Below are 143450 nucleotides of genomic sequence, written 5' to 3'. Positions count from 1 at the left end.
TGTGAGATGATTATCTATAATAATTGTTATATTAGCACTTACTCATAAAAATGTCAGCAGGGCACCTCCAAATAGGGACTCCTGTCATATAATGGCACCTAGGTGCCCCAAGTTATGCAATTGCCCCCATAGTTTTGGTGAAAACTCTAATCCAGTTGTAAGCCTCAGGGCCTGAGTGCTTTTTAATTAAATTTAATCACTTAGGTAGAATCTTCACACTCAAGCTTTTCAAAGATGTGGCATATAACATCTAGACACATAAAGGACCTGTGGTGATTTAAAGCATAGGGCTTAAAGTCAGGGCCATCTTGAGCAACGGGCAGGGCCGGTCTTAGGCAGAGGCGACCAAGGCGACCGCATAGGGCCCCGCACCTAAGGGGGCCCCGCACGGCATGCCTAAGGGGGCCCCGCGCAACGCTTCAACTCTGCCTCGCTCGTGCCTCTGCTCCGACCTCCGCCGCTGCTCGCCTTAGTCGCCTGAGATGATCCCCATTCCTGCGGCTCGGCCACTCTGCTCCCGCCACCACCGGCGCGGCATCCACCCCCGGCTTGGGCCCGCTACTAATTGTAGTGGACTTGAACTGAATAATTTCTGGGGAGGGGAGGTTTCATGATAGCATTGTGCTTATTATTTCGATCAGTTTTTTTTTGTACAAGTTTAGCTTCATTTGTCTTTATTTGAAATTTCGTAATAAAAAAATGTTCTAAAAATGGAATAATCTTATCAATGGGGTGGAGCTAGGGTGGGGGTGGGGCTAGGGTAGGCGGGGCTAGGATGGGGCCCCACCAAATTGGTCTGCATAGGGCCCCGCACTTGCTAAGACCGGCCCTGGCAACGGGCCCATTAGACTGGCACATAAAGTGCTGTGGTGCCCCTCTATTAAAGTGGCATGGTTGTTTTGCATTTTACTTTTTTTTTTTCTTTTTGTTTTCTTTCTTTTCAGGATTGTATAAAACCAATAAAAGTTGAGAAAAAAACAGGCAAAGCAGCAGCAAAGATAAAAATTGACGACGATGGGAGTTATTTTCAAGTTAACCAGGTCAGAACACTCTGTTATCCCTGATTGAAAAATGTCATTCCAGTATTTGGCAAGGAAGGGACTTCAGGGCATAATAAGAAAAAGAGCCCATAATCTTAAATATTCATGTAGTTTCTGGTGGGTTTCAATGCAGGATGGAGGTGCTGAAAAGCTTGAAAAGGCAAAGATCACTCTGAATGACTGTTTAGCTTGCAGCGGCTGCATCACATCTGCAGAAAGCGTCTTAATCACCCAGCAGAGTCACGAGGAGCTCTACAAGGTGTTAAAACACAACCAGGTACTTGCAGGGTCCAGCATGGGTTTAAGAAAACATACAATACCCAAATGTAACTTGCCGTCAGCTTCTGTTGAAGGGGTGTGAGTTAAATAAGTAAGATCCATTGACTTGCTTATTTACCAAGAGATTACACAACTCAAGCTGGTTCAGCAAGGAGGCTGAAAAATGCTCTAATTCAAGCTAACGATTATTTTCTTTTAAATTATATGTCTCTTGTCTAACATCATACACAAAGGGGGAATGTACATAAGTACATAAGTAATGCCACACTGGGAAAAGACCAAGGGTCCAACGAGCCCAGCATCCTGTCCACGACAGCGGCCAATCCAGGCCAAGAGCACCTGGCAAGCTTCCCAAACGTAAAAAACATTCTATACATGTTATTCCTGGAATTGTGGATTTTTCCCAAGTCCATTTAGTAGTGGTTTATGGACTTGTCCTTTAGGAAGCCGTCTAACCCCCTTTTAAACTCTGCCAAGCTAACCGCCTTCACCATGTTCTCCGGCAATGAATTCCAGAGTTTAATTATGCGTTGGGTGAAGAAACATTTTCTCCGATTTGTTTTAAATTTACTACACTGTAGTTTCATCGCATGCCCCCTAGTCCTAGTATTTTTGGAAAGCGTGAACAGACGCTTCACATCCACCTGTTCCATTCCACTCATTATTTTATATACCTCTATCATGTCTCCCCTCAGCCGTCTCTTCTCCAAGCTGAAAAGCCCTAGCCTCCTTAGTCTTTTTTCATAAGGAAGTCGTCCCATCCCCGTTATCATTTTAGTCGCCCTTCGCTGCACCTTTTCCAATTCCACTATATCTTTCTTGAGATGCGGCGATTCCATTAGTGAGAGTGCCAGGATTCCATTATAGAATTACTTTCATACCTCTGCATCGGCTTGCCTACCTGTGTAACTTAAATTTAGTAGACCTATATTTTTCGTGTGGGGACTTTATAACCAATGTCACATATATTTTGTCCCAAACAACAATATATTCTTCCAGTCAACTAAGTTCAATTCCTTTTAACCATTATTCATCTTATCACACTTTAAAATAGTCACTTTGATGTACTATCTACATTCTTCTGGGGATCCTCAAATATTAATGCTGCTCTCACCATACGAACATAGTATTGCAGTGTTCATCCAACAGAATGACTGAGGCGCAAATCCTCATAGATCAACCCAAATATTCTACAGAAAACTTGATTTTTGGTTTTTTAACATTTTTTTCTGTTTTGTTTCGTAATTCACAAAGATATTTCTTAACTGCTTTAAGTAACTCAAAAGCAGCACTTATCTTTAGTAACGGCAACACTTAAGCCACAGGAGAACCTCTGCCAACATGGCCAAGTTTCTATTTCTTCCTCAGGGAAGAGGTTCTAGTTACAAAATCATCCCGTTCCTGCAAAAGCATAGCAGAAATGGCAACCCCGCCCATGCCCCTCTCGTGCCCTTGCATTTACACACCCTGCTACTTCTCACGTACCGTTACAGACTAGCATCTAGTCGTCCTCGTCCCACTACCACTTAACCTGTGAATGTGCTACTGTACATTTACATGCTCAATGTCTATTCCATGTGCTTGTTAAAAGATTTTTGTTACCCCTGTTTTTTACAAGATGTAAACTTAAAAAAAAAAAAACAGCATGTAATACATTTGGTAAAGGATCCTGCTAGATACTTGTGACCTGGACTGGCCACTGTTGGAAATAGGATACTGGGCTTGATGGACCTTCGGTCGGGCCCAGTTTTTATGTTCTAAGGGACTGGTTAATGAAGGACAGAGGTATGAGGAGACATTATGTAAATGAAATGGGTGAAACCGATCTGGTGCAAATCTCAATTGTGAGGCAGCTGTTCTGATTGCAAGGTATATCTCTCTCTTGTTAGACTGCAGAGTCTGAGCAGCAGAAGCTGGTGGTTCTGTCTGTTTCACCCCAGTCCAGAGCGTCCTTGGCAGCAAACTTTCACCTGAGCATTGAAGACACAGCCAAGAAATTAACTGCATTCTTCAAAAAATTAGGTGTGTAACTTTCTAATAATACTTTATATTTAGTAATGTATCTTCAGTGGTTAAGGCAACAGACCGAGGACCAGGGAAGCCAGGGTTTAAATCTCAGTGACGCTCCTTGTGATCTCACCCTCCATCGCCTCAGGTACCAACTTTGGGACAGGCAAATACGCACTGTAGCTGAACTTTGACCTACATCTAAAAAAGGCAAGAGCCGCATTAGCAGCCGCTAGTGCTACTTTGTAAAAGGGGGGAGGGGGTTGTTGTTAAAATTTGTAAACATTAAAATTGCTTAATATTGTAAGACCATTTTATTTGTACACACACACACACATATATATATGTATATCATTCCAGTCATTGAATCTAAAGACTTTGAGGATAATTTTCAGCCAGTGTTTTGTTAAGCACTGGCTAATTTGTGCCCGGCTATTAAGTACTGGTTCCCGTCTGGGTACTGGCACTGAATATCCAGCAAAGCAGTTGCTGGATACCACCGATATTCAGTGGTGGTACCCAGAAAGCTTCCCGATTAACTTAGGACAGCCTAACATTGGTGCTGCGCGGGTAACTGCTTGCTCTGCTCAGATTGTGCCTCAGAACCTCCCCGGCACCATTTGGATAGTTCCTTGGTGATGTGACCAAATTTTCAGCAGCATTATATCTAGTTATGTGCCACTCAAAAAAAAATCCAGGTTTCCATAGCATCCCTCTAGAGAAGCTATGCACTCCGACCAGCAGATGGAGACAAATTGAGCTTCAAGTAAGCTTATAAGTGGGGCTGTGCAGTCCCCAGAAACCCAGTCTGTTTTCAGTCTCAGCAGATGGTAATGTTAGCTTTGGACCCGAGGGGGGGGAGGTTAGTTCCCTTGGGGCTGGTCTTTAGTAACAACTTCTGGCTGCTGGATTGGGGTTGAGACCCATGGGGGTCTCTTGCGCTGTGGGGTTGACACACTCGGGTGGTCCTGAAAATCCAGTATGACCTAGTCAGCGTTATTTAACTGGGAAGGAGTCTCGTCTACTCGTTTAGGTAGCATTGGATTTAGGGTCCTTAATTTTTTTTTTATCCATAACAGAGGCAAATGCTGAATTATCACTCTTGTTGCATATTTTCAGCAATTAATTTGGAGTTAAGTACATCACCGTGACTGGATTGTACAGCTCTGGGTGATGAGAGCTCTTGCTTGTGCAGGAACATATGTTCAAAAGCATGAATCTTGGGGCCTTTTTCCTAGGTTGTTTACCCTAAGGCATGTTGGCGATTGTTTTTTTTTTAGGTGTGCACTATGTCTTTGATACAACCTTTGCAAGAAATTTCAGCCTCCTGGAGAGTCAGCGAGAATTTGTGCAACGCTTTCGGAGACAGAATGAAGAGAAGGAGGCTTGGCCAATGCTGGCCTCTGCCTGTCCAGGTACATTTCTGGAGAGGAGCAAGGCCTGTATACTTCCTTCTAGAGGAATCGCATCAGTAAAGCAGCTGGAAAATTAAGAAAATAAAGGCTGTTATTGTCATACATGTGCACACATTGCATTATACTTCCTAAGTATAATGCAACATGAATCGCTTGTTTACTCTTTCCAAAGATACTAGGACTAGGGGGCATGCAGTGAAGCTACAAAGTAATACATTTAAAATGAATTGGAGAAAATATTTCTTCACTCAATGTGTAATTAAACTGGAATTCGTTGCCAGAGAATGTAGTAAAAGCAGTTAGCTTAGCGGGGTTTAAAAAAAAGGTTTGGATGGCTTCCTAAAGGAAAAGTCTATAGACCATTATTAAAATAGACTTGGGGAAAAATCCACTGCTTATTTCTAGAATAAACAGAATAAAATGTATTGAGCTGTTTTGCGCTTGATGGACCTTCGGTCTGTCCCAGTATGGCAATACTTGTGTGCTTATGTACTTAAGTAGCCAGTGATACAGGATTTTTAAACCAAGCAAATGGGCCTTCTCTGTATATCTTTTGTAAGAGTGTTTGTCAGGCTCCTTTTTAATCTAGGCCCTGGGAGTTTTTCAGAGACCTCCGCTCAGACAGCCGTTTCTGAATTCTGTGTTTTCTGCTGTGCGTGTAGCTCCTGTTAGAGTATTTCTGCTCTGAGGATCCCCTCTCCCTCCTCTTGATGGTTAATTTGGTAGTACATTTCGTCCTTTAGATTGTAAGCTCCTTCGAGCAGGGACTGTCCTTCTTTGTTAAACTGTACAGTGCTGCGTAACCCTAGTAGCGCTCTAGAAACATTAAGTAGTAATAGTACGCTCTATCCTCTTTAGGATTCATTTTCCCCTCTGATTCGTTCTTTCCTATCTTGAATTGTAGTTCCTTTCAAATTTTTCTACTATCTTTTTTTAGTTTATGCACATCTTTGATTCCTGTTGTGAACGGTGGTATAACAAAAGTTTAATAAAACGTAAACATAAGGGGGCAGGATAGAGGGATAACAACACTACGTTTTATGTGTAGAAACTCAAGGTGGGTTTCTTCTTGCGGCAGTAATTCCTGGTTGGGATAAGATTTAGGGCAGTGATTGATTGTGCTCTGCCTGGTGCTTTCTTTCTGATGACAGGTTGGATCTGCTATGCGGAGAAAACGCACGGACAGTTCATTCTTCCACACATCAGTACCACAAGGTCTCCCCAGCAGGTCATGGGTGCCCTGATCAAGGATTACTTTGCAAAACAACAGGTAAAACATACCCAGGTGTACTGAACACAATACTAGTGACCGGCTCCTTGCTGGCTTTCTTAGACCACTTAGAAACTTTGGACTGTATTTAGCTGGTACATGTACCTACTCGTACCCAGTGCGATACCCTGGATTTGATATTTGTGCTGAAGAAGTTGACCCAGAGATGGATTTTGATCAGCGGGTGTCTGGTATTATGGTCTTAAAACTGTAAAATGCAACAGTAAATGCTTTTGGGGTGGGACATGTGAAGAGACATTTATAACCTAGGCACCTACATTTACACGTGTTATGCGTGTAAATGTTTAGAATAATTACGTGTATTTATAAGGGGGATATGCAAGGGACATAGGTGGGATTCCAAATTCAATGCATAATTAACAGAATAGTGGAAGTTACACAGGTACCTGCTGTATTTATTATGCCAGCTTGATGTGTGGTGTGATTCTGGGGGTCTAAATGTTAGACAGATCTATAACGAAGGAAATATTTTTTCACTCAAATAGTTGAGCTCTGGAACTCATTGCTGGAGGATGTGGTAACAGCGGTTAGCATATCTGGGTTTAAAAAAAAATGGGCACGTTCCTGGAGGAAAAGTCCATAGTTTGTTGTTAAGATGAACATGGGGAAAAACACTGCTTGCCCTGGGATTGGAAGCATGGAATGTTGCTACTGTTTTGGTTTCTGCCAGGTAATTGGGACCTGGATTGACCACATTTGGAAACTGGATACTGGGCTGGCTGGACCATCGGTCTGACCCAGTATGGCTGTTCTTATGTTCTAATTTATGCGCCTAGATTCCTTTATATAATAGGCTCCTACCATACACCCTCAGAGCCTGTAAATAGAGGTGTCCAGTTAAAGAATTGCCCCCTCAAGGGGGGCCAGAGGAACTCGCAGAGGAGCTGCTTGATTATGTATAATTTCTCTTGTCCTCTGTTTTGCTTTCCTCTCAGCTGATAGTAGTTCCCATAAGAACATAAGAGAGCCATACTGGGTTAGACCAATGGTCCATCCAGCCCTGTATCCTGCTTCCAACAGTGGCCAATCCAGGTCACAAGTACCTGGCTGGATTATTATTATTCCCTGGTTCTTGGCTTCTTCTAGGCCAACATAAGTTGACTATGACTCATGTAGGCTAATATTATCGGGGGTGGGAGTGTGTGGGTGGGGTGGGGTGGGGGGGGGGGGGGGAATTGGATTATATGACCACCCTTTAAAAGAGCTTTCACTGGCTGTTGATTTTTTTTTAATGGAATTCAACATGCAGTTTTATGTTTGTTCTACCACGTTATCTATAGAAGCAGCCACAATATACAGGTGGTAGACTGGAGCACTGGTCTCCATCGAGGTCACTGCAGCCTTCCCTGAAGGGACTGTTACAGCTACCGTCGTTTGTCAGCCACTTAAAAATGCGCTTAAGTCACAGAGGGCCAGCACTATGGCACGCTGTCTCTCTCAGGCCTTACGACAGGGAATAAATTCTCTGTTTCCAGGAGTAATGTAAAGCATGGTTTTGTTATCCAGGTGGTTGGAGTTTGTTAAAATGCTTTATTGAATTTTATTTCTAATGTAAAAAGCAAATTAAAAATGAAAATTATTTTTTTTTCTTTTATTGTATGTATTTTGTTCTTTCTAATTACTCAATATCTTAGTTGATGGAAGACGTATATAAAGTAAATCTGCTTCAAACTAAACCCCCTGTTTACAAAGCCGCACGGTAATGCCGACACATGGGCTATGCCAGCATTAGCGCACTGGCAACCACTAGCGCAGCTTTGTAAACAGAGGGGTAATACATTATTTTATTTATTTAATTAATACATTTATAACCCACCTATCCAGCCATCTAGGCGGGGTACAACATAACAATCATAAAAAAAAAAACCATACAAACACTCAGTGCCCCAGAAACACCTGAAAACCCTCTCTTCAAACAAACCCTTTACAAAACAACCAGGTTTTCAACTGCTTTTTTAAACTGGGACACAGAAGAGAGTTGGTGCATGGCCAAAGGAAGAGAATTTGTGCTATATAAATGTTCTAATAAAAATAATGCACCATTAAATGACTCGCTGATCATTTAAGTTCATCAACCTAATATTAACAACACTAATAAAGCCGAGTATGAGAATGTGCTGACTGATTCTGCAATGGTTTGGAATTAGAAAGTGGAAAAATTATATTCCACTTTCTACAAACATATTAGAAAAACTGACAGAATGGAAACACTGGCCCAAAATAGCCTGTTTTCATGGATATCACTGTTAATTGTTTATTTATTGGGATTTGTTAACTGCCTTTATGTGGAAATTGATATAAACAACTTACATTGTGTTAACAACACAAGAATAGTAAAATGACCAAACATAAGTACAAAATGCAATCAAATGAAATCCTGGTAATAGCAATGGAGGAAACAAATATGGTTGCATTGACATCGAGTTGTCAGGGATGTCTCCTGATCCTGATCTCTTTAACGCCCATGAGATTCCATGGAATATTACTGCACTGCAGACTCTGCCATGCCATTGAAGCTTTTCTGTGTTTTTCTTTTTGAGAATGTATTGCCAGATCGCATCTATCACGTGAGCGTAATGCCCTGCTATGACAAGAAACTGGAGGCATCCAGGCCAGACTTCTTTATCAAAGAGTCTGATACCCGGGAGGTGGATTGTGTGATTACTACAGGTAAGGGAGCAGGTGGAACCCGATCAACATGTCTTCATCCAAACTCAAATGCTATCCCTGCGCTTAGACTGGCTTTAAGGATGTGTTTTTAAACATGGCTGCAGAAGGATTGCAGCTGGACCCAGGTCTGGGACCAAGGGCGTGAAAGCATCATAGAATGCTGGTGTGATCACTTCCTGACTGTATTGAACTTCAGAGGTTATTATTTAGATAGCAAGAATTGTTTTGTGGATTTGATTGCACTTTTGATTTTGCACAGACTTTGGTACACTCTAGGATGTATCTGGGCTCAGGAGAAAAGGGCCTCTTTAAAGCTCTTTTGGCCTGTGAAAGCCATAGGTATGGTTCATCACAGCTTTGATAAGTGAGAGTGACCATTCACGTATTCAATATTTACATTATTTTATCTTTTAATTGACACCTCTTGCTATTCTCAAGTGTTTTGCATGAAAATCTTTATGAGATTGTTTTTCAGCTTGGTAGAATGCAGAAGTTGTCCCCTTTCCATTGTCCTGCATCGGGATAAAATGCCTTTAAATGTAGTATTTTTAGTATAGTCTAAATTAGAATTTAACAATAGTTTTAATTTTTCTAATGACTAGACAGATACTGAGGAGGATATTTTTGTATGAAAACAATTGAATGATCTTTCCTGTTGTTAAGATGTTGATCACTAACGTTTGTGATGTGATTTTCCTTTCAGGGGAGGTGCTTCGGATGCTGGAGGAAGAGGGTGTGTCTTTGTCAGACGTGGCACCAGCCTCTTTGGATTCCATGTAAGAAGTTCTATTTTAGTCTTTAGATCTACTGACAACTTTTTTTTTTTATGGTCTTTTTTTTTAATGACAACATAATACCACTTCAATTACACTCCTAAAACTCTCTCGCTATACCGTATGCCTAATTCTATGTTGTTTTCCAAGTGCTCCATGTAACTCTAATGTATCACTTACTCCAGAATTTTTCTATATTGTCATCCATGTAACACCAATTGTTTGTCTACTCCGGAATGGCAAATGCCATGACGGAATATTGTAAGCCACATTGAGCCTGCAAATAGGTGGGAAAATGTGGGATACAAATACAACAAATAATAAAATAATAATCACAATGCCTGGTGCCCAGTAGCCTAAGGTTCCATAAATCCTGTATAGTGAGAAAGCAGGGCTGGGATTCTAATTCCTATCCAGTTCAGACCCTGATTGTTTGCAAAGAGAGCCTGAGGGCTGTCCAGAATGCACGCCTCCGTGTATTTCTTTCCCAGCAGTAAGCAAAACAGACTTCCTTACAACAGACTCACAATGGCTTTACTAGAAGACGTAAAGAACCAGGAGTTGCTGATGTGATGTTATATGTGAAAAGCCAAATAAATGTAGCGAGAAATGTGACCAGATGAGAGAATAAAATTCAGATCCCCCTAGTGGGAACAGGAGGTATAGAGGTAAGAATCAGTCAGGGGAGGAGTAAAATTGTCTCCTGCTCACCAGTCTCCTTTGCTCAACTGTAGTTGCCCCAAATAAGGACTCGATTAAGCCCTTTTGTTCTCATCATTAAAATGAGTATTTCCTAGGTGGGATATTTCCTGATGTGTGTGTATGAGGACCCAGGAGAGGAAGAATTGGCTCCATTTCATGAAGCGGGGTGAATCTCTTCATAAAGGTGGTTAATAAATCCCAATAACTAAAATATAGGGCTGAAGTGTGCTGATGTCCTTAACACCGGCCCCATTCTGTTTGCACTTTTTGAGTGTCGTCGTGTGTATGTGGACAGAAGAGGAAGAAAGTGGGAGTAGGACCAAGGACTCCAGAAGCGGAAGGGCCAATCTTGTGCTTAAAAGAAGTTTATTGATCAAAGACACGACACTGTGTTTTGGCCCAAAAGGCCTGCATCAGGAGTCTTTTTGAATGAAAAGATCTAAAAATCTTTGGAAGTTAAATATTTCTGACTGTATCAATCAAGAAGATGGTCTTGATAAAGACCTTTGTGGTGGACAATACCAGCCTTCAAATTAAGTTGGCAAACAGAACCAAACTCCTGATGCCTTTTGGGCCGAAACACAGCGTTGTGTCGAGTCTTTGATCAATAAACATTTTTTAAGCACAAGATTGTCCTTTCTGCTTCTGGAGTCTGTGGTCCTTTTCCCACTTTCTTCCTCTTCTGTTTGTGTATCTCTCTCGTGGGACCTTTGAGGTCTCCGCTTTTGCGGATTTTCCTGTTGTGTACAGTGGGGGAAATAAGTATTTGATCCCTTGCTGATTTTGTAAGTGTGCCCACTGACAAAGACATGAGCAGCCCATAATTGAAGGGTAGGTTATTGGTAACAGTGAGAGATAGCACATCACAAATTAAATCCGGAAAATCACATTGTGGAAAGTATATGAATTTATTTGCATTCTGCAGAGGGAAATAAGTATTTGATCCCCCACCAACCAGTAAGAGATCTGGCCCCTACAGACCAGGTAGATGCTCCAAATCAACTCGTTACCTGCATGACAGACAGCTGTCGGCAATGGTCACCTGTATGAAAGACACCTGTCCACAGACTCAGTGAATCAGTCAGACTCTAACCTCTACAAAATGGCCAAGAGCAAGGAGCTGTCTAAGGATGTCAGGGACAAGATCATACACCTGCACAAGGCTGGAATGGGCTACAAAACCATCAGTAAGACGCTGGGCGAGAAGGAGACAACTGTTGGTGCCATAGTAAGAAAATGGAAGAAGTACAAAATGACTGTCAATCGACAAAGATCTGGGGCTCCACGCAAAATCTCACCTCGTGGGGTATCCTTGATCATGAGGAAGGTTAGAAATCAGCCTACAACTACAAGGGGGGAACTTGTCAATGATCTCAAGGCAGCTGGGACCACTGTCACCACGAAAACCATTGGTAACACATTACGACATAACGGATTGCAATCCTGCAGTGCCCGCAAGGTCCCCCTGCTCCGGAAGGCACATGTGACGGCCCGTCTGAAGTTTGCCAGTGAACACCTGGATGATGCCGAGAGTGATTGGGAGAAGGTGCTGTGGTCAGATGAGACAAAAATTGAGCTCTTTGGCATGAACTCAACTCGCCGTGTTTGGAGGAAGAGAAATGCTGCCTATGACCCAAAGAACACCGTCCCCACTGTCAAGCATGGAGGTGGAAATGTTATGTTTTGGGGGTGTTTCTCTGCTAAGGGCACAGGACTACTTCACCGCATCAATGGGAGAATGGATGGGGCCATGTACCGTACAATTCTGAGTGACAACCTCCTTCCCTCTGCCAGGGCCTTAAAAATGGGTCGTGGCTGGGTCTTCCAGCACGACAATGACCCAAAACATACAGCCAAGGCAACAAAGGAGTGGCTCAGGAAGAAGCACATTAGGGTCATGGAGTGGCCTAGCCAGTCACCAGACCTTAATCCCATTGAAAACTTATGGAGGGAGCTGAAGCTGCGAGTTGCCAAGCGACAGCCCAGAACTCTTAATGATTTAGAGATGATCTGCAAAGAGGAGTGGACCAAAATTCCTCCTGACATGTGTGCAAACCTCATCATCAACTACAGAAGACGTCTGACCGCTGTGCTTGCCAACAAGGGTTTTGCCACCAAGTATTAGGTCTTGTTTGCCAGAGGGATCAAATACTTATTTCCCTCTGCAGAATGCAAATACATTCATATACTTTCCACAATGTGATTTTCCGGATTTAATTTGTGATGTGCTATCTCTCACTGTTACCAATAACCTACCCTTCAATTATGGGCTGCTCATGTCTTTGTCAGTGGGCACACTTACAAAATCAGCAAGGGATCAAATACTTATTTCCCCCACTGTATATGTGGAACATGTCTAGTATAAATTTGTGTGCAGTCTGGGCGTGGGCGTTCCCAGGTGAGGCTGGGGCACAGTTTCTAAAATATGCAACATAGAGACACAAATGTTACACCTGCTTTGGAAGAGGTGTGACATCTTGTGTGCACTGGGGATCGTTCCGAGAGTCCGTTTTTATAAAGGCACAGAGGCCTAGGCATGAAAGTTGTAGGCATTTTATTTATTTATTACATTTGTATCCCACATTTTCTCACCTATTTGCAGGCTCAATGTGGCTTACATAGTACCGGAGAGGCGATTGCAGACTCCGGTGTAAACAAATACATAGTGAAGTTGTGGTAAGATAACGTTGATGTGGTATAGCCACATAAGGGAAACGTACTCGGAAAGTAACCCGTTATGACAAAGTGATGAAGGAAGGACTTGGCATTGTACAGTCCTCAATGATCGCAGATTAAAATACAGTTCTAGTCTAGTTGCCTTATTAAATATCACTAGAATCTCAAGACCTACTCAGTGTGAAAGATGCATCCTGCTGTATTCAAACTGCATAGACGTTTATTTATCTTTTTGTTGAGGATATGTATATCTGACTCTGTTGCCATGTGGAAATGCACAAGGTGGTGTTATGCTACCATGAAGTTCAAAGCAGATTACAAACAGAGAAGTAGAACATAGATCTAGGAATTTACAGCTCTTTCAAGAATAGTGGATTCACCCAGAAAATAAAAAAAATATATATGGATATTTAATAAAACTTAAAATCATAAGAAACAATAAATTACAAGTTTTTAGATATGACACATTCACAAAACAAAATTAGTTTTTAAACAAAGCAAAACTGCTTTAAGAACAGATAGAGACTGAGAAATTTGCTCGAAGTATGTGTGAGCTCTGGTAACTTTCGGACATCATCTTGGGCTTCTGTTATTTTAGCATGCATGAGCCAGCTCTTAAGGATGTCTGTCTGTCTGTCTTTCATTTGGCAGCAGCAATGATTGAAATCCCAACATCCAACAAGTACTACCAGCTGCCTTGTGCTTTCTCTGTCTTTGCAGCTTTAATGTTGCATTGGAGCAGCAGCTGCAGAGTCATTCTGGAGGAGGGTCTGGGGGATACCTGGAGCACATCTTCCGACACGCTGCTAAGGAGCTCTTTGCAATTCAAGTAGACGAATTGAAATACAAACCATTGAAGTAAGGATAGTAGGACACTTCTCTCTGTTGCCTAACGAAACAAATGCTTTTTACTTTAGCTGTATATATTCCCCAAGTGTTTTGAGATCCTGAAAATGCTTGCATCAAGCTTTGGGGTAGAAATATTTGTACCATCCACTTTTTCCATTAATGTAGTCTGAGTTAGCAAAGTTTTTTTTGTATCTGTAATGGGGGCTTTCTGTAGAACAATGCAATGCAACCATGCCGAAAAACTGACATTACTCCACGGTACATATTTTTCTAAAACTTACGGGAACTTTTTAAAAGCTTCCTAAGTGCAGTTACCCTCGTTCCTTTCCAGTTTATTACGGAGTGCTGTGGTAGAAAAATGTGACTGCATTCCCGTACTGTGAAAATGTGTGTACGAGTTCAGTTTTATTAAAAACTTGACGGTATCACCTTCACTAACGCACAGCTTAGTTTTCAGTTCTTTATTTCCTTCTGGTTGATGGACACAACTACAGTGGTGGAAATAAGTATTTGATCCCTTGCTGATTTTGTAAGTTTGCCCACTGATAAAGACATGAGCAGCCCATAATTGAAGGGTAGGTTATTGGTAACAGTGAGAGATAGCACATCACAAATTAAATCCGGAAAATCACATTGTGGAAAGTATACGAATTTATTTGCATTCTGCAGAGGGAAATAAGTATTTAATCCCTCTGGCAAACAAGACCTAATACTTGGTGGCAAAACCCTTGTTGGCAAGCACAGCGGTCAGACGTCTTCTGTAGTTGATGATGAGGTTTGCACACATGTCAGGAGGAATTTTGGTCCACTCCTCTTTGCAGATCATCTCTAAATCATTAAGAGTTCTGGGCTGTCGCTTGGCAACTCGCAGCTTCAGCTCCCTCCATAAGTTTTCAATGGGATTAAGGTCTGGTGACTGGCTAGGCCACTCCATGACCCTAATGTGCTTCTTCCTGAGCCACTCCTTTGTTGCCTTGGCTGTATGTTTTGGGTCATTGTCGTGCTGGAAGACCCAGCCACGACCCATTTTTAAGGCCCTGGCGGAGGAAAGGAGGTTGTCACTCAGAATTGTACGGTACATGGCCCCATCCATTCTCCCATTGATGCGGTGAAGTAGTCCTGTGCCCTTAGCAGAGAAACACCCCCAAAACATAACATTTCCACCTCCATGCTTGACAGTGGGGACGGTGTTCTTTGGGTCATAGGCAGCATTTCTCTTCCTCCAAACACGGCGAGTTGAGTTCATGCCAAAGAGCTCAATTTTTGTCTCATCTGACCACAGCACCTTCTCCCAATCACTCTCGGCATCATCCAGGTGTTCACTGGCAAACTTCAGACGGGCCGTCACATGTGCCTTCCGGAGCAGGGGGACCTTGCGGGCACTGCAGGATTGCAATCCGTTATGTCGTAATGTGTTACCAATGGTTTTCGTGGTGACAGTGGTCCCAGCTGCCTTGAGATCATTGACAAGTTCCCCCCTTGTAGTTGTAGGCTGATTTCTAACCTTCCTCATGATCAAGGATACCCCACGAGGTGAGATTTTGCGTGGAGCCCCAGATCTTTGTCGATTGACAGTCATTTTGTACTTCTTCCATTTTCTTACTATGGCACCAACAGTTGTCTCCTTCTCGCCCAGCGTCTTACTGATGGTTTTGTAGCCCATTCCAGCCTTGTGCAGGTGTATGATCTTGTCCCTGACATCCTTAGACAGCTCCTTGCTCTTGGCCATTTTGTAGAGGTTAGAGTCTGACTGATTCACTGAGTCTGTGGACAGGTGTCTTTCATACAGGTGACCATTGCCGACAGCTGTCTGTCATGCAGGTAACGAGTTGATTTGGAGCATCTACCTGGTCTGTAGGGGCCAGATCTCTTACTGGTTGGTGGGGGATCAAATACTTATTTCCCTCTGCAGAATGCAAATAAATTCATATACTTTCCACAATGTGATTTTCCGGATTTAATTTGTGATGTGCTATCTCTCACTGTTACCAATAACCTACCCTTCAATTATGGGCTGCTCATGTCTTTGTCAGTGGGCAAACTTACAAAATCAGCAAGGGATCAAATACTTATTTCCACCACTGTATCCCACAGGTTCTGGAATAGGGGGAAGGACTAATGGAAAGAAAATTATCAGGTAAGATCTAATTTCTCCCTAAGCTTTAGAAGAACATGTCCAGTGGAGAGTTGTCATAATGATCCTTGTAACCCTGCCAGAATCTTCTCTGAAAGCAGCAGTTCTGCTGATCTGGCTCCAATATGAGGCTGTTGCATTAGACCCTGAAGCAGGGAAGGTGCTGACAAATTGGCCACTGTTGGAAACAAAGATGCTGGGCTTGATGGTCCTTCAGTCTGCGTCCCAGTATGGCAATACTTGCATACTTAAATCCAAAGAAAGGGAATTGGGACTTGATATACTGCCTTTCTGAGGTTTTTGCAACTACATTCAAAGCAGTTTACATATATTCAGGTACTTATTTTGTACCAGGTGCAATGAAGGGTTAAGTGACTTACCCAGAGTCACAAGGAGCTGCAGTGGGAATCGAACTCAGTTCCCCAGGATCAAAGTCCACTGCACTAACCACTAAAGTCACTGGCAAGGGCCTTATTCTTTAAGCACCAAGCGAAAAGCATGCCTTACAACTGTTTGTGGGGGGGTCCCCCCTCCCCCATGGGGAGCAGTTACTAATTCTGCCTGTGTGCATGCCAACTGCATTTACCTTTTTATATGGTGATTCTCCTGATCATTTTTCCATGCTAAAATCCTTACTACAATGGCTAGTAATGTTAGCATGGGGAAATCCTGAGTAACGTGCCGTGTTGAAGGATAATACAGCTTATTACGTCAGCCCCAGAAGCAAGGGAAGGGATGAGAGGGCAGCTGGTATGTTCTTGTAATGACAAAATACACTGTTTCAGTTACTGCAGCGTGGCATACTCTTTTTGCACGTCTGAAGAACTGGGATGCCAGTGTTAATTCTCTAACTTCCAGGGCCTGGTTGGCAGGTAGTTTGTGTAGTCTTTATTTTTTTTCTTAACAACTAATCTTCAGTATTTATTTACAGATAAATATGTTTATAAATCTTACTTTGCTTTGTATTCTTTTGGCTAGAAACAAGGACTTTCAGGAGGTGACTCTAGAACAGGACGGGAAGGTTTTGCTGCAGTTTGCTTTAGCTTATGGCTTTCGAAACATTCAAAACCTGGTTCAGAAACTGAAGCGTGGAAAATGTCCCTATCACTATGTGGAGGTCATGGCTTGCCCGTCAGGTGTGTGCGTAGTAGCGTAAGACTCCTTTTCATTTGCTTTTCAAATTATTCCCAGGCTAGAATGTGCTGTTTTTATCCATAAGTGGTTTGCAAGGAGTACAGTAAGGTATGCATAACTTATGCCAGAAAGTTTCCTTTTAAAGACTTAAACTTGCAGTTCTGAGCCTCTGCCCATGTGCTGTTCTTTTAGGTTGCTTAAATGGTGGAGGTCAAATCCGAGCAGATGCAGAAGCCAGCAAGGATTTGCTTCAGCGAGTGGAGATGCTCTATGACAGTGTCCAAACCGAGATTCCGGAGCAAAACTCAGCCACAGCAGAACTTTATGAGCAGTGGCTGAACCGGCCTGGTTCGGAGAAAGCTGAAAAGATGCTGCACACAGAGTACCATGCAGTGGAGAAGATGAACACTGGCTTCAGTATCAAGTGGTGACAGAGTGTGTTTGTGTGAGACTTCTGTTACTGTCCTCGAGTCACACGCCAAGGGGTCCTGAGAACTGCAGCTCACACTGTGAAACGCACAACACTTGGCAACTGTCAGGAAGCAGATACATGAGAGCAGCACTGAAATCTTGCAGACCTCGGTATCCTGCATGTGTTCAGCCTGCGACTGGGGCAGTAACTGCTTGACTGACAACATACTTTCATGCTGCTGTGTGTTTGGACAACTAATACAGGATACAATAATAAACAGTTGTCACTTATTCAAAGAATTCATGAACCCCAATTTATCAAAATTCACAAAGAAGACCATGGTAATTTTGAGGCCTAATGTTTTGTCTGTTTATAACAATACTAACAGGATGCAACAGGAGGAGAACAATGGTCGGCACTCTCTAAAGCTACTTCAGGTCCTGTTCCATGATTGTCCAGCAGGAGTCAGTTGAGGACAGGTTTACGACCACTGTAGAGCCTGAGCTTGACCAGGACAGTGACAAATGATATACCTGGGTAAAAGTGCCTGAACTCTGAATACGCCACTCCTGTGATTCCCAAACCTGGGCCTGGAGGCACCCCAGCCAGTTAGGTTTTTAGGAATATTCATGAGTAAGATTTGCATGCAGTGGAGGCAGGACATGCAAATCTCTCATGAATATTCCTGAAAACATAACTGGCTGGGGTGCCTCCAGGCCCAGGTTTGTGAACCACTGCTTTATACATTATAAGACTAACACGTGATGCAGTTGGTTTATTTTCTTTGAAATAAAACTTTAACATCACAAACTGTTTGCTGTAATCCTCATTGCCAGAGAGAAGAGCGTTAGAAACATTTTCCCAGAATGTGATGATTACAAAAGCTGCATTGATTTGTGAACAAGCAGGATTAAATGATCTGCTTAGAAGGTATCATCCCGTCGCTCTGGAACGCACAGATCCTCCAAAATGCCAAAAATGTTTTGAGCACGAGCCGGGCTCCTCCCCTTCCTCCATCTGTTCAGTTTTTAGGTGTGGCAGAACAGGCAGTGATTAAACATTTCAGCCCGCCTACCTCCTTTGGAGCTGCTACTCCCCCCCCCCCCCCCCCCCCCCCCCCCAAAAAAAAAAAAAAACCCAAAACTTCAAGCGTGATTATAAGTGTTAGAGCTGTGTGTCATTGGAATAGTCTCAGCTGAGGTTTGAGTGCTAAATCTTTATATGATTTTAAGATTATATGTAAAGACAAAGCTATTGCAGAAACACAGGAGGCTGGGAACTGATAAATTCAAGCAACATGCAATATTTATAAATTGTATAATGTACTTTGTCTTTTAAATTAACATGGAAAGTATCTCCTTGTTGGAAACTGCATTGAATAATTACATTTTGGGACAGTCCAAAAATCTAGGCTTCACAAAATGCCCTTGAAGGGGGCACTCTGTGTTAAGACACCCATAAGCCTAGTCAAACCTAAAAAGCCAGCGCTTGTGCTCTCTGGACCCTACTGTCTGCTGGGATTTCTTTGCTGCTTCCATGGATTATGTGCTATCGCTGACGAAGCTCTTCGTGCACAAAACGTCTTCTGCAGGATCCCACCTACTTCCAGAGCAACAGGGGGCAAATGAAGGGCCTGCTTCACTAAGGAAAAAATTGTCTGGTTTTTCATATTACAATAATTATGTCAGCAATGTAGTGAACTTACCTACAAAAATGAAACTGGCAGAGTAGTGGGAACATGTATTCCTAGCTGTTAATTTCCTTTCTTTGAGGCTTGTTTCCCCCTACCAGCAGATGGAGGTAGAGATACTGAACTCTTCCAGTGACATCACCAGTATCAGGGCTGCTGCAGCCTGGATCCTTTTAGTATGCTAGTACCAGAGCAGAATATCAAACCACTGCCTTACGTATTAACAAGAAACATTACTGAAGAGGGAGAGCCCTAAGGAAAGTCCCAAAGGCTGGTCTAGTAGGACTCAAGGAATGGAAATTAAAACAGCTATGAATAAAATTCATCTTCCTTTTCATCCTGCTGGACTAGTCCAAACACAAGGAGGCATATTTTCAAAGCACTTTGGGAGTCTAAGTTCCATAGGTTTCTATGGAACTTTGGGAAGCTAAGTGCTTTGAAAATGAGCCTCAAGATGTACTACTCTCTAGTGGGAGGGGAAGACAAGACATCCCCCCCTCCCTTCTGTAACAGCTCTACCAAAGGTTGCATTGACCTTTGTAATAACATCAATCGTGTAGTGTTTCAAAGAGAAATGCAGCGATGATCAAGTTGCTGGCCAGAAAATAGCCTCTGCCGTGACTGCTGGGCCTCGACCCAGGCAGTAGCTCGAGGTTGAGTGGAATGGTCCTGGGACACTAGCCAGAACAACTTTCCAATGAAGAACATACATGTTTATCCCATGCATTTTTGTCTCTACCACCGTTACAGGAAGGACATTGCATGCATCCACCACCTGATAGGCACGAAAGGGAGAAAACACTTTAGGCCTGTAAATCAGGTAGTCATGCCTGGCTTGTTCGGAGAGGGAACTTTAGATTTGTCTCAGGTGTTCCATAGATTTGGGTGTGTTCAGAGTGCTGTTATATTACCTGGCATTGCAGGAGATGCGGGGTGGCTTTAGTTCCTTGGTGCATTGCATTGAGGCAAACACACATTGCCTCAATCCAATGCACCAAGGAACCTAAAGCCAGCTTGCCCTTTACACAGCCCCTGAAATGAATCTACTGCGATGCCAGGTAACATAACAGCACTGAACACACCCAAATCTATGGAACATTTGAGAGGAATCTAAAGTTCCCTCTCCCAACAAGCCAGGCATGACTACCTGATTTACAGGCCTAAAGTGTTTTCTCCCTTTCGTGCCTATCAGGTAGTGGATGCATGGAATGTCCTTCCTGTAACGGTGGTAGAGACAAAAATGCATGGGATAAACATAGGAGATGGAAGCAAAACATGGCTATTGAGGTGTTAAGGAACTAAGGCCAACGCCGGACACACTTCTAGTCTGTATCCCACAAATGTGAAAAAAAGAGATAAGACATCTGCTATGAGTGAGGGTGCAGTGAATCTTGAGAGGGAGAGAGCGACATCTGTAATGTTGAAATTAGCAACTTCCTCAGCAATCCTCCAGACCGTTCAAGACGCTTGGGTTATGCACTCCTACCAGCAGAGGGAGACTGAACACTAAAACTTCTTATTCAAGTAGCCTGTGCAGAGACCTTCTACTAACCAGTATTTTCTGTCTCAGCAGAGGGTAGATGTGTGCAGCCTGTGCAGTGTACTCAGTCTGGTAGGCCCGTTTGGTGGTTTCTAGGTTGGGTTGTAAATGTTAGAGAACCCACACTTGGATCTCTATTATAGGGTGTAAGTCCTAAGGGGCTTCTTATTCCCTGTGGGGTGTCACACCCGGGTGACCGGGTCCCTCCCCCTGTGCTCTTCCTCTGGAGGACTGCTTGACCTCGACTAGCGGAGAGGGAGGAGGATGATACTGTCCCCCTGCTAGCATGGACTAAGGCTCAGGGATGACGGTCAGACCCCTTTGGACACAATTGGGGGGTAAGGACCGTGGCCTGGTGCCCAGGAGCTACAAGAACTGGACCTCAAAGAGACTGAGCCCTGAGGTGTTAGGCTGCTGGAGGCAGAGAAATACTGAAAGGTTGCAGACTGCCTCAGTCCTTATACCAGTGATGTCACTGGAAGAGTTCAGCTTCTCTACCTCATCTGCTGCTGGTGGGGGGGGGGGGGGGGGGACGGACAACCCATTGGTCTAGACTGGTCTGGCAGGATGAAAAGGAAAAGTTTTATTAATTTAATTTTCCTGTCACATTATGTCGCTACCTGTTTAGGCCATACTTTCTGCGAAACCGTCTTGGGAACCGAGGAAAAGTTCCAACTCTCAGAGCTGACAAACTCATATATGAACCTGCTTACAGCAAATCTCCTCCTTAGAACAGTCTCTCAGTTTTTATCTAATCTATCCATTCCTAAAGTAGTACCACAAAGTTACCCCCTCTCAGGATACTCTGGTTGACCCTAGCTGTAATACCGTGAGACTACCACTGAGAGAGGTGCCATGTGCAGCCACAGTGGCGAGGGGCAGCAGTGAGTGGGTTTCGTTCTTGCCCTGATGACCCACTGGACCACCAGGGATGGTCGGGTGGGGTAGCTTATTGGATTGAGAGGGTCCTGAACTGGCCACGAAGCTGACTCAGCTCTTCTTATTTTCTAATGGACTGGACACTGTCAGAGACGGGTCAATGAGCCTCGGGCTGAGTCAGCATGGAGTATGTTTCTCCCTCAAATTACAAAACACTTCAATACGTTTAGCAGGGTAAACCTGCAACACACCTCAAACGAACAGTAATGGTATGAAAAGCACAAAGAACAAATTAAAAACAATTTCACTTAAACCATATATTAAGCAGGTTTATTTCTGCAAAGAGTTACAGTGTTTGCGCCATAGAAAGCTGTGTTATCCAAAAAGCTTGCATTACTTTACATTCCACGTATTTAGCAATTACAAAAAAAATTCATTAATCTTGTAATAGGTAGTGGGATCAGCAACCATGAGGACATCACTCAGTGTGTTCCGTTCCAGTTACCCCTCTTTCAACGCTGCAGACCAGTCTAACTTACATACTAGGAGGTAATTTTAGGCAGCTGTTTCAGCAAATGACGAACCTGGAAAACGGCCTTTATTGCTGGGGGAGTATAAATACACATCTAATACACTGACAGAGTTTACACACCCTCCCCATGCGGGGGAGGAGGGGAAGCATAGTGTTTGCACATACACACATTTACACTTTCACAGCAGATGTTAATTTGTGCAATAGTACCTGGGTGCTATTTGGGGGGGGGTCATTGTAGAAGCCTGTTTGCATAAGCACCAAAGGAGCTGTTTAAAAATAACTCCTCAAATATTTCTCTCAATGTGCCCCATCTCCTGTGAGGAAAGGAGAAGTCATGATGGGTTTATGTGACAGCACCAAAGATTTAAAACAGAAAAGGGGGCAATAAGATATCTGTATGGGAGATGCACACATTGGTCCATGTAAAAAGAATAGTTTTTGCCACAAAGATAGCTGGTGGTAAGGGAAGGGAGAGGAAGGGGGGGGGGGGGGGGGTCAGAAGTTTGTGAATAAGCACGGAGATTTAATGTTCAAATATCTTTACATACTTTGAACCTGCTCCCATGCAAACAAACCCAATTCTATGCACAGGAGCTATGTTTTCAAAGGGAAACTCTGCCAGAATGACAGCTGCAGAGGACTGACTACGAGGATAGCTTGATGTACTGAAAATGAGCCTGATTATATAACAAAACCCCTCCTGAAGGCCATGTGCCTTAATAAAATAGGTTCCCACATTCAGCTCCAACAGCACACAAATGCCAATGAACAAATTTATACCTATGCCAAACCAGGTGTGACGTGTGTGCATGCACTTGACATGAGTACTCAGTTTATAAAAGAACATTGGACTGAGGAAGGGTGAACGTGCCTTGGACCTAACACCCCTGGGAATGCCTAGAAAGCAGCCTCTGTATAAAGTATATCATGGTGCAATTTCATAAAAGGCAGCCCTTTGGACCACGCTTCCGTTCAGTTAGTGCAGAGTACAAGCAAAACACCACCGAATGAATATCCGGGCCAGGATGTGTTCCAACTGCTTTCACAATCTGTCCAACCTTTTACTTTTTCATAACATTCTTGCATTATACATAGAATCCGCCAAGGTACAAAGCAGATTTTATTACCCTTCTGAATACACATACTTGCAAAGGCCTATACAGGATCTGGTGACTGCAGATCTGGGTTATTTGTGTTTAGACAGTTGTCTAAATTTAGTGCAAATGTTACATTAATTAAAAATCTCAACCTTAATGTGATTTCAAGTGTATTTCCCAAATGAAGGCAGCACATCGGTGCAAAATGCAGCAGAGCACTGGTTAATGTTGGTGAATTCAGCAGCAACGCAGATGAGCCTTCCTCTTCATCTCAGATTCAGCGTCCAACCTCTGGAAAACAGATGTTTTGTCATTATGTTTCTTCAACAACAGACAGTTCTGAGCAGCAGCAGCCCAGCTCCTACAAGCAGTCAGGCTTCTTACTTTTTTTTTTTTTGTTACATTTGTACCCCGTGCTTTCCCACTCATGGCAGGCAATGGAGGGTTAAGTGACTTGCCCAGAGTCACAAGGAGCTGCCTGTGACGGGAATCAAACTCAGTTCCTCAGTTCCCTAGGACCAAAGTCCACCAGCCTAACCACTAGGCCACTCCTCCACTTAACCCTTGAACTCAGATCAATACTTTAAGCAGTAGAGGTATGTGCAAGTCTTCCTTCATCTCAAAGGCTTTAGATACAGGTTTTATCACTCAGTGAAGCTTCAAGAGGAAGCAGAGTCAAAAAAGGTAATAACCAAACTGCCATGAACAGCTTTTCTACCAATAACATCCGGGAAAAAAACCCCAACCCACCGAGATTTGAGCCTGCTTTTACCGCAGGCCTGTTTTCTGGCCTAAATTCCGCTTATATTTGTTTCCCCCCGCTCTAAATCCCTTCACGAAATGTAGGTAAAAGTTATTTAACTTACACCAAGAATACCTAATATCCAACGAGCACAGTTCCATGGCTGAAAGTGGCTTAAATATTGACGTCAAAGAATTATGCGTCCACTATTGACTTTTAGACTTAAAATGTTATTGTTCGCGGAGACACAGAATCATTTTGCTTCCAAAAACAGTTTGATGGTCACAGGGAAGTAGCTGCTATATGTTTCTCTGTATGTATACGACATGTTTGTGAAAACCTGCAAAGGTGCCAGCACTCTATTCCCTAATCCAGCTTGTTTACTTCTTCTTTAGGGTTAATCCACTTAACACAAATTTCATGAACCCCTGTCACCTCTCTGTGCTGACAGAGGCCTTTTTCTGTGGAATTTGTTGCCAGAGAATGTGGTAAAGGCAGTTAGCTTAGCAAAGTTTAAAAAAGGTCCATAGACCATTATTAAATTGGACTTGGGGAAAATCCACTGCTTATTTCTGGGATAAGCAGCATAAAATGTGGTGAAATTAGATCTTACCTGCTAATTTTCTTTCCTCTAGACCCTCCAGACCGGTCAAGACGCATGGGTTATGTCCTCCTACCAGCAGAGGGAGACTGAGAAACACTGAGCTTTTGAATACTGTATATATAACCTGTGCAGTACATCCACTAGCCAGTATAACCCTGACAAAGCAGAGAAACCAAAAACATCAACTAGAACTAACAACCCCGTACGTGGTCACTGTCAACTGGACACTGTCTTCATATCTTTCATTGTGTCCTTTGAATTGTGTGTGCTTCCACAGGTGGACTAATAAACACGGTCACACCTGACCAGACTTATACAAACAAAGTCTGAAACCATAGAAACCACACTCAACAGCTGCCAAGATAGAACAACAGACAAACCGACCTCCTGGCCTACAGTACAGACAGGGCGGGCCTTGACCGGTCTGGAGGGTCTAGAGGAAAGAAAATTAGCAGGTAAGATCTAATTTCACCTTCCTCCACGACCCTCCAGACCGGTCAAGACGCATGGGACGTACCCAAGCAGTAAGATCCTAAGGGCGGGATCCACGTAGGCCAGAGGTCAACACTGCAGCCCCAAAACCTGCCTCATCCTTGGCATGCACATCAATCCTGTAATGTTTAACAAAGGAATGCAATGACGACCAAACCGCCGCTCGACAAATATCTAACGGAGGAATCATACTACTCTCCGCCCAGGAGGTCGCCATTCCCCTGGTAGAATGAGCCGAAAATTCCTTAGGGACCACGCGGCCCTTCAGCAAATACGCCGAAGCAATGGACTCCTTCAACCATCTAGCTATCGTAGCTTTGGAAGCTGCCGCGCCCTTTCTTGCACCACCATGGAGAACGAACAAACGATCAGAAAGCCTATAGTGTCGAGTTCTGGAAACGTAACAGCGCAAGACTCTACGCACATCCAACTTGGCCAGTCGACGCTGCTCCGCATCCCCCGCCAAGTCACCCAACACTGGCAAAGAAATCACTTGATTCACATGAAACTCTGAAACCACCTTGGGCACAAAGGACGGCACCGGGCGCAACGAAACCTTCTCCTTAGAAAAAACCAAAAAGGGCTCTCTACACGACAAAGCCTGAAGTTCTGACACTCGACGGGCTGAAGTAATAGCCACCAAGAACACCGTCTTTAGGGACAGATCCTTATCTGAAACAGAAACCAAGGGCTCAAACGGCGGCCTCACCAAAGCCTCCAAAACGAGATTCAAATCCCACGGAGGCACCAACCGCCGCCGGGGCGGGCGCAGTAACTTAACACCCTTCAAAAAACGAACCACATCAGGACTAGAAGCTAACGACTTTCCCTGGAGCTTCCCACGGAAACACGACAAAGCCGCCACCTGCACCTTCAAAGAGGACAAGGCCAAACCCCTGTCCATACCATCCTGTAAAAACTCCAAGACATCTGTCACCGACGCCCGAAAGGGAAGAACCTGCCTAACTGCACACCAATGCTCAAATACTCTCCAGACCCGGACATACGCCAACGAAGTGGACTGCCTACGCGAGCTCAACATTGTATCAATCACTCTGGACGAAAAACCTTTCTTCCTTAACCTGTGCCTCTCAAGAGCCAGGCCGTAAGCGAGAACCGATCCGGATCTGGCATAACTATCGGTCCCTGACACAACACCCCTGAATCTGACAATGGCAGAGGATCCGCTATCGCCAACCGCACCAGATCTCCGTACCACGGCCGACGTGGCCAATTCGGGGCTAACAAGATCACTCGTCCGGGGTGCCGAGCGATGCGCTGAATCACCCGACCGACCAACGGCCATGGGGGAAACACATACAGTAACTCCTGCGGCCACGGCATTAGAAGCGCATCTATGCCTTCCGCCCGAGGATCCCTCCGACGACTGAAAAACCTCTGAACCTGAGTATTGCGGGCCGTTGCCATCAGGTCCATCACGGGAAGTCCCCAGACCGCCACAATGCGATTGAACACCGACCGATGAAGCGACCACTCTCCGGGGTCTAGAGCATGCCTGCTTAGGTAATCTGCCTCCACGTTGTCTACTCCAGCCACATGCGCCGCGGAGAGCGCTAGCAGATGGACCTCCGCCCATTGACACAACAGCGCCGCCTCCTCCGCGACCGCCTGACTCTTTGTGCCCCCCTGACGGTTGACATAAGCCACGGCGGTGGCGTTGTCGCAAAACACCCTGACTGCTTTCTGCATCAGCACACTTTGAAACGCCTGAAGCGCTAGTCGAATGGCCCTGGTTTCCAGACGATTGATGGACCACTGAGCTTCTACCTGAGACCAGCGTCCTTGAGCTACCTGACCGAGACAATGAGCTCCCCAGCCCTGAAGACTGGCGTCTGTGACGAGAACCACCCACTGCGGAGCCTCCAACGGCATTCCCTTTTCCAGATTGCCTGGATCTAGCCACCACTGGAGACTGAGGCGTGGGGCTACCGGCAGCTGAAGGCGGACATCCAACTCCTGCGACAGGGGCGCCCACCGACGAAGAAGAGCTGACTGCAACTGCCGCATATGCGCCCGAGCCCACGGAACTACCTCTATGGTGGCCGCCATTAACCCCAGGACTTGCAGATACTCCCGGGCCGTCGGAGCCGCCTCTGACATAAATAGACGAATCTGACCCTGCAACTTGCGAATTCGGGGGCCCGGCAGGAAGACCCGACCGTTCCTGGTATCGAATAGAACCCCCAGGTACTCCAGCGACTGCGACGGCACCAGGTGACTCTTGCCAAAGTTCACTACCCAGCCCAGAGACTGAAGAAACTGCACCACTCGAGCAGTAGACACCTCGCTCTCCGACTGGGACTTGGCCCGAATCAACCAATCGTCCAGGTACGGGTGCACCAGAATCCCCTGCTTCCGCAAGGCTGCCGCCACTACCACCATGATCTTGGAAAAGGTTCGAGGAGCCGTTGCTAAACCGAAAGGCAGAGCACAAAACTGAAAATGCTTTCCCAAAACCGCAAAGCGCAGAAATCGCTGATGAGCGGCCCGAATAGGGATGTGTAGATAAGCCTCCGTCAGATCCAAGGACGTGAGAAACTCCCCCTCCTGCACCGCGACAATGACCGACCTCAATGTCTCCATGCGAAAAGAGGGGACTCTGAGAGCCGCATTGACTGCCTTCAGATCTAAGATAGGCCGAAAGGCGTCCTCCTTCTTTGGGACTACAAAATAAATTGAATAGCAGCCCAAGCGGCGTTGAGCGGCGGGAACAGGTACCACCGCCCCCAGACTGATCAAACGAGCCAGAGTGTCTCGCACCGCTGCCCGCTTGAGCCTTGAATGACAAGGGGACTCCAGAAACCTTTCGGGAGGCGAGCCGTCGAACTCCAGAGCGTACCCGTCTCGCACCACTTCGAGGACCCACTGATCCGATGTGATTTGGGCCCAGTCCTGGTAAAACAGACTCAGCCGAGCCCCTACCCGAACCAGAGCCTGGGCCCGAACACCTTCATTGCGAACTACGCCCCGAAACCTGTCCTCCCGCGGAAAAATCGCGCCCTCCGCGCCGATTCCCCCGAAAGGACTGAGTTCTCTGAAAGAACCGACCTCTAAAGGGCCCACTAGTCCTCCCGGGCCTATACCGGCGAGCCTCCTTAAACCTGCCTCGGGAGGAAGTACCCCTGGACGCCCCTTTTGGACGAAAATCCGGAAGCCGAGGGGCCTTGGCATCGCTGAGTCCACGCACCAACTTATCCAAATCCTCCCCAAACAGCATGGACCCCTTAAAAGGAAGCGAACAAAGCTTAGCTTTGGAGGCCGCGTCAGCGACCCAACCTCGCAACCACAGTGCCCTACGTGCCCCCACCAGCATAGCCATATTCTTGGCCGAAGCACGGAGCAAATCATAAAGCGCATCAGCCAAAAAGGACGATCCCATTTCCAATTTGGCCAATTCCTGTACCCCTGAGGTCCCAACCTCCACCGAATCATCCAGCAGTTTCTCGGCCCAACGGAAACACGCCCGCGCAACTAGCCCCCCACAAATCGAGGCTTGCAGGGCCAGGGCCGACAGATCAAAACTCCGCTTGAGGAAGGACTCAAGTCTCCTATCCTGGGGATCACGGAGAGCAGTCCCCCCGTCCACCGGTATAGCCGTGGCTTTTGTAACTGCTGTCACCACTGCATCCACTGTGGGAGCCTTAAAGGTATCTCTATCTTCCTGTGGGAGCGGGTACAGTCTCGACATAGCTTTAGACACTTTACAGGGAGAATCCGGCGAATGCCACTCTTGAAACACCATATCCCGGATGTCCTTATTCATGGGAAAGGACCTAGCCTGCCGCTGAATCCCCTTCACCAAGGGATCCACCTGTCTAACCTCCCCCAAAACCGCCTCTGGCTGATCAAACTTGAGGGTGGAAGAAATCTGCTCAATGAGCTCCGCAAGCTCCTCCCTGTGAAAAATCCGCACTACAGAGGGATCCTCCCCCGGGACCACCAACTCCTGATCCTGAGGCCCCTCAAGCCCCTCAGGGTCCCCAATATCACTGAAAACACCTTCGGATCCTACCGGGGAGAACCCCTCCTCGTCATCCCACTCAAACCGGGGCCTCTTCGCCAGCGCCGCACTAGCCCCCTCCCCTAAAGATGGGGGACCAGCCTTCCAGGCTTGAAAAAGGGTCCAAACAAAATCCGGAGGAAAACCAACGCCTCCTGTACCCTCAGGCACCCCCTTCGGAGCCGATCCGGGAGCAGCAGGGCCAAAAACAGCTGATTCCGCGGGACGCGCGGAATCCAAAATGGCGGCCGTTCCCGCCAAAACTAAATTTGTTGAAACCGTCCCTGCCGGTGCTCCTGCTGTCCCCGATGCCCCCGAACTAGCTGGGGCCTCCGCAACCAACACCGGGGGTGCCGCCATCGGCGAGGCCTGCTTTGGTTCGCCGCACAAACGGCACTGGCCTCCCGGCGCTTCTATGCCTCGGCGCGAGCACGCGCGACAGCGGAGCAGTTTGCCTGCCATGCCCTCGAAGCACACCACCCGCTGTGCTGAGCGGCGCACACGCTGTCTCTCACAGCTTCCCCCCAACAAGAATCGCTCTGCTCTCTTTCGCTATCGATAGGAAACGAACCTGCCGTCCGTTCCTATCTACATAAAGCCTCAGACGGCTCTTAAAGAAATATCACCCAATTTCTCTTCCTTTCTCTCTTTCTGTCTGGCAGCTGAAAAGTGGGGGGCTCTCAAGGCTACAATCATAGAAAGCAGCCGAGGCACAACGCTGCCAGCATCTCCAAGGAGAGCAGCACAGGGGGAGGGACCTGAACACAGGTGTAACACCCCAGGGGGAAATACTGGGCCCCACCGGACCCAGGGCCCCGAAGCACTTTTTTTTTTTTTTTTTTTACCACGTACAGGGAGTAGTCTAAACTAATAACTTAGGCAATAAGAGAGGAAACTCCTCAACTGAATAATCAAACTACCTCACCAGACTATTGAAGACTGCACAGGCTGTCCATCTACCTCTGCTGAGACTGAGAAAATACTGGCTAGTGGATGTACTGCACAGGTTATATATACAGTATTCAAAAGCTCAGTGTTTCTCAGTCTCCCTCTGCTGGTAGGAGGACATAACCCATGCGTCTTGACCGGTCTGGAGGGTCGTGGAGGAAATTGCACTTTTTTGGGATCTTGCCAGGTATTTGTGACCTGGATTGGCCACTATTGGAAACAGCACCAGTGAAAGATCTACTTCCAAGAGTTACACTGCTACATCTTACAAAACCCATTTCTGCCTAAAGATGGACAGCGACCTGAACAGAATGAATAAATCAACGTACGCTGTGTTGTCATTTCAGAGCGTGGCAGCAACTGCTGTCCTTCTCCCCAAAGCTCAAGGGCGAAAAAGCCCCCACTCCAAAGCCAGCCGCACAGGGGCCGGCAGAGTCTCTTTTGGCTTTTTGAAATTGTCCTTCATTGTCCGGAGTGCAGCCATCACTTCCACAGGATCAGTCTGACCGGTAAACTTCTGCACAGATTCTTCTCTGCAATTCAAAAATAGATTAGTTAGAAATGAAAGTATTTTACGCAGTTATGTTATTTGACATCGCTAAAGCAAGACAAAGAAAGTAACAAATGGAGAAGACAGATTTCAAAATCCCTCAGGCTACTATGCTAAGCACTGCAAAGCATTTTGTATCAGGACAACATGGTAGCATTTCTCCTCTACTGCTAATTCAAGACTCCGTTCCTTTTATCTCGCTGCACCTCACGCCTGGAATAGACTTCCCGAGCCTGTACGTCTGGCCCCGTCTTTAGCCGTTTTCAAGTCCAAATTCAAAACCCACCTCTTTACCACTGCTTTTGACTCCTAACTCACTTACCCTGTCCTTTATCCTCACCTCTTCATTCTCTTACCCTTAATTGTTCTGTTTACCTGTCTTTTATCTAGATTTTAAGCTCTTTGAGCAAGGACTGTCTTTTGTGTATGGTGTACAGCGCTGCGTATGCCTTGTAGCGCTATAGAAACGATAAGTAGTACTAGTAGTAGTAGCAACACTAAGACACGAGGGCTATAGGCAGGGGCGTAGCCAGACTTTGACCGGGGGGGGGGGGGGGGGAACGGGACATTTTGGGCCGCATGCTCAGTTTCATTAAAACGAGCGTGCACGGCGCTGAAAAACAGGACAGGGCGCCAGCAATGTAAGACCAGTGCAGGACAAATGCCTTAGCTGGTGGGGGTTGGGGCCCCGGAAACAGTTTGAGAGGGCCCAGGCCCCCGTGGCCCCCCAGTAGCTACGCCACTGGCTGTAGGTACAGGGTGAAATGCTGCACTCCCTGGCCAGACTTTAGGTTGGAGGGCTGCCACATGCTGAAACCACTACAGAGAAATGCTATTCTCACAGTTCATGTGTAGCAACACTGCAACAAGATGTAATAAGATCTATTCTCTCTCTAATAGATCACCAGGGAAGAGTCAGAATTACTGGCAACCACATAGTCTTTAAATCCCCAACTCTCTCCTCTAATAACCAGGCTCATTAGTGAAAGCAGCAGAGATCAGAGTAGGTCTAGAAGGTGTTATTTGTTGTATCATGCTACTACTACTAACATTTGTATAGCGCTACCAGGCATATGCAGCGCTGAACATGAGACACACAGAGACAGTCCCTGCTCAAAGAGCTTACAATCTAGGTAAAAACAGACAGACAAGTCATTTACGGGCAAGGGAATTACTGGTAAAGAGGAACAGGAGAGAAGGAGGGCAAATGAGTAGGGTTAGGAGCCAAAGGCAGTAGTGAAAAGGTGGGTTTTCAGCATAGATTTAAAAACAGGTAGAGATGGGCTCAGGAAGTCGGTTCCAGGCATAAGGAACGAAGTCTGGAGTTAGCGGTGGAGGAGAAGGGGGACGATAAGAGAGATTTGCTAAAAGTTAGGATCACGTCAAGCCATTGCCAAAAAGAGTACACTAGCCACCTGTCACAGCCGGGATTAAGTTTAAGGTGCTGGTCTTGGCTTTTAAGGCATTTACTACCCGATTACCATGTTATACTGACGGCTTCACCATTCCTTCTGCAGCCACACAGTTCCAAGACCTTTCCAGTCAGGCTACTTCTTGTTCCTTCTTGGTTTCGCATTAAACTGGAATCCACCATGTGGTCTGCTTTCTGCATATGCAGCTCTTTTGTGGCTTTAATTTTATTTGTCTAAGGGGCCCTTTTACAAAGGCTCACTGAAAAATGGCCTGCGGTAGTGTAGGCGTGCGTTATGGATGTACGCAGAATCATTTTTCAGCGCACCTGTAAAAAAAAAAAATGCCTTTTTTAATTTTTTGATGAAAATGGCTGCGCGGCAAAATGAAAAATTGCCACGCGTCCATTTTGGGTTTGAGACCTTACTGCCATCCATTGACCTAGCGGTAAGGTCTCACGCGGTCTATGTGCGTAAAATGCTGATTACTGCCCACGTGCCAGAAAATGAAAAATTATGTCACATGCTGGTCAAAAATGAAATTACTGCGGTAGCCGGGTGGTAACTCACAACTGACGCGTGTTGGCCAGGCGTAGGCGCCTACGAGGCTTAGTAAAAAGGCCCCTTAGTTTTTCCCTTTTAATATCCATTTGGGTTTTCAGCAGTGTATTAAGTTATATAATAAATAAATAAATCTCATAGCAGCCATGCGGCTACCAAGATTTTGACTTCAGAACCCCTTCTATCTAGTGTGTAGCAGGGGCGTAGCCAGACTTCAGCGGGCGGGAGGGGGGTCCAGAGCCCGAGGTGAGGGGGCACATTTTAGGCCCCCCCCCCCGGCGCCGCCAACCCCCCACCACCAACGACCCTCTCAACCCCCTCCCGCCGCCAACAACACGCCATTGCCTACCTTTGCTGGCGGGGGACCCCAACCCCCGAGGTCCTCTTCTTCCAAATCCCACGCAAGGCTTCGTTCTAGTCTGACGTCCGTCAGACTCACAGAAACAGAACAGCCTTGCAAGGCTTCGTTCTGTTTCTGTGAGTCTGACGTCCTAGAACGAAGCCTTGCGCGGGATTGGGAAGAAGATGACCTCGGCTGGCGGGGATTGGGGTCCCCCACCAGCAAAGGTAGGCGATGGCGGGTTGTTGTTGGTGGCGGCGGCGGAGGGTGGATTCGAGACAGTCATCAGCAGGGGGGCCCAGGCCCCTGTGGCCCCACATAGCTATGCCCCTGGTGCGTAGACTCAGCAGCCAACAAATATATTCATAACGTTGATATGATATGGTCATCATAATTTCTCTGAAGACTAATAAATCTATCAAGGGACCTCAACTACAGCAGGCTCCGTCCAGCGAGCAGTACTCACGTTATTCTCATGAAAGGGTTGTAATCAAATTCGTCTTCCAGCGTAGAAGGCACAGTGGGTAAGTCCTCGTCATCTCGAGCCTGGAAATAAACCACAGACGGAAGTCAAAAGGACAGTCTTCAATGGCGTTCCCTTACAGGGCAGTTACTGAAGGCTCTGGAAAAAAAACAAAGCGGCAAACACAAGCCACCAGCTAAGAAGAGACCCTGTCCCCTGATATCAGTGTGGGCTCCAAAGAGCATTGCAGGGTTTAGACTATTAGCACTTCCTATGCTCTAAAATACACTTCATGATAGTGCAAACTGAATGCTGGCAATGTTTAAGCATTTTACCCATGTAAATGGATGTGTCTCAAAGCTGCCTACCCTGTATGTGAGCACAAGTAGGCAGTTTCACGATGTGCTTTTGTCCTAGTTTGGGGAAGTGTTCCTGGGAGCAAGGATCACAACACCGCATGCACTTTTTGTATCTTCAAGAGCACATGTGTAGTTTTAGTCAATCAGCAGGTGCAGCTGAGTGTCGTTATGTACATCTTTTTACTATGGAAACTGGTGCAAGTGTCACAGGTAAAATGTTAATTCACTTTAAAGATCACCAAAACACATTTGGAAAATGAGCTTCAGAGACCTCACTGGTCCCTTCTTCAGATGGACACCTTATGCTGGTCTTTAACTGAGCCTGCAGCTTTCTCCAGAAAACACCACCAATGGCAACTCGCCTCTAGAGCTTGCATGAGCATGACATAACGCAATAGAGAATATCAAAGAAAATAAGGCTTCTGTTAGAGGCACAGAGACTGCCAGCCAGTTCTGCTGACAACCATTAACTGCACGACAGCCCTAAGAGGGTGAAGAAATGAACTAAAAAATCTCAAAGACAGCGTTCTCAAACTGTGCAAGAGATCCTGTTTCCTCTGGCTTCTTCTGTTGCTTTAAGCCTCACACAAACCACCAGGCACTGGTGGATGAACATCAAACACAGCGCACTGCACTTCTCTCAGCGACACCCACCCCTCCATCCCAGCAAGCTTCACGGTTAAAAGAGGCAGACCAGAACCCAATCCTCACCTTGGCCCAAGTGAGCTTCTCTTTCACAGCCTCATTGTCTGGCTCCACTTTCAGTGCAAACTTCAAATTTGTGACGGTGCATTCGTGACCACAAAACACTTTCTAGAACAAAAACATTAAGCCACATAATTAGTGTCATGTCATGGATAGAGCTGGAGGTACATTACATATGCAGCCACCAATAAAGTACTTAGTAATAAAAAGACTGTTGGAAATGTTGAGACATTTGTATTTTCAAAAGCAGAAGAAAATTAATGGAAAAAAATCTCTCATTTGGGGAAGATATGACTTGACACAAATTGTCACAGATAGTTCCTGTCCACATGTCTAAAGCAGTGTCCTACTGGAATCTGTATCTGAGAGAGCAAGGAAAACACTGCAGCAATATAAACAGCTAATGTACAGGTCAGTACTTAACTCCACGGCCACAGCATTTAAATAAAAGCCAGATATTCACCTTGCGTAAAAACGTACATTTTTTTTTTAACAGCTTAAGAATAGAAAATGACCAAATATGGGCATAATTGGAATGGAAGCGTGGCCTAATGGTCAGTGCTGTGGCCTAAGAACCAGGGAGGCAGGTTCGATTCCCACAGCAGAACCTTGTGACTCTGGGCAAGTCGCTTAACCCTCCATTGCCCCAGGTACAAAATAAGTACCCGTATATAATATATAAATTGCGTTGACTCCAACCACAGAAAGGTGACGTATCAAGTCCCATCCCCCCTTTCTTCCCTATAAATACAAAGACAATCAATGAGATAAAACTTAGAGATGGAAAATTGAATCCTAGAAAGGATTAATATGATCTAGTATCAGAAATATAAAAACGTAACAGCACAGTAGAATAACCATAACAGAAATATGATAATGTCATCACAATACAAACGAAACACTTTAATAAACACACATTAGAGCATTCAATAACAACAAATAATAATATAAAATGCAAAACACACAAGTTGACAAACTCAATATCTTGGAATATAAACCCCCTACAAAAGAATCAGTTTCATCAAATTGAGCCTACAAATAGTTGGTAAAATGTGGGATACAAATGTAACAAATAAATAAATAACCCTACTAACCAAAATAGCACCGACTTCGATTCGCATCTGAACTTCAAGTAGTCTGTCCAACCCTCACGGCTTCTGCTAATGAATTTGACAGGCAGCGCTGTCGGCAACAGAAAGCTTAACTTTCTAAATCAAAGTAACCATCAGCAAGTTAGCAACAACCAACCATTAGTCACTGGCAGACAGCGTAGCGAATCGAGGGCCAGGGTGAGAAGGTCCTGAGCACTGACCCTAGATACCAATCGAATCACAGCACTTCAGGCTAATTATAATGCACATGTATAGGTTAAATTGCAGCAATCTGGATTATTAAATACAGTAATAGAGAAAAATGGTCTCTCCAATCTGCCCCGTCCATGCCATCTCCTATCCCTATCATAGTAACATAGTAAGTGATGGCAGATAAAGACCTGAATGGTCCATCCAGTCTGCCCAATAGTCACATTTGTTATCAATTCAAGATCTAAATCAACAATGAACGTGATATTATATACTTGATCAAAGTGAAGGAGTGGAACGCCGGTACTACCTGAATACTACTGAGCAACAGGACAACCTCATGTTTTGTGCCTACTGATGGACTTTTACTTATGCACTCTACCTCTGCTTTTGGCTATTTGGCCACACCTTATTACTGCACTGGACATTTGTGCCTTATCCAGTTTTACTGTTTACTAACAAGACAAGTTTGCTGTTTACTAATGTACAGACAGAATGCAGGGCTATTGGATATATAGCTTGTAACAGTAGTTTGCAAGGCCTATACAAGACCAGCTTGCACGTAGCAACGCCATCTGAATAGGCAACCTTGGAGGGTGCTGACACCCCCCCCCTGCATTCCTGAGCCGCACCTTATCTCCTGTGCTAGAAAGGAGCATTGTGTGTGTACAGAATAAGCTGCTAAGTTTCATTTTTCTTGCCAGTATCATTTCAGTGTTATGACGTGTGTACGTACTGGGACTACAATTTTGTACTGTAAGAACTACAAATGTTTACTGCGCATGACAGGTATGACGTGTAAGGGGCCAAATGCGCAGGCCCAGTAGGGAAGTATAAATGTAAGTGTCAGATGATTTATGACACACAGTGTCCCGAGGCTACTCGGTGCTGTTCACTTGCTAGCAATAAAGTTGCCTTGTTTGGAACCAAATTTGCCTTTCGTCTCCTGATTTCCCACCTGTTTCATTGGCGACCCAGATGGGACAGAAGTAGAAAGGGGAATCGGATTATATTCTTCCCCTCCCCCACTGCAGTCGGATCGGGTCATCGATTCCCACCCGAGGAGGTGGTGAGTGGCCACCGCTGATTTCAGCGTCCATCTCCCGGAGGAGGGCCGATCCACTCCGCCTGACTGTGGAGGGGGCTGTGTGGTTCCGACAAGGCACCTTTTTCCATTTCAGGGAGAAGCGCACGACGGCGCGGCCTGCGACCCCGGCGGACAGGCGAGTATACTCTACGTAGTGACCGGCCCAGTAAGGACCGAAGAAGAGGCGTGATCACCCTCTTTTAGCCAGTGACTAATACGGACTATTGGTATCCGACTAGGTCCCGAAACTCACTAGGCTCCGGCGACGAAACCGAGCGGCGAACGAACGGGGGGGTTTCTTGTGGCGTATGAAAGTGTGTGAGTGGGCTTGCAGTTCCAGGCCGGGCGACCGCGTCCTGGTCAGGCCGAGTGTTGACCCTTCTGTGTCTGGTGGAACGAGACCCCTTACTCCTCCACCTCCCCTTTCCCCCTTTGTCCGTCACCTGTCCTTTGGCACTCAGGTTAGGATGGGCGGGGGTGGGTCTTCACCGTTAGATTTAATGACGGAACACTTTAGCGAAGTGTTCGACCTAGATAAATGTAGCAGGGCCGGGATGATACAGAGATGTCAATTTATGTGGCCAGGGCTAGGAGTTGCTGGATGGCCCCCGGAAGGGTCATTCGAGTATGACAAAGTGGCGGCGGTCATGAATATTGTTATAATTGAGGGAAACCCAGGCTGTCCCGAGGACATTCCATACATAGAAGCGTGGTTGGACGTAGTCCGGGATCCGCCGGCCTGGGCCCAACGGAAGGTAGAAAAGGCCGCCCTTATGTTGGTAAAGCAGAGAAAAGGCCGGAAAACCAAACTTAGAACCCTGCCGACCCATGCCTTCGCTCTCCAAAGCTCGGCAACCGCTGCCGTCCCGAAGGCCGCAGGGACCGCCCCCATACGGCCTACCGCCCCTAGCACTGAAGCCACTGAGACCACGCCCCCTGCTACCAGAGTTAAGGCAGGAACTACGCCCAGTACTACCAACACACTTTCTAGAAAAAAACCCCCAAAGAAGACCGCAGGGAAAGTTCAGGGTTTGGCCGAGAAGAAGCCTCCAAAAGCCCCGATACTTGCTACGGCGGAAGCATACGAAGACGACGTCGCGCCGCCGCCCTATGCTCCTATGTACCCTGACCTTACGGGCCTAGCAGAAGGCCCCGCTGACGCCGAGACTTCCGGGTCAGAGTCGGATGCCGGGGAGACGTCCCGCCCAGCCTCACCTGAGTCACCTGGCCTCGCAACCACACGGAAGAGTACACGGGTTGTGAAGAACATTACTCGGTTCCCCCAATCGAGTCCGCAACAGGCCCTTCCGTCCAGCCGAAAAGGGGGAACCTCTCACTTATTCCCAGTCCGACAGTCCACCACCTATACCCCTAACCCGGCAGAGGGGGGGGGCCAGCCAATCGAATCAACAGTCTATAGTCACGTTCCCTTCTCAAGTGCCGATTTGTATAACTGGAAATTCCATGGGCCGTCCTACGACCAGAAACCCGAGCAGCTGATAGAGCTGGTGGAAGGCATTATATACAGCTACAATCCAACTTGGGCCGACCTTAGGCAGTTGAGCGCCCACATCCTGACCTCTGAAGAACGCCGACTTTTACAACAAAATATGGAGCAAGCCATCCGGGATGCGAATCCGGCCCATGCCAATTTACAGAACCTACTAGAAACGGAGGCACCCATCGCTGCCCCCACGTGGGATTACCGAACCGCCGAAGGCCAAACCTTTATCCGCCGATACCAACAGGCGTACCTGGCCGCCTTAAAGAAGGGGAAGCAGAAGGTTACCAACATGGGAAAAATCCACAGTGTAGTCCAACAAAAGGAGGAGAGTCCAGGGGACTTCCTTGAACGACTTATGGAAGCATTTAGGAGGCACAGCCCGATAAATCCCGAGGACCCTAAGAACCTCCCAACCGTGGTTATGAGTTTTGTTAGCCAGTCAGCACCGGATATACGAAGAAAACTACAGAGAACGGAGGGGTTCGAAGGGATGAGCCTAAGCCAACTGAAAGCTATAGCTGATCGCGTGTTCGGATATCGCGACCAGGAGGAGAAGGTGGAGGCCCGGAAGGAATCGACCAGACGGATGCGGGAGAAGGCAGATGTATTGGCTACGGTGTTGGAAGAACGAATGAGGTCTAGACCAAAGGGGAGGGGCAGGAGAACAAGAGGAACGCGGTCCCCCATAGGGCGTAACCAGTGTGCAAATTGCCGACAAGAAGGACACTGGTGGGCTGATTGTCCAGAGGAGATACGGGACAACCCGAGAGAAGAGGAATCATGGGACCGGCAGAGAGAGGAGGAGACCGGCGACCGCACGGGGGCCCCTAGGCGAGGCCGGGGAAGGGGCCGAAGAGAGAGAGGACGGGATGACCGGAGGGAATGGCAGATGGCTGTGGACGCTACCCGAGACGGCACAGCATGAAGAAACCGGGAGGGCAAAGTCCCCACTGACCCTCTGGTGGAAATTCGGGTGGGGACAGAATCTATGAAGGCCTTACTAGACACAGGGGCCCAGCGATCTGTTATCACCACTGCCATAGCCCCAGCCACGAAAGAAACTATACCAATTGTGGGAGCCTCCGGGAAATCCCTTGCGGCCCCCCTCCTCAAAGAGCGCCAAGTCCAGATCGGAGGGACGATGGTGTCCCATCAGTTCATACACATCCCTGGGTGCCCGGTCCCCTTGATTGGTCGAGACTTACTCTGTAAGCTCCAGGCCACCCTAAAGTTCAAGACTACGGGTGAAGTGGAAGCTCGCTTTGAAGATCGGCCAGTAACACTTATCTGTCCAGTAAGAGAAGAATGGAGACTACACGCTCCCCCAACTGTGGGACCCGGCGACTGCCGTTACGACCAGAACACCCCTTTCGCCCAGCAGAGGCGGGCCATAATGGATGAAGTGCCTGATGTATGGGCGGAATTGAACCCCGGCGGACTGGCCGTAAACGCTATCCCCATCTGGATTGAGCTCAAACCAAATGCTCAAGTTGTCAACCAAGGACAATACCACATCCCCTATGCAGCCCGGCATAGTATGCACACACATTTACAGAAACTCCTTCAACAGGGAGTCCTTAAACCAATCAGATCCGCATGGAACACCCCATTGTTGCCCGTTAAGAAGCCAGGAACATCCGAGTACAGACCCGTCCAGGACCTGAGGAAAGTCAACAACCAGGTAGCCGACATAGTTGCCCTCGTACCAAACCCATACTCCATCCTGGCCCAAGTGCCATCTCAGACCAAGTGGTACAGTGTCATTGATTTGAAGGACGCCTTCTTCTCCATCCCTCTTGCTGTTGACAGCCAAAAGTTGTTTGCCTTCACGTGGGAAGACTTACAGACGGGAACCAAGCAGCAATATACATGGACCCAGCTTCCTCAGGGGTTCAAGAACTCCCCCACCCTCTTTGGTGACCAGCTTGCCCAGGACCTGAAAACGTACCAAGACGAGTACGGGCCGGTCGTCCAATACGTGGATGACCTGTTGGTGGCCCGTGAGACGTACACGGACTGTGCAGAAGCCACCCTTTACCTCTTGAAAACCCTGGAAGCCCAGGGGTACCGGGCCAGTCGCAAGAAGGCACAGATATGCGAGATCGAAGTCGAGTATCTGGGGTTTCGCCTCCGAGAAGGCACCCGAAGGCTCGGTATCCCCCGAACCCAAGCCATCCGCAACCAACCCACTCCTGCAAATAAGAAGGAACTACGGGCACTCCTCGGAGCCGCTGGATATTGCCGCATTTGGATCATCAATTTTGCCATCCTGACCCACAGTTTGTACGCCAAACTGAAAGGACCTGAACTCGAGGGCCAAAATCTCCAGTGGGAGAAACACGAACTGAAAGCCCTTCAGGACCTCAAGGAGGCCCTTGTGGCCCCACCAGCGCTCGGACTGCCAGATGTGACTAAGCCGTTCTACTTGTTCATCGACGAAAAGAAGGGATTGGCACTTGGAGTCCTTACCCAACTGGTCGGTACCTGGCAACGCCCTGTAGCATACCTCTCCAAGAGCATGGACAACGTGGCACGAGGATGGCCGGGCTGCCTACGCAGCATTGCGGCTGCTTGTCTCCTGATACACGAGGCCAATAAACTCACATTCGGCCAAACACTTTTTGTGACCACACCCCACACCATCCGCGGCCTACTCGAGAGCCACGGACCCAGATGGATGACCAACTCCCGATTGGTCAAATACCAAGCCCTCCTGTGCGAAAATCCGGAGGTGCGGATCCTGGACACGACCAACCTCAATCCTGCCACCCTCCTTCCGGCCCCTGAACCACCACTCCACGACTGCGAAGAGGTAATGGCCACTGTGCACTCGAGCAGACCTGACCTGAAGGATCAACCCTGGCAAGGGGGCATCACCCTTTTTACCGATGGAAGCAGCCAGGTGATAGAGGGAATTCGAAGAGCTGGCTATGCGGTGGTATCTGAGGACCATGTGATCGAGGCTATGGCTCTGACACCCGGAACATCAGCCCAGAAAGCGGAGCTAATCGCCCTCACCAGAGCCCTCCTGTGGGCTGAAGGAAAAGTTGTTAACATTTACACCGACTCCAAATACGCTTTCCTCACCCTCCAGGTGCACGGAGCCTTGTACAAGGAGAGGGGATTTTTGACAGCAGAAGGGAAAGGACTTGCAAATGCCGCTGAGATCTGCCAATTACTCGAGTCGGTATGGAAGCCGAAGAAGGTGGCTGTGATGCACTGCAGGGCCCACACTGGAAGAACAGACCCTATCGCCCGGGGAAATCAGCGGGCAGACGACGCTGCAAAAAGGGCAAGTCAGCTCCCCTACTCCTCTCACCCTCCTGACCCCGTACTCGTCGTCCAGCTCCCTACGGAGACCCCTATCTACACCCCCCAAGAAACGGAATGGGCCCAACAAGAGGGTCTACAGTCACGCAATGGCTGGTGGATACTACAGGATGGGCGCATATGGATACCCGAAGCCTTGGCCTGGACGGTGGCCAAGGAGGCTCACGACCGCACCCATCTGGGAAGGGACGCCCTGGGGCGCTTACTTGAAAAGACCTACTACATCAACAAACTATCCCTGTGGACCAAAAACGCTTCCAGCCGATGCGCGACTTGTGCCCGGAACAACCCTCGAACGGGGCCCGGCCCTATGCCAGGACATGTTCTCCGAGGCACCAGCCCTTTCCACGTGTGCCAGATTGACTTCACACACATGCCCCCGGCGCGCGGCTACAAAGCTATCCTCGTCGCCGTGTGTACCTACACCGGATGGATTGAAGCCCAGCCTACTAGAACGGAAATGGCTAAAGAAGTTACCTCCCTACTGCTTCATCAAATCCTACCCAGATACGGCCTCCCCAAGCAAATAAACTCTGACAACGGTCCCGCCTTCGCTAGCGAAGTAACACAACAGCTCAGTACCAGACTGGGCCTCGATTGGAAGTTGCATTGTGCCTGGAGACCCCAAAGCAGTGGAGTAGTGGAGAGGGCTAACCGATCCCTGAAGAACCAGCTAGCCAAGCTATGCCAAGAAGCAAAAGCCAAATGGCCCGACCTGCTTCCACTGGCCTTGCTGCATCTTAGGTGTACCCCCAAGGCTACCGGCCTTACTCCCTACGAGATGATGTATGCTAGGCCACCACCACTACCCTCCTTTCCCGACTCCTTGCAGATACAGGGTGAGAGTTCCTTAGTGAAACAGATGAGAGCCTTACACCAGGTAGTGCAAGACATCCAGCAGTACACTGAAAGAGTAGCTCCCTTGGTCCTCACCAATCCTACGCACAGGTTCAGGGTGGGAGACGAGGTTTGGGTAAAAGAGTGGGATGAATCTGACTGCCTAAAGCCAAAATGGAAGGGGCCCTCCCTTGTTCTCCTAACGACCTCCACCGCTGTTAAAATTGCAGGAAGCCCAGTGTGGATACATTGGACCCGATTGAAGCCTGCTGCTCCCACTAGCAGCTCCCTGAAGCGTTGGACTGCGCACCAACATCCTGACGCTCCATTACGGCTGACTCTAAGAAAGACGTGACCACCAGATTCATGCCTGCCCAGCAACAGGAACTCAGTTTCTGGACCCACTGCGTTTTTGGCTCTCTCTTTATCGCAGCCATAATCGTGGGCCTTATCATCTTCTTGCTGCAAAGGCTCGGATACCTTCCACCGCATATATGATGCTGAGCCTACTACTCCTCCTTTGCTCAGTCCCGAGCTATTACCCCTTGAGCCTGAATTGCACTGAATGTTTGCGCCTCGTGCGCCACCGTATAGAGGGAGGATATCACCTAGTCACTACCCTCATTCACCAGACGCAGCCCCCGGAAGGCGATTGCCAGTTTCTCCCGACTTGTGCCCTCATCACTCCGAATGGCCTCCAACAGTTCCACAGATGCCTCCAAGGAAATCTCACTATCTGCCACAGCCCTACCAAACCAAGATACTACAATGTCACCCTCAGCGTAGGACTCCCTGCGTATGTGGCCGGACCTCCGGGAGTCGAGGGAGATGGCATTCTGTATTACATTAATTCTACTCGTATCCTTGTCGGTGGCATCCAAACTGTAGCAACCCTCACCTTCGACGTCTGTGCCGCCATGGACAAGCACCCTTGGTCTCGCAAGTGTGGTAGCCAGAGTTGGCGAGAGGCATACGTTAAGGACCACAAGTATGTCTGCCCCTTCAGTCCAGACATGAGATGCTGCTCCCCGTGGGTGTGGCTCCCATGCGCCGGCGACACTCGAGCCTCGGGCTGGGACCGAGTATGTGCTTATACGGGAGGAGGATATGCCGGATGCGCCGGCCTGGGCGAATTTCGTCGAGGTTCTGGTAACTATGTGTCCCTAGACTGGCCCATCCGAGGACACGACATGCCCTGGAGAGGAACGTGGGGCCTCGGCATTGACGGCGGAGGAATGGATCCGTTGACATATATTACCATATATCAGAGTCTCGAAACGAAGCCTCCTAAGCACTACCAGACTACTGTTGTCGGTTACCAAGACGTATTTGATGAAATTGCTCGTGCTGAGCAGACCGAGACTAAATTCCCCATTTCCCCAGAAGCCCGAAATATGTTCCTCAATTTGGCTGAAAACATCGCCCTCTCCCTCGGAATTGCCAACTGTTTCGTCTGTGGAGGCACCGACATGGGTGAACAATGGCCCTGGGAAGCGAGAGAGATTCGACAACACACATGGGATGCACTCAACACCACTAATATTACCTTTCCCCAACGGCCGAAGCCATACGAATGGGCCCTGAGAACAAATATCATAGGTACCCTGTGCGCTAGTCGAGCGCCATCGAAGCGTTACTCTGTACCAGTGGGAGACTCTGCTTGTACGGGGGTTCTTCAGTATAATGGCAGCCGGACGACCTGGTGGCAAACGGACAACCTGCCCGCCCCGGAGCCTATCTGGACAGAACCCACCTTGAACACGACATGGACATACGGAGGGAACGCCTCCCTCAAGTGGGTAGCCCCGGCGGGCTACTACTATATCTGCGGACGCAGGGCCTATGAGCAACTCCCGACCCGCTGGTACGGTACCTGCCTCTTGGGCACGGTCCGACCTAGTTTTTTCCTTCTGCCCATACAAGTCGGCGAAACTTTGGGTATCCCCCTATACGTGGAAAAGGGGCCTGATAACCCTACCCGACGAAAACGGTCTTTCCCAATCACCAAGCCCAAAGTCCAGATTGGAGACTGGAAGGACAACGAGTGGCCGCCTGAACGTATCATTCACTACTATGGACCGGCCACATGGGCTGAAGATGGTACATACGGGTACCGCACCCCTATCTACATGCTAAATCGCATTATTCGCCTACAGGCCGTACTCGAAATCCTCACTAACGATTCTGCCCTAGCCCTCAATATCCTAGCTCGACAGAACACTAAGCTCATTACCGCTGTCTACCAAAATCGCTTGGCTCTTGACTACCTCTTAGCCCAGGAGGGCGGGGTGTGTGGCAAGTTTAACCTCAGTAATTGCTGCTTACAGATTGATGACCAGAGCCATGTCATCAGGGAGATAACTGACCGGATGGTCAAACTAGCCCACGTCCCCGTCCAGACCTGGAACAGTGCCTGGGATTGGACTTCCTCCCTCACCAGCTGGCTCCCAACCTCCGGGAGCCTGCAAGGCCTCCTCGTCATGGGTGGCCTGTTTTTGCTGTCCTGCCTAATAATACCTTTGTCTCTCCCCTTAGTTTCAGGTGTCTCCGCTCCACCATGGAGAGCATCGCTGACCGCCGTGCTGCTGCCCAACTTATGGCTCTCCAGATGTACTCCCCCATTCCCCAATCTGATGAAGCTGACGATGAAGCACCTTGTGGCTGATATGCACTTTGAACCCCCTGAGTCACTCAATGGGCCATTACCCTTGTGCCAGCAAAAGACCGGCTACAAAGGGGGGGGGATTCCACTAGGGGCCCTCCGTCTCAACCCCGGCGAAGCAACCAACGGCTGCGCAAGGGCTTAGGGCTCGCTTGTTGCCTCCCTCGCTAACTATCCTTGTCCTTTCTTTCCTTTTTAGGGTTCATGGAGGTGATACTCTCCACCAGAATGGATGTTCAAGTATCAAAAGGGGGGAATGAAGGAGTGGAACGCCGGTACTACCTGAATACTACTGAGCAACAGGACAACCTCATGTTTTGTGCCTACTGATGGACTTTTACTTATGCACTCTACCTCTGCTTTTGGCTATTTGGCCACACCTTATTACTGCACTGGACATTTGTGCCTTATCCAGTTTTACTGTTTACTAACAAGACAAGTTTGCTGTTTACTAATGTACAGACAGAATGCAGGGCTATTGGATATATAGCTTGTAACAGTAGTTTGCAAGGCCTATACAAGACCAGCTTGCACGTAGCAACGCCATCTGAATAGGCGACCTTGGAGGGTGCTGACACCCCCCCCTGCATTCCTGAGCCGCACCTTATCTCCTGTGCTAGAAAGGAGCATTGTGTGTGTACAGAATAAGCTGCTAAGTTTCGTTTTTCTTGCCAGTATCATTTCAGTGTTATGACGTGTGTACGTACTGGGACTACAATTTTGTACTGTAAGAACTACAAATGTTTACTGCGCATGACAGGTATGACGTGTAAGGGGCCAAATGCGCAGGCCCAGTAGGGAAGTATAAATGTAAGTGTCAGATGATTTATGACACACAGTGTCCCGAGGCTACTCGGTGCTGTTCACTTGCTAGCAATAAAGTTGCCTTGTTTGGAACCAAATTTGCCTTTCGTCTCCTGATTTCCCACCTGTTTCAAAAGTATCACTCTTTAGGGATCTTATGTACTTGTCCCAAGCTCTCTTGAATTCAGATACTGTTTTCATCTGCATCACTTCTACTGAAAGGCCATTCCATGAATTCACCACCCATTCCGTGATTAAGTATTTCCTCAGATTACTTCGCAGTCTATCCCCTTTCACATTCATCCTGTGCCCCCTCATTTCAGAGCTTCCTTTCAATTGACTCGCATCCTGTGTATTTATGCCGTGTAGGTATTTAAATGTCTCTATCATATCTCCCCTCTCCTGCCTTTCTTCCAAAGTATACATATTGAGATCTTAGTCTGCCCTCATACACTTTATGACGAAGACCGCTGACCATTTTAGTAGCAGCCCACTAGACCAACTCCATCCCGTTGGTATCTTTTTGAAGGTGTCGTCTCCAGAACTGTACACAATATTCTAAATGAGGTCTCACCAGAGTCTTATACAGGGGCATCACAACCTTTTTCCTACTGGCCATTTCTCTCCCTATGCACCCAAGCATCCTTAACATAAGAACATATGCGTTGCCATACTGGGCCAGACCAAAGGTCCATCAAGCCCAGTATCCTGTTTCTAACAGTGGCCAATCTAAGTCACAAGTACCTGGCAGGATCCCAGAACAGTAAGCAGATTTTATGCAGCTTATTTTAGAAATAACCAGTGGACTTTCCCAAGATCATCTTAATAATGGCTTACGGGAGTTATGGACTCTTCTTTTAGGAAATTATCCAAATCTTTTTTGGAATTGGAAATCATTAGGCGGAATGCTTGTTTGCTCGATTGTTACTCGCCTTGACCTACTGTAACAGCGTTTATTTTGTTCGGTATAAAAGTTAATACTAAATCACTGGGAGAATACTAAAGGAATAATGCTGAACAGAGGTTGGAATTTAATATGTGACTTGATCATAGCTGAAAGAAACGATGTTTACTCAATCATAGGTGTAAATCAGAACTCTTGGGCTATTATGTAGCGATTCATTTTCACTCTTTTGTAAAAAATAAATAAATCAATGAACAATATATGAACACACAAAAAGAAATGTTGTACTAAACAAAGTTTATAAAAAGCAAACTGCAAACACTACGATTTTTCAAAAAAGTGTCCATCCAATTACACCCCTCAGTTGCAAACAATAAAAGATATTTGTAAACACATGTCCACAGCTTTGAGAAATGATGGTCCCATCGTAGGTAAGGACAATCAGTCTTACATCATGGGCCAACCTGTTAGATGCCATTTAGTCACCACCAACTTTCAAGCTATGCTCCAAGACCAGGCCAAGATCACCAGTGTCCCAGGGATCAGCTCCTCCATGTCAATCGACATACATATAAAATTGTACATCCTTTAATCACTGAAATACGGCCAATCATTGCAAATGTTAAACAATGTTGAGGATAGGGCAGAAAATGGCTCCATTAGATTATAACAGATTTGAACGACGCTAAAAACTGGCCACAAAGTCTCACAGATCAAAGGCATGAGAAAAAAAAACAAACAAACAAATTGAGGTAGCCCAATGTATCAAATACTGCAAGATACCAAGCAACACCATCACCCAGATGGCAGAAAAAGGAGACCAGCTGGAGATTAAGCAAAGAGCCAGTGATGTGACCCTTCATAAAATCACTCTGAAAATGATCAAGGCAAGAGTGAGGGAACAAAAACGTATCTAATTGCCTCAAAATATTTCTTGATAACCTTGGCCAGAACCGACTACCCCTGCTGCTTGTTTCAAGACCTCAGCTAAAGCTCCAGATGTGAGAAGACAAGTTACTAATTCAACGATATGGTCTACAGAAGCATGGAGAAAAGGTCCCAGACAGCTTTTATTTTTAACCTGTCATTTCACTCTCTCCTTATTTTCCCTTTCTGGATATGTGCTCTTCAAATCATATGAGCCTCATCTGGAAAAAGGAGGATTAAATCCACTGGACACTGTCATCATTATAAAAGGACAAGAAGCCTGTTCGTTTTTCTTCTAACCCAGCAGTTTCTTCCTGCTTCTTTTTGGGCTTCCAGTTCATCCGGAAACTAGCTACCTGGAGTTTCTCTCATTCAATAACCCTTCCACCACCTAATGAAAACACTGCAATACCAGAGTCCTCCATCAGGGGCAACAGATTATGGCTCTTTAAAGAATCTGGAACATGTGCAGCCCAAGTCTAGAACAGGGCAATTGTCCTGGGCCCCCATGTTACAGGGAGCTCCAAACCTGCCTGAAGTTGAAAGAGGGCCAGCCTACAAGCCCTAGGCCCCATCATGTTTAGCACCGGCCCTGCCACCGAGGGCACCGCTAGGTGATGGCTGGGACTCCCTCCCATAAGGTCTATCTAGTTGCTTATATTAAGACAGCTGAAGCATTTCCCTTTTCTTCCTGCAGCCAGGCACATAAGTGATAGAAGCTGAAAAGCTTTGCTCTACATTTCCACGCAAATCTGGAAAACAGTTTTTTTTTGGTGCCTATGATGCCACACTGAAGCTCACTGTGATCGTGCTCCCTTAATAGCTTATAAACAAGGTATCGAAAGTACCCGTATATAAAATTATAACACTTACTGTTTCTTTGGGTAAGGTGGCCAAAATTTGCATTAGGTTTTTGTACATCTGGTCAGCTGTTCCTTCAAAGAACCTCCCACAGCCACCAATGAACAAGGTGTCACCTGTGCAATGAAATATTTAATTCTGAGGCTTTCTAGGCAGAAGGACCATACATTATATTTAAAAAGACACTTTAACCTAGACAAGAGGTTCTCAACGAGGTCCTCAGGACACACCCAACCAGGCAGGTTTTCAGGAGACCCACAATGAACATCTGCAAGAGAGATTTGCATACAGCGGAGGTAATACATGCAGATCTCTCTCATGAATATTCATTGGAGGGTGTGTTCAGAACCCTGTCCTAGACCATTCCAAAAACAGACAAACCCTTGGGGAGGCTGAGATGGCCCCTGTAGGTCTAGGCAGCTCCCCTGACAAGAAAGTCAGAGACTTACTCATAGCACTGGCTTAGTATTTACCTGCTTATGCTGAGGGGGCAAAGGGTAAGGAAGTAATATTGGGAGAGGGGATCAATCCAGCACTAGTGCCACCACCACTTGGGTTCCCCCATGCCCATCCCAAACTAGACCTATGCCTCACACTCAATACAGTAGGTTCATGCTGCCTACGAAAGCAATGGCATCACCTGCACAGCACTGTACCCAGAGGAAGCAAACAGGATGAGGCACTGACCGTTCTTCCCACATGGCGTCGTCACCTAGAGAGCTTTGGGAGTTAAGTAGAATTTGGTTGGTTAGCCCCCCCCCCCCCCCCCTTCCCGGATCCAAATTATGTTCCACTGCACCTTATTGAATCTGATTCCCAACTGTGTCCGTGATCCTTTGTGACACTGTTCCAGACAGGGCCTGCTTCAGGGGTTCACTGGAATAGTTATGAATAGCTTAATGAATTCAACCAAAAAGATGACTGGACCTGATTTGCTAAATTTTCCCCACAGACAGGAGGAATATGAAGAAAACTCTGTGAATTAGGCCTTTAGCTGTAAAAAATATTACTTGTCAGAGGTAATCTGGGAATGCAGCTTTCTTTACATGTGGAACTTGTGCGCTAATCAGGAAAAACCTGCCGGATGCACGCGCAGAGAGGTTACGTGGTAAAAACCAGCTTAACTGTGTGCATGTATGAAGAAAACGAACGTGCCAGCACACCTCTGCAAATGAACTGGAAAGTTGTTCTGTGGATAAATATTACTCTCACAAAACTTTTCTGCGATGCTAATATTTAGGCACAGAACATTCCAGTTCACGCAGAGATGGTGCTGTTACTTTCGCTTTCTTCAGACACAGAACAGTTACCTCTTGTTCTGTCTTTTAAAGTTGCAGCTACCTGATATGGTTGCAGAAAAGAGAAAATATTGGCAGCAAATCCTCTCACCTAACCCTTCAATGCTGCCTCAGACCCTCAAGTCGTGCACGAGACTGAGCTAGGTGAAGCTGTTCTGTTTTGGATGTGTTATGTAATGCTGTTTGATTTGCTCTTTAATAAAATGCAAGTTTAAAAAAAGAAATCCCATTTTCGCCTGTACATTGTGGAGGAATTACCTAATGGCCTCATTATCATCCATTTTATATACTGTGAATCCACGTGTAAAGCAAAAGTTAACGCTTTAGTGCGCCGTTCGCTCAGTAATGTGTAAATACACCTTGCTGCAACCTTAAGCTTCTGCCTGCAAAAGCCACTTATATTTTAAGGGACAGAAACCTACCTGCTCTTGCCTTGAGAGATAGATGAAAAGGTGTGAGCTAAATCCACACAAATCAAAACTGTCCTGTGGTGCAACTCCTGAAGCTTCAGAGCTTCTCATTCAGTGCCTCCACCTTCTAGAGAGCTGCCAAGACTCTCCCTTCTTATCAGTCTTTACCAGGACAGGAGGCCTGTACAGTAGACTTCTGTTCCTGCTTCCCCCTGCCTGCAGCATGCGATTAATTTGCGTTCTCCTTCCCAGGGAGGTGAGTGTTTATCAAGTCACTTCAAAGCTGCTCAAAGTACAGCTGCAGGGTAATGATGTGTCCTAACTATTACAAGCCTTAAAAGTGGAATGAACAGAAATTCTGAGACCGGAGCCCGTTGTCTCATGGACTCTGCCCGATCTTCAGCAGCCCACTTGTCTTCCTACTATAATAAATAACAATAATAAAACTGTTACATTTCCACCATCTTTTATGATAGCTCCTATGTAAGGTGTATTAATGTCATGCACCCCAGCAAAGCCTGCATGCAAGTATCCACTTCCAACATGCCTGCAAATTCTAGGAAAGAAAACGTTTTTTTATCTAAAGAAAATGCCTAGCTCACCTTCCAGACAAAAGTCACCCAAAGCAGTGAACAACAGACACTATGGTCATCAACTGATAAACAATATATGAACCATGAGATGCCACCTAAACCCAAATTATTGATAAACAAATGTATATTTCAAACCTGATTTTCAAAAGTTAAACTATTGCAGCTTGCTTAGGTAAGACCACATCAGTGTACGTTAGGAAGGCGAGTATCAGCACTTGAAGGGAACACTCTGCATTTGAGCTTTACTGCTTCACAGATTTAAACCATTCCTTGAGCTATCTGTGCTGCCCGACACATCATGGAATGTTTTTTGCAAAGCTGATAAGAACAGCCTTTGCAAAATTGAAAAAAAAAAAAAATCTATAGAGAACGTAAGTTTGACAAACAAGTGCTGAAAAACTACTCTGAGATTTTAAAAAAGATTTTAGATAAAGAAATGTGGTTCCTATGTCACGTCAGTGTGAGAAAATAAATGTAAAAAAAATATTATATATATGTGTGTGTGTGTGTGTTTACATATATTTGATCAGCTTTTGGTACCTATACTTCCTATATCAGTTTGAAAGGAAATGTCTAAACATTCTAGAAATTACCCTATTTCTTCTTATTTTTTTTAATGATTTACTTCTTTCCTGTTGATTATATTTATAGGCATCATTACTGTACAGAACCCCCCCCCCCCCCCCCCCGAAGGTGGAAAGGGCTGGAGGGAGATGCTGGGACATGACAAGACAAAGAGTAGTGCAGAATAATTATAAGGGTCTGCTGTAACCAACGCCATAAAAACTGGCCCAGGAAGATACTGCTGAGCTGAGTGCATTCCAGGCCCGATTCCTCACAGCCCAGCATAGAACAGCAGCTTCACTGAAACAAGTCCATAATCCTGCTGTACTGACAGAACACACCTTCCGGTGTTTTTACTTATAGAAAACACAGGACTCAACACACTACTAATTGCAATGAGCACCTTAACCTTCAAAACTAGTCTTTTAAAATTTTATGTGGTTTTTTTTTTTTACCCAATTAAAACCCCAGAGCAATGAAGAAATGAGATATTACCTGCTAATTTTCTCTCTTTCTTTTATTCTCTTCAGAATGGTTCAGGCACTCTTATCAGCAGATGGAGACTGAGAACTTCCGAGACAGCCTATAACTGTCCCCTGCGGTCCTCAGCTAGTATTTCTCTAACAAAGTCAGATAAACCAGTTCCCTAAAACCCTTCTCCCTTTAATGACCACTGTATCACTCTCTATTAATTGAATGGGAACCAAAGAGAACCCCTTTTTTTTCTCTCTGCTCACCTTTGCTTTTCGCATTTTTTTTTTAAAGAAAGTAAAGACACTCATCGCTTCCTTAAGATTGTAGAAAAAAAGATTACTCTGTCTCTTTCCACTCCCGCATGTCAAACACAACTAGCCTCTTTAGTTCTGAACTGTCTGGAGGGACGCAAAGGAAGGAGAAATGAGCTCTTACATGCTAATTTTCTTTCCTTTATTCCCTCCAGAACGGTCCAGATGCTTATGGGTGGGCCCTCACTAAAACCGCAGCTAAAACTTCTACTCCAAAGGGAGAGTCCTGTCCAGCTTGAACATCCACATGATTGGTCTTCCTTACATTCATTTGTAAAGCACTCACAACCTCCCTACAAATATCCTTCAGGGGAATAAAACCACGCTCTGCCCACAAAGCAGCCTGCCCTCTGGTCCAATGCACCTCAAAAGGCACGAGGTACCTGCAACCCTTTATGGATGTATGCTGAAGCAATGGCCTCTTCAATCTACCTGGCTATTGTTACCTTGCCACACTTTTTACCCCTAAAAAGAATAAATTGACCAAGCACCTAAATTCGTCCATCCTGTGAACGTACTTGCATAAGGCTCACTTGACATCCAGTAAGTGTAACTGCTGTTGGCTCTCATCCCCTCTAGCCTCAACTAATACTGGCAAGGAGTTACCCTACCCTGCTGGTTAACATGAAAGGGGCAAAAATACTTTGAGTAGGAAGGACACAGCACAACCTTTTCACAGGAAAACACCAAGAAAGGTTCCCTACATGATAACGCCTACAATTTGGATATCATCCTGGCTGAAGAGATGGCAACCAAAAACACTTCCAGCAAAGGCTCACCAAGCCCCAGAGAACAAGATTCAAATCCCAAGGTGGAACTACCAGATGCCACAGAGGGCAAGTGAGCTTAACACCACGCAAAAACCTCCCCAGATCTGGATGCGGTGTTAAGGCCTTTCCAAATACCAAACAACGAAAACATGACAGAACCACCACTTGCACTTTAAAGGACACCATCACTAACTTATCAAGACCATCCTGCAAGAATTCCAAAATCTCCACAACCAAAGATCTCAAGGGAAAGACATTTCTATCCTAACACTACGCCATACTCTTAATATAAGAGAAAGACACAGACCATTTGAGAGAATTCAGCATGGTGGAAATTACTTTCCCCGACTATCCTTTCTTCCACGATTGCACCCTCTAAAGGGCCAAGCCATAAGACAAAATGAAGGCGGGTCTGGCATCCACACCAGCTCCTGTACCAACAGATCCTCCACTACAGGGAGATCTAATCAGTCCCCCACCAGTAGCCAAACCAGATCTCCGTACTAAGGTCTCCTCGGCCAATCCAGGGCGACTAAGACCACCAGACCCTTGTGACTCTTAATTCTCTGGATCACCCAACCTAGTAAAGGCCACGGCAGCAACACAGAGAAGACCTCTGAGCAACAACAGTTGAATTAGTGCATCAATGCCCTCTGACTTCTGTTTCCTTATGTGGCTGAAGAATCTGGGAACTTTCACATTGACTGTAGATGCCATTAAGTCCATCACTGGCTGATTCCAGGTCTGAACTATGCTGTTGAAGGCCAACTGACTTAGGCTCCATTTTCCAGGGTCCAACATGTTTCTGCTTAGGAAACCCACCTGAAGGTTTTCCACATCTGCCACAGCCAGGTCCATCGGATGATTTTCTGCTCAGACCATGAGAATGCCTGCTTCTTCAACTAGCTGCAAACTCTTCATGATTCACATAAGCTAGTGCCATTGAATTGTCAGACAGGACTCGTACTGCCTTGCCCTCGATCAAGATCTGAAACAATCCCAACAGCAGGCGCACTGCACTGGTCTCCAATCTGTTGATGGACCACCAAAACTCCTCCCAAGTCCATAAGCTCTGCACCACCTGAACCAGACAACTTCTGATGTCTGTTGTCATAATCATCCATTTTGGTAGCTCCTAACTCATGCTCTGCTTCAGAGGTGGTGTGGAGCCACCAGCTAAAGCTTCTCCACACTCTCCTCCACAGTGATAGCCTCACATCCAGCTTCAGTTTGTGCTATATAGCCAGGACCACTGCCCAGTCGGAGAAGAATCTTACAGGCACCTGCACTGAACCTCAACAGAACACCTTGCCCAGCCATAGAGCCCTCAGATGCTGGGACTGCATCCTTCAGCACCCCCCCCCCCCCCCCCCCCCCCGCAGGACCAACATGGTGCTCAGAGCTGCCCAGTCCTCTGTACCCATGTTTGGCAGCACCACAGTCTCTCTGTGTTCTCCGCCTAAACCCACTAGCTGTGGTGAGAAAGGAAAGCCCAGGCTGATGAAGGACAGAACTACTACTAGAAGGATCTGTTTTTCCCCTCTCTGTTGCATCTGCCTCCATAGGCCTTCAAGATTCCCCTTCCTACATAGGAAAATGGAAGCCGAGGCACACAGCGACCCTCAACCTGTCTCCTGATCAGAACGAGCAAGCAGGAATGCAGGAAGAGCAGCCACCCAGGTGCAACCCCTAGGGCAGAAGGCGGTCCCCATGGACCACAGACCCGCTAAAACTGATGCCCATAATCAATACAAGTGAGAGGGGTTTTATTCCTTTTTTTTAACTTCCAAGAAAAATCCTTGCAGACCCTAAGGACCGCTGTAGCCCCCCCCCCCCCCCTAAGGCCCTGCAACTACACCAGACTGCACAGGCTTACCACATCCACCATCTGCTGGAGACTGAGAAATACTGACTAGCTGAGGACTGAACATCTGCTGGAAGAAGAGCATAATCCAAGCATTTGGACAAGTCTGGAGGAATGCCAAGGAAGTAGTATTATACTGCAGTAAAATGCATACGTAGGAACTGAACCTACTTACTGGTATAATACCAGTGTCCCTGTGGGAATGCTTGAATAAACACATATCAGCAGAAGTGCTAAACTGTCACTTTTTTGCCTTCTCCTGTCCCAGAGGTTTCAGTTGTGAAAGATAAGCAGTGAGATACCTGAAAAAACTGCCGGAGCATCAGGACAGTTATCCTCCCATATGAAGTAGCACATGTGGGTTGCTGTGTGGCACGGAGTGAACAGACACCTCACATTTATGTCTCCAAACTGCAGAAAGACAACAGGAAAATGATTTTAATTCATAATGCTTCTCTGTTGTGGGATATATACTGTTAAATGTCTATACAAAGTTCTAGTGTTCTCCGTTACATAGGAGCACTGCAGATAGCCACGGACATATTGTTTAGGTGTACGATTTCTTGTATTAATATGAAAAATCTCTTCGCTTACAAATCACAGAAACAGAAAATGATGGAAGATAAAAGGTCATCTATCCTATCTAATATACCCATGCAAAGCATCTCTAATATCCCTTCCCTTTCCCTCAGATCCTCCGAGCTTGTCCCATGCGTTCTTGATTTCAGATAGAGTCTTCGTCTCTACCACGTTCACTGTGAGGCTGTTCCTCACACCCACCCATCCACCGTCTTTCTGTAATTAGGATGAAGGTGACAGACTGAGGACTAATCTATGTCCCCTCGTTCAAGAGCTTCCTTTCAATGGAAAGACTCGCCTCCTGTGCATTTATGCCACAGAGGTACTTAAGGGGGTCTTTTACAAAGGAGCGCTAGCGTTTTTACTTATTTTTAGCATGCGCTAAAAACGCTACCGTGCCTTTGAAAAAGGGGCCCTAAATGTTTCTCTCGTATCTCCCCTCTCCTGTCTTTCTTCCAAAGTGTGTGTATGTGTGTACATATTACATATATGTGAATGTTTGTTTTTATTCCATAATTATGGTGTTGTTTTTCTTGAATTGGTGCAATATCAAATTAACTAATAAACATATACATACATATATACGGAGAGAGAGAAAGAGAAATATATTGTCTCTGTAAGCTTTATGATGAAAACCACTGATCTCTTGAACTTCATCCTGTTTATATCTTTTCGAAGGTGTGATCTGCACACAGTGCTCTAAATTGGGTCTCACCAGAGACTTACATGGAGGCACTATCACCTACTTTTTTTTGGCTAGCCATTCCTCTGCTTAGGTAGCCAAGCATCCTTCTAGCTTTTGTTGCTGCCTTTTCTACCCGTTGGGCCAAATTAAGATCATCAGATAAGTCCTGTTCTGCTTTTGTGCACAGGAGTCCTTCAATCTTATGCTGTACCACTGCCTTGGCTTTTATGCAGCCCAAATGCATCACCTTGCATTTTTTAGTATTAAATCTTAGAAGTCCAATTCCAGACCATTCTTCAAGTTTTACTAGATCCCTGCCTCAGGGGCGTTTACCCTATTGCAGATTTTGGTATCATCCATAAAGAGCCAGACTATACCACACAGCCCTTCTGCAATATTACTTACAAAAATGTTAAAAAGAACAGGACCAAGAACTGATCCTTAACAAAAAGGGTTACTGTCCTTAAAAAAAAAATCTCTTTTCAGTTTTGCTCACTGCTCTTTATTTAGAACTGTACTAAAATTCTAATGCTTAGGCAGTTACATGGAGGGGCATTTTCCATATGACATCTAAGTCTTGTACGTTTTGCACAAAGCATCCAAAATCCAAACAGTAAAGGAGGTCATTTCCAACAAAGGAAACCGTTTTATCTTTTTTTTTTCTAAAAATATCGCTTCAAAGGTTTTGTGCTTTGTACTTTTTTTTTTTTTACCATTTTCGGAAAAAAAAAAAAAGTTGCATTTCTATCCCACATTTTCCCACCTTTTTGCAGGCTCAATGTGGCTTACATTATGCCGTAATGGCGATCGCAATTACCGGAATGAGAAATACAGAGTGGTATTGCATTAAAGTTCATAAGTGACAGAGTAATTTAAGCAGTCAGGAGTGGAGGAGTGGCCTAGTGGTTAGGGTGGTGGACTTTGGTCCTGAGGAACTGAGCTTGATTCCCACTTCAGGCACAGGCAGCTCCTTGTGACTCTGGGCAAGTCACTTAACCCTCCATTGCCCCAGGTACAAATAAGTACCTATATATAATATGTAAGCCACATTGAGCCTGCCATGAGTGAGAAAGCGCGGGGTACAAATGTAACAAAAAAAAATTTCCGGAATGAGAAATAAAGTGGTATTGCGTTAAAGTTCAACGGTGACAGAGTAAGTTAAGCAATCAAGTATAGAGGGTTTGGTTTTGTCCAGTTCTGGTATAAGTTTTGCTATCTGGTAATTAGGATAGATCATTGTGGTATGCCTTTTTGAACAGGTTGGTTTTTACTGATTTACGGAAGTTTGTTTTTTGTGAGAAAAACATCCAAATGCTGCATTATGCCACTTTTTAGACATTTTTCTCTTTCGACAATGAGCCCCAAAGTGAACTAGTGTATCCGGTTCCCAGCATATGTAACACCTTCATTGATGGGAGGTTTTCAATTACAGCAATATTTAAGAATAATCCAGTGCATTATAGAACTAAAGTAGAGTCTATCTAAAATTTGAAATATCAAAAGAATCAACCTATTTAACATACTTCTCAAGCACCAAACACAAGAAAACAAAAAGGTTTGACTGTAAAATATTTATGAAAATGTATTTTACAAAACATTGAACCTACTACCTGCTATCAGCAATTTGCACTTTGTTATGTAAGAAACAAAATCATAGAACATGTTTTTCTACATTGCTTGCTGACAAGGTTGAAAAAAAGCTAAACGCCAATGAAATAAGAATTTAAGGAGGAGCGTTTCCACCTTTAATTCCTCATTGTGTGTGACCTTGTTCGTCAATGCTCCTATCCGCTTATCTGCCCCGAACACCTGCAGGTCTGGATAGTGTCTGGCCAACTCCTCGTTTCCTCGGCAATGATCTCTTCACAGAGTGGAAAACGATAAGAAATGCAATACAGGTTGTTGGATTATCTGTTTCATTAACTATAACCATAATATTCACTTTTTATTAGTAACCAAGCTAGTGCTTACAAGTGGTGGTGAGTGGTGAGGATCGCTTTAAGAGTTACCCCTTCTTTCTTGATAATTTCTAATAACTAAAATGAAAAATCCAGTTACTTTAAATGAAATGGAAAATAGCTGGCTTCCTTCAGCAACAATATTTCATGAAGTGTAGTATTGTGAGGTGGGAAATGGCTAATAAGCTGAACTGCAAACAGTTATGTATCAATAGATGCAAACAGGAAAAATGGAGCAAAGACTACGTTCCACTTCTGTGCCTGTTTTTACCACTAATTAGATATCAAGATATTTTCTTTGATATGTTGAGGGAGGTTGATTTACTGAATGGTTTCTTCCAACAGCTACTCTTCTGATCAGATTTTAAAAGGGGACTAGTTTTCCAAACCACTGATTACCCTTTTAGAGACTGAAGCATCCACTGCTATAGCATCCTTTGTCTTTTCGTCAATCACCAAATACATATAGTTATCTTCCAGGACTGAAATCACTTTTACCCTCATGGTCCAGTCACGCCGTGATGGAGCTTTAAAGACACAAATGACTTCAGGCAAAACATAGCAAATAAAGTTATTTTATAATCAACTTCAACACCAATGCAAAGTTTAAACAATAACAAAAAAAGCATTAGTCCTGCTGCAGATCTACTTGTTACAGTGACTTGTGAGCCCACTGGAATTTCATCTCATACTGCACCATTTTATCTGCTTTTTCTTAGCAATATCACTACTGAAAAAAAAAAAGATCAACATCTTGCTGTTTTATCCATGTAGATTGATTTATAACTGCTATCAATTCAAAATTCCTAAGTAGGACGCCAGGAAAAAGGAGAGAGGGAAATGTGTGTCTCCCACTGGCAAGCCTTAGGAAGGAAAATGAAAAATGGTGGCACATCTAGCCAAATACAGAGTTACTGAACTTTCATAATAAAATATTGCAAAACATTGATGAAATCAGAATGTTCAGAATATCCAATGACAAGTAATTATAAGCACAATTGTACAAATCATGTGTATACCTTTTATGCAAAAATAAACATGTATTTTGATTAATAAGACATAACGGGTAACCAACTAACAAAACCTGCTGGTAAAAATCTGTCTAATATGCAATATCCAAGTGTAATGAATCACCTTCAAGATTCTGTTTCAAATAATACCATATGAAAATTCAATACAAATTTATTGCAACAAATACAAAGAGCCACTCTTCTAAAGAAAGACAGCAACCAGTCTTCCAGCTAGTAGCAACATTTTTTCTTGCCTCTGTAAGACAAAAACAATCAAGGCTGCCACAGAAGACTAGCAAATAACACAATGCTAATACAGTTTTAGAATTTTCTTGGTGGCTGTAAAAGAATTAGCTCATAAACCACTGAAAATTTGTTAAATGCTTGTCAATGACAATAGACAATGCAGCAATGTTTTCTAATGCATCCATTCTGAGTAGTTTCAATGCTTTGCTAAAAGGTCAGTTGACCTTGTTATACAGACTCCAACATGCAACAAAAGATGATGTAAAATAAGAGCTCACATCTTGGTAAGCAGGAGCATGTGACACAGTCCTGCATTCATTTCTATTCGATATTTTCAGATGAGCGCAAGATACCTGCAAAAGGACAGATCATCCAGAGAGCTAGAATTCAAGAAATCAGGGAATCAGTGGAGAAGCACGAGAGAACTTCAGTTTTGCAGGAAGCCAGACTGGATGGGGCTTGCTCTCGTTATCTATCGTATCTGTCGTAGTTTCGGGGATTAAAATGTTTGGAAATTCGAGCACAATTTCAACAGACGCAGAACCATATTTATGTTTCTGGGTAAAAGCAAAGTTAATAGGTACGTGCAAGAGGTTTGCTACTTTCAAAATAACTTTTTGGCCAACTGCTTCCTACAAATTCTGTACAGGGTTAAGTTACAAACACATTATTAACAACAACAACAAAAAATACTCGTGCACAATGGCAAACACTACATATTTTAGAAAGAAAAAATGTGCAAGGAAACACAAGTATGGTGGTGTAAAAGCAGCAGAGCTATACCGCAAGCTACCCCCGATTACTTACAACAAACTGCATTCACCGTCCCTCACCTGTGTGTAGTAGAGAGAGAACTTGGCACGAATAAGGACCCCGCTGTCGCAGGGGTGACGTCATACACCTTGGCGACTGCTCCTCCTGCGCAAACTCTATTAGTGCAAGGGAATCACTACTATAAATCACTTCTATGGCGCTACCAGTCGTACGCAGCGCTTTTTAGAATTGAAGAAGACAGTCCCTGCTCAAAAGAGCTTACAATCTAAATTACCAGAGACTAGCAGAGCTGCCAAGTTACCCATTCCAGGAAGGAGACTCTTTGGCCCGTCCTGGTTTTAAAACTTACATCCCAAAGCAGTGTGGGACTTGTAGTCCATGATTCTACCCATTGAAATCAGTGCTGCAGGGACCATAATGCACCAGGACCGGCCAAACAGTCTCCCTCCTGGAATGTATTTATTTATTGCATTTGTACCCCACATTATCCCACCTTTTTGCAGGCTCAATGGGTAACTTGGTAGCTCTGGACTAGTCAGGCACCTACAATGACTCTACTCCTATAGTATAAGGACAACTGAGAGAGAGCAAAACCCTTACAAGCAGGGACTCACTGAAACGCGCCGGCGGCCGCAAACGACGTAACAACGACCGCCTTGGTTCCGGGTAACGGACGTCATCACGCAGCAGCAGCGCGCGGTCGCTTCCTGCTGCTTTGAGAAGGAACAGCAGGTGACTGAGGCGCGTTTTGTGTGACGTCACGGAGGGGCGGGGCTGGCTATGAGGTTCGGTCGCTCCGGGTTCAAGCTCTGCGCTCGGGCTTTGCTGGGTGGCGCCGGCGGGTTCGGCGGAGGTACGTTCGGTTCAACCGGAACCTGCTGCGGCCTTTCTGGTCGTTACATCTCCGAGAGGGCGAAGGAGGACCCTCCCCTCCCCCCCCCCGGTTGCGTTCTGGTTCCCTTCCTGAGGGCTGCGGGCCGTTCCGGCTGCGGTTGGGGCCTTTGTTGCTGCTGCTGCAACGTGCCTGAAAGGCCCCCCCCAGGCCCCCCCCCCCCCCCCCCCAGCTCAGCATGTCACTGTCAGGGCACTGGGTGAACCCTCAGCCTTACATCCCCCTCTATTCAATTTAAAACCCTAATCTGGACTTCGCCCCCCCCCCCCCCACCCCGGAAATAATGTCTTTATTGTGTATCTCACACAAATAATAAGAGCAGCTTTCATAAATCATTTACCTAAATGAGCTGCTTGGAAATTTCCCCAACCTTGAACCTCTTTCTGCAGGAAAAAGTACCTGTCAGTGGTTCTTGTTTGTGTGGCTGTCAGGATCTATTCTTTTGCTTTTGGCTGTAGCTGCTCTTTGCTGTCCCTTCTCCACCCAAAGCTGATGCCCTGGGAAGCTGCCTAGTCTTGCCTAATGGTTAAGACCTTGTGATCTTAGGCCAATCACTTCGCTTACCATTGCCTCAGGTACAGAATTAGATTGCTAGTCATCTGGAGCATGGAACGGGTGTTGCCAGGTAGTCGTGGGAACATAATCATGTTTTGCTTAAAAAAAACAAGCAATATCAGTTCCTAAAAATAATTCCAATTTTTTAAATGTCTTATTAAAGAAGTATGTCCCGGGTGTCAGAAGGCAGCCCTAGTACAGGGACGGTGCATGTTGTCATTAACTTCTTCCATAGCCCAATGAGGAAACGAAAGAGGACAGGAAAAAGCGGGATTGAGCGCCGGCTGACGCACTTACTTGCGATGTTATCACGGCGACAGTTGTGTGAAATCGGCGGTATATCAGAGTCAAAAGAAAAAAAGAACAAGCCAAAAGCAAGCTACCTGCAAGTTCAGAGAAAAAGCTTCAACTTCAAAAAAAAATAACAAGTCCAAACTTGTGGGAAATAAGCTAAGTTGGCAACACTGGCAGGGAAATCCTTACTGTATCTGAATAGAACTCATCTTGTGCTACTACTGAAAATGGCATAAAGGAAATCCAAAATACCTTCCTTTTCTCCCCTCTCTAAGCCACTTTGATTCACTGGAAATAATCTGAATAAATATTTCAAAATAAAACTGGTAATCCTTTTCTCTCCCTGACACAGATGTTTATTTAATTAAAAATATCCAGTCTGTGTACAAACATTTCCCTCTCTTCTGTTTCATGGTGTCCCACCTAGGAACTTTCTAATGATAGCAGTTATGAATCAAACATGTTGATCTCTGTTTTCAGTTGTAAAATTGCTAGGATATTAAGCTTGATATTAAGTTCTATGTAAAGATGGTCAAGCCAGTAATCTTTACAGCCAGACAGATGAGTTCTTTTGTAGACTCATGCCTGCATATTTGTCAAACCCAGTAACTAATTTCTAGATTTAGTACCCTGATTCGGGATGCTTTGTATTTATTTTAAAATTTTTTAATGCATGATCAGTAAACACAAACACATCGTGGAACTTCTGCTAGAGACATCATGCTGGAGTGATCTGTTCTCCAGGTGGCAACCAATAGATTTCTTGTCTGTTGACTGGTTTTCATTTGCTACCCTGTGACTGCTGAAGATTTATATCTAAAGTACACCCTACTGCATTTGTGGATTTGTTTTGGCACTAGTGAGACCTCTCATAAACTGCCTAAACTATAGCTGACTTTCTAACTTTAGCCAAGTAGTTATCTGGGCACTGGTCTGAATGTAGTGGTAACCAGATAAGTGTCAGTGGCTGCTTTATACCTGAATATTCAGCACCAGTATCTGGGTTAAAAAAAAACCCATAGGTCCGTGTTTAAAAAAAAACACCAAACTTTCCAAAAACAGAACCAACTACATGTTTCATGTGGGCTGTTTGTGTTTAAAAAAAAAACCTGATGATATTACTCCACATGTAAAAGTGCAAATACTTTTGCATAACCTGTGTGGAAGCTGATTTGGGTGGAGCCATGAAATAGGTGCTTAGGTTATAAAATACTCATCTACATATGTATTTCAGCTGCTTGTATTTACACCAGCTCTTGAACAGGTGTAAATGTGCATGACTGCATAATAGCTTCAATTTCAGCTGCTTTTGTGCTGCTATTTTACAAAGACCGTAAAGGGTCTTGTTTAAAAAAAAAAAGTCATAAGGTGGTAGAAGGATGTTTTTCAGAGAAAAACCTGCAAGTTGCCACCCTGATTTTAGAGGTTTTGCAAGGTGGACGTGCTTTGGGCAGGACATGGGTGACACCAAAACAGACATTTTTCTGCAATAATGGAACAAAATGAAAATATTGAGGGCCAAAATTAAGATATTTTTGGCTAGACCTTTTTCAGTCATGACTAAGTGACTAAAAGGTGTCCTAAATGACCAAATAGCCACTGGAGGGATTAAGGCGTAAGCCCCCCTTACTCCTCCAGTGGTCACTGATAACCTCTCAGCCCCCTAAGATGTGACAGTGACAGTACGTACTAGGCTCTGACTGCTTCAGTCCTATTAGAGCAGCAAGCAGATCACAGGAATAGCCTTGTGGTCAGTGCAGTGGAATATCCCACTCTGATTGGTACACTTGTGATAAAAAGTGTGAGGTGTGAGCCCTCCAAAAAAAAAAAAAAAAAACTAAATACCTACTGTACCCACATATAGATGACACTTGCAGACATAAGGGCTATTGTGGTGTACAGTAAGTTTTTCAGTGGGGGGGGGGGGGGGGGGGTTGGAGGGCTCCTCATACAGTATAAGGGGGCAACAGGGAAATGTGTACCTGGGACCATTTATGTGAAGTCCACTGCAATGCTCCCTAGGGTGCCCCACTGCTCTGCTGGGATGTCTGTGTGGCCAGTATACTGTGAATGCTGGCTCCTCCATCCCAATGGCTTGTTTTTGTGCATTTTTCCCTTGGATTTTTTTTTTAAGGTTCTAAAAAATAGACACACTGGCCATTTTTTAAATAAAAAGTTGGATGTTTTTCTGGTTTGAAAATGGCCATGTTCACATCTGGATTTTTGGACGTTTTGCAAAACATCCAGAATTGAATTTAGACATATCGACAATGCCCTTCCATGTAATTTGTAAGTTTATGTTTTGAAAATGACTACCACACCTAAATGTCTTGGTGCAGTCAGAGATTAAGGGGCTCATTTTCAAAGCACTTACTTACAAAGTTCCATACATTACTATGAGGTGTATTTTCAAAGCACTTAGACGTACAAAGTTACATAGAGGCATAATTTCAAAGCACAGACCAAAGTTCCATAGTAACCTATGGAGCTTTTTAAGTCTAAGTGCTTTGAAAATGAGCCCCTATCTAACTTTGTAAATCTAAGTGCTTTGAAAATACGCCTCTAAATATCTTGAGGTGATTTAGATTCACAACAATATGTACACAGCCATTGGTAGAAAATGCCTTTCAATAAATTTCATTGTAAATATAAAATTCCTCATGGAAATGTGTGGGTGACATTCAGGCTCATTTTCAAAGCACTTAGCCTCCCAAAGTTCCATAGAAACCTATGGAACTTAGCCTCCCAAAGTGCTTTGAAAATATGCCTTTTTGTTTCTCTGTGACATAGGTATGTTGGTCACGTATCTGATGATACAAAATCTGGTGCAGAGAGTTGTTGAGTCTGCGAGCTGTTCTTAGCTAAAGAGCTGTATATCAGTTTATAGGCACCCAGATGATGTTATTCCATGGTATTAAATTGACTATCACTTATTGCTTGCTGTAATGGTTTAAGCAGCAGCTTGCAGAATGTTCATAAAGTGTTGCCAAATATGTGGTCAGGAGTTTTAGCATGACATTTCTGCCGGACTGTTTTTGACTTTTGAGATTTATTATGATTTATTGATTTCCAGCGCCGTATGCCTGGAATAGACTAAATCGCCACGTTAAGTTCTGTCTGTGACCATATTTAAATCTAGGCTAAAAGCCCACCTTTTTGAAGATGTTTCTAACTCACCTGTTCAGTAGCTATATCTGCGTTAATCAGTCCCACAATAAATAACTCCCTAATCCCTTTTTTGTCCTGTTTGTCTGTTAAGCACATATGGTCTCATACGTGTTTTATATACAGTCCTGTACATGGGATAGGAGGTAGTGTCCTATTGTGAATTAAAAACTGGTTAAAAGATAGAAAACAGAGTAGGGTTAAATGGTCAGTATTCTCAATGGAGAAGGGTAGATAGTGGGGTTCCCTAGGGGTCTGTGCTGGGACCGCTGCTTTTTAACGTATTTATAAATGATCTAGAGATGGGATTAACTAGTGAGGTAATTAAATTTGCTGACGACACAAAGTTATTCAAAGTTGTTAAATCGTAACAGGATTGTAAAAAATTACAAGAGGACCTTACGAGACTGGGAGACTGGACGTCTAAATGGCAAATGACGTTTAATGTGAGCAAGTGCAAAGTGATGCATGTGGGAAAGAGGAACATGAATTATAGCTACTTCATGCAAGGTTCCATGACAGGAGTCACTGACCAGGAAAGGGATCTAGGCATCATTGTTGATGATACATTGAAACCTTCACAGTGTGCTGCTGTGGCTAAGAAAGCAAATAGAATGTTAGATATTATTAGGAAAAAAAATGGTAAACAAAAATGAGGACGTTATAATGCCTTTGTATCGCTCCATGGTGCAACTGCACCTCGAATATTGTGTTCAGTTCTGGTCACCACATCTCAAAAAAGATATAACGGAATTAGAAAAGGTACAGAGAAGAGCGACGAAAATGATAGTGGATGGGACGACTTCCCTATGAGGAAAGGCTAAAGCGGCTAGGTCTTCAGCTTGGAGAAAAGACGGCTGAGGGGAGATATGATAGAGGTCTATAAAATAATGAGTGGAGTGGAACGGGTAGACCTGAATCGCTTGTTTACTCTTTCCAAAAGTACTAGGACTAGGGGCCAAGCAATGAAGCTACAAAGTAGTAAATTTAAAATGAATCAAAGAAAGTTTTCTTCACTCAACATGTAATTAAACTCTGTAATTCGTTGCCAGAGAATGTAGTAGAAGCAGTTAGCTGAGAGGGGTTTAAAAAAGGTTTGGGTAGCTTCCTAAAAGAAAAGTCCATAAGCCATTATTAAAATGGACTTGGGGAAAATCCACTGCTTATTTCTGGGATAAGCAGCATAAAATGTATTGTACTGTTTTGGGATCTTGCCAGGTACTTGTGACCTGGATTGGCCACTGTTGGAAACAGGATGCTGGGCTTGATGGACCTTCGGTCTGTCCCAGTATGGCAATACTTATGTACTTACATGTACTTATGTAGAAATAAGAAGTAGTAGTAATAATTTCCTGAAATATGTTTTTGCATTTTAAGGTTATTTGGGAACTCGTTTCTTGGGAGCTCACATTGAATCTGATTTTAGAAATTCTAAACTGGTTACTCAGTCAGACATGAAAGTGGAACTACTTCCAGCATTAACCGATAATTATATGTATCTCCTTATTGATGAGGAAACGAAGGAGGCAGCTGTTGTGGACCCAGTACAACCCCAAAAGGTAACTGGTGAAATCTGAGCTCTTGCTTTCCATTAATTTGCTCTGATTGGACTGAGCCAGCGCACTGGGAGCAGTGTAGTGTATATTGGTGCTGTTGAGTCTGGCTCTTGTGTATTGCTCTGAGTCTATATGCAGTGCATTTACACATTTCATTGTGTTCTTTGGTTTTCTTAAGGTTGTGGATGCTGTCAAGAAGCACGGGGTTAATCTGACTACAGTCCTTACCACTCATCACCACTGGTAAATTTAATTCTGAAATTTCACTTCTTTTTGTGAGTAGCAGGTTCATAGAAACATAGACAAATGTAGGAAGATAAAGACCATATGGCCTATCCAGTCTGCCCATTCATGCCATCTACTCTCCCTATCACTCCATTATTTTCTTTATTCAGGTCCTTTTTCCATTCTTTGAAGGATGTTCTTTTGACTCTAATAGCCTCTTTCACTTCACCTTCATGCTGGCTGCTGTTTACTCATCTTTGTAAACATGTGGAATGCATTTGGTCTGGGCTTCCAAGATGGTATTTTTAAACAACATCCATGCCCGATTTAAAGTCTTAACCTTTGCAGCTGATTCTTTTAGCATAGGTGCCCTTTTGCGAGTTAAATGCTGGTACAGTAGATTTCCTTTGTGACTTATCTCCAGATATTAGCCCAAATGTTTCTGTCACACATGAACTTTACCCTACTACAACTTCACTCTGTATTTTGTTCATACCAGAATTGGCGATCGCCTAATGGTATTATGTAAGCCACATTGAGCCTGCAAAAATGTGGGATACAAATGTAACAAATAAATAAATTTGATCATATTATGATCACTGTTTTCTAGTGGACCCAACACTGTTTCCTCTCATACTATGCCCTACGTTCCACTAAGGACTATAAATAAAATAGCTGGCCCTCTTGTCTGTTCCTAGACCAGTTGCTTCAAGAATCAATTATTTATTCTGTCTAGGAATTTTACTTCTCTAGCACTCCCTGATGTAACATTTATCCAGTCAATATTTATTTATTCATGACATTTATACCCCATATTAGCCCGAAATAAATTCAAGTTCAATGTGGCTTACAAACAATAAAGTGAATAAAACATAATAATGTACAGAATATAACAATAAGTTCAAGAAGCAAATTAATACATGTGCAGCTTTTCTAATTTCTTTAAATATTTCATCTGTTTGTTCTGTCCTGGCGGACAGTAGTATAACCCTACCATAGAAACAGAAAGTGTAGGCAGATAAAGACTATGGGGCTTATTTTCAAAGCACTTAGCCTCCCAAAGTTACTACTACTATTTAGCATTTCTATAGCGCTACAAGGCATGGAACTTTGGGAGGCTAAGTGCTTTGAAAATATGCCTCCAAATGGCCTATCCAGTCTGCCCATCCATGCCATCTGCTCTCCGTATCACTCCCTTAGAGATCATGTCTCTCTCTTGAATTCAGATACTGTTTTTACATAGTAACATAATAGATGACGGCAGAAAAAGACCTGCACGGTCCACTTCCACCGGGAGGCCGTTCCACAAATTCACCACTCATTCCGTGAAGAAATATTTCCTCAGGTCTATCCTCTTTCACCTTCATCCTATGCCCTCTCATTGCAGAGCTTCCTTTCAGTTGAAAGAGACTCGCCCCCTGTGCATTTATACCATATCATATCTACTCTCTCCCGCTTCTCTTCCAGTGAGATAGTATACTGTTTCCCTTCACACGCGGAATTTCTATCCATAAGGATTCCACGCTGTTATCTGTTTCATATAGAATGTTTATTTTGTTTGACTCAGTTCCCTCTTTAACCTATAGCGCAACCCACCCCCCACCCCCCCCCCTCCAATTTGATCCTCTCTATCACTGTGATAGAATTTGTACCCTATTAACACAGTGTCCCATTGATTGTTCTCTTTCCACCAGGTCTCTGAGATGCCTATTATATCTACCTCATCATTTAGTGCTATATATTCTAACTCTCAAATCTTATTTTTTAGGCTTCTAGAATTTGTATACAGACACCTCAAATTGTGTTTTTTCCTTGTGTGTACAAGCTGCTTTGACGTTGACAGGGATAATTTGCATCCTTTACTCTGTCCCCCCCATTAAACACTCCTGGCTTTCTTTCACCATTGTTGAAACCTCTCTATTGGAGTTCCCTAAATATCGTGTTTCAATAGTATCCTTCAAGGATACTTCACACCAAACCATCATCTTTCCCGCCATTTTAGTCTAAAAGCTGCACTATCTCCTTTTTAAATGTTAGCGCCAGCAGCCTGGTTCCATCCGGTTAAGGAGTTCATCCTTTTGGAATAGGTTCCCCCTTTTCCAGAATGTTACCCAGTTCCTAACAAATCTAAATTCCTCTTCTTGGCACCATCGTCTCAACCATGTATTGAGAGTTTGGAGCTCTGCCAGCCTTTTGGTCCTGAGCGTGGAAGGGGAGCATTTCCAAAAATACTACCCTGGAGGATCTGGATTTCAGATTTCTACCTGAGCCTAACTCCCCGCCCCCCCTTTTACAAAGCCGCAGTAGTAATGCTGACAAAGCTCATTCAAAGTGAATGGGCTGTGTTGGCATTGCCGCACAGCTTTGTAAAAAAAAAGGGGAGGGGGGGTAAATTTGGCTTCCAGAAACCCCATTTTCCTGTGCCATTGGTACCCATATGTACCAAAACAGCTGTCTCCTACCCAGCCCTGTCTAAAATCCTATCTAGGTGATGCATGAGGTCCACCACTTTTGCACCAGGCATGCAAGTGACCAGGCGATCCTCACGTTCACTATTCACCCAGCTATCCTAATGCCTAATGATCGAATCATTAACTACAACAGCTGTCCTAACACTTCCTTCTTGGGCAGAAGCTTCTGGAGACACATCCTTGGTGCGAGAGGATATTGCATCCCTTGATAGGCAGATCCTGGCTACAGGATTACTTCCTACTTTACCAGGGTGATGCTTTCCTTTTAGGAGGCCTTCCTCCTCCAAAGTACCACAGGGGCAGCCACACTGAAAGTAGAACTTCTCTACAACGTCCATGTAGGTCTCCTCTGTGTACCTCTGTTTCTCCCTCAGCTCCAGGTCTGCCACTCTAGCCTCAAGAGAACAGACTCATTCTCCAAGAGCTAGGAGCTCTTTGCATCAAGCACACACATATGACCTCTCACCAACTGGGAGATAATCATGCATGTGACATGCAGTGTAACAGACTGTATAGCATTCCTCTTGCTGCTGGACTGCTGTCTACATCTTAGTATTATTGAGTTGTTTAGTTAATTAAAACTTGTTAAGATACTAGAGACATTAGACTAATATAAAGAGCCTTAAGATTATATGGTATATTGTGTAATTTATTTAGTATTTGCTTCTCAGAAAGTAATGAAATGTAAATAAAACTCTGTAGTGAATACGCCCTTCTTGTTATTCTAAATTAAGATTATAAATGAAGAGATGTGTTAGGGGTGGTTGGGTATGAAGACTGAACCAGGCTCTGCTGTGCTTTCTAGACGCTACCTGTTAATGCTGTAAAATGGATATTTGTCTTATAATGGAGATAAAGTTGCAGTAGTTTGTATATGCATAACGTTCTCTGTAGTGTTCAGTTTTACTCTTTTACTGTCTAGGATACATTTACTGGGATTTGGCAACTGTATGAATGCATTAGGGTAACCAGAAAGGATAAACTGGGTAAAAATGTGTGACACTGCTTGAAGCTTCTACATCTTAGTAACATCTTCCTGTCCTTGAAGAAGTCCGTTTTGACCTTGTAGGGACCATGCTGGAGGCAATGAGAAGCTTGTGAAGCTAGTATCTGGGTTAAGAGTGTATGGAGGGGACAGCAGAGTTGGAGCGCTCACACAGAAAGTAACACACCTTATGACATTTAAGGTAAAACAACTAATCTGAGTCTTACAAGTATCTGTAAATAGAAGCAAGGTCTTCAGATTGGCACAGTTGTACAGCACTTATGCTGCAGGTAAAGGGGCATTGGGTACTTCCAGGTTTCGACAGCAGGCCTAGTTTAGAGAATCTAAAGCAGCCTTCCATCAGGAAACACTCTCAGTTGAGAAATATGAGTTTGCACAACACCAGAACACGCTGATAAGGAAGTTCTTCACTTTAGACAACTTTGAAGTGAGCTGAAGTCGGGCAAAGCACATACACTGTGGACTCTCCTGTTGTCCCCACATTTATATCCTGGTGTAGCTGTTCAGAGTAACAGGGTATAGTAAAGGATGTTGTAAATATTTCCTTTCCCAGAACTGCAGATTGCTTAAGTTTTGTACATGTGATTGTTTGATCTGGACTGGGTAAGACTCCCATTTCTCCTTCAGCTACACCTTCCTGTACATTTGTACTCTTAACAGCCCTCACTGCAATGCCTCATTCATTATTTCATGGCCCAGTGCTGCACCTTTTTCTGAAGTTGCACAAATGCCTTTCTCACTAGATTACAATTCAGTGCCAGAAGGTGTATATTACAGATAACAGTCTGTGACATTATTAGGAAAGAAAATCTAGTTCTCTGCAGTTGAACAGAACTTCCACCCAGGACTAATAAAGCCTCCATTCAGGAGATGTGCTACAGTAAAGGAATCTCCAAACAGAAAAGAATGAGCTGGGCACATGCATGACCATAGACCCCAGTGCTCTGAAGCAAATGCAGGTGCAGCGATTATTGTCGGACTAGCACCCGCGTTTGCTGAAAGGGCTCGAGCGCAGGGAACAACGAGCACCCTGGCTCACACTGCAAGTCCCGTGCAAATGCATGCTAACGAGTCCATTACCTATTCCTCCCTAATACTTGGAGGACGGCTTGCCAAAGAAGGGCGCTCCTCCCACTGCAAATCCTACGCCAGCTCGGAGCTGGCATTAGGGCTTGTGAAGTAGCCCAGCTGTTACAGCCCTGGTGCTTCGATGGACTCAGACCCCCCTCACCCCCCCCAAAGACTTTCATTCCTGGTGGTCCAGTGGACCTCAGACCCCCCCACCCCCCTGTAAAAAGATAAAAACCTAGTCATCCAGTGGAACCCTTGGCTGGAATCTCCCCCGCCCCAAAGACTATGGCTTACCTTGAAGAAGAAGAAGGAGGAGGGAAGGAGCCCTCTTCCCTCCTCCTGCTGGGTATGTCATCAAAATGGTGGCGCCCTGCCCAGTGTATTGGGGCCATAGTGATCTTAAGCCTTCTATCTTTCCAGAAAGTAGGGTTAAGCTATAAACTGAGATTTAAATATTAACTCCTCCAAAAATTTGCATCTTAATGAACCAGTTCTCTTCTGTTTGACACTTTCTGCAAGAAGAGGATGAGTTGTGGGATGAAGGATCACTAAGATTTCCATGAAAAAGTGGAACTGTGCTAGTCTCAGATCCAGAGTTTAAAGGCCACCCACTCCTGCTTTTAGTCTATGGCTTGGTAGTGATCTAGTTATTGCAAACCCAGAGATGCAGTGGGATAAACCCAGGCCAGCCTCAGGCTGTCCTGGTGTCCAGAGAGCCAGAGCTGACCCAGGGCTGCCTGGATGGAATTTAGGACTTTGGCACAGGAGGAAGAAGGGAAGAAAACAGACTGATTATGGTCCTAAAATATCCAAGCAGAAATGTAAAGCGCTTTCTGCCTCTTTTAAAAATTATATATCTATTTTGTATATAATGTTATATTACTGTATTGTTTATAGGTGGGATCTCTCAATGTGAAGTGCTTATATACCCCATGTCACACATCTGGACACATCTGCTATTTGGTGATGAAACCAAACAGTTCTGAGCCACCCGCTGTTTTCACAGGTCAGGGCTTTATTTCTCCTGGGTGTGTTACTGATGTATGCGTCTGTATCACTTGAGGGGCCCCCAACTAGGTGCTGTGTCATCCAAGATACTACTTCCGATTGGTTTGAAAATGTTGTATGGAGTGAAAATTACAACACAAGAACTGCTTGCTTACAGGTTGATAAGACCATGAAATCATCGTATTAATGACATCATAAACCTCTTAAACTAATTCTCTTGCTGTAATTACATTATTTGCAGCTCGGAAGAGCTTCAGTATCCTTGCCCACAACTGTCGGAGTAAATTGCAAGACTTAGGCAGATAATATTTATTTATTTAATAACATGCATTACTCATTCAATATGAGCTCAAAGCAACATACATATGAAAAACACAACGTACAGTGTGCAAACAGAATAAAATAAACGAACAGCAGAATATTGGTTATTATATATAAATATATCTAATTCCTTAGTGGCATATAATTGTTTCAGGTGATACGCTGTTTGTAGCTGGCTGTGGAAAGTTCTTTGAAGGAACTGCAGAAGAGATGTATAAAGCTCTGATTGACATTTTGGGCCGACTTGCGCCGGAAACAGTGAGTCTGTCTTTTCCAATTCTAAAATCTAATGCAGTGGTGAAAAACATTTTAAGAGTGTAGTAAAGTCCAATGTATTACTTAAAGCCCCGTTTTACAAGGGGTGTCTGAGCTGTAAATGTTAACCTGTTCCAGCCTATTTTACAAAAGGCCTGTTGAATGCAAAATAGACAGGGCTGTAGGAAATACATGTAGATTTCCCTGTATGTGAAGCAGGAACAACCATCACTATAAAGCTTACACACTTACAAAAAAAGAGTGTAAATTATACTATTTGGTTTTCTGCCAGGTATTTGTGACCTGGATTGGCCAGTGTTGGAAACAGGATACTGGGCTCAATGTACCTTCGGTCTGTCCCAGTATGGCTATTCTTATGTTCTTAAGTATCACTAGTAATTGCCTATCGCTCATGTGTGATCTGTTCTTACTTGAATGAATTCTATCAAAAAGGCGGTACATAAATCCTAATAAATAAAATAAGTTTTCACTTGCCCTCCTTAACATCATTGTCTAAGGTTATAACTGATATGTATGCCATCTATTGTGTTTTAGACCCTGGACCATCTAATTGGGTTATTTTACCTATTCATGGATGGGTGGCCCTGATATTTTTGGTGGTGAATAAAGTCTTTGATGGGTTGCTCCCTTGCTTCTGGAAGCAAGCAGTGGTTAGACCCATATTAAAGAAGCTGTCATTGGATAAGACGATTTCTGCAATCTACCATCCAATTTCGAATTTATGTTTGGTGGTGAAAATTAAGAAAAGGTGGCTTTGAATCAGTTAGTTTCCTTTTTTGGATTCCGCTAATTGTTGACATCTGAGACAGTCAGGCTTTCGAGGGGTAATAGTACAGAGTCGGTTTTAGCAGCTTTCTTGAGTGATGTTCACCCCTTCAAAGAAATGCAATAGATTGGTGAGACAAGATTTCCCTTCACTAAATCCATGTTGACTTTGTCTCATTAATCCATGCTTTTGAATATGCTCTGTAATTTTGTTCTTCATAATAGTCTCTACCATTTTGCCCGGCACCGATGTCAGGCTCACCAGTCTATAATTTCCTGGATCCCTTCTAGAACCTTTTTAAAATATTGGCGTTATATGAGCCACCCTCCAATCTTCCGGTACCAATCTTGATTTTAAAGATAAATTTCATATTACTAACAATAGTTCATGTTTCAATTCTATCAGTACACTGGGATGAATACCATCTGGTCCAAGAGATTTATGGTTTATTAAAATTGGCTATACCACTCTGGCTGCCATGGCAGAGCACAGCAGTGTACAATCTAAAAACAATTAGAAAAAGGAAAAGAACTCATTAATGGGGGAAGGGAATGGAACTTGATATACCGCCTTTCTGTGGTTTTTGCAACTACATTCAAAGCGGTTCAAACCATGTACGACCACCTGAACTTCCGGAAAGCACTAAAAACCAATCTGTTCAAAAGGGCATACCCATCCGCCCCAACCTAAGTGCCTAAACCTTGCAACACAACGAAACCAAAGCTCGTAACAGCCTCTATGCAACTCTTCCCCTCTACAATTCCCCAATGTGCCTATAACACATGAACCTTATTCATCTACTACAACTCTCTGTATTTTTTTCACTACCGGAAATGGCGATTGCCTCTACGGTATTATGTAAGCCACATTGAGCCTGCAAATAGGTGGGAAAATGTGGGATAAAAATGCAACAAATAAATACAAATAAAATAAATATATAGCTACTTATTTGTACCTGGGGCAATGGAGGGTTAAGTGACTTGCCCATAGCCAGAAGGAGCTACAGTGTGAATTGAACCCAGTTCCCCAGGATCAAAGTCCCCTGCACTAACCACAAGGCTACTCCTTCACTCCTAAGATTGGAAAGACATGCATTCAAAACGGGAGAGAGTAGAGGAAAAATCAAAAACCATAAACGAGAAGGTTTCAGAGGTCCTTGCTGTATCACCCTGGCCTGTCTGATGAAGTTTGGTCTCCAAAGGCTTGTTTAAAGAGCCAGGTCTTCAAATTAGTCTTTGTACTGCTATGGATTTACAGCTTGGCTCACTGACACAGACTACTCAATAATTACCGTGAATTCTTTTGGATTCGTATTAGGTAAATGAAACCTTTATTAGCGGTGCTAAATTCTACAGTGATTAAGATATATGCAATGGTTAAACAATCATTACATCACTGGTCTCTACATCTAAGCCCATTTTATATACCTTAATCAGTGTAGAATTTAGCACCTCTAATAAAGGTTTCATTTATCTAATATGAATCCAAAAGAATTCACAGTAATTATTGAGTAGTCTGTGTCAGTGAGACAGGCTGTAAATCCATAGCAGTACAGTCTTGAAAGGCTTCAAGATCACTGCGAAGAGGAAGGCAAAATGGAACAACAAAATAGAAAATATTGAAAAACTGGAGTCTTTTGAAGACTAGGGTCTGTGTCATCAGATGCAGGAAAATCTGAAATGTTATTTATTTGCCATTCAGTTGTAACAGTTAGTGCTTATGTACTAACAAAAGCAGGAGCCTTGCAAACTGATGAATCCAGAATTCTCAATGTAGTAAACTGAAATAAAACAAAATGAAGAAAAGAAGATGATACCTTTTTTTAATTGGACTAACAATGCATTTTTGATTAGCTTTCGAAAGCAATACCTTCTTCAGACCAGAGATATATTAAGCTAGTCCAATAAAAAAAGGTATCACCTTATTTCTATTTTTTACCTTTAAAAGTGGACTAACGTGGCTACCCTACCACTTTACTCAAGAATTCTGAATCAGTTTCTAGAAATGCGTTGCTGGTGGTTTTCTTGCGAATTACGTAGTACGTTTCTGTATTTTTCTGTTGCAGAGAGTTTACTGTGGCCATGAATATACAATCAATAACTTAAAGTTTGCACGACATGTGGAACCACACAACAGTGCCATCAAAGAAAAATTAGCTTGGGCAAAGGTAAATGCGACATTAGCAATGAGCTCTGTGCCTACTTCTGGTGATTAGCCAAGACTCCCTGACACATGAACTGGGGGAAAAGCCTTTAGTCCACTGTTCTTCATTGCAAGGCCTGAAGACCAGTAGCAGCCTCCATTGACTGAGTGTGGCCTCCTGATCCTTTCCCCAGCTGCCATTCTGTATAATAGCTGTACCATTTAAAATACTTGAAAACCATTCTATCCAGTTGTACTAGGCAGTGTACAAGTTAAACGTACAGAATCGCATAAAAAACAAAACAATAGAGATACTAAAAACAATTACAAAGAATATCTTGTGTTTTCACTATCCCTTAGCCCCCACAGGGAGGGAAAACACTACAGCCTCATAGGCTGTAAAAAAATAATAAGAGAGAGAAGCAGACTTAGGTGTTTTGGCGCAACCAGAAAATAAATCTTTATTGGTATATCACTAAGTCAGATACAAAATAATTATTCTCTCTCTGGCGAACGTTGTCAGACAACAGCGCCACATGCGAATACTGGCTAACAAATTCTGCTCAGCTCACACCTCTCTCTGTGATAGCAGAGAGAAGTGTGAGCTGAGCAGAATTTGTTAGCCAGTATTCGCATGTGGCGCTGTTTCGCTTCTCCCAAATCATGTGATTTCTCCCAAACTAGAAATCAGAAACATGCCTGTGCCATTTGTGGATTTTCCTGTATTATACCAATCTCTCCTGATGTGTGTTCACGTGAACACTCAGTGGCCATTGGCTAATTAGCTACCAGTAGTGCATGCAAACTAAAACCAATACCCTTGTGTCCTCTCTCTGTCTCTCACCCTACAAATGAGGCTCACTGTGTCCTCAGTCTGTCAGCAACTCCCAAGGTTACATCCACCTTATATGAAAGACATTACACAGCTCCAGCCAAATGTGCATCTGTGAAGTGTCTGTTCTCAGCTCCTGAGAAAAGCACTGTATGTTACAAAGATGCTAACTTGTTAGGCCAATTTGTGAGAGCCAAACTGAGAAAAGTAAGGCCTTAGTAGCAGGCCTAGCCCTTAGGAATATACAGGCCTAGCATAGGAAGGAATAAACAATCTTAATCTTGAGAAAAGTTTGTCATACTGTGAGCAACCTTGGACAATTAATCTGAGAAGGCCTGAGGGGGAAAAAAGAACGCTTTCAAATGTTTCCTGCACTGGAGCATTGATGTCATCATAAGTAATTCAGTCGGTAACGTGTTCCTCGTAAATGCACCTTCAGTCTGAAGCATTGCTGTACGATTTGTTTCCGGTCTGACACATTTAAATGACGGAAAATCTAAAAACAGTATGTCAGCAGATCGTAAATTACGAGTAGGCCGATAAAGCCTTAATGATGAAGCCAAAAGAAGTGGAGCGTCATCACTCGGGGCTTTAAAAAAATCAGTGTCAGTACCTTAAATCTAATACACCAATAAACAGGCGACCGATGTAATTCCTTCAAGGCCAATAAAACATGATCAGATTTTGACAGACTCATCAGAAGTCTGGCTGTTGAATTTTGAACAATTTGTAAAAGGTGAAGCACAGTTTTCGAAAGGCCTCAGGAGAGCAAATTAGAATAATCTAAAAGTAAGATCGTTGCTTGTAACACTGTATGAAATTAGCTTCTGATAGCAATTTTTTCTGGCATCGCAACAATCTCAGCCAAAAAAAGGCCTTCTGAATAATATTCTTTATTTGTAATTTAAAAAGGCAACTAAGGCCCTGTTGACTAAGCCGCGTTATAAGCACGTTAGCATTTTTAACACGTGTTAACCGTGTACGCACGTTAAGCTGTGTACGCGCCTACACTATCTCTTAAGGTGCCTACACGGTTAGCGCGTGTTAAAAACAGGGCCGTTAGAGTCTAATATAACTCCGAGATACCTACACGCTGAAGAAATTGCAATCTCAGTATCTGCATGTATATATATTCAGACAAATAGGGAGCAGGAAACATGCTGCCAGCCAGTAGCAGGTCCCCTGGGGAAACATCCATTTCCTAATACCTTGTTTTCCTTCTTTGCTGATATAAACTGGAGGCTAAACTATCTTACCATTATTTTTCTTTACAGGAACAGTATGACAAGGGCGAGCCCACTATACCGTCCACTATTGCAGAAGAATTTACGTTTAACCCTTTCATGAGAGTGAGGTACGTGTTTATGAGGAATTACAGTACAGAGGTCAGACCTGCCAGCCTGCTGTAAAAAAAAAAAAAAAATTTCAAAGTTCAGCTTCTCTGTAAACATTAATCTCAAATTGCAAACATGTTATACAGTCTGACATTCCAAAACCACCTCTTGTAGAAACAACCGGATTAGATTGCAATAAAAAACAAAACTTCTCCCCTTTGCTTGAAATAAAAGCATCACGTTCCTGACCTCAGCACTGGCTTCCGTCCTTCTCTTCCTTTACATCAGGGTTAAGCAATTCTGGTCCTCAGGTTTTCAGGCTATCCAGAATTAATATGCAGAAGATAGATTTGCATGCACTTCCTCCTTGGTATTCAGATCTGTATGATGCATATTCATTGTGGATATCCTGAAAACCTGACCTACCTGGGGCTCTCCAGGACTAGAATTGCCTGCCCCTGCTTTACACTATATCTCAGTTGGTTCAGCTCCTTACGCTGTCCATACTGGCTTACCTAAATTAAGCTCAGAGCAGCTGTCCTGGTGTCTTTTCTCCCACCTCTCCTTTGATTGCTCACTTGCACTGGCTAGGCCAAGTCTCGCTGGCCAGTTTACGATGCCTACATCTGCATGTTAAGGTTTGCACAGCTTTGCTTTGCTTAACTCAACTCTTCTCTCACTGTCATGTACGTAGAGCTTCGCACACACATAATTATGGTCTCTCACCTCTGGAATAAACTACAAGATGCCAAAATTTCTCTTTGCATACTGACCTTCATTTACTTACTCCTCATTCTTACTAAGGGCTCCTTTTATTAAGGTGCGCTGAAAAAAACGGGTTGCGCTAGTGTAGGCACGTGTTTTGGGCGTGCGCAGATCCGTTTTTCAGCACGCCTTTAAAAAAAGGCCTTTTTAAAAAATTTTGCCAAAAATGGACGTGCGGCAAAATAAAAATTGGCACGCGTCCATTTTGGGTCTGAGATCTTTACCGCCAGCCATTGACTTAGTGGTGAGGTCTCAAGTGGTAACCATGCGGTAATCGTCTATGCGCATAGAATGATGATTACCGCAGTTTCTGCCGCGTGCAGGAAAATAAAAACGATTTTCTGGCTCGCATGTAAAAAAACGAAATTACCACCCGGGCCTCACGGTAGCTGGGCAGTAAGTCCAAATTGATGCACATAGGTGGCATGGAGGGGCATAATCGAACGGCACCGTAAAGCGGCGCCCCAACCATATTATCGAAATAAGATAACCGGCTATCTTTCATTTCGATAATACGGTCGGAGCCGGCCAAATCTCAGCATTTGGGCCGGGTTTAGAGATGGCCGGCATTGGTTTCCGGCGAGAATGGAAACTAATGCTGGCGATCTCAAACCCGACCAAATCCAAGGCATTTGGTCGTGGGAGGAGCCAGCATTTGTAGTGCACTGGTCCCCCTCACATGCCAGGACACCAACTGGGCTCCCAGGTGCATAGCTCCCTTACCTTGGGTGCTGAGCCCCCCCAAATCCCCCCCCCTTCCAAAACCCACTCTCCACAACTCTACACCACTACCATAGCCCTAAGGGGTGAAAGGGGGCACCTACATGTGGGTACAGTGGGTTTTGGGGGGGGGGGGTTGGAGGGCTTCCATTTACCACCACAAGTGTAACAGATGTGGGGGGGCGGTGGGCCTGGGTCCACCTGCCTGAAGTGCACTGCACCCAAAAAAACTGCTCCTGGGACCTGCGTACTGCTGTCAGGGTGCTGGGTATGACATTTCAGGCTGGCATAGAAGCTGGCAAAAAAATGTTTTTAAAATTTATTTTTTTTTGGGTGGGAGGGGGTTGGTGACCACTGGGGGAGTAAGGGGAGGTGATCCCCTATTCCCTCCGGTGGTCATCTGGTCAATTGGGGCACTTTTTTGAGGCTTGGTCCTAAAAAGAAATGGACCAAGTGAAGCTAACCAAGTGCTCGTTAGAGCCGGCCTTCTTTTTTCCATTATCGGCCGAAGCCGGCCATTTCATAAACACGCCCCCGTCCCGCCTTCCGTACCCTTCCGTAACGCCCCCTTTAACTTTGGCCGGCCTGGCAACGGAAAGCAGTTGGAGCCGGCCAAAATCAGCTTTCGATTATACCGATTTGGCCGGGTTTAGGAGATGGCCGGCCATCTCCCGATTTGTGTCGGAATATGGCCGGCCTTCTCGTTCGAAAATAAGCAGGTTAGTGAAAGGGCTTCTTTATTTTGTATCACTGTGTAGCAGTTCCCTTGACTCCAGGGTACCTACAGAAATACAGGAGGCATGAATACTGGCTTTTTTTTTTTTAACAGTACAGTTGTTTGGCAGATTGATCTAACTGCTACAGTCCAGACTGTTTATATGATAAACTTTACCTGTGAAACATGAATAAAACAGCATTTTTCCCCCCCTTGAATTGTGCTGCTAGGGAGAAGGCTGTACAGCAGCACGCTGGGCAAAGCGATGCTATTGCAACGATGGGTGCCATCCGCAGAGAGAAAGATAACTTCAAGGTGCCCAGGGACTGATAGCAGCTCCAGAGATCCTGCACATTGCTGTCACTTTGTCAATTTCTCTTCTTTTGCCACTATTAAAAAAAAAATAAAGAAACAAAAACTTTTGTTTCTGTTAATGTCCTTTAAAGTAAAGCACTTCATGGCATATTTTAAAAAATGTTTAAAGAGAGTCAATAAAATTACTCTAGAATTGAATGTATAATAAGTTATGAAAAATATGCATGATTGCCTTTAAGTATGTAAACAATCTTACTTTTTCTCTGCTAAAATGTTATTTGAGCTGCACTTAACAAACCAAATGCACTACCATGGGTACAGACTATTTTACAATGTAGGTTAGAGTTAATCCCCAGATTCAGCTTTCTACATCTCATTGCCCTGTTTACAGATCGGCGCTTCTTTGGGGTTATTTAGCATTTTAAATTTAGCTAAAAATAAGTCTTGTAAGGTCTTCCGTTATTTAGCAAGTTGCCACCTAGCTCGTTTTTCAAACCTCTCGATCCACTGAATCAAAAGCAAACTGCATCGAACAGAAAGAAGTTCAGTTACAAGGAAGGTGCTAGTTGTAGACGCTGGACTGAACGTTTTAAACCATCCCTGAAAATTCTGTAATGCTGGTGCCATACCTGGGGCAGTGTTGTAATATTTAGAACTTTTCAAATGTATTTTGAGTCAACAAGTTACTGAATAACAGTAACATTCTGGAAATCTACTGTAGAACATTTTCAAACATATGAGTAAACAAGATTTTTGCAACTAAAAGCCCTTGATATATTTCTACAATTTCAAAGTCAGATTTTTTTTCCAGTAATCACGTACTGTGGAGGAGATGGGAAGGCTCGTACTGAGTGGTATGAGAGGGGAAATATGTGCCATATAGGACATTTACAGGTTCAGTTCATAGTTACAGTATTTTCATCAGATGCAAATATATCTTTAGCAACATTTCATCCAGTGGCAGTGGACCTGGGCACTTTCTTTATTATGTGCAAGTTTCTTTTATAGCTAACGAAATACAGCTAGTGTGAATGAGTGAAGGGAACAAAGGCCTGACGTAAAGGATTGTTCATCCTTCTTCCTGTCAGTGGCCGTCTCTTTTCTAGCATCCTTTCAGCTCCTTCACTGTTGCTATCGATCCATTCTTCTTTTTCACTATACCCAAGCTAAGCCACATCTTCCTTGTATCTCATCTCCTGCACTGAACCTGCCAAGGCCCCCTGAGTTCTTCCAGTGTTTAAAAGATTTCAGCACTTTGATCTGTGCCATTGTTGTCACTTTAAAGTAGGGTTTCCCAACCTTATTCTGAGATTTAAGATTCTGTTAATCCATAGCACCAAAGTAGACGCCATGTGCTGTGTTATCAATGCATTTTGTTTCTTTCTTTCCTTGCTGCTTTTTTCTCAAATTCTCTGTTGAATTTCAACTGCAGTGTATCTAATGAATGTGTTGTACAATAAAAAAAAAACATGCTGCTTCTCAATGTGATTGATTTGTTTGTTCTTGCTTCTTAAACACATCACCAAAGCTGGGGTTAACGTCCAATAACTACTTCTCTAGTGGCTGCAGGGCCGCCGAGAGGGGGGAGCAGGGGGGACAAAATTCCCCAGGCCTGGGCCTCCAAAGGGGGCCCGGCGCCGCAGTCCCACCCGCCCTCCGTCGTCGACCGTCTGCCACCGGGCTGGGCCCCCTGCATTGAAATCACAGCACCTCTCACCTCCGTGTGAAAGCGCTGCAGGCAGCAGCAGATCGCCTCCCTTCGGGCCTCCTTCCCTCCCTGTGTCCCGCCCTTGTCTGACGTAACTTCCGCGAGGGCGGGACACAGGGAGGGAAGGAAGCCCGAAGGGAGGCGATCTGCTGCTGCCTGCAGCGCTTTCACACGGAGGTGAGAGGTGCTGTGATTTCAATGCAGGGGGCCCGGCCCGGTGGCGGAAACAGGGGGGGGGGCAGGTGGAGGGGGGAGCGGCAGCGGCGGTGATGACATTGGGGGGGGGGGGCCTTGCCCCGGGCCCTGCCCAGTCTCTCGGCGGCCCTGAGTGGCTGTGGCCTTCAAGATTGCTGTGCAGTGAAGTACAAGGTTGGGAGTGGGGGAGTGTGTGGGCCAATCTGAGAGGGACTTCTGAAGAGAACCCAGTAGCACTGAAATCAAAAGTGAGCTCAAGGCCTGCTGCATTCACGCACCTTCGAAATAGGAAGCTTTATGTTGGAGGGACGCAGTAGGCGATATCTGGGGGGGGAGGGGTGTGTGCAAATGTAAGCATTGGGTCCTGACTGCAGACCCACCGTACACCACTGTCGCTGCTCTGCTCATGCACTGCAGGCAAAGTGTATTTTTTATGCTGCCAGTGTAGGCAAAGCAAACAACAAACTCTCATTCCATTCTGTAGCTTCCCACTATTCCAGAGCCTGTGGGATAGTTGTGCCTATCAACCAGGTGGAGATACAGAACTGAAAACTGAGCTGAGACATATCTCTTGGCATTCGGTCCAGTTCCTCAGTATTTTCTATCTCCAGCAGGTGGATGAACACACTTTACAGCCTCTGGTTCTGAGTGCTTTGCTCCTGGTCCAGTTGGTCAGCTGGTCCCCAATTGAGCTTTGAGGGTGGCTTGAGTCTGCAAAGTTATTTCTGGAGGTCTTCAGATTCCTGTCTAGTGCCCTGCGAATTTACTTTTTCCCTCCCTTCACCTCTCCCCATGTCCTATGGAGCTCTTCTTTTCTAGCACAACAACCTTTTAAAAAAAGGAAAAGGAAAGACATTTGCTGGAGAGCATGGGACAGAGTATCAGCATTTCTCATCTGTGGTATGACTTGTAGAGATTGAGCTTGTGGGGAGCAACTGGCAGTGGTAAGTCCAACTAAAGTTTGACTCACAACTGCTTGGAAGGCTGCAGTTTCTCCTCAATGGAGGAGGGTGAACAGTGGAGTGTCGCAGGGATCAGGACTGGGAACAGTGCTATTTAACATATTTATAAATGATATGGAAATCAGAAAAATGAATGAGGTGATTAAATTTGCAGATGATACAAAATTATTCAAGGTTGTTAAAACACGGGACTGTGAAATATTGCAGGAAGACCTTAGGAAATTGGAAGACTAGGCATCCAAATGGCTGATGAAATTTAATGTAGACAAATGCAAGGTGATGCACATTGGAAAGAATGATCCAAATCATAGTTACCTGATGCTAGGGTTCACCTTGAGGGGATCAGCACTCAAGAAAAAAATCTAGGTGTCATCATAGCAAATTCGCTGAAATTTGCTCAGTATGCGGCAACGGCCAAAAAAGCAAACAGGATGCTAGGAACTATTAGGAAAGGGATGGTGAACAAGACCAAAAATACTATAATGCCTATGTATCACTCCATGGTGCATCCGCACCTTGAGTATTATATTCAGTTCTGGTTGCCGTATCACAAAAAAGATATAGTGGAATTAGAAAAGGTTGAAAGAAGAGCAACCAAAATGTTAAAGGGGATATAACTCCTCTCATATGAGGAAAGGCTAAAGAGATTGGGGTTCAGTTTGGAAAAGAGATGAATGAGTGGGGATATGATTGAGGTCTACAAAATCCTGAGTGGTGTAGAATGAGTAGAAGTAAATCGATCTTTTTTACTTGTTCCAAAAGTACAAAGACTAGAGGACACTCAAGGAAGTTACATAGAAATACTTTTAAAACAAATAGGAAATATTTTTTCACTCAACAAATAGTTAAGCTCTGAAATTCTTTGCCAGAGGATGTGGTAACAGTGGTTAGCATATCTGGATTTTAAAAAGGTTTGGACAAGTTCCTGGAGGAAAAGTCCATAGTCTGCTATTGAGACAGACATGAGGAAGCAACTGCTTGCCCTGGGATTTGTAGGAGTATTGCCATGATTTGGGTTTCTGCCAGGTACTTGTGACCTGGCTTGGCCACTGTTGTAAACAGGTTACGGGGCTAGATGGACCATTGGTCTGACCTAGTTTGGCTACTCTTATGTATGTTCTGTGCAGGGCCGTGCCTAGGGTCTCTGGCGCCCCCCCCCCTCCGCAGACTATCAGTTGGCGGTGGCGCCCCCCCCCCCCCCCCCCCCCCCCCCGTGAAAATGATCGCTCACCACTTGCCACACTGACAGGAATTGTCAGCAATATTCTTTGAGAATTTACATCTGCTATCTTATTTTGCAATGTATAGCAATCTGTTTCTAAGTGGACATATTCCAAACACTAAAATGAAAATAAAATGATTTTTTTCTACCTTTGTTGTCTGGTGACTTTCTTTTTCTGATCATGCTGGCCCAGTATCTGATTCTGCTGCTATCTGTCCTCTTAACTCCGTTTCCAGGGCTTCCTTTCCATTTATTTCTTTCCTTTCCTCCTTTCTTCTTCATTTCTGGTCCTCAGCTTCTGCCTATTTTCTTCATCCATGTGCAGTTTTTCTCCTCTCTTCCTTTTCCCTCATTTCATCTTCTTCATCTTTCTTCCCTCCCATGTCCAGCAATTTCTCCTCTCTCCCTGAGCCCTGCCCTCCCAATCCATGCCCATCCATGCTTCTCTGTACCCTGCCCCCTCCATTCATCCTTTTCCAGCAATTTCCCTCTCTCCCTTCCATGACCGCCCCCCCCCTCGCATCCATGCTCTCGTCTCTCCCCTGCCCTCCCGCTCCCATTATTCAATTCAACTGCCTGCCCTCTTCTTTCCCCCCAACATCCCTTTTCTTTTTTTTTCTTTTTAAATTTACCTCCGTAGCAGTTCCGGCAGCGTCAGTGAAGGAGGCGGCGCTCCCGACGTCGCTAGCCTTCCCTTCGCTGTGTTCTGCCTTCTTCTGACGTCATTTCCTTGACATCAGAAGATGGCGGAACACAGCGAAGGGAAGGCTAGCGACATCGGGAGTGCCGCCTCCTTCACTGACGCTGCGCTGCCGGAACCGCTACGGAGGTACATTTAAAAAGGAAAAAAAAAGAAAAGGGATGTTGGGGGGAGGGCGAGCGAGGTGAGCATGGTGCGGCGGCGCCCCCCAGAGGGAAGCACCCCCCTGCCATGCTTACCTCGCTTACCGTGTTGGCACGGCCCTGGTTCTGTGCAGGGGCGGGATCCTGGTTCACAGCTTGGTTCACATTGTGCTGCGCTTGTGACGGGGTGAATAGTGACTCCCGTGGAGGCAGTTAAATGGTGTTCCTGCTTGCAAGCTGGGAATCCCGCAGGATGTGAAGGAAACAGTTGGTAGCAGCACCTCTTCAGATTTGGCGCATCCTACTAATATGCTGGGGTCGTCGGGCTCTCCAGCAGGGTCAATGCATAGTTTGATGCAGGAGAGTGCAGGAGCATATGTCATTTTGTCAGGGACGACTGGCAGTGCGGAGCACAGCTACCATTTTACAGCCTCCAGGCCTGACAGCATTCAGTCGCATCAGGATCTTTGTTTTCTTCAGAGTTTGTCCCTGCTTCAGTAAATAGACCTGGTGTACAAGCAATACAAACTCTGAAGGTCTATTTACTGAAGCAGGGACAGTTAGAGACATCTTTTCAAAGCACTTAGCCTTCCAAAGTTCCATAGGTTTCTATGGAACTTTGGAAGGCTAAGTGCTTTGAAAAGATGCCTCTTTGTGTTGCTGCAAGAAGCTTCAGCTTCTTGCCCCGCCGCCCCTCCGACTCCTAACAGATCTCGTTTAGACCTCCAGGAGTGGGCAGGTGAGGCTATCTCTACTTCTCCCTCCTTATCTGATGGGCTATAGCACCACACACCTTCATTCATTCGGTCCAGAACCTTACAGTCATGGGCCCTAGACTCCCTCCCCCCAAGCACAGTTTCCCCAGGGACTTGGGAGGCAAAAGACCTCTGCAGACTGAAATGAAGTGCAAACCACAGCACTGTCACTGGGCTTGCTCTTTGCCAGGTAGTTTTAGATTTGAGTAGATAATGTCAGTTAATAAGTAGACAATATTGTTTGAGAGCTTGTGAGACAAAAAAAAAATTCATCCTGGTCTGATTAGACTCTCCGGAATACCATAATTAACTTAGGTTATCAATAGAAATAAAAGAAAATAAGACAGAGAAAAGAAAATAAGATGATACCTTTTTTATTGGACTAACTTAATTTTTTCATTAGCTTGACGAAGAAGGGCAACCTTCGAAAGCTAATCAAGAAATGTATTAAGTTATGTCTTATTTTCTTTTCCGTGTTTTATTTTGTTTGATTTCTATTGATTACCTTCATTAGCTTCGGAAGATAACCCTTCTTCATCAGATCGGAAATAATTACCTTAGAAATCATTTGCCATGTCTTTATGGATCTGATTGGCTCTTTGTTAATCTGTATGTAAAAGGATTAGTCTAAACGAAACAAAGTATAGACTGTTAAATATTGTTTCTTATACATTTTTCATAACGATGCTATTCTTTTTCTTTGATAAGCATAGTAGGAAGTTTAACTTCACAATGTCCTACACTTGATCTGGCAGAAAGGTGTCGTCGCTACCGCTGTCAGTAGTACCACCAGGGGCGCCCGACCAAGCTTCTCTGACGTCAGGCTTGAGCACAGCTGTTTAAAGAGCCGCCAAAGGGGGCGGGGCTAATGACGTAACGTTTAGTGCGGGGGAGGAGCCTTTGTGCAGGGCACCGGGCGGAAGTGCTGCCTCTGGGCTGGTGTCCTCTGTGCTTTCAGGCTGATTTGGGTTTGGGTAAGTCTGCCACAGAAAAATACAATGCTGCTGCTAAATTTAATGCACTGCTCTTGGATGTTTCCTTGGAGCTGTCAGAACTTTGTTATAATCATAAGACTCTGAGGACTAAACTAAAACATAGCAATAGACGTAGTAGTGGGCTTAGGTTTAGGCGTTTCGGTATTGTTTTAGGAGAAATTTCGGGGCAGAGAAATGAGGAAAGAGGGTTGAGGTCATCACAACAAATGTTTCGCATTCTTTTAGGCAGGTACCTTAGAGGTTCGACTGTGTGAGATGAAGACAATAAAAGGAGCCAATAAAAAAAAAAAAATGTATTTGTCTCTCTGGATAGTTTAGCATTGTCCAAAGAGTTAGTCTCTGGTGTTTAATACTGTCACACTGCATTATTTAATTTGGGCAGATTAGGGAAATATAAGTGGTGGGCAATACAGCAGATCCAGGGACTGGTATAATATGGTCTCTGTTTAAAACCCAGTAAGATTTATATAGCCATATTCTATGCATACTGCAAATGCTTCTTATAAGCACCTGCTAATACTGCGTTATATAATCAAAACTGCCCCAGGACCACTAACCGTATGATTACTACTGCATTTATATAGCGCTACCAGACGCACGCAGCGCTGAACATTTGACATTGTCCCTGCTCAAAGAGCTTACAATCTAGGTAAAACAGACAGACAAGGGAATTACAGGGTAAAGATAGGGGCAAGTCTGTTTGTGGTTCTGGGTTTCCCCTCATTTCCCTTTTGTGTCATACATGTATCTGTTATGAGCTAGTCTATTTTATGTATCTTGTAATTTTTTTTAACCTCCCTTACATTTTCTTAAGATAAGTGGTATTTCGAATAAATGTGAGACAATCTGTTGAAGTGTGAGGCCATAGGTTAGGAGTTAAATACAAGTGCAAAGTTCAAGGCCTGTTACACCTACTGCCACCTTTGCACTGATTTGAGGAAGGTAGTGCAAACAAGAGATTTCCCAGACTCCTAAAGGCTTAAAACACAATCATATGACCTGTAGCCCTTTCTGCCTCGCCTCACCCCATGCCTGGAATAAACTCCCTGAGCCCATACGCCAGGCCCCCTCCCTGCCCATCTTCAAAGCCTTGCTCAAAGCCCACCTCTTCAATGTCGCCTTCGGCACCTAACCACCATACCTCTATTCAGGAAATCTAGACTGCTCCCACTTGACACTTTGCCCATTAGATTGTAAGTTCTTTTGAGCAGGGACTGGCCTTTTTTGTTAAACTGTACAGCGCTGCGTAACCCTAGTAGCGCTCTAGAAATGTTTAGTAGTAGTACTGTAGCATTGTTGGCACCTCCTGGGGGACAAGAGAGGGAGCAAAGTGACTGCAGAGGCAAGAAAAGAAAGAAAGGTTCCATCTGAGGACAGTCCATCATTAAGCATATTTTGGACAAGAGATTGCTAACACAAATTAGCATATGGTGGTATTCGGTTAAGTACTGATGAATAGAGGCTGTGTGGCATGGTTATTTAATTTGTGTTGACCAGCAGCTGAAGTGTAACACCACACTTAAGTTTGTGTAGGAACGTGCCTTGAAATAATGGCACTTCTAATGAGACCTAGATTTATTTCTGATGAGCATCAATTAAAGGGACAATGAGAAAATACACACAGCTTGCTCTAGGAATGTTTATATGGCGATTGTGACCAATATTGTCTTTGTGCTGATAACCATATCTTTTTAGGAACCAACAAGAGCAGTGTGTCAACCCCTTTTACAGTACACCCACAACACAGCAAAGAAGAGGGTGTTGCAAACCTGATGGCGTCTTCTAGAAATCTGACCAGGTTCTGGGAGTGGGGCAGAAAGATCATCTGTGTGGGAAGGAATTATACAGAACATGCCATGGAGCTAAAAAATACCATCCCAACTGAGCCAGTCCTGTTCTTGAAGCCGTCGTCCGCTTATGTGAGGGAAGGAGCCTCAGTTCTAATTCCTTACTACAGCAGCAATTTACACCATGAAGTAGAACTGGGGTTAGTGATTGGAAAGTTGGGGAAGGCAATTTCCCAGGAAGCTGCAATGGACCATGTTGCAGGCTACGTGTTGTGTTTGGATATGACAGCCAGGGATATACAGGAGGAGTGTAAGAAAAAGGGCCTCCCCTGGACGTTAGCCAAAGCCTTTGACACATCCTGTCCTGTTAGTGACTTTATACCCAAGGAAAAGATACCAGATCCACACAATATAAAAATATGGCTGAAAGTAAATGACAAAGTGAGGCAGGAAAGTAACACCGCCTCGATGATCTTCTCTATCCCCTATCTCATTAGTTATATTAGTAAGATAATAGCACTGGAGGAAGGGGATCTCATTTTGACAGGAACTCCAAAAGGAGTTGCTTCTGTTCAAGAGAACGATGAGATGAAAGCTGGTATTGATGGTATTCTTAGCATGAAGTTCACAGTGAGGAAACAATCACACTGATACTAAAGTGCACTGTGAGAACATGAATAAACTTGCAAAAAGAGATCTGTACCCTCTTTAGAACAGAACCCATAACAATGTTGGTCCAAAAAGCCTGCAAAACTTCCAGATTTTCCAGGACCAATATGGATAGCAGAACAGTGAAATAGGAGAACATGTTTTAAGTGAAGATTTCAGCATAGATTAACAGGTAACTTTGTATAGGGTATCTATACAGAAAATTGACATTTAGGACTAGATTCTATATATGGCACTGAAAAAAAACACGTTTAGCACATTCTATAAACTTTGCTTAAAGTTAGACACAGGTTCTAGAATACGCGTAGTGCCCGTTCCTGCGACTAAATTTAGTCACAACCATTTACGCAACTAAAACCTGGTGTAAAAGCACATGATTAGGCAATCGGGCACATTCTGTAACACTGCACGTAAATTTTAAGAACTCCCATGGCCATGCAATTTATGCGCATCTCTTTATAGAATACGCTTGCGTGTAAATCCTAATTAGTACTGATAATTGTTCACATTCAATTATCAGCACTGATTGCCTTGTTACCCAATTAAGTTCCACGCACAAATCGGCTACGCGTGCTGATCTGCGCATGGAACTTTAGTTGCCGTTTATAGAATCTGGGGGTTAAGGTCTGTATGTTCCAAAAATCCTTAGAGTCTTAGAAAAGGCTTGGTGAACACAGAACTTTTTCCAAAATAAGGATGGCACTGCAAAAGCAGCACCTATAAGTGCCAATGGGAACAACTATTTTAGGGAATAAAAAAAAGAGAAGCGGCCTTAGAGAGTTTGCACATGTAAGTAGTACTACATGACAGGTAGAAGTGGCAATTAGAAACTAGCAAAAACCAGATTTTAGAAATCTGGACATCCATGGGGAAACTGATCAAGAAAGAAACTGTCACCCAGAACTCAAATTTTTCACTTTGAGATGGCTTTGAACCCCCAGTGAGAGAAATAACATTTTCACCTCAAGCTCTCCTCCAAAGCATAGGTCCAAAAGAGAAGTACGTTGATTGCTATAGGTGACTCGGAGCAGGTGCTAATGCCAAAGGAGAAAGTTTCCAGGATGTGTGTCTGCGTTGCCTTCTAAGTACAAAGTACACATGTGTAAGGATAGCCCGGAAGATACCTCTTTTTAAATTCCTGCATGCCATCACATGTGTGTATAGGTAGCACCTGTTGAAAAACTGTGTAAATATGCTTCCATATCATCAAGCTGATCAATCCATAGACTGGTGGGTTGTGTCCATCTACCAGCAGGTGGAGATAGAGAGCAAACTTTTGCCTCCCTATATGTGGTCATGTGCTGCCGGAAACTCCTCAGTATGTTCTCTATCTCAGCAGGTGGTGGTCACACACAGCAGCAGCTCTGGCTAGGCCTCCAAGCCTAATCCTTAGGTTTTGTTGAGGCCTGGGGTTGAGGGCTCTTTTGAGCAAGTGCAAACCTGGTGGTGCCAGGTCCCTCCTTTTCTCCCCCCTCCCGCTGGCTCCGTTTAAAAAAAAAAAAAAAAAAAAAAAAAATTTTAAACGTCTTTAAAGGCGTTTAATTCGACGTTTCTTTAAACGTTCATTGCAGCTACTCACTGGGACACCAGTTCGTTACAGCTCGGAGCGGCAAGCAGGTAATTTTACCTTTTTATAGCGGGCAGGGGGTTCCCCGATTCTTCTCCTTGTGGCATATGGCGTCGGAGGGCGAGGGCGCAAAGGGTCGCTCCCCGGATCGCTGGAGCGCTTCTAGAGGGGATGCGGGGGTTTTACAACCTGATTCGCCCTTGATGGGTGACAGTTTAGTGACCGATGAATGTCCCGGTCGTTCCTCCGGCGTGGCGGTTTTTTCCCGCCATAAACGCCCATCCCCCGCTCCTCGCCTCCGCCATCTTGGCCGGCCACGCGGCTCGGACGGCTTCTTCGTGGGCCGTCCTTGAGGTTGGAGACATTAATGCCATGAACGCCCTTAATTTGGGCGACGGCACAAGCGGCTAAAGTTAAGCGCCGTTCTTCCCGCGCGGCTCCTTCGCGGAGTTTCGCGCCGGACGCCATTTTGGATGCGCAGCATGTCTCTCCCCCGCTATTGCGAGCGCCGGTTGAGAGTGCGTCTAGGGCTGTTGCCCAGGCTGCGGAAGTGCACAGTCTGGGGGGTTTCTCCCCCGAGTTTGTTTTGCTGCTGCATCAGGCTTTCCTCATGCAAAACGCTGCCCCTGCTCCCTCTTCTGATAAAGAGGTTGAGGTTCCCAGAGGTAAACGCCCTCGGGTTGATTTCCAGGCCTTGGAGGACTTTGTCTCCTCCGATGTAGATGAGGGCAGCGTGTCTGAGGTCTCCCAACGGTCCTTTGCGGATTCCTTGGAGGAGATAGATCCCCGCTCGGATGGAGCGGATGACCCCTCTGCAGCGCGGCTTTTTAGCCCAGAGGATTTGCCCAACCTGTTTTTACAGGCCATGGACACTTTGAAGATTTCCTCTCCGGAGGACGTCTCTCCCTCAGCCCCTGTTGGCTCTGCCATTATGCTGGGGACGAAGCGCCCGCCTAGATCCTTCCACGTGCATGATGCCATGCACACCTTAATTGCGGCTCAATGGGATGTCCCGGAAACGAGCCTTAAAGTGGCTAGGGCTATGTCCCGCCTCTATCCTTTGGCTGTGAGTGAACGTGAGGCCTATCTGTGGCCTACCGTGGATTCTTTAATCACTGCAGTGACTAAGAAAACGGCGTTGCCGGTGGAAGGTGGCACGGCCCTAAAGGACGCCCAAGACAGAAGATTGGAGGCGGCCTTAAGGTCGTCCTTTGAGGCAGCTGCTTTAAGTTTGCAGGCCTCAGTTTGCGGCTCCTATGTGGCCAGGGCGTGCCTGACTATGGTGCAGCGGGCTTCCCCCTCGGATCATTCCTTGAGGGCTGATTGGCCGGCCCTGGAATCGGGCTTAGCCTATTTGGCAGACTTGCTGTATGATGTCTTGAGAGCCTCAGCTAAAGGCATGGCTCAGACAGTCTCTGCGCGGCGGTGGCTTTGGCTGAAACATTGGTCTGCTGACCACGCCTCTAAATCCCGCCTGGCTAGATTGCCTTTTAAAGGCAAGCTGCTCTTTGGGGTCGAGCTGGACAAAATCGTGACCGATCTCGGCACGTCTAAGGGCAAGAAATTACCAGAGGTCAGGGCTCGGGCTAGTACTCGTCCCGGTACCTCCAGAGGACGGTTGCTGGAAGCCCGTCGGTACCGCCCGGGCAAGTCGGGTTCCTCTGCCCCCTCTTCCTTCAAGAGGAATTTCTCCCCCAAGCAGCATTCCTTTCGCAGAGACCGCCGTCCCGGAGGTGCTCCCTCCGGTCCTCCCCCAGGGTCTCGTACCCAATGACGGGGCCTTGGTCCACGTCCCAGTGCAGATTGGAGGACGGCTGTCCTCGTTTCTGGGCGAGTGGACCTCTATAACTTCAGACGCGTGGGTGCTGGAAGTCATCAGAGACGGCTACAAGCTAGAGTTCTGCCAACCCTTAAGAGACGGGTTTGTACTCTCTCCCTGCAAGTCTCCGGTCAAGCTGTGGCAGTGCAGCAGACCTTGGACAACCTGATCCGCCTGGGTGCGGTCGTTCCGGTGCCAAAAAATCAGATTGGCAAGGGACGTTACTCCATTTACTTTGTGGTTCCAAAGAAAGGAGGTTCTGTCCGGCCTATCCTCGACCTCAAAGGGGTCAATCGGGCCTGGAAAGTGAGGCACTTTCGCATGGAGACTCTCCGCTCTGTTATAGCGGCAGTGAAGGCAGGAGAGTTCTTGGCTTCCTTGGACATCAAGGAAGCGTACCTGCATATTCCCATCTGGCCTCCTCTCCAACGCTTTCTGCGTTTTACAGTCCTGAGACGACACTTCCAGTTCAGAGCCCTCCCTTTCGGGTTGGCTACTGCTCCGCGGACCTTTTCCAAAGTAATGGGGGTCATAGCGGCCTTCCTGCTAAAGGAAGGAGTACAAGTCCATCCTTATCTGGACGACTGGTTGATCCGAGCCCCCTCTTATGCAGAGTGCGGCAAAGCTATGGACCGGGTAGTTGCTCTTGTGAGCTCCCTGGGATGGATCATCAACTGGAAGAAGAGCCAGCTGCGCCCGACTCAGTCCCTGGAGTATCTGGGAGTTCGATTCGACACCCAAGTGGGCAGAGTGTTCCTGCCAGACAATCGGATTGTCAAGCTTCAGGCTCAGGTGGACTAGTTCCTAGTAGCCTCTCCTATTCGGGCTTGGGACTACGTGCAGCTGTTGGGCTCTATGACGGCCACGATGGAAGTAGTGCCCTGGGCCAGGGCTCATATGAGACCACTACAGCTATCTCTGCTGCTGCGCTGGACTCCGATGTCGGAGGATTATGCTGTGCGCCTTCCCGTGGACCCAGCAGTGCGCAAGGCGCTGAGCTGGTGGACGCAGACAGACAAGTTGTCTGCAGGATTGCCTCTGGTGACCCCGGAGTGGATTGTCGTCACGACAGACGCCTCTTTGATGGGCTGGGGAGCCCACTGCTTGGGAAGGACAGCGCAGGGGCTCTAGTCTCCTGCAGAGGCAAGTGGTCTATCAACCTCCTGGAACTCAGAGCCATTCGGTTGGTGTTATTGGAGTTCATCCCGGTACTGGTGTTGTAGCCTGTACGGGTCCTGTCGGACAATGCCACGGCTGTGGCCTATATCAACCGCCAGGGAGGTACCAAGAGCGCCCCTCTAGCCAAGGAGGCTATGAGTCTTTGCCAGTGGGCGGAAGCGAACCTGGAGCAGCTTTCAGCGGCCCACATTGCCGGAGCCATGAATGTCAAGGCTGACTTTCTCAGTCGCCATACCTTGGAGCCCGGAGAGTGGCAACTATCTGCTCAGGCGTTCTTGGACATCACGAAGCGCTGGGGCCAGCCGAGCCTAGATCTGATGGCGTCATCGGCCAATTGCCAAGTGCCGCGCTTTTTCAGCAGAGGACGGGACCCTCGATCCCTGGGAGTAGATGCTCTTCTCCAACAGTGGCCGACACAAGAGCTCCTCTATGTGTTCCCGCCCTGGCCCATGTTGGGCAGGGTGCTAGACCGGGTGGCAAAGCATCCCGGCAGGGTAATCCTGGTGGGTCCGGATTGGCCCAGACGTCCCTGGTATGCGGACTTGATCAGGCTCTCAGTCGACGATCCTCTGCGGCTGCCTGTGGAGCAGGGCTGTTACATCAGGGTCCCGTGGTGATGGAGGATCCCTCCCCCTTTGGTCTTACGGCCTGGCTATTGAGCGGCAGCGTCTGAGAAAGAAGGGCTTCTCAGACAAGGTTATCGCCACTATGTTGAGAGCGAGGAAGCGCTCTACTTCTACTGCTTACGCCAGGGTTTGGCGTATCTTTGCAGCGTGGTGTGAAGCAGGCTCACTTTCTCCCTTCACTGCTCCAATTTCTTCAGTGTTGGCGTTCCTGCAAGAAGATCTGGAGAAAGGCCTGTCGCTCAGTTCCCTTAAAGTCCAGGTAGCGGCTCTGGCTTGCTTCAGGGGCCGCCTGAAGGGTGCTTCCCTGGCTTCGCAGCCAGATGTGGTGCGCTTTCTCAAGGGAGTTAATCACCTGCGCCCTCCTCTGCACTCAGTGGTGCCTGCATGGAATCTCAACCTGGTGCTAAGAGCATTGCAGAAGCCGCCTTTTGAACCCTTGTCGAGGGCATCTCTGAAAGACCTGACGTTGAAAGCAGTCTTTTTGGTGGCTATCACTTCAGCCAGAAGAGTTTCCGAGCTCCAGGCGCTCTCATGTCGAGAGCCTTTTCTGCAGTTCACTGAGGCAGGAGTGACTATTCGCACAGTGCCTTCCTTCCTGCCCAAGATTGTTTCTCGCTTCCATGTGAATCAGCAGCTCTGTCTCCCTTCCTTTCGTAGGGAGGACTACCCAGAGGAGTACTCTGCTCTTAAATATCTGGATGTGAGACGAGTCATCTTCAGATACTTGGAAGTGACCAATGATTTCCGGAAATCGGATCATCTGTTTGTCCTGTTTGCAGGTCCTCGTAAGGGTCTGCAGGCTGCTAAGCCTACAGTGGCAAGATGGGTCAAGGAAGCCATTGCAGCGGCTTATGTGGCCGCGGGGAAGGTGCCGCCTATCCAGCTGAAGGCTCACTCCACGAGAGCTCAGGCGGCCTCGATGGCAGAGGCCGGATCCGTCTCCTTGGAAGAGATATGCAAGGCGGCAACTTGGGCTTCGGCTCATACATTCTCCAAGCATTACCGTTTGACTGTGGCTGCACGGGCGGAGGCCCGGTTTGGAGCTTCAGTGTTGAGGTCAGGGATTTCAATGTCCCGCCCTGGGTGAGTACTGCTTCGGTACATCCCACCAGTCTATGGATTGATCAGCTTGATGATATGGAAGGTAAAATTATGTATAATCATACCTGATAATTTTCTTTCCATTAATCATAGCTGATCAATCCATAGCCCCTCCCAGATATCTGTTTTTATTCTGGTTGCATTTCAGGTTCAAGTTTAGTCTTCAGTTATTTCAGAAAGACTTCGTGTTCAAGTTCTTTCACTTGGATTCTTCAAGAGTTGAGACGAGTTTGTGTTACAGTGAGCTGCTGCATTCCTCTCCCCTCCGTTTTACGGGGCTGGATTGAGACATAAATTCTGCCGGCACTCCCTCCCGCTTCGTGCGGCTGTAGGGCAGCTTTGTACCCCTCCCGCTTCGGCGGTGTTAGGGTCAGTCAGCTCCTCCCGCGGTTGCGGTTGCAGGATAAGCCAGATCCCCCCGCATCGGCGGGTGTGGTGTCCCTCCCCCGCTCCGCGGGGATGAGCTGGACGGATTCCCCTCCCCCACTTGTGTGGGGATGAGCTGGGTTAATTCCCCTCCCCCGTTTCGGCGGTGGTGAGCTGGGCAGAGTGTCCCTTCGTGGGTGTAATTCTCTAAGTGCTGAGTCCTGCGGATGGAGCTTTGATATCGACATACTGAGGAGTTTCCGGCAGCACATGACCACATATAGGGAGGCAAAAGTTTGCTCTCTATCTCCACCTGCTGGTAGATGGACACAACCCACCAGTCTATGGATTGATCAGCTATGATTAATGGAAAGAAAATTATCAGGTATGATTATACATAATTTTACCTTTTTACAGGTGCAGACAGAACATATCCCTTCTAAAATTGCCTCTTAAATCTGTTAAAACACTGCTTCTCAACCCTCTCCAGTCCGGTTTTCAGGAATATCAAGATGACTATGAGGCATATTTTCAAAGCACTTTGGGAGGCTAAGTTCCATAGGTTTCTATGGAACTTTGGGAGGCTAAGTGCTTTGAAAATATGCCTCTATGCATGCGAGAGATTTACATACAACAGGTATCCAATATTTGCATATTCATATTAAAACCAGACTGGCCAGGTGTGCCTCCAAGGAGAGGGTTGAGAAGCACTGGGTTAAAAGAATTAGTTTTCTGTAATACAGAAACTGCACTAAATCCATCTGCAGAAAGTATACGAGCCACAGGGTGTCGCTGTTGTCCTACATCAGTACAACCGGTGACTACTCGAGCAGGATAGTTTATGTGAGATCAGACAGGAGTGGGGCTTCAGTTTTTTGTAGGATGTCACTTTATTTCCTTTATTTATTTATTGCATTTGTATCCCATATTTTCCCACCTCTTTGCAGGCTCAATGTGGCTTACAATACATCATGAATGGTGAAAATTAGACATTTTGTGTTATAGAAGGATCTTGGGCAATATGATAAGGATAAAACATGATAATGGTATAACAAGCAGAATATTATAAGACAGTTCTGATTATATGTGAAGGAGTTGTGTATATTCACATTGGTTGATCTTTGTGGTATGCTTTGTTAAAGAGATGGGTCTTCAGTAGTTTATGAAAGTTCCATAGCTACTTCTTTACAATTGCCCTCTGAAGTTAATATATAATTATACAAAACGGAGGTTGAATTTTCTCTCCCATGCCCCCAAAAGTAGCACTTGCTACCAAGTCATAAGTGGAGCCATAATTAGACCTCTTAAGACACATGTTTGGACAGTCACAGTGATTGGATATTTATATATTGGAAATAGTGATTAGAAAGATATTTTAAGAGTTAGCATTGGGCCCCTTCTTTTTGCCAAAGGTTGGAACCACTTTGACAAAATGGAACGACCAAAAGGTTCATATTGATACTTATTATACTTTGAACAAAATAATATTTTAATATGCATTAAATCAATACTTTTCCATAAATATATGGATGTTCTGCAAAAGGTATTCGCTTATGGTTCAGTTTTTCTTGGAAGACTGTACTTGAATATTCAAGTATCATTTTATAAGGATAACCTTCTTTTACACTGAAAGTGATATCCGGAAATACAACACAAAAACAGTTCAAGCTCGGTGTTATTTGTAAACACAGCGTAGATTTAATTCTTCTAAAACCATTTTTATTGCAAAATATTTCTGGTTCATTTAAACTTGTTATGCAGCTGTTCCACATCTACCAAGTGAAAAGTCTGAAGGAGCTGCATAATTATCCTTAGCTGAATGTTTCACGATTTACTGTGAACTGAACCCAAACATTTGCTCATCTCCATTAAATATAAGTGTTATAATAAGATATAAATAACATCAGATAACAGGAAACCATAATAGTTTATGTATACATCAAATAACTTTTCAAATTCCTATTTTCACAAACGTGGGGCTAAATGTTAACTAAAAGGGGCGCTACACACATTAATGCATGTTATTTATGGCGGGTAGCATTTCATACAATGGGACTTATTCACTAACAATGAGCAGTAACACACTTTAGTAAATCTATCTCTCAATTAGAACTGGTACTACTAAGATTTAAGAGTTGAAAATGAGAGAGTATTCAAAATTTTCCTTGTCTGGAAATGCTCTGATCGCTTCTACTGGATCTGCAATTTTGCATGACAGCAAAGTCACTCTTAATCCATTTCTTCCACTGGGAGACAAGAACATCTGCAAAAGGATGAAAGATTGTGAAAACGATTTGCCTGGAGTAGCTGTCTATGAAATCCTTGGTTTCAATCAGCAGGGCTAACTGCTTAATTTTCTTCACAGGTCCTCCAGCTGCATATCCTAAAATTATTTCACGCAACCAATTGAGCCCTCTAACAAAAAGGAGTGGAAATCCTGCAGGCACAGTAGCATTAAATAAAGTGGTGTGAAAGTTACTGGGGTCAGATGCCAGCACTTAGCAGCTCAGGGCTTATTATCACCATATTTGCATGCTTGCTAAATTTTATTGTGCACACATACCTTCACAGTAAATCATTAGCATGCATGCTTAGTGATAGCAGTCTTGTGATTCTATGACTAGTGCGGGGCCAGTAGGCAGACTATTCACCTAGGGTTGCAGCAGTGGCAGGCCAGGAGAGCAGCATCTCATCTTTCCTCTTTTTCCCTCCTGGTACTGCCATAGTTTTTTTTCCTTACATTTGTACCCCGCACGTTCCCACTCATAGCAGATTCAATGGGGCTTACATATTATATACAGGTACTTATTTGTACCTGGGGCAATGGAGGGTTAAGTGACTTGCCCAGAGTCACAAGGAGCTGCCTGTGCCTGAAGTGGGAATCGAACCCAGTTCCCCAGGACCAAAGTCCACCACTCTAACCACTAGGCCACTCCTCCTTCAGCTGAAAGACACAAGAGGATTCAGTACCTTTGCAGGGCCTTGAAGCACAAGCCTGTGCTCAAGCATTGTCGGGCCTGTCCTACAGTGTGGGGGAGTGGAACACAGCAATGCTTGTGTGGGGGTCTGTGATTCATGGCGCTGAATCCTCTTGCGTCTTTGACTCTGGAACATGGAGGGTGGCAGCAGCAACAAGAAGGGAGGTCTGGTAGCAGGAAAGGAAAAAAGGGGAGATGAGAAATGCTGGAGTGGTGGTGTGCATAGCTGAATGTTTGCCTGTCAGATACCCTTGATCTTGTGCATTAAGTGTATATTCTGATTTAGTATTATTTTCACTGAACATACTAACTTTCAAATAGATTTTGCAACGTTCCAGTAGGAGAGTCCATTTTAATGCTGTCTTCTGTTCTTCTGTTAACGTTAGGAATTTATCTACCTAGAAAAATGTCCATTCAACACAGATATAAACCAAATGTATTAGAAATGGAAAATTGGTTAACATTCATTAAACTGGGTTTTTTTTTTCAGAAGTACTGTATAGCTTCCCCTCCCCCCCCCATTTACAACAAGAATGAGAAAACTGATTAGTAAATCAATTTACTGAAATAACTGGTCAGATTGGATGGTCCATCAGTCTTTTCTTGCCATCATCTACTAGGTTTGTTACCATGTAAAAACAGAAACACCAGGTTGTTGTTTTTTTTATTTTTTTAACTAAACTAAGCCTAAGGGATTTGAACAAACTCTAATTCTGAGAAAAGACTGCAGTGAAAATAGCCAGAAGGGAAGCAACCCAATTTGAAATACCACAGCCTGAAGAAACATTAATTTGCCAACATCACAGAGCTTAGTGCTGTAGATAGACAGGGCTTAAACAGTAGAAACGGCAAATAAGAGAGTATATTTGCTTTTAGAAATGTATGTGCAGTAGTTCAGGTGGCATCTGGGGAAGACAGAAAGGACTCGGCACCACCATATTTTGCCCTCTTTCTCCAGTAACTCCCCATACTCAACTGGCGTATACAAAAAGTAAGTATCACAACAGCAGACTAGAGGCACCTCAACCCCAAGAACCCCCTCCTGGAGCAGGGGGAGAAAGGGAAATGGGCTGGGGGACATCCATGCATTTCCATATAAAGCTGCTCTCGTTTTCCCACTCTTCTCCATCAGGAAGAAAAGTAAGCTCAACAAAACTAGCCTCAAATTAGTTTAGGAGCTGACAAAGTGATTTAAGGCAAGGCGCTGCACAGTGTGCCATCACCATATACTGGAGAGAGAGAAAATATACTCTGGTTGATATTCAGCCCGCAACAGTTAGAATTAGCATCGGATATTTAGTCCCGGGCTATGTCTAGAAACTGGCAATGAATATCCGGGGCTAATTCAAAACAAGCTGGCTGCCGGAGCTTTTGCATGGCCCGGGTGAATACTGGCAAAGACCCACGTAAGTGCTTTCGGGGTCCTACAGGCAGGAGCTCCCTATCCAAAATGGCTGCCGAGAAAGTTTTGCAGCTAAAGTTAGGATAGTCTTTTCTTTCTTGTCCTAACTTGTCGGTTAGCTGTCTGACCCGTTAAGTCCCAGCTTCTCCCATACTCTGTCCATGGACTGGTCCAGAACTAACTGGACAGAGCAGGGGAAGTCTGTGGTGATATTCAGTGGCACTTCCTCCTCCGGAGTGGAGGAGTAGCCTAGTGGTTAGTGCAGCGGACTCTGATTCTGGGGAACTGGGTTCACTTCCCACTGCAGCACCTTATGACTCTGGGCAAGTCACTTAACCCTCCATTGCCCCTGGTACAAAATAAGCACCTGAATATATGTAAACCGCTTTGAATGTAGTTGCAAAAACCTCAGAAAGGCGGTATATCAAGTCCCATTTCCCTTTCCCTTATGACATCACAATATCAGAAGTGAGCCAAGTATTGGGCAATCAATCCATTGTGACATCACTGATGAGGTTGGCTCTTATTGGTGGAATGAGTGGAGGAGTAGCCTAGTGGTTAGTACAGTGGACTTTGATCCTGGGGAACTGAGTTCAATTCCCACTGCAGCTCCTTGTGACTCTGGGCAAGTCACTTAACCCTCCATTGCCCCAGGTACAAAATAAGTACCTGAATATACGTAAACCACTTTGAATGTAGTTGCAAAAACCTCAGCAAGGCGGTATATCAAGTACCATTTCCCTTGTATGCAAATCTATCTTGTGCATATTCAGTGGAGCTCATTTTCAAAGCAGACAGACATCTCAAAAGGGCCCAAAACACATCCATCTGCTAATAAGTTTGTCCAAATAGCAAGGGAACCTGTTTTGGGCAGGACTAGGGTGGGACTAAAATTATGAAACAGAAAGTCATGTCCAAGTCTAAAAAGTATGTTTTCATCTAGACCTGTTTCAATCACGTCCAAGTTAAAAATGATTCACTGAATGACCAGATTGGAAAGGTTAAGGCTTGATCCTTCATTAATCCACCAGTGGATGCTGTCCCCCTCCCACCCCTCTAAGAACTGAACGGGGATACCAGGCACATAGGGTAGTGGTCAGTGCAGTGATCTATGAACAAAGGGATCCAGGTCCAAATCCCACTCTATCTAGTACATTTGTGCTGGAACTTGTGAGCACTCCAAAACTACCAAATTGAATACTGTACCTAAATATAGGAGACACTGCAGGGTGGAAGGAAATCGTAATGATGTCAAGTTAGGTATAGTAGGTTTTATTCTGTTCCTGGTGGGTTCACAATACAAATTAAAGGCATTATGGTGGGAATTGTACCTGGTTGCCATTGTTTAAAATCCATTGCACCGACCACTAGGCTGTCCCCTGATCTGCAGGATGTTTGTGTGGCCATTTCTCTCAAAAGATGTGGGACAGACATTCTTGTGCTTCGTTTTTTGGTGTTTATAAGTTGGATGTGTCAGTTTGGGAAATGGCTCTTCTTTTTAGATGTCTTCTGTGCATAAACTTCCATCCTTGAACTATTTTCGAAAAGGGAAACCCGGATATTTTTCCTGTTTGAAAATGGCTCACACTTGGATGGGTTTTTATGGATGTAATGAGTTAAACATTCCAATTCAGACTTGGATGTTTTTTTTTCTTACATTTGTGCCCCGCGCTTTCCCACTCATAGCAAGTTCAATGCGGTTTATATATTATATACAGGTACTTATTTGTACCTGGGGCAATGGAGGGTTAAGTAACTTGCCCAGAGTCACAAGGAGCTGCAGTGGGAATTGAACCCAGTTCCCCAGAACCAAAGTCCACCACCCTAACCACTAGGCCACTCCTTCACTGTTGCTACTATTTGAGATTCTACATGGAATGTTGCTATTCAAGTAGCAACATTCCATGTAGAAGTCGGCCCTTGCAGATCACCAATGTGGCCGCGCAGTCTTCTGCTTCTGTGAGTCTGACGTCCTGCACATACGTGCAGGACGTCAGACTCACAGAAACAGAAGCCTGCGCAGCCTTCTACATGGAATGTTGCTAGTGGAATAGAATAGAACATTCCATGTAGAATCTCCAATAGTAGCAACATTCCATGTAGAATCTCCAATAGTATCTATTTTATTTTTGTTACATTTGTACCCTGCGCTTTCCCACTCATGGCAGGCTCAATGCGGCTTACATGGGGCAATGGAGGATTAAGTGACTTGCCCAGTCACAAGGAGCTGCCTGTGCCTGCAGTGGGAATCGAACCCAGTTCCTCAGTTCCCCAGGACCAAAGTCCACCACCCTAACCACTAGGCCACTCCGTTTTCAAAAATGCCCCTCACGATGGGTATTCTGAAAATCTGACTAGCTAGGTGTGTCCCGAGGAATGAGTTGAGAACCCCTGTTCTAGAACTTTCTTTTCTCTTGAAAATGATTTTGTACATTATTGTTACCAGTGAGATAATACAGCTACATAAACGTGGTCTCATACCATTAGATCACCTTCACTAGTAAGATAGTTCAGGGGTAATTATCAAAGGGTTTCTCTATGAGTAAACATATGCTTAACCACAAAGTTTGACCCTTTAAAAATTGCATTCCCTATGGGATAAAGATGGTGTTTGGGGGAGGGAGGGGGGCTGGCTGACAAAATCAAACAGTGAGATTTCAATTTGAAGGTTTACTCTACCTGTGAAGTAGTTTGGATAAGAGAACCTCATGCAGCAGCTTAGCCAGACAATTTTGAAAGGGAAACTCTTTGGGGTCTGCCATTTTACTGTTACTTACCTTGCAGCTTAGTACTTCCTCAGCTACATTACCAGACAGGTTGCATGATTGAAGGGTACCAGTGTGATCGGTGAGATCCACTTGCAAGTTAAAACTGGTGATAACAGACTTAGCATCCGAGGACATATCATTGCAGAAGCTGTAGGTACATGTGTTTGATTCATTAATTAAATGTCGGCATCGTGAACTGTAAGACACAAAGAATCAGAATATTAGAAGATCTCTATTCTGTAGTTAGGTACAATATTTTAGATTTAAAAAAAATTTACTGTCCAGCAATTTCCTGTTCAATCAAAACCAGTCTCTGAACCCAGTTCATCCGAGATTTTTTTGAAATACGTTAAACCCTATTCCTACTTTCTGTCCATTTCCACAGAGCCTGGTTAGTGCATCCTGGGTCTGGTTACTGAGTGTCAAGATTGTGTGATGACCGACTTGGCCATCTTCCCTTCCTTGTGTGCTTTGAATGTTCCTCCGTAACACCCTATCCCAACTGACCCAAGGGGCAGATGCTGGCCTCAGGAATGGAACCTAGGACTACCTCATAGTAGCATGCCTCACCAGGCACTTAGCCTGAACCTTGGCAAGGAACTTGGCTTCAAAATTAAGCACAACATCCGTGCAAAGCTGACAGAAGGGCTCAGTGGGCTGCCTAATCCACCTTTTCGGGGTCTGCTCCACGGTGCTTCTCCTTGTCTTTTCAAACTCTGCACAGGTTCTACTTCATTATGATTAAACACTGGTATACTTAATCTTTATCCCTCCCTGCTAAATTTGGGGCACAGACCATAGAAATCTATCTAGCACCAGTCTTACTTCCTAGCTGCTGGAGTTACCATTACACCCCACTCCAGCCTTGATCCTGGTCTGTTGATGCAGTTAAAGCACACTCCAGCTATGAGATCATTTAATTTTTGTTTAATTGGATTTCATCCTTTTCTATATAGTGATCCTCTGTGTGATTCTTCTGGTACAGCCAGCAGACAATAATGAAGACTTCCTGATCATAGGAAGGCAGAACAGTGCACAACCCCAGATTTATACTGGGAGAACCTACTAAGGAAGAGTAGCCAGACTGATATATGGTAAAACACGATTCGACAGCGCTAAACCCGCTAAGCACTGGCTCCCAATCAAAGTACGGATCATCTCCAAAATCTGCACCTTAGTCCACAAAATCATCTACGGCATAGTCCCAGGATACATGACAGACCTCACTGATCTACCAACTAGAAACAGACTCGGATCAGCACGATCATACCTAAACCTACATTACCAGGGCTAAAATACAAAACAATTCACGCATCTAACTTCTTCTACATAAGCGCACAACTATGGAATGGACTCCCGCATGCAGTGAAAACAATACATGACCACCTAAACTTCTGGAAATCATTGAAAACCCACCTCTTCAAAAAAGCTTATCCCACTGATCCAACATAAATCCCCACACCCAGGAACACAAGATAATCTATGATCATACTGGACAATTTATTATCCTCGACCCCATGACGCCTGAAACACTTCTTACCTGTGACCATTACACAACCTTGGAGTGGCCTAGTAGTTAGAGTGGTGGACTCTGGTCCTGGGGAACTGAGGAACTGAGTTTGATTCCCACTTCAGGCACAGGCAGCTCCTTGTGACTCTGGGCAAGTCATGAAACCCTCCATTGTCCCAGGTACAAATAAGTACCTGTATACAATATGTAAGCCGCATTGAGCCTGCCATGAGTGGGAAAGTGCGGGGTACAAATGTAACAAAAAAAAAAACCTGCAATGGCAATCGCCACTACAATACTTTGTAAGCCACTTTGAGCCTGCAAATACGTGAGAAAATGTGGGGTATAAATGTAACAAAATAAATAAAATTAGGGTACCAACCAAATTTCTTGTCCCCAGGTAAAAAAACTGCACAAGCAAACAGAAATTGAGTTCAGTGAAAAATGGAGAGCAAATGCAAAAATGCCAAGGACACCCAGAGTAAGAACGTTTTGACACCCTCCATCCAGCTGTTGATGCTGAGCTTAATGGACTGAGAAAAGTAATGCTGCTAGGCTGGTGGCATATAGAAAATGAAAACTCATTTGGACAGGGTTTCTGGCTGGAACCACAAGGTGTCTTGTGCTCTGTCAAAAAAAAAAAAAAAAAGAATAGTCAATCAAACAAAATAAAACCCAAGGTCTCCTGTATAGAGCTGGAGAAAGTTTAACTTACCTCACTTTGAAGCTGAAGCGTATAGCTGTAACTCAGCCCACTAAAACGTAATGCTAGAAAAAGAGAAACTTCTGAAGCAAGAATATATTCAGAAAACAGGACAATTGTGGAAACAGCCTAACTGTATAAAGAGGATGTTAAAGCAACCTAAGAAAGCCAGTGGTCAAGAAGCAAACCAACAGAAATCACCTTGAAGAACAAGTGTGGAAAACAGAAGGCCTCTTGGCTGCCAGAGAAGGCACCATTTGTGTCTCATAAGGAAGGCAACATGAACCAAGTGGCGTAAATATCCCAAGATTACTTGGGTATCAATGGAGCACACTAGAAAATTTGCCACTGCAGTAATAATGCTCTTTCCACAAAAAAACTGATGATTTACATTGTTAAATGTTTACGTGTTTAAATGTGTATATAATAAAAAATTGTAATAAAAAAACAAATTGAACTTTAAAAAAAGAAAATAGCAATAGAGACGGGGGAGGGGAGGAAGGGACTCGGCACTGCCATGTGTCACCCCAGCTCCAAGCAAACCTCTGTAAAATCTTCAAAGGAACATATCCTCCCAGGACGAACCCTCTCCCAGGAGATGTCTAAGAACAGTCCAGGAGCTGCACAGTCCATCCACCATCTGCTGGAGACTGTAATACTGAGGGTTCCACAGCTGCACAGTTCCTTTTAGCAGCAAATCACACATAGAAACATAGAAAACTGTAGGCAGATAAAGACTATATGGCCTAACCAATTTGCTCACCCGTGCCATCTACTCTCCCTATCACTTCCTTAGAGATCCTATGTACTTGTCCCAAGCTCTCTTGAATTCAGATACAGTTTTCATCTCCACCACTTCCACCGGGAAGCTGTTCCATGAATTCACCACCCTTTCCGTGAAGAACTATTTCCATAGGTTACTTCTGAGTCTATCCCCTTTCGCTTTCATCCTATACCCCCTCGTTCCAGAGCTTTCTTTCAACTGAGAGACTTGTCTCCTGTGCATGTATGCCGCATAGGTATTTAAATGTCTCTATCATATCTCCCCTCTCCTGTCTTTCTTCCAAAGTATACATATTGGAGATCTTTAAGATTGTCCCCATAAGCTTTCTGATTAAGCCACCATCTGGACCGACACAGAACTACTTTCTTTCTCTGTCTCCACCTGCTGGTTTATGGACATAACATACAAGACTGATCTGCGGGATGTTAAGGAAATTATCATTTCTACCAAAGCCTGTTTCTGGCTCTATAAAGTCATCTTGTTTTGCACTGTGAAATGTAATTGAATGGTATTTTACAGCTTGCTGGTCTGTTAGCTTACCATCTATTTCGGACTATTTTACCAATGTCAGCATCCACGTTCAGTGTAGAAAGATAAGCATACACAATTCCATAGACAGTACTGGTCTTGTCCTCAAGCTGTGAGGCTTTCACTTTTAACTGCTGCACCGTGTACACATCAACAATGGATTGCACTGATGGGAATAAGAAAACGAACATCAATTAATTGTTCAAAATTAATGTAAACTGCACAAAAGCGTTTCTGAGTCAGAACAACTTGGCTCAGACACCAACAGACAGAAAATCACTAGTGGAACAGGATCTCAGATACAAATATTAAAACATATTCTCTTCCCCTTCACACCCTTTGAAGACCTAAGTGAGCATTTTGATTGCTGCAGGTTCAAGTATCCTTGTTATCGCTAGTCAGAATACAACGGGTCAGCTATAACACCACGCTTCACTCTTGTGCATGCTAGTGAAGTGGAACATTTCCTGGTCTGAAGCAAGATTGAAATTATTTCATTCGAGTAACCCCAGTGTCTTAAGTGCAACTGTTCAAGAGTCAAACCATAAGAAAAAAAAGGGATCTGTTTTGCTGATTTTCACTGTATCAGAGGTCCCCTCTCTACAGGAAAACAGAAAGATTGGTCTACTTGGAGATGAAGAGATCTGCATACCAAGGTCTTTTGAGCCTACTCATCTGGGGTGGGAAGCGATCTTTTGAAGAACGCAACCCACCATCACCCATGGAGGAAAATACATAAAGCAGATCCTCCTGAGGCCAGGACTGACCCACGGTGTCTAGACCCGCATAACCTTATTCTCTCTGATGACTGAAGAATTGAGGAAATTGAAAATGCCCATCGCTGTTCAACTGTTATTTCTATTCTGCCCAATTTGAAAAATTGTATTTCTTGCATTGTAACGTACTACAGTATTACTGTACATCACTTTGAGCCTGCAATCAGTGGGAAAAGGTGGGATACAAATGTGATAAATAAATAAAATGGCAAATCTGAGAAAGTGCTGATGAGGAGGCCAATTAGGAATGTGTAGACAGGCCTCTTTGAGATCTAGGGAAGTTAAGAACTCCCCCCTCTGAACTGTAGCTATAACTGAACACAGATGTTCCACTTTGAAGTGAAGCACCTTCAATGATTTGTTGACCTCCTTGAGATTCAGGATAGGATGAAAAGTCCCTTCCTTCTTTGGAACAACAAAATAAATGCCATTCCTGCAGTGTCCTTGTTACCTCTCTGGAACAGGAAGTATTGCTTCTTACACAAATTGGCTTCTAAGAATCATCTGTACTGTTATTCTTTTGGCTGGGGAACAACAAGGAGCCAGCAGAAAAGATTATGCTAGGACAGGAAAACTCCATTTTGTAATTTTGATTTATTACGTCCAAGACCCACTGGTCTGACGTTTTTCAGATCCACTCCTCAAAAAACCTGGAAAGGCAACCACTATTTGAAGGAGTGAGGAAAAGAACTGCAGTTCCTTCCTGCAATTATCTGGAGGTGGCCTGTGGTCTAGTTCCTTTCAGTCAAGTCAAAAGGAGGACTGATGGGACAACAAACAGGAATGACGAAAGGAACATCCATATGCTGCACAAGCCAGCATGTTTGAAAATATAAGGAAAGTTAAATAAAAATGCTACCAACATTAAAGAATGACAAGGATGCAGCAGTTCATAAGTTTGCTTGCTTTGTTTTGAGTGTACTAGATGACAGGGAAGAGGAAACATAGACTAACCTAAGAGGCTTCAACTTTTTGACGTCATCCAGTCTCCAGTTTTCTTCAATCTCCTTGAGTGCAATAGTGTACCAAAGCAACAAATTCACAAATCAATGAAAAGCATAAAAAATGCATAGAGAGAGAGAGAGAGAAAAAAAAAGATAAATAAAAGCAAAAGCAGTACAGGGGAATAAATGGCTGCATTGCAGGTGTAGAGAGAGACAGCAATTCAGAGGAAAAGAAGGGCAGAGCAGGGAAGAGGCGAGAGGAGAGGGAAGTGCCAGGAAGCTAACTGTCAGAGTAGGCAGAATTGCCAAAAGCTAGTTGGAAAGCCAAGTTTTAACTGCTCTTTTGAACTTTGGGAAAGATGATTCCATCTAAATATGAATGGAGGAGTGGCCTAGTGGTTAGGGTGGTGGACTTTGGTCCTGAGGAACTGAGTTCAATTCCCACTTCAGGCACAGGCAGCTCCTTGTGACTCTGGGCAAGTCACTTAACCCTCCTTTGCCCCACATAAGCCGCATTGAGCCTGCCATGCGTGGGGTACAAATGTAATAAAAATAAACCTGAGTGCCCTGGTCTAGATTGCTTCATGTCATGGTATCATGACCTAAAACCTTGAGGCCTCATCTCTTCCAAATCTTTAATTTCTCCAGACCTTCCCCAAATAACAGCTTATTGCACAGTAGCCTGATATGAGAAGTCTTGAGGCCAAACTGGTTGACTCATTTCTGAGCCAAAGATGATATTTGGCAGAGACAACTACAGACACACTCCTTGCTAAAGTTCTAACCAAATCATAAAAAACATCCAACATGTTAGCTGATTCTGCCTCTAGAAGGAGAGGACCACCACTCTTTTCTCATATATCTACTGATGGAGATCTCTTACCATGTTGGTCACTCTCCTCTGTACTATCTCCAGTCTATTTATGTCCTTAGTGAGATATGGCTCCACAACTGAACACAGTACTCCACGTAAGGTCTCACCAATGCCCTAGATGATACTGTGTTCAGTTTTGGAGGCCTCAAGGTAGGTAACTGACAACATTCAGCATTTTCTTCTTAATGGGAATCAGGGCATAAAATGACATTCACTCATTTAAGGCTCAAAAAGCTGTGGCTGAAAAACTGGGGTTAATCAGTGCTTCTCCCATCTTAAATTCATGTAAAAAAAACTTGCATGGTTTAACAAAATAAATGAAACCCACATTTACCTGAGGTCAAAGAGTTTTCCAAGAACTTGTGGCTAGCAATCAAGAAAACACAACTTATATCCTAATCTCATCATAATAACAAATCTGTCACTTACAATTAACTGAATCTCTTGCTTGTTCATCACTTTCTTCATCCAAAACTCCTGTTTCTGCATATTCCCTTACATAACATGATAGTATATTTGCTTCTTGTATGTCTACATAAAGAAACAAACAAAAAACAAGGTTGATTTACATAATCTGATAAGGAAAGTACAGAAGTCGGCACCTGACCTGTTCGTTAGCTGTCTTATGTCCAACCTTTCTTTTATGCTGTCTCAAGGCTTATTCCTTAAAGACAAAGGCAAAATAATTCTTATGCCCATTCCTAAGAACCCTAAGTCTAGCATGGGTGAAGTATCCAATTAGACTGGTGGCCTAAATACCACTGTTAGTAAAGATGATGGAAGGTCTGGTGTCCACTCAATTCACAGAATACCTTGTGACTCATAATATCTTACATAGCTCTCAATTGGGGTTTAGACCTGCATATATTACAGAGACAGTTCTTACCACCTGCACAGTTACTCACCTACAACTGCTGGGAGACTGAGAAATACTGAAGGGGTCAGGTTTGCACAGGACTTTATTCATAAGTACACAAGTAATGCCACACTGGGAAAAGACCAAGGGTCCATCGAGCCCAGCATCCTGTCCACAACAGCGGCCAATCCAGGCCAAGGGCACCTGGCAAGCTTCCCAAATGTACAAACATTCTATACATGTTATTCCTGGAATTGTGGATTTTTCCCAAGACCATGTAGTAGTGGTTTATGGACCTCCTTTAGGAAACTGTCTAACCCCTTTTTAAACTCTGCCAAGCTAACCGCCTTCACCACGTTCTCCGGCAACGAATTCCAGAGTTTAATTATGTGTTGGGTGAAGAAAAGTTTTCTCCGGTTTTAAATTTACTACACTGTAGTTTCATCGCATGCCCCCTAGTCCTAGTATTTTTGGAAAGCGTGAACAGACGCTTCACATATCATATTCAGTAATATCAGTCAGTAATTCTCAGTCTCCCTCTGCTGGCAGGAGTGCATACACCCACTCATCGGGAATGGCCTGGAGCAGATGATATGGAAAAGAACAATTCTGAGATACAGTGGGGGAAATAAGTATTTGATCCCTTGCTGATTTTGTAAGTTTGCCCACTGACAAAGACATGAGCAGCCCATAATTGAAGGGTAGGTTATTGGTAACAGTGAGAGATAGCACATCACAAATTAAATCCGGAAAATCACATTGTGGAAAGTATATGAATTTATTTGCATTCTGCAGAGGGAAATAAGTATTTGATCCCTCTGGCAAACAAGACCTAATACTTGGTGGCAAAACCCTTGTTGGCAAGCACAGCGGTCAGACGTCTTCTGTAGTTGATGATGAGGTTTGCACACATGTCAGGAGGAATTTTGGTCCACTCCTCTTTGCAGATCATCTCTAAATCATTAAGAGTTCTGGGCTGTCGCTTGGCAACTCGCAGCTTCAGCTCCCTCCATAAGTTTTCAATGGGATTAAGGTCTGGTGACTGGCTAGGCCACTCCATGACCCTAATGTGCTTCTTCCTGAGCCACTCCTTTGTTGCCTTGGCTGTATGTTTTGGGTCATTGTCGTGCTGGAAGACCCAGCCACGACCCATTTTTAAGGCCCTGGCGGAGGGAAGGAGGTTGTCACTCAGAATTGTACGGTACATGGCCCCATCCATTCTCCCATTGATGCGGTGAAGTAGTCCTGTGCCCTTAGCAGAGAAACACCCCCAAAACATAACATTTCCACCTCCATGCTTGACAGTGGGGACGGTGTTCTTTGGGTCATAGGCAGCATTTCTCTTCCTCCAAACACGGCGAGTTGAGTTCATGCCAAAGAGCTCAATTTTTGTCTCATCTGACCACAGCACCTTCTCCCAATCACTCTCGGCATCATCCAGGTGTTCACTGGCAAACTTCAGACGGGCCGTCACATGTGCCTTCCGGAGCAGGGGGACCTTGCGGGCACTGCAGGATTGCAATCCGTTATGTCGTAATGTGTTACCAATGGTTTTCGTGGTGACAGTGGTCCCAGCTGCCTTGAGATCATTGACAAGTTCCCCCCTTGTAGTTGTAGGCTGATTTCTAACCTTCCTCATGATCAAGGATACCCCACGAGGTGAGATTTTGCGTGGAGCCCCAGATCTTTGTCGATTGACAGTCATTTTGTACTTCTTCCATTTTCTTACTATGGCACCAACAGTTGTCTCCTTCTCGCCCAGCGTCTTACTGATGGTTTTGTAGCCCATTCCAGCCTTGTGCAGGTGTATGATCTTGTCCCTGACATCCTTAGACAGCTCCTTGCTCTTGGCCATTTTGTAGAGGTTAGAGTCTGACTGATTCACTGAGTCTGTGGACAGGTGTCTTTCATACAGGTGACCATTGCCGACAGCTGTCTGTCATGCAGGTAACGAGTTGATTTGGAGCATCTACCTGGTCTGTAGGGGCCAGATCTCTTACTGGTTGGTGGGGGATCAAATACTTATTTCCCTCTGCAGAATGCAAATAAATTCATATACTTTCCACAATGTGATTTTCCGGATTTAATTTGTGATGTGCTATCTCTCACTGTTACCAATAACCTACCCTTCAATTATGGGCTGCTCATGTCTTTGTCAGTGGGCAAACTTACAAAATCAGCAAGGGATCAAATACTTATTTCCCCCACTGTATTTGGGCTTGAGGATAAGTAAGAAGTCAGTGAAAAATTCACAGATCATGCACATAAAAAGCACAGTTAGAATATCTGATGCCTAGAAAACACAAAAGCGCTTGTTCCCAAATCTTGTCATCTGAGCTCCTGTGACATCAACAGGCTGAAATAATTACCATGGTAACACACTGATCTGCCTATTTTAGGAAGTGATGACACAAACATATCACCATCACTTCAAGGTCTTCCAGTGGCTCTCTTCTCTCTGCTATCCCATGTGGCTCCCTTCTGTCTCCTTTATCAATATCTATATTTTATGAACAGCATTTAGCAAACAAGGTGTAACTGGGCATTTCATGATTCTAGAAATATAGGACAAAGAACACAACAGAACCACTCAAATGTAATACAGGCCCTGTTACATACAGCAGTCATGCATTACTCTCTATGTTCCTATAGGTTAAGAAGCAAGAAAGCACATATGGTACTATGCATAGAGCCAAGAACTGAGATGGAAGAAAAGATGTTGTACAATTTCAACTATAAGCTGAAAAATGCAAAGAGATAAGGGAGAATTTGCCTTGGTAAAAGGGCATTTTGTAAACTGCCCTCTCTCCATGGGTAAAAGTACTCCTGTTGCATTTACCTGAACTGACTGCAGGTGTTCCTGGGGCAGAACAATGCAACAGTACATGTAATTTTGAAGGGAAAAATCAGGTGGCAGTCCCTGCTGTACTTTGTCCTCAGGCAATTTTCAAAGGGAAGGGACATACATTCTCCACATACTTTACACTAATTCTGAAAGCGAAAATATCTACTGACTGTCCATTTGAAAACTGTCCCCATCTCCAGGCAGTTGCTAAGAAAAGCAGCAATACTGTTCAGCTAAGATATTAAAGATAATCTGCCAGGATAAGTAAAAAATATGAATACAATTTGATGTTTGCTGATTCATCTTGTTTCTGCAAAAAACAAAACAAAAACACCCCCCAACCCAAAACCCCGTTATAATATTGTACATGCATTCCAAGCTGAACTTGTGGATTAGATGCTATAAGAAAATCCCACCTGGATTGGCTGTGATTATGGTTTTTGATATTACAGTGCCCACCATGGAGTTTCGGAAGTTGTCGTAATTTATTCTTAGATCTGATGCAAATATTACTATATGTAAAAATGCAAGAAGAATTCATTACATTGTAGCACTGTACATGCAATTAAGAGAAAAGCATGAAATCCCCATGCTAACATAAGATACCTGTTTCTCGGGGCACCCAACTCTCAGCCAGCTGAATGGATTCATTATCCCAACTAAATTAAAGAAACAAAATGAGAATGTGTTTTCACGGCCAGTAATAACTCTAGACTTGAACATGCCAGCGGCCATCATGTTTCTGAAATGCTGCAGGTTCCTTTCCTGCCTGACCTCTCTGCTTTGCCACATTGCTTAGTGGGTAGCTGAGAAATCTGTGTCCTATATTTTTATTACATCTTCTTGATAAACAGCAAATGGCCACACAGGTGGCTTCAATGTGGTGCACAATAAAAACAAGAAGTGGGTAGGGGGAGAAGATGAGGAAGGCAATCAGTAAAAGGCCTCTAGAAATTTGTTACTGGTCCAGAGGTTGAAGGGCCCTACACCAGAAAACCAATACAGATGTTTCATTACCTTTTATCCCCCCATTGTGAAATTTACAAAAACTACAGTAAGCTGTCCTGCGTTTCTACACTAAACACAGAGCATGTGTACGTTAACAAAATGTGCAAGAACTCAGGTTCTGCCTAATGGAACCAAGTAATGCAGTCAGAGACCAAGAAAATATGGCAGAAAGATATAGAAAAATTCCCCATTATACTGGGTGTCACAAGCTTTACATTAGAAGGAAGTTTCAAGCACACCTAGATAAGTCGCCTCTACATGTTACATCTTATGAATTCCAGAAGGAAGCTCTGTTTGGCACAATGCAAGTACTGTGGTGAATGTTTGCTGTAAATTTTAGACACTGAGATCGTTCTCCTCATACCTTGGCTTAGGACTGAGGTCATTAATATCATGGTATGCAGAAAATGAACCCATGTGGAGACACTGCCCCCGACAGAACCCTTCTAATTTCTATATTTCATGTAACTCTTACACATCTTCCATTAAATTCATAGCCAGTATTTTAAAATGGGCTTGAAAAATAATTCACCATATCATTGCGAATGAAGACACTGTCTCATCGAACAGCTTCACTTCACACCTCTGACCTTTTCTTCTGTCTAAAGTGGTGAAACACTTTGGCTCTCCGACCTTTAAAAAACAATTTTAAAAAAATCTATTACTCTTGCTGGAAAATGTATCAAAACATCAAGAACATTTGACACAAAAATATAAAAATAAAGGAGATGCTGACCTAAAACAGGAAAAAAAAAAGCCAAGTTAAATACACTGAGTTTATACCCTTATTACACTGTTAAAAGAAAAATACATCTTCCGTTTACTGTGCAATACTTCAAAATTTACGCATGAGAACGAACTTCTTTCTCTCTCTCTTTCACATCATATACAAAAGTCCTTATTTTAAGTTTATTTCTTTTTATACAACCTCTGCAATTCACCTACATGATGGGCAGCGTTCAGGTCTGCACTTACATAGAGCACAACTTAACTGGCTCTTGTCCTGTGTCTGCTCATTTGTGACATTCATTCATTTATTCATTTTATATACCGTTTCTTATTGCAACTGCAAAACAGAACGGTTTATATTTAAAAAAATACAACTCATACCAGTGGCGTAGCCAAGGGTGGGCCCACTCAGTAGCAGCACACCTATGATGTGACTGGCAGGGATCCCAAGCCCCACCAGCCGAAAACTCTCAACAACTGCATATCTTGTAAATAGCAGATCTTGACCTGCAGCGAGCAGCAACTGATACATGCAGTAGTGTGTACTAGTTGCTGCTCACTGCCAATGAAAGTCTACTATTTAAATGTTTTCCTTTTTATATTAATTTCTGTATTTCCTTACATTTATGTGATAAATGTGAATGTAATTAAGTAAAATGATTAAAAAAAAAAAAGAAAGTCTACTATTTAAAAGGTATGCGGGGGGGGGGGGGATGTTTGAGAGACTTTCATATGGCGTGCAGGCGAGAGAGGGCGAGACCATATCACTTGTGGGACAAGGCGGAGTTCTTCTGCCCGCCCATCTTGGGCCCAGGCCCACCCAAAATTGGGTGTCTGGCTATGCCCCTGACTCATACATACAAACAAATAAGAACTCCAATCATTGACAGAAAAGCACAGCAAGCCAAAAATTACAAAAAAGGACATAACTAGTATGATCTACAGATTAAAAATACAGTTAAACCTAACCTTCTACACCTCCTACTACTACTACTATTTAGCATTTCTATAGCGCTACAAAGCTTACGCAGCGCTGCACAAACATAGAAGAAAGACAGTCCCTGCTCAAAGAGCTTACAATCTAATAGACAAAAAATAAATAAAGTAAGCAAATCAAATCAATTAATGTGTACAGGAAGGAGGAGAGGAGGGTAGGTGGAGACGAGTGGTTACAAGTCTCTGCTATCATAAGTTCTGTTCAATACAGTTTATAAAGAAAAAAGTTTTCAAAAGTTTTCGAAAGTGAATATAGGACTTCTCTAATCTGAAATTAATCTATCGACCAGCAATAATATAATCTGTGATTTTATTCCTAAGCAGTTTTAAAAGATTTATAAACTATGACACTTACAGTATTGCATACTTCTAGTGGCACTATAGAGAGGAAAATAGCGGATAGAGCAGAGAAATGGAGGATCAGGGAAGCCAGGCTTCGAATCCCACTTTTCTCACTGCTACACCTTAGGCAAGTCACTGCACTACCTCAAGTACAAACTTAGAATGTAATATGTCTGGACCAGGGGACAGCTCACATACCTGTATCTAAGTCAACTTGAGAACAAATTTGGAAAACAGGAAATAAATCCAAACCAAAGTTTGAGAGAGAGAGTGAATATTTATTTATTTAAAATATTCCTAGCCCTCACTATCCTTCCATCCTAGGCGGGTTATAAACTAAACAGCGCTGCGTATGTCTAGTAGCGCTATAGAAATGATTAGTAGTAATAGTAAACATACACAATAAAACAAAGCAATAAATAACTGAGCCCTCATAATTACCTAACCTGAGCTGAGTAGGATGTTTCATAGCATTAAAGTGAAGAAAACACCTGTTCAAATAAATAAGCCTTCAAGCTGTTTCCTTTCACAAATAACATCAACCATTACTTATAATCACATACAATCACTCTGCATATTTAATATCAAGAAAATTTTTTCATTACCTTTAACAGCCCCATTAGAGCTTCTAGGCACACCCGGGATCCCCTCTGTCTCCGGTTACCATTAAAGGTAATGAAAAAATTTTCTTGATATTAAATATGCAGAGTGATTGTATGCGATTATAAGTAATGGTTGATGTTATTTGTGAAAGGTCTCCTGATGAAGAGAAAATGAAACACGGCCTGTGTTGAGACCGAGACCAGATCGAGATTTGAATGGTGAATGAAAGGAACACATTCAACCACATATAATACCCATAAGGATGGGAAGCTGAGAAGATTGTATACCCATTGGTGGGCAAGATTGAAATCAAAGCGGGATGACTGCTTGCCTGTTTATTGCACACTGACCCTATAATGGGGTTCGTTGTTGTTGCTCATTTGCTGAGGTTTCTTCAGTTGTGAAAGAATAGATTTTCGTCTGCAACATCGTCATCGATTGGACAGTGGATTACCAGGACATTTTTGTGTGAAGCTAAAGCGGAGTGATTACTTTGCTATGGACTGTTCTGTTTTGTATAACTCTTGGGACTATGCTGGACAGTTGGGGTAGATGAAATTTTGTTTAAATTTTGTTGAAACACACTATTGAGTGATATGTGAGATTGTATGTGGTTGGATGGAGTTTTGAGATGTAATAAATGTTTAAAGTGGTTATTATGGTAATGTTGTTTATGACCAATATAATTAGCGCTGTTTATGAGTAGATGATACAGCGTGACTAATTATAAAATTAATTGTAACCCTTGTATTTGTAATAACTGAGAAAATTAAAGAGTCATGGGATAGGAGGCAAAGTTCTGGTGTGGTTTACGAATTGGTTATTGGACAGAAAACAGAGGGAAGGGTTAAATGGTCATTTCTCTCAGTGGAGGAGAGTGAACAGTGGAGTGCCACAGGGATCTGTACTGGGACTGGTACTATTTAACATATTTATAAATGATATGGAAATCAGAACGAAGAGTGAGGTGATCAAATATGCAGATGATACAAAACTATTCAAGGTTATTAAAACACATGCAGACTGTGAAATATTGCAGGAAGACCTTAGGAAATTGGAAGACTGGGTGTCCAAATGGCAGATGAAATTTTATGTGGACAAATGCAAACTGATGCATATTGGAAAGAATAATCCAAATCATAGTTACCTGATGCTAGAGTCCTCCTTGGTGGTGGTGGTGGGGGGGGGGGGGGGGGGGGGTTCAGAGCTCAAGAAAAAGATCTGGGTGGTGTTGTAGATAATACACTGAATTCTTCTGTTCAGTGTGTGGCGGCAGCCAAAAAAGCAAACAGGATGCTAGGAATTATTAGGAAAGGGATGGTGAACAAGACCGAAAATACTATAATGCCTTTGTATCGTTCCATGGTGCATCCGCACTTTGAGTATTGCATTCAGTTCTGGTTGCCGTATCTCAAAAAAGATATAGCGGAATTAGAAAAAGTTCAAAGAAGAGCGACCAAAATGATAAAGCTGATGGAACTCCTCTCATATGAGGAAAGGATAAAGAGGTTAGGGCTCTTCAGTTTTGAAAAGAGATGGATGAGGGGGAAATATGATTGAGGTCTACAAAATCCTGAGTGTTGTAGAACAAGTAGAAGTAAATCGATTTTTTTACTCGTTCCAAAAGTACAAAGACTAGGGGACACTCGAGGAAGTTACATGGAAATACTTTTAAAGCAAACAAGAGGAAATATTTTTTCACTCCATGAATAGTTAAGCTCTGGAACTCTTTGCAGGAAGATGTGGTAACAGCGGTTAGTGTATCTGGGTTTAAAAATGGTTTGGACAAGTTCCTAGAGGAAAAGTCCATGGTCTGCTATTGAGACAGACCTGCTTGCCCTGGGATTTGTAGTATGGAATGTTGCTACTATTTGGGTTTCTGCATGGAATCTTGTCACTCGTTAGGATTCCAGAATCTTGCTATTCTTTGGGGTTCTACATGGAATGTTGCCACAATTTAGGTTTCTGCCTGGTACTTGTGAGCTGGCTTGGCCACTGTTTGGATAATAGGATACTGGGCTAGATGGACCATTGGTCTGAACCAGTATGGCTACTCTTATGTTATTATGAAGACTGAGGGACTTGTTTCTTTCCAATGTTTCAACGTTCTTTTCCATTGATATATTCCTTACGATACTTGATTTTGTCTCGTATAACTCTCACAATGTAATCCATAACCGAATTGTAACAAAATGTATTTCCATCATTCATAATGTATTGTAAGCCACACTGAGCCCGCAAAAAGGTGGGAAAATGTGGGATACAAATGCAATAAATAAATAAATAAATAAATGAGGGAGGAAGACACCAGTGCATGCATGGTGGGACGCTGCTAGAAAATTCTACATTAATCTCACTAGTCAGCATCCGCACTGGGCTCCGTTGGATGATGTTACCTAGCTGTAAGAATACAACTGGCTTGTTTGTCCTCAGAGAAAAAGCCATTTCACTTTGAAGCTTGTAACTTACCGACCTAACTGCAGCAAGAATATTTATGACTTTGCCATCAAGGCTTTGCCCGTTTTCCACAATGTCATGCAGGGAGTAGTAATCGTGAGACTCCTTCGTAGGCAGATGTAACAAAGAAAGCAGACTTGGTTTCACTTCACAGCTGGCACGAATTCGGACAACTGAATGAACCTCACTGATCAACAGCTTGTAATAGCTAAAACCAATAAAAAGAAGCAACAAATATATTCTTACATTAAATGCATGTTGCCTGCTAAATAGCTTTCTAATTAGTTTATCCTGTTTTTAAATTGTGGGCAATGACACATGAAAACTTGCAAGTTTTCTTTTACTAATAATTCATAGTGCTATTTGGTTTTTCTAGTTTGCTAGAAGAGAAGACAGGACACCAAAGACAACTTTGATGCTTTTCAATTGTGTTACACATCAGTTTCCCATAGAACATAGCCAAAAAAAAAAAAACATGCTACACACATTAAACCAACAGGGATGTAAATTGTGATCAATGTTAGGTATGAAACAATGTTTATAAAAGCAATACTCCACTCTTGAGTTTACAGCAACACAGAAGGAATTCATTTTGATAATGTTAATGGAACAATGAAACAGTAAGCAAGGCAACAAATACTTAAAAAAAATAAATCACAATAAAAGCAGCACCTCATAACAAAACAAAACCTAAATTAGTTTACCATGCTGGGATTTTGTTTATTATAGCAAGGTTTCAGTGCATTGAGCAAAGTATGCTTTCAGAGAAACCTGCACGGAGTACTATGATAAAAACCCAATTTCAATTAACACAAGGAAGCCAGATGTTTTAATAGCTATGTGGATTATTAGAAAATTTGATACAATATAGAAAGAAAGACACTTGGATGTTGTATTTATTGCAAGAATCAAAGGAGGATGGCAAGGCCTGAAATGATGCAGCTGCTGAACCCTAATACAATAACAAATTCTTGACACACTTGAGACCAAAGTGGAGAGTAGTGGTGAGAGAGGGGTTGAGGGTGGGGGTTTGTGTGCTTATCTACCTAAAGTAGAAGAATTGTAACTTGCCAAATAGATTGGTCTGTTTGGTTTTTTCCAACTGTAACTTTCTATGTTACTATGCTACAAGCAAAGGAAAATGACATTTTTAGTTTTCTTTTGACCTCTGGAGGTAAACTAAAAATAATCTTGCATTTAGAAGACAATTTCCTATACAATAATGCCTTTACCATGACAAGTTATTCACTTCAACAAAAACAAAGAAAATACCTCCCCAATAAATACCATATATATTTGACTATAAGCAGAAATTTTTGGGCCCCAAAAAGCAGCTCATAAATTGGGGTCTTGGCTTAAAGTTGAGTCAGCATGGGAACGGTGCCCCATGTTGTTTTTTAACACAGACCTGCCCCCTCCTCCCACATTTACTTCTACAGGAGGGATCGGGCTCCAGATTTTTTCTCCTTCCTCGGTGCAACGTCAAAGTCCTTGTCTTCCCCTGCATAGCCGGGTTCTGCAGATACTTGAGCTGTGCTGTGCAGGAAGTTGGGGATTTCCCCAACTTCCTGAACTACGAGGCTTAAGTATCTGCAGCCGTGCAAGAGAAGACAAGGACGTTGAAGCTGCACTGAGGAAGGAGAAAAAAATCCAGAGCCTGAGCTCTACTGAAGAGGGAAATGAGGGGGAGGAGGGAGAGAAACTGGGTGCAGGCTGGGAAGGGGGGCATGAGAGAATCTGGGTGAATGCTGGGGAGGGGAGCAATGAGAGAAACTGGATGAAGGATGGGATGGGGGAATAACCTCCCCCCACCAGCTTATACTCAAAACAGATTTCCCCTCTTTTTCAGGGGAAAACTGTCAACTTGGCTTATATTCAAATATACATGGTATCTTAGAACATATGAATAGCCATACTGGGTCATACCAATGGTCCATCTAACCCAGTATCCTGTTTCCAACAGTGGTCAATCCAGGTTACAAGTATCTGGCAGAAACCCAAATTAGTAGCAATATTTCATGCTACCAGCCCTGGGCCAAGAGTTGGCTTCCCCCACGTCCATCTTAATAAGAGATTATGGACATTCAGAAAATGAAAGAAGGATCCAACTGAAAATAGTAAGAAACAGCAAAAGAAATAGCAAGTCAAATGCAAGATGTTGATAAGGAAGGCAAAGAGGGATCTTGAAAGAAAGATTGCTTTGGAGGCAAAAACACATAGTAAAAAATTTTTTTAGGTATATTAAAAGCAAGAAGCTGGCAAAAGAATCAGTTGGACAGCTAGATGACAGAGGGGTAAAAGATGACGAATCAGAGAAACTGAATGAAATCACTTTAAACCAGGAAGACGTAATGGCGTAATTTGACAAATTGAAGAATAGCAAATTGCCTGGACCGGATGGTATTCATCCCAGAGTACTGATAGAATTGAAAAAGTAACTTGCAGAACTATTGTTAGTAATATGTAATTATCTTTAAAATCAAGCATGATACCGGAAGACTGGAGGTGGCCAACGTAATGCTGATTTTTAAAAAAGGTTCCAGAGGTGATATGGAAAATTATAGACCGGTAAGTCCGACGGTGCTGGGCAAAATGGTAGAGACTGTTATAAAGAACAAAATTGCAGATCATATTCAAAAGCATGGATTAATAAGACAAAGCCAACATGGATTTAGTGAAGGGAAATCTTGCCTCACCAATCTATTACATTTCTTTGAAGGGGTGAACAAACATGAGGATAAAAGTGAGCCGGTCGATATTGTGTATCTGGATTTTCAAAAGGCATTTGACCAAGTACCTCATGAAATACTCCAGAGGAAATTGGAGAGTCATGGGATAAGAGGTAGTATTCTATTGTGGATTCAAAACTGGTTATAAGATAGAAAACAGATCAGTTAAATGATCAGTATTCTCAATGGAGAAGGGTAGATAGTGGGGTTCCCAGAGGTCTGTGCTGGGACCGCTGTTTTTTACATATTTATAAATGATCTAGAGATGAGAGTAACTAGTGAGGTAATTACATTTGCTGACGATAAAGTTATTCAAAGTTGTGTTGTTAAATTGCAAGAAGATTGTGAAAAATAACAGAGGACCTTCCGAGACTGGCATCCAAATGGCATTTATTTGAGCAAGGGTAAAGTGATTGCATGTGAGAAAGAGGAACCCAAATTATAGCTACATAATGCAAAGTTCCACATCAAGAGTCACCAACCAGGAAAGGATCCAGGTGTCATCGTTGATGATATGCTGAAACCCTCTGCTCAGTGTGTGCAGCGGCGGATAAGAAAGAAATAGGTATTATTATGAAAGGAATGGAAAACAAAAATGAGGATGTTATAATGCCTTTGTATCACTCCATGGTGCGACCATACCTCGAATATTGTATGTAATTCAGGACACTGCATCTCGAAAAAAATATATAGTGGCATTAGAAAAGGTACAGAGAAGGGTGACGAAAATGATAAAGAGGATGGGACTTCTCTATGAGGAAAGGCTAAAGCGGCTAGGGCTCTTCAGCTTGGAGAAAAGATGGCTGAGGGGAGATATGATACAGGTCTATAAAATAATGAGTGGAGTGGAACGGGTAGATGTGAATCATTTGTTTATTCTTTCCAAAATACTAGGACTAGGGGGCAAGTCATAAAGCTACAAAGTAGTAAATTTAAAACTAATCGGAGAAAATATTTCTTCACTCAACGTGTAATTAAAAACTCTGGAATTCGTTGCCAGAGAATGTAGTAAAAATAGTTAGCTTAGCAGGGTTTTAAAAAGTTTGGATAGTTTCCTAAAAGAAAAGTCCATAAGCCATTATTAATATGGACTTGGGGAAAATCCACTACTTATTTCTAGGATACGAAGCATAAAATATATTGTACTATTTGGGGATCTTGTCAGGTACTTGTGGATAGATTGGCCACTGTTGGAGACAGGATGCTGTGCTTGATGGACCTTCTTAAGTTCTTATGACTTTTCCTCCAGGAATTTGTCCAAAACTTTAAAACCTACATATGCTGACTGCTGTTACCACATTCACCAGCAGCGAGTTATAGAGCTCAACTATTCTTGAGTGAAAAAAATATTTCCGTTTATTTGTTTTAAAAGTATTTCCCTGTAACTTCATTAAGTATCCCTTAGTGTTTGTACTTCTTGAAAAAGTAAAAAAAAAAACAATTCACCTTTACATGTTCTACACCACCTCAATCATATTCCCCCTCAGCCGTCTCTCCTTCTCTTTTCCAAGCTGAACAGCCATAACCTCTTCAACCTTTCTTTATATGGGAGAAGTTCCATCCCCTTTATCATTTTGGTTTCACTTCTTTGAACCTTTTCTAATTTCACAATATATTGTTTGAGATACAGCAACCAGAACTGGACACAATACTCAAGGTGAGGTCGCACCATGGAGCAATACAGAGGCATTATAATATTCTTTGTCTTATTTTGCATCCCTTTCCTAGTAATCCTAGAATCCTGTTTGCTTTTGTGGCCGCCGCCGCACACTGGGCAGAAGATTTCAGCGTATTGTCTTCAATGACACGTAGATCTTTTTCTTGAGTACTGACTCCTAAGGTGGACCCTAGAATCAGGTATCTATGATTTAGATTATTCTTCCCAATGTGCATCACTTTGCTTTTGTCCATATTACATTTCATCTGCCCAGTCTTCCAGTTTCCTAAGGTGTTCCTTCAATTTTTCATAATCCGCATGTGTTTTCACAACAGTTTTGTCTCATCTGCAAATTTTATCACCTCATTCATTTTTCCGATTTCCAGGTCATTTATAAATATGTCAAATAGCACCAGTACCTAGTACAGATCCCTGCAGCATTCCACTATTCACCCTCCTCCTTTGAGAAAAATGGCCATTTGACCCTACCCTCTGTTTTCTGTCCAATAACCAATTTCTAATCCACAGAAGGACATTGCTTCCTATCCTATGGATTTTTAACTTTCTCAGGAATCTCTCATGAGGAACTTTGTTTCAAAGGTTTCTGAAAATCAGTATCAACTGACTCACCATTATCCACATGTTTATTCATGCCTTCAAAGAAATAAAGCAAATTGGTGAGGCAAGACTTCCCTTGGCTGAAGCAACGCCGACTCTGCCCCATTAATCCATGTTTGTCTAGGTGTTCTGTAATTTTATTCTTTACAACAGTTTCCACTATTTTGCCTGGCACTGAAGTCAGGCTTAATGATCTGTAATTTTCCGGATCACCCCGGAACTCTTTTTAAAAATTGGCGTTGACCACATTCCAATTTTCAGGTATTATGAATGATTTTGACAGGTTACAGATCACTAAGAGAAGATCAGCAATGCCATGTTTGAGTTCTTTCAGTACACTGGAGTGTATACCATCCTGTCTAGGTGATTTATCACTCTTTAACATATCTTCCAGGTTCACCGAGATTTTTTTCAGTTCCTCCACATCGTTACCCTTGAAAACCATTTCTGGTACAGGTAGATCTCTTACATATTCTTCTGTAAAGTCCGAAGCAAATAATTCGTTCAGTCTCTCTGCTATGGCCTTGACCTCCCTTAGTTCCCCTTTTGCTTCTTCATGATCTAAAGGTCCCACAGATTCCCTCACAGGCATTTTGCTTCTGATGTACCTGAAAAAGGTGTTACTATGAGATTTTGTCTCCATGGCAAGTTTTTCTTCATATTCTAACCTGTTCAGAAAGGCATACCCTAACGATCCAACCTAAATGCCTTAACCCCGCAACACAACAATATATAAGTTCGTACTGGACATAACCTAACTCTTCCTCCTTATGACCCCAATGTGTCTATCACACTTGATCATTCTCTACCATAATCTTACTTTGTATTTATTCATACCGGTATTGGCGATCGCCTCTACTGTACTATGTAAGCCACATTGAGCCTGCAAATAGGTGGAAAAATGTGGGATACAAATGCAACAAATAAATAAAATAAATATTCTCTTTTAGTCTTCTTTATCATTGCTTTGCATCTAGCTTGACAGTTCTTCTTATTTTTTTCATTCAGATCCTTTTTCTACTCTTTGAAGGGTGCTCTTTTGGCTCTAATAGCCTCTTTCACCACACCTTACCTTTTAACCATGCTGGCTGTCATTAACTCATCTTTCCACCTCTGTTAATACAAGGAAAACATCTGGTCTGGGCTTCCACGATGGCATTTTTAAACGACATCCGTGTCTGATGTAAAGTCCTAACCTTTGCGGCTGACCCTTTCAGCTTCTTTTTGAACATTTTCCTCATTTTGTAGTTGTCGCCCTTTCAAAAATTAAATGCTGCTACAGTAGATTTCCTTAGTGATTTCACTCCAGATATCGGCTCAAATTTGATCATGTTATGATCACTGTTTCCCAGCGAATCCAACACCACTCTCTCTCATACCGTGCCTGCATTCCACTAAGTACTAGATCTAAAATTGCTCCCACTCTTGTAGGACCAGTTGCTCCAAGAAGCAGTCATTTATATCTAAGAATTTTAGCGCTCACTAATGTAACATTTATCCAGTCAATATTGGGGTAATTGAAATCAATATTTAACCAAAAATTCCACTACAATATACCTGGGTATTGGAGGTGTATAATCGCTAGCATATATGAAATGTGGAGAAAAAAAGACTTCAGAAATCCTAGAGAATACTCCTTGTGTGAAAAACACCATATACATATGGAGCACCCCGTTTCTTCAATCACTAGTCTTCACAAAAAAAACTCCACTCTTCTTATTCATATAATACATGCACGTACACCTATCACAATACTCAAAGGTGAAGGCAACTAGTCAAAACATTCGGTGAATGAAAAACTACTTAACTTAAATGTTCTTAGAACTGTCCATTCTTCAACTGTGTACAATGTTCACAAAGCCCAACAGGAGACCCTGTTTCGCCTCAACTAGGCTGTTTCAAGGGCCAAAACTTTAATCCAGACGGCTGATTTCCATCATTCCACTTCACCGCATTCAACTGCCTCTGGTCTGGTCACCAATTATTATAATGTTGCCCAATTTGCCAGCTTTCCTAATTTCTCTAAACATTTGTTTATATGTCTCTTCGTTCTGCCCTGGTGCATGGTAGTACAGCACTACCAGTATACTCTTTCCCTTCACACATGGAATTCTTATCCACAAGGATCCCACGCTGCTATCTGTTTCATGTAGAACATTTATTTTGTTTGACTCCATTCCCTCTTTAACATATAAACAATTTGATCCACTCTGTCATTGCAATATAATTTGTACCCTAATAACACAATGTCTCATTGATTGTCCTTCTTCCACCAGGTCTATGAGATGCCTATTATATCTACCTCTTCATTTAGTGCTGTATACTCTCCCGTTTTATTTTTAGGCTTCTAGCTTTTGCATATAGACATTTCAAATTGTGCTTTGTCTTTGCATCTACAAGTTGACAGATTACCTCGGTGTTGTGGGATTGAACTTTTCTTCTCTTTCAGTATCTTTTGTTTGCACTAAAGGATTTTCAATTACAACTGAAAGAAAGCATGTTGTTTATTAATGGAAACAGTGACTGTGTTTAATTTAAACACCAGAGTTCAAATGCATAATGTATGATCAATACTGCTACCATTTAGTTTAGGCCTGCTGTACCCAAAGGCACACTGCTTCAACAGTTTTCAGGTGGTATATAAGAAATTAAATAAATAAATGTACAAATTATCTGGCTAGCAGCTGAATATCACCATTATCCAGATCATTGTTGTGGTCCACCCTCAGTGTGCCCATCGACTATATAGAAAAGTATTGGGCCAGTAAGATGGATTTTCAGCCCAATATTATCCACATACCAGTCAAAAATCCAGACAATCAAGTTATACATTTATAGTCCCCGTGAACAAACAATTTGATTTGAATATTGGCCCCACTGCACCACATGGATCATAAGCATTAGGAAGATAATTTTAAAGGGCATTTCCAAAGGTAAAACAGTGTTTTCTGAACAGGAGAAATTATGTCTTACATAATAATTTTCTTTTCTTTAGTAAGCGTTACTCTTCTGAACCAGTGGGTGTTATCCCTTCCCACCAGTAGATGGAGGAAGAGAAAACTGAATGCAATCAGTGACATCAGCGGCTATAATGTGTGTGATGCTCTCTGGAACAATCCAATGTGCATGTGTCTAAGCAGCAGAAGGTCCTTTTATAACACACCCAGCCCCATCAATCACTGTAGCTGCAATGATAAGCAAGCGAGCAAAACACCAAAGAGTTGCACTCATTATCCTGCATATACCAGGGAATAGCCATCTCACGGGAACCCTGTATGGCTGCCAAACATAATACAATCTTTTTCTTTTTCATTTACTTCTAATAAGAAAAGACAGAGCATACCCAGAACCCCAAACTAAGGTCTTCCAAGGGCAGGATTTCAAAACAGTGATGCTGACTAAAGAAAAGAAAATTATCAGGCAAGACATAATTTCTCCTTAGTGTCAGCTTATACTGTTCTCAACCAGCAGGATATATTTTATTTTTGTTACATTTGTACCCTGTGCTTTCCCACTCATGGCAGGCTCAATGCAGCAGGCAATGGAGGGTTAAGTGACTTGCCCAGAGTCACAAGGAGCTGCCTGTGCCGGGAATCAAACTCAGTTCCTCAGGACCAAAGTCCACCACCCTAACCACTAGGCCACTCCTCCACTATACCAAAGCAGACCTAATGACAAGGTCCCCTGAATGAACATCCAACTTATAGTACTTAGCAAAGGAATGTAGCAAGGACCTTGTCACCTTCCCGTAAATTTTCTCAGATGAAACAGCCCAGGCCTCCACTCAGGATGATGTCCGAGTCCTAGTTGAGTGGGCCCTCAGTCCTTGAGGCACTGGATGAACCAAATCAATGTTAACAGACTCAATAGCTTAGAGAAGAGATGGCTGAGGGGCGATATGACAGAGGTCTATAAAATATTGAGTGGAGTGGAACGGGTAGACATGAATTGTTTGTTTACCCTTTCTAAAAATACTAGGACTAGGGGGCATACAATGAAGCTACAAAGTAGTACATTTTTAAAAAAAACGGAGAAAATATTTCTTCACTCAACGTGTAATTAAACTCTGGAATTAATTGCCAGAGAATGAAGTAAAAGCAGTTAGCTTAGCAGGGTTTAAAAAAGGTTTGGATAATTTCCTAAAAGAAAAGCCCATAAGCCATTAAGATGGACTTGGGAAAATTCACTGCTTACTTTAGAATAAGCAGCATAAAATCTCTTTTACTATTTTGGGATCTTGCCAGGTACTTTTGACCTGGATTGGCCACTTTTGGAAACAGGATACTGGGCTTGATGGACCTCTATCTCCTGAGAAGCCGGGTCCATTCATCAACTGAAGAAGAGCTTGCAAAGCCATCAGGTTGAAATGAGGAGGCCCTCAGCGCTCCACTATGAGCTGAAAGGCCTGCTGTCCCAGCTCCCACTCTCCCAATTCAGCAGAGAGCAACTGGGAAAGACTGCTTGCATACTGTCCTTGCCGTAATATGGACCACTGAAAGAGACTGCAGATGCACTTCTGCCCAGCGGCAGAGGTTTGACGCCTCCAGGGCCATCGCCTGACTCCAGGTCCTGCCCTGCCTGTTGATGTATGCCACCATTGTTGTATTGTCTGACATCACTCTGACCAATTTCCTTTCCAGGAGTGGGTGAAACTCCAGCACAGCCAGCCAGACTGCCCGGGTATTCAGGCAGTTGATGGACCAGGATTCCTCTTGGCTGAACCATGTGCCCTGTGCAACTCACCCCAGAGAATGAGCTGCCCAGCCGAGGAGACCTGCATCCATGGTGACCAGCACCCATTGAGGAAGATCCAGACGGACCTCCCTTAAAAGGTTCACTGGACTGTCCCACCAGGCCACACTGAGTCTGGCCTTGGGCATGAGTGGCAGCAGAAGAGTGAAGTCCTATATAGAAACACAGAAAAATGTACACAGTCTGCCCAAAATATTTCTCAAAAATGGAGGAAGAAAAGTCTCAGAACACCGTCTTCAGCAAATTGATCAGCCTCCAGACTAAAAAGGGTAGTGACTTCATTGGTTAAAAAACCTCCTCAACCATCAATAAAATTTGTATAACACTTGCTATTTTACAGTTTGAAAAATGGACTGGAGGAGTCTTGGTGGTTAATGGTATTTGTGACTTCACAGTTGTTGATTTATTTCTAACCATCTGCCATCATCATGTGGATTAAGAGCCTTGTGAAGAGAGAAATGCTTAGGGGGCCCATCGAGCACCTTCAGCAGATCCCCCTCAACAGGGTCTGCACCGAGTCCGAACCATAGAAAGGGCCATAATAGCCTCATCAATAAGACGAGACAGCTCTTCTCGCTGAAAGAGACAGATCACATGAGCTCGCTCTTCCTCAGCTTCTCAAGACGGGGGAGCCTCAGACTCAGAGTACCGTGGTACTGAGTTTGAGAAAGCCTCAGAGTCCTCCCCAGACTCCTCTGAGGGAATTGGTGCCTCTTAGAACCCAAACCGGGCCCCTCAGGGGCCTCCCCATCGAAATGTAACTGCTGCCAGACTAACTGTACTAAGCTCTGGAGCCAAAAAGCTCGGTGGCCCCATTGAGACCACACCAAATGGATCTGAGAGGGTAGGAGAAGTAGCTCCCCCCGAGCCCTGAAGTGGAAGGAACAGGTTCCTGTGCTGAGAAGCAGCAGGAGAACAAAAACCAAAGGGAGACAAAATGGCCTCAGTTCTTGATGAAATCAGGACCCCGGGGGGGGGGGGGGGGGGGGAATGACACGACGACACACAGATCAAATCCGCAGGCCCCCCCCTAATCCGTTTCCAAAGTTGGAAACGGCCCATCGCACTTTGTGCAGACAGAACTGGCAACCATACTGAGCTGCTCGTTCCTGCACACAGAGCAGCATTTCCCAGATGGCATCTCTGGCCACGTGTCAGGCAGATACGGGCCTGACACGATGCCCGAACCTGCCTCGGCCCAGGGATCTGGCTCCTCAGCTATCCTGGGCTCTCTGGGGGGTGTTAATTAAGGAAAATCCCCTTACCAAAAGGTAGGGGATTTCCCTGTTCAGGGCTACTCTGCTCTATTTTTTTCCTTAAAGAGACAGGCACAGGAAAAATAGCTTTATTCCCTAAAAACAGGGTAAAAAGCTACCCAGGCAATTTGGGGGGGAATTTAGGCACATCGGAGTTGCGGAGGGGGGCTGTGGACCTGCATCCCTCAGGTCCAAGCCAAAGACTCACAATTAGGGGCTGTGGAGCTTTTGAGCTCAGCCACAGCTCCTGAGACTATGACCTGGGAGAGGCTGTTAGGCTCAATCATGGTGTGTGGCGACGGCAAGCAGAGCGGGGAGCTAGGCCAGGCACCGAGCACCATAGCACAACCTACCAACTACTGGAAGGTAGAGAAAAATACTGGATTGTAACTGGTGGTCACTGGTTGAATTCAGTCCTCTCTACCTCCATCTGCTGGTGGAAATAGATAATACCCTCTGGTTCATAAAAGTATAAGCTGACACAAAGAAAATACTCTAAAGCAGACTGAGTGAAGGCATTCCTGGAAAAGGACTTGATTAGAAAATATGTAGATGCAGACAAAAGAAGCCAGGAAATTTGTGCACGACAAAGAGCAGTTATAAATATATGAGAGAAGTGCACACTAAAGCAGAGCAATGTATAGAATAAATGGCAACTTACCACAATCACCAACTCTGAAACTTTCTGAGAGGGATTTAATATACTCTTCTTTCCCCCAGGCAAATGCATTTATAAAGTAAGCTGGAGAATCTCTAATGGTAAAACTGAATGTGTACCTTTCTGAACCAACATCTAAAGAAATAAACTTTACTTGAGTTATTCATAATTCAGTCTTCACAGTTTGTTAGTAAGATTTCATATTGCACATAGTCGGTCACAGTATTCCTCTACAGTACTTTTAAACAAGCAGCCCAGAATAGCTGGCTTGTTTTCTCAACCGTCTTGTTTGCAAAGATAATATATAAATGTATGCAACTTAAATACATTTAGGGCCCTGTTTACTAAGTCGCGTTAGAGGTGCGGTGCTAACTGTGTAGGCACCCACAATATTCCTATGGGCGCCTAACAGTTAGCTAATTTTGTTAATGCACTAAAAATGCTAGTGCACCTTAGTAAATTGAGCCCTTAATAAAGTAGTAAACAAACAGTGAACTTCCTGTTGCCTCCTGCTTGTCATTGACTAGAAAAATGAATTAAGTAGGAATTGTGAAGGCAGCTTTCTGTTTACCTGTCTTATCTAGATTGTAAGCTCTTTGAGCAGGGACTGTCTTTTTGTGTATGGTGTACAGCGCTGCGTATGCCTTGTAGCGCTATAGAAATGCCTGTCTTGTCTTCTGCCAGGGTCGCTTTACTCATACTACCCCTCTCCTCAAGTCGCTTCACTGGCTCCCTATCCGTTTTCACATCCTGTTCAAACTTCTTCTACTAACCTATAAATGTACTCACTCTGCTGCTCCCCAGTATCTCTCCACAATCGTCTTTCCCTGCACCCCTTCCCATGCACTCCGCTCCATGGATAAATCCTTCTAAAATGCGGTAGAAATCAGCTGGCGGAAAACGCCGAGATGCCTATTATATTCCTATGGGCACCTCGGCGTTTACTGCCAGCTGATTTCTACCATGAGCTAAAAACGCTACCACGGCTTAATAAAAGACCCCTTTACTTTTTAAAAATAAATATTTATCAATAGATTTTAGATTAGAGGCAAATAGTTCCAGCTAGTGTGGGCTGAAGTTTTAAAACCACCACAAGGGGTCAGCAAACCTTTTCCTTTAAAGAATTTTGGTTCTTGCCAACCATGAGAAACTTCAGAATTGCTACAAGCAAGTCACTGACCCTGCTATAAGACAAACAAGTTCCTTCTGTGGCATGTTCAACTCAGTTTACAAGCCATAATTATGAGTCACTGCCAGAGAAAGATTTAAAATTACTATCAGGTAAGGAAGACAGATCGAGAATTCTTGGGATTGTGGTTGATTCTAAGTTTACTTTTAAACATCAGATAGTTATCTATTTGGATTTATTAACCGCCTTTATGAAGAGATTCACACAAAGCGGTATACAGCAGGTACAGTTCAACACAACAACAGTAAAATAACCAAGTATAAACGTAAGAACAATAAATGAGGTAAACTTGAAAACAGTAACATTTAACAGCACTGAAATTCAAATACCAGAGATATAATACAAAGTTAGCATAATACTACTACTACTACTACTATTAAACATTTCTATAGCGCTACTAGACTTACGCAGCGCTGTACAAATTAACATGAAAAGACAGTCCCTGCTCAACAGAGCTTACAATCTAAATTGGACAGACGAACAGACAGCTAGGGGTGGGGAAATTGCAGTGGTAGGGGTGATAAGTGAGGGTGTTGAGTAAGAGAGTCATGGTTAGGAGTCAAAAGCAATGATACACCTAATGAAAGTAATGATACACCTAATAAGCAAGCAAACACAGCGACAGTGACAACAAAGATGATGAAGACTCAGTGAGTTCACATCAGAAGTTTAATTCACAAAATGTAATGGACTCGTCAAGAATCGTCTTTCGGCCGCAGAGGCCTGCGTCAGGAGTCCCTAAATAATACAAAATATATAAATTACTTTCATAAAAACATAAACTAAGGAAATAAATAGATAAATGAGTGAACAGAGGAATGATGACACAGTTATACAATACATATATAGAAAAATATATATATAAAATCCATATATAAAAAATAAGATAACACCAGCAGCACATGAATATAAATGGGTCAAGCATAATCATATAAAATCCATATATAAAAACATATAAATAAATAATCTATAATGTATAAAGACATTTTATAAAAAGCAGCAGCACATAGAATGTAATGTGTAAAACATATTTATAATACAAACAAAATGAGAAATATGACTAAGGACACCTGCTGTATCCAGATAAACTATCAGAAGGAGAAGTGAGTGGGTGTGGGTAAAACTGTAAGGGTGGAGGGAGCTGGTATGATGACTGTGCATACCAAAGACATAGGTCAACCTATACCAAATGAAAACTTATGCTTATGTGCATGACAGGCCCTAACTGCCAATATAATAAGGGAATAAAATGATGGAACATGAGACGTCATGACAGGAAACAGAATATTCTGGAAAGATGCATATTCATTAGGTAGGAAGGGTAATTATAATTAAGATAATGAAGAAAGGAAGAAAAAAGTATTTAACAGGAAACAGAACTGAGGATGGCGAGCCTCAGTGTGTCCACTAGGAGGTGGACAGGTCCCAGGGAAAACTCTGTTTTTATTTCCTACATATTATATTGTATTGGGAGTTTATTTGTTACCATTTCAATAATTACTGATTGGCTTCTTTGACAATTTGAATAAACATTTATTATGTCTAATACTTATTTAGTAGCCAGAGTTTTTCTTGCCTGGAATTCTGCCTGGGGGAGTAAAGATTTACTCCTTCAGAAGGTTACTTCTGGCCCAGAGGCAAGACAGAAGGTGAACAGGGTTCACATACTTTTTCTCAAAAAGAAACTTATTTTTGAATCTCTCTGTTGAATAAATCAAAATATATTCTTTTGAGTTATTTATTCAATGGGGTTGTCTCTTCGTTATTGGGGTACAGATTAGAATCTAACCACGTTTTGTGTATAAATTGTGCTAAGATACAGAGAATTTTAAGGGTTCACAAACTTTTCCTCAGTACTGTAATATATTTCATGATGTCAAGTCTTATCTTGACATACAAACTTAGAAGGTAACAATTTTTGAATCTAGCTAAACTTAACTTTTTCTGTCTGGAAACCCTCGGACATCTGTTTTTCCAATCACTATGCCTAACACAATCTGAAATACAAAAAGTAAGACACAGAGGCACACAGTAAATTAGATTTCATGGACCCGCTACACTTTTACTGCTTATAATAAACAACTGGGGAGGATAATCATTCTAATGCAATATTCAATTTTATAGAAACTAATACTATTGACACAAATCCTAACATTTGCACACAAATCCTAACATTTGATAAACTGAACTTATAGGCAGATGATCAAAAGCCCCACGCTGTTCCAAACAGAGCTCTAAAATAGCACTGGACCAGCGCGGGGCGCTATTAGACCTATGATCAGAGATAATGCATGCAAATTTAAGCAGTGCAATTATCTCTGATCATGGGGTAGAAGTGCGGGCAAATTGTGCCTTCATGCGCTCAGCACAATCCTCCCGCACTTGTTTGACAGGTCTGGGCTGTCAAAAGCCCAAACCTGTCAAACACAGAGGCTAATTTTCAAAGCACATAGACTTACAAAGTTACATAGGTTTGAAAATTAACACCTTATTCAAAGGTCAAGGCACTGTACATTACAATAATTTCAAAGAAAGGAACTTCAGGTTAGGATAGAACAGATTATGCAACCAAACACCACTAAACCTTAAATAAAAACATCTTAATATCCGAGTACCCTAGTACAGGTGCATCTCCCGTCTCAAGAACTGCCCTCCAGAACCACACCATGAGCAGTCAAAAATAAGTGGGTCTTCACTAACTTCTTAAACTTCTGAAAAGAAAGCTTGTCTCTCACATACTGTGGGAGACGATTCCAGAGCACAGCAGCCAACCAAAAAAAAAAAATAAAAAGTGCATTTCCGTGTATCCGGTTCTAGTTTATCTTAAATCAGTACATGTTTGTTTTCTAACATAATGAGACCTATGCCCTAAACTGATCTGAAATTAAGTCTTGCACATACAAAAAGGTTCACACATGCACATGTAAATGAAGTTCTTACTGGCCACCTGATAAAAAACACAGTCTTTCCACATTCTTGTGCTATTTACCAAGGTGTCTAAATCCTAAATTTTAACAATGTTACTATTGAAGGAGTAGTTATTAAAGTGTAGAAAAGAAGACAGAGGCGAAAGAGAAAAGATGGAAAGAGAAGGTGAAAGTGGTCTCAGAACAAGATGAAGGATAGCAAGGTATCTTTAGCCATGCATCTTTAGGCTCTCAAGGCTCTCCTGCACAAACTGCAGCCGAGGCACAAAACAGACCCTCCAAATTGAGGGCAGAGGAGGGGGGAGGGACCCAGTCACATGGGTATAACACACCAAGAGGGGGAAAACGGAGTCCCACTGGACCCACACCCCTAGAAGCAACACGATGTTGGCACAGAGGGACAGGGATTTAAAAAAAGATAAACAGTAAAGACCGCACCTCAAATATTGTGTGCAATTCTGGTCACTGCATCTCAAAAAAGATATAGTGGAATTAGAAAAGGTACAGAAAAGGGTGACAAGACAAAAATGGATGGGACGACTTCCCTATGAGGAAAGGCTAGTGGCTAGGTCTTCAGCGTGGAGAAAAGACGGCTGAGGGGAGATATGATAGAGGTCTATAAAATAATGAGTGGAGCAGAACGGGTAGACCTGAATCGCTTGTTTACTCTTTCCAAAAGTACTAGGACTAGGGGGCAAGCAATGAAGCTACAAAGTAGTAAATTTAAAATGAATCAAAGAAAGTTTTCTTGTCTCAACGTGTAATTAAACTCTGTAATTCGTTGCCAGAGAATGTAGTAAAAGTAGTTAGCTCAGAGGGGTTTAAAAAAGGTTTGGGTAGCTTCCTAAAAGAAAAGTCCATAAGCCATTATTAAAATGGACTTGGGGAAAATCCACTGCTTATTTCTAGGATAATGCAATTGTCAAAACAAAACTATGCCTACACTCTGTCGAGCTTGAAATATTTAACAAAATGATCAAACACACATGAATGCAAGTATGTTTTAAACTTGCTTCTTTGATTGTCTAAAGTGGAGTGGTCTCATATTTGTCACACGAAACAGAATGATATTTCTTCACCCAATAACTGGGTGTATTACCCGTGTGTGTATTCTAATCATTGACTCAACCTCCACCAACCTTCTCTATTCACTTATTTGTATTTTAATTCGTATTTCTATACTTAAAGATGTACAAACAAAGTTAATGTAGCACTTAGCTTGAGCGGGTAGGTGCTCTCTAGACCCCGACAGGTCCCCGTTTCGTAACAACTTTGTCAAGGGGGAGTCACCGATTCCGGTATTGCACATGCATTTGAGGCGGCTACCGGAATCGGTGACTCCCCCTTGACAAAGTTGTTACGAAACGGGGACCTGTCGGGGTCTAGAGAGCACCTACCCGCTCAAGCTAAGTGCTACATTAACTTTGTTTGTACATCTTTAAGTATAGAAATACGAATTAAAATACAAATAAGTGAATAGAGAAGGTTGGTGGAGGTTGAGTCAATGATTAGAATACACACACGGGTAATACACCCAGTTATTGGGTGAAGAAATATCATTCTGTTTCGTGTGACAAATATGAGACCACTCCACTTTAGACAATCAAAGAAGCAAGTTTAAAACATACTTGCATTCATGTGTGTTTGAACATTTTGTTATATATTTCTAGGATAAGCAGCATAAAATGTATTGTACTGTTTTGGGATCTTGCCACGCACTTGTAACCTGGATTGGCCATTGTTGGAAACAGGATGCTGAGCTTGATGGACCTTCGGTCTGTCCCAGTATGGCGAAATTTATGTAATGTACTTGTATAAAGAGGAAAAGAAAAGACCCCAAGGAACCCCTCTGGGCCTACCAAACCGGTCAGACTGTACAGGGTGCACATCTACCCTCTGCTGGAGACTGAGAAATACTGGCTGATTTGGATTTGCACAGGTTAGATATACTATGATAAAAGTCAGGTGTTCTCAGTCTCCCTCTCCTGGTAGGCATGCATAATCAAAGTGTCTTGACTGGTCTGGAGTGTTACTGAGGAAGCGTGCGATACTGAGAGTCATTGCAGAGGCCTATTTTATAAAGTCACATCGATGCATATGCTACTATTATAAAACAGATGCCTTTTGGAGATTTCACTTAGGCACCATGTTATCAAATTGCTCCCCTCCCCGAATCTTTCCTAGTCACCTGCTGCATCCACTTAAGCAAGAAAGGAATGCACTACTTGCACAATCTTACCTGGAAATATTTTTAGCCTTGTGGCTAAATAACTTAAGACATTCACTACCAACAGAGACATTAATTCTGGAGCAATCCTTATATTTCTTGGGACAATTTGATTTAGTAGGGGTAGTGGGGATGTGCCAGTGGCATTGGGTAACAACTTGGATATACTTTGTGGAACAAAGAGATAAAAAAACAAATGTAAAAGACTTAATACCATGTGGAAAGTATCCCATTTGGTCTACTATAGCTACTTTTCTTCATTATTTGAGAGTGAAACGGGGAAAACATATATCCCAATGCAAACCAATAAATGAAAAGAAAATAATCCCACCTATGATTTAGTAATTCTGTAAAGCACAGGCATTCAGATAATAGCCAAAGGGCCATTATAATACTGCACACTGTCTACATTCTACAGCCAATGGAAAAATGCCTCAAATGTTTAGATTGATATATCAGAATTTCAGTGCTGAGATTGTTTATTCATTTCCATTACTGTTCAATTAAAAGATAAAGTATCATCTCATGCTTTTAAGCAAAAGGTTGCTCAGCCAGTATCTACAGTCATTAGGCCCATGGTATATTTGACAACAGTGCTATTAACTTTCCTTTCACTGATTTGTAAATGAAAACTGACTTTAACAGTTATGCTATTGCTTTTATGCCAATTAAATAGTTTTGCTGTAAAACAATACAGTCACATATAATTCTCCTATGATAGCAATGGGAAAACACCACTGAGACCTACAGGACGAGCCAGATTTGGATGCAGATCTAGCAAGGCCACGAAGTTCTTTTCTGAACTGAAGCACGCCATTCTTTCATCTGTAATGCACAAGATATAAAACAAAATAAAGCATCCGTATCAAAATACACTGAAAGAGTGCCTGCCTGGCAGAGCTTAGTCACATGGACAAAAGGCACCGCATTAGCACACATTAAAAAGCATGCCCTAGACAATAAAATTACTCTAAAGTCTTCAATTCTCACTGGCCTTTGTCAACGTCAACATGATCCAGGTCTCTGAACTTCTCCTCCCTTCTTTCATGCATCATAGCATAAAGGTTTAGGTCAGGTCTGGATTGGAATTTTAGATACCTATAGAAAACAGGGAAATGCAAAGCAGGGGGAGGGGGGTGTGGCACTCCAGTATCTCCCCTTCTCTGGATTGTTGCTGCCCAAATCCTCATTTTGGCCTTCCCCACCTTCATGATGTATTTGTGCTATGTATTAGGCCACTGGCCCCACAGTAGTAGCAGGAAATTGAAAGAAAATTCTGCAGATGTCCTGATGGCCCTGCAGTCTCCCACCCTTCCTCCTACAGCATAGGCCTCTTATTACCATGAAGCCCCATGTGAAATGCAGGGCACCACAGGGCCTGTAAGAACTCATGCTGAACTTTCTCTTTCAACTAGCTGCTAATGGGGCATGGCTAGCACTCCAAAACATGGCACAAAATCCCTGGGCTCTGGCATTAACATTGGTCTGTGGGGTTGCCAACTTTTTAACAGAGAAAAACCCGACACCTGCCCCACCCCACACCCCTCCCTTGCCCTGCCCCCAAGTCCCTTGCTAAACCTGTTTCTCACACCCCTTTCCAGCCCTCCTCATGCCCCTCTCTCATTCTCACACCCCCTTTCAAGCACTGCCCCTCCCCGTGTCCCTCTCTCATTCACACCCCTTTCCATCATTGTCAGAGGAACACTTTGAGGCAGTGGGGAGGGGGTTGAGGGAGAAGGAGACCAGAAGGGAGAGTCTACTGGCTGAGCTGACTGTGACCCAAGTCGGAATGGTCGATGGCACTTGGGATCTCTTACAGAAAGGAGGAGTTGGTGGTTACTAAGGTTGGGCAGACTGGATGGGCCATTTGGCCATTATCTGCCGTCATGTTTCTAAAAGCAGTTAATGTGGGTGTGTTTAAATAAAATTGGACAAATTTCTGAAGGAAAACTCCATAAACAGTTATTAAAGTAGACCTAGGGAAAGCCACTGCTTATCCCACGGTTATGCAGCATGGAATCTTGCTACTTTTTGAGACTCTACCAGGTACTTGCTACCTGGATTGATCAGGATACTGGACTACATGGACCTTTAGCCTGACCCCGCAAGGCAACTCTTAAGTTCTTATGTTGTCTTTTCTCTATATAACTTCATGACATGTCCTTAGTCTTTGTATTTTCTGAAAGAGCATTCAATTTATATTTACCCATTGATCTCTGTATCTAAAGTTGTAACATAGTAGATGACAAGCAGATAAAAACCTGAACAGCCAATCCACTCTGCCCAACAAGGTGGCCAAAGCTGCACCTGCCACTCCATGCAGATTATACTCCTTCATGTTCAAATACAAACAAATACAAATACAAACAAGCCAGTTGTCGGTTCACCACAATGCCAACCATATAGGCAATTATATTTAATGAGTCTTGAAAAAGTGGTTTTATAATTTTGGCTGCAGTATAATCACATTCAATATCAATATTTGATGAAACTCAATCCAACGTTGTTAACGATATTTTACTCGGATCAGCCTTAAGATGTCTTCCTCTCACCCTCTGAAATACACTCAGAGCATATTATATGATCTGATATTTAAAAAATGCGAATACTTGTTCTTGATTTGTCCTTCCTATTTTCTGAGGCAGGTTATGCATATGCGTATGACTGCAACATTTAAGGTAGGCTGTCACAGCAAGTTTGTTTTCACGGTATCAAACGGACCCAGGAAGAGACACGTGTAAGTTCACAGATTCATTTTTATTTCCTTCAGATTTGCTCTGTGGGAGGAGGTGGTTGTAATGGCACCACCATTTTTAAATTATGTAATCACTTTGTTCAAGTGATTTCGATTCAATTACTTTGTTTTTCAGTGGTAATCAGCACTAGTGAGGTTTGTTGTTTCACACCAGCTGGGTAAGCCATCCTTATTTGTTTTACTAGTTACATCAAATCAGATTTCTTATTGTTTAAATTTGATGATATTTGAAGTAGTTCTTGTTTTATATATTCATGTTTTAATTATGTATTGTCTTAATTAAACTATTTATTTATTTATTTAGATGTGATTATGACTCTAGGTATGTTATTATCCATGGACATGTATGTATTTATTGAAATCTTCACTGATGTGTTTTATGTTCAATGTTACAGTTTTAGTTGCCCCTGACACAGCCTTTATTGTTGGCGAAACATGGCCATGTCGGACATTGGATTGTAAACCCTAGGAGCTTTGAAACACCATTAAAGGAACTGTTTTTCTTCATATGGTCTGCTTCTCTTCGGTTCCCTTGCTATTTTTGGGACACAGACCGTAGAAGTCTGCCCAGCATTGGTCTTACTTTCCAACTACTGGAGTTGTGGTCAAAGCCCACTCCAGCCTATCCAGATCTCTCTTTCCGTAACTGGGACGCAGACCGTGTAAGTCTGTGCAGCTCTTGCCTTACTTCCCAACTACTGGAGTTGCCGTCTAAACACCATTTTGTTTTGATTCTATTCCTATATAGAGACCCTCTGTGTTTATTCTACGTATTTTTGAATTCCGTCACTGTTTTTGTCGCCGCCACCACCTCCCCTGGGAGGGCATTCACCACCCTCTCCATGATAAAGTACTGCCTGATGTTAGTCCTAAATCAGCCCCCTGCAACATCAAATCATTTCCTCTAGGTTTACCATTTCCAGTCTCTGGAAAAGCTTTGTATATTCATATTTTTTAATTATTTAAATATCTGTAGTATCCTATCTCCCCCATCCTGCCTTTCCTGTAGTCTAAGGTATATAAAGTCAGGTTATCAAGTCTTTTGGTGCAAAACTCCATACCATTTTCATTGATATTTTTTTACCACTTGTTGTCTTTTTACATCTTTAGCAAGATATGGCCTCCTCTCAGTCATCTGTTTTCCAGACTGAAGAGCCTCAGCCTCTTTAATTATTCCCCATGACAGCTGTTCCATCCCCTTTAGCATCCTGGTTAGAGGCACCTGAATTTCAGTTTCGGTACTGAAACTGGCCCAAAATCCAGGTTTGGGTTGACATTTTCAGCTGAAGCGGAAACTAACCCCCTCCCCTCCTGTCCAGTGCTGCTCCCCTTGGTATGCCCAATCACCTCAGGCCTACCTTAAGAAATCGTGATGATCTAGTGGCCTCTTCGGAGGCAGGAATGAAGCCCACTAGTTCCTACCCACTGTCACTCCTCCTTCAAAATGGCTTCCAGGTCGAGGGAGGCCCTGGCAGCATTTTGCAATTGGAACCAGCATAAGCAGGAGCAACTGGAGATTGTAGCAATCTTAATATGGCTGCTGCGATTGCTGCTGGAACTCCCAGAAGCAATTTTGAAGGAGTTGGTTGTGCACAGGAGCAAGTGAAAATTGTCCCTGCGCCCACTACCCACACAGCACATCCAGGAAGGGGCTGCTGCCAGGGTGGATTCACGAGGAGGCTGCCTCTCAAGGAGTTGAAAGGGAGGCTGCTGTCAAGGGTTTGGCTTGGGAGAAGGGCTGTCGCCAGCAGGTGGGTCTGGGAGGGGGCAATTTTTGGTCTACCAATTTTGTTTTCCGCTGAAACCAAGTGGCCAACTAATTGGTCACAGATTTGGTTTCAGCAGTAACTGATAGAAACAAAATAAAACATGGAAAAGAAAATAAGATGATACCTTTTATATTGGACATAACAATACATTTTTTGATTAGCTTTCGAAGGTTGCCCTTCTTCGTCAGAACGGAAATAAGTGTTGGTAGGTGACAGTATATATAAGTGAAACATCAAAGCATTCCAGTGACTGTCTAACAGGATGGGGGTGGATAGGTGAGAGACAGGGAGAGGGAGATATACATGAAGACAGGAGGGTGACAAAGCAGTACGATTTTCAAAGCAGTACATTTTTATGGTTTATAGTGGGCTAGAAAACCCAAATCTTTGTTAAGTCCTGTCTGGTGGGTGTAAACATATTTAATCATTCTGACTTCAAAGGTCTTACGTTCCTGTATTGTTTTACAGTTCCCTTTTAAGATTCTTACCATGAAGTCACTGGTACAGTGTTCTGGTTTTGTAAAGTGCTGCCCCACAGGCGTGACATCTTTATTGGTACTAGCATTTTTCATATGGTGTCTATGTAAATTAAATCTGTTCTTTAGCATCTGACTTGTTTCTCCAATGTAGCAGCCTTCGTTGCATTTTTTACACTGAATGATATATACCACATTGGAAGATGAGCACGTGCAAGATTCCTTAATGTTGAATATTTTTCCTTAGTGAATGATCGTGGGGTCCTGTGAGATATTTTGGCATAGTTTGCAGCTGGATATATTGCAAGGATGTATGCCATTCTTTTCTTTTTGAGTCTGTGTTGGGAGCTTACTTCTGGTTAGCTTGTATTTTAAGTTGGGTGGCTGTCGGAAGGCCAGCACTGGTGGGGATGGGAATATCTCTTTCAGTAATTCATCCTCCTGGAGCAGAGGCTGCAGATCTTTTACAATTTTTCTTAATTTGTCCAGCTCTGGGTTGTATGTCACTATAAGAGGGATTCCGTCTGTGGCTTTTTCTTTCTTTGTAATGTAGCAGATTTTCTCTGGGTGTTTTGAGGGAGGAGGCAATATTCTTGGAGATTATTTTGGGGTTGTAGCCTTTCTGTTCGAAGGATGCAGTCAGGATTTCAAGGTGTCTGTCTCTGTCCCTTGGGTCAGAGCAGATACGGTGGTATCTTGTGGCTTGGCTGTAAATAATGGATCTCTTTGTACGTGAAGGGTGGAAGCTGGAGTTGTGGGGCAGCACTTTACCAAACCAAAACACTGTACCAGTGACTTCATGGTAAGAATCTTAAAAGGGAGCTTTTAAAACAATACAGGAACATAAGACCTTTGAAGTCAGAATGATTAAATATTTTGACACCCACCAGTCAGGACTTAACAAAGATCTGGGTTTTCTAGCCCATTATAAACCATAAAGTTGTATTGCTCCGTTTGTTACCCGCCTCTCACCTATCCACCCCCATCCTGTTAGACTGTCACTGAAATGCTTTGATGTTTCACTTATATATACTGTCATCT

General features: G+C 43.9%; 5 protein-coding genes across 13 annotated transcripts in view; 3 read left to right on the top strand and 2 right to left on the bottom strand.

Annotated features, from left to right (window-relative positions):
• CIAO3 (cytosolic iron-sulfur assembly component 3) overlaps nucleotides 1-18029 on the top strand; it is a 19060-nt gene extending 1031 nt beyond the window's left edge. Inside the window, exons 2-11 of the mRNA XM_030212807.1 lie at nucleotides 945-1040; nucleotides 1174-1317; nucleotides 3209-3341; nucleotides 4607-4741; nucleotides 5893-6011; nucleotides 8573-8702; nucleotides 9406-9478; nucleotides 13574-13711; nucleotides 16815-16972; nucleotides 17163-18029. Of these exons, the coding sequence (XP_030068667.1) occupies nucleotides 945-1040; nucleotides 1174-1317; nucleotides 3209-3341; nucleotides 4607-4741; nucleotides 5893-6011; nucleotides 8573-8702; nucleotides 9406-9478; nucleotides 13574-13711; nucleotides 16815-16972; nucleotides 17163-17401 (1365 nt within the window). The 3' untranslated portion in view covers nucleotides 17402-18029. The remainder of the gene's footprint in view (nucleotides 1-944; nucleotides 1041-1173; nucleotides 1318-3208; nucleotides 3342-4606; nucleotides 4742-5892; nucleotides 6012-8572; nucleotides 8703-9405; nucleotides 9479-13573; nucleotides 13712-16814; nucleotides 16973-17162) is intronic.
• A 3764-nt stretch (nucleotides 18030-21793) lies between these two features.
• HAGHL (hydroxyacylglutathione hydrolase like) lies at nucleotides 21794-61353 on the bottom strand. 9 transcript variants are annotated; one of them, XM_030212330.1, is made up of 11 exons: nucleotides 59240-59399; nucleotides 59175-59200; nucleotides 58440-58585; nucleotides 58054-58118; nucleotides 57826-57943; nucleotides 55121-55229; nucleotides 48547-48650; nucleotides 34324-34425; nucleotides 33257-33336; nucleotides 30260-30463; nucleotides 21794-23414 (listed from the first exon to the last, which is right to left on the bottom strand). In XM_030212330.1, exons 3-10 carry the CDS (start codon nucleotides 58542-58544, stop codon nucleotides 30313-30315), a joined length of 834 nt encoding a protein of 277 aa, XP_030068190.1. In that variant the 5' UTR covers nucleotides 58545-58585; nucleotides 59175-59200; nucleotides 59240-59399; the 3' UTR covers nucleotides 21794-23414; nucleotides 30260-30312. The 9 variants fall into 9 exon arrangements, with proteins under 9 accessions (XP_030068190.1, XP_030068186.1, XP_030068189.1 ...); XM_030212326.1 differs by having other exon boundaries at nucleotides 58440-58567; nucleotides 59240-59306; XM_030212329.1 differs by lacking the exons at nucleotides 59175-59200; nucleotides 59240-59399 and adding an exon at nucleotides 61303-61353 and having other exon boundaries at nucleotides 58440-58567.
• HAGH (hydroxyacylglutathione hydrolase) lies at nucleotides 60814-81987 on the top strand. Its single transcript, XM_030212331.1, has 9 exons — nucleotides 60814-60923; nucleotides 66354-66535; nucleotides 66711-66775; nucleotides 70298-70415; nucleotides 72203-72311; nucleotides 72789-72892; nucleotides 75742-75843; nucleotides 77925-78004; nucleotides 80415-81987. Exons 1-9 carry the CDS (start codon nucleotides 60851-60853, stop codon nucleotides 80512-80514), a joined length of 933 nt encoding a protein of 310 aa, XP_030068191.1. The 5' UTR covers nucleotides 60814-60850; the 3' UTR covers nucleotides 80515-81987.
• A 5089-nt stretch (nucleotides 81988-87076) lies between these two features.
• FAHD1 (fumarylacetoacetate hydrolase domain containing 1) lies at nucleotides 87077-89656 on the top strand. Its single transcript, XM_030212332.1, has 2 exons — nucleotides 87077-87158; nucleotides 88875-89656. The coding sequence occupies exon 2, from the start codon at nucleotides 88952-88954 to the stop codon at nucleotides 89615-89617; it is 666 nt and encodes a 221-aa protein (XP_030068192.1). The 5' UTR covers nucleotides 87077-87158; nucleotides 88875-88951; the 3' UTR covers nucleotides 89618-89656.
• Nucleotides 89657-98276: 8620 nt separating this feature from the next.
• On the bottom strand, nucleotides 98277-138226 carry MEIOB (meiosis specific with OB-fold). The gene is made up of 13 exons (XM_030212821.1): nucleotides 138158-138226; nucleotides 134195-134252; nucleotides 131070-131201; nucleotides 126813-126885; nucleotides 119409-119604; nucleotides 114802-114902; nucleotides 113868-113920; nucleotides 113678-113773; nucleotides 109990-110091; nucleotides 106979-107132; nucleotides 103447-103637; nucleotides 99583-99665; nucleotides 98277-98556 (listed from the first exon to the last, which is right to left on the bottom strand). Exons 1-13 carry the CDS (start codon nucleotides 138224-138226, stop codon nucleotides 98422-98424), a joined length of 1443 nt encoding a protein of 480 aa, XP_030068681.1. The 3' UTR covers nucleotides 98277-98421.
• Nucleotides 138227-143450: the final 5224 nt, after the last annotated feature.

Source organism: Microcaecilia unicolor, chromosome 8, assembly GCF_901765095.1.
Source record: "Microcaecilia unicolor chromosome 8, aMicUni1.1, whole genome shotgun sequence".
NCBI lineage: Eukaryota > Metazoa > Chordata > Amphibia > Gymnophiona > Siphonopidae > Microcaecilia > Microcaecilia unicolor.
Note: the sequence above shows the minus strand (reverse complement) of the source record. Positions and strands in the feature narration are given on the sequence as shown.

What these genes read in the sequence shown, in the direction of transcription:
- HAGH (XM_030212331.1), top strand. Translation starts at nt 60,851, where the DNA reads ATGAGGTTCGGTCGCTCCGGGTTCAAGCTCTGCGCTCGGGCTTTGCTG. An exon ending in CTTACCACTCATCACCACTG is followed by an intron (nt 66,776 to 70,297) that starts GTAAATTTAATT and finishes TTGACCTTGTAG; the next exon opens with GGACCATGCTGGAGGCAATG. An exon ending in AAAAATTAGCTTGGGCAAAG is followed by an intron (nt 75,844 to 77,924) that starts GTAAATGCGACA and finishes TTTTCTTTACAG; the next exon opens with GAACAGTATGACAAGGGCGA.
- HAGHL (XM_030212321.1), bottom strand. Translation starts at nt 60,193, where the DNA reads ATGACGTCACCCCTGCGACAGCGGGGTCCTTATTCGTGCCAAGTTCTC. An exon ending in CTCACCACTCACCACCACTT is followed by an intron (nt 57,944 to 58,053) that starts GTAAGCACTAGC and finishes CACTCTGTGAAG; the next exon opens with AGATCATTGCCGAGGAAACG. An exon ending in CCACCTTACCCAAAGAAACA is followed by an intron (nt 34,426 to 48,546) that starts GTAAGTGTTATA and finishes TTTTTGTTCTAG; the next exon opens with AAAGTGTTTTGTGGTCACGA.
- MEIOB (XM_030212821.1), bottom strand. Translation starts at nt 138,226, where the DNA reads ATGGCGTGCTTCAGTTCAGAAAAGAACTTCGTGGCCTTGCTAGATCTG. An exon ending in TCTTCATTCGCAATGATATG is followed by an intron (nt 113,921 to 114,801) that starts GTGAATTATTTT and finishes TCTTTAATTTAG; the next exon opens with TTGGGATAATGAATCCATTC. An exon ending in GTTGCAAAATCTATTTGAAA is followed by an intron (nt 98,557 to 99,582) that starts GTTAGTATGTTC and finishes ATCCTTTTGCAG; the next exon opens with ATGTTCTTGTCTCCCAGTGG.
- FAHD1 (XM_030212332.1), top strand. Translation starts at nt 88,952, where the DNA reads ATGGCGTCTTCTAGAAATCTGACCAGGTTCTGGGAGTGGGGCAGAAAG.